Source organism: Calonectris borealis, chromosome 2, assembly GCF_964195595.1.
Source record: "Calonectris borealis chromosome 2, bCalBor7.hap1.2, whole genome shotgun sequence".
NCBI lineage: Eukaryota > Metazoa > Chordata > Aves > Procellariiformes > Procellariidae > Calonectris > Calonectris borealis.
The window spans coordinates 117,273,821-117,414,228 of NC_134313.1; the positions used below are offsets into that span (position 1 = coordinate 117,273,821).

At 39.9% G+C, this 140,408-nt stretch overlaps 2 protein-coding genes across 3 annotated transcripts; one reads left to right on the forward strand and one right to left on the reverse strand.

The window, feature by feature from the left end:
• Positions 1 to 1,024: 1,024 nt before the first annotated feature.
• NPSR1 (neuropeptide S receptor 1) lies at positions 1,025 to 64,057 on the forward strand. Its single transcript, XM_075140732.1, has 9 exons — positions 1,025 to 1,320; positions 14,685 to 14,817; positions 41,953 to 42,056; positions 42,410 to 42,503; positions 47,330 to 47,531; positions 56,539 to 56,615; positions 58,580 to 58,669; positions 60,801 to 60,981; positions 61,105 to 64,057. Exons 1-9 carry the CDS (start codon positions 1,174 to 1,176, stop codon positions 61,196 to 61,198), a joined length of 1,122 nt encoding a protein of 373 aa, XP_074996833.1. The 5' UTR covers positions 1,025 to 1,173; the 3' UTR covers positions 61,199 to 64,057.
• Positions 64,058 to 89,647: 25,590 nt separating this feature from the next.
• DPY19L1 (dpy-19 like C-mannosyltransferase 1) lies at positions 89,648 to 140,408 on the reverse strand. 2 transcript variants are annotated; one of them, XM_075143060.1, is made up of 22 exons: positions 140,368 to 140,408; positions 139,311 to 139,379; positions 132,947 to 133,034; positions 132,168 to 132,305; positions 127,065 to 127,185; positions 125,335 to 125,428; positions 121,284 to 121,341; positions 117,544 to 117,635; positions 115,379 to 115,478; positions 114,040 to 114,117; positions 111,749 to 111,835; positions 110,173 to 110,232; positions 107,075 to 107,155; positions 106,211 to 106,312; positions 105,394 to 105,465; positions 103,883 to 103,932; positions 102,738 to 102,762; positions 101,458 to 101,577; positions 94,964 to 95,138; positions 94,045 to 94,144; positions 92,618 to 92,743; positions 89,648 to 91,555 (listed from the first exon to the last, which is right to left on the reverse strand). In XM_075143060.1, the coding sequence occupies exons 2-22, from the start codon at positions 139,328 to 139,330 to the stop codon at positions 91,399 to 91,401; spliced, it is 1,944 nt and encodes a 647-aa protein (XP_074999161.1). In that variant the 5' UTR covers positions 139,331 to 139,379; positions 140,368 to 140,408; the 3' UTR covers positions 89,648 to 91,398. The 2 variants fall into 2 exon arrangements, with proteins under 2 accessions (XP_074999161.1, XP_074999162.1); XM_075143061.1 differs by lacking the exons at positions 132,168 to 132,305; positions 132,947 to 133,034; positions 140,368 to 140,408 and having other exon boundaries at positions 139,311 to 139,381.

The following is a 140,408-nucleotide window of genomic DNA, read 5'->3' on the forward strand; positions in this document are numbered from 1 at the left end:
CAGCTGGGAAGAGGGTGTGCTGTGCTGGCCCAAGAGAGGAGTTGAATGCCTCCTGAGCTCCCACGTGGCCATCTGTGCTCGTACACGCGTAAGCACAGGACTAGGTTCTGCCGTGAGCAGGGAACGGGAAATTGAGTTGGGGGGGCATGGCTGTGAAAATACATCGTGTTCTGCTTAGGATAGCATTGGTATCGAGGCAGAGCATCTCCACAAAGCTGAAAAAGTTCTGGATTTACATGTGATTTTGCCCTCCGGTCAGAGAATATGTGCACACCTTCATCTGCCGCCTTGGTGTAAATCTGGAGTAACACCGCTAGAGATGGGGAAAAACATCCGAATCGATGGAGGGTAAGTGAGCTCGGTGCCCAGAAAATCGGTGAATAGAAACATAATTGATTACCTTGTTCTGAAGAGTCCTTGAGCCTCTGTCTAAGTGACGCCAGCAATCCCTAGGAGCCGTGCCTTTCCAGACAGGCTCTCCGTATGGCGAAGAAAGCACTGCCTGTACTGGGTGTGCAACAGGTTTGAGCTCTTTGCAAAGGGAAGTGCGAAGGCCCATTTATGGTTTTTTTTTTCCTTGGTAAAGACAACTTCAGAAGTCAGATAGACACTGACAGGGAAATTGTGATAGCTTAAGCCTAAAAACTTAATAGGCTTTTGCTAATACAGAAGGGTGTGTTGGTGCTTGTGTATGGGCATACCGTAATTCTGCAGGTAATTGAAATCAAAGCAGGCTGAGCGAGGGTAAGTAAGCAAAGCTGCTGAGTGGAATAGCCAGGCTCCTGAGCTTAACGCAGGCAGGAGGTTCATGCTTTTACTGACTCCAGAGCTGGCAATTTGGGGTGCAAGACAATCTAGAGTCCGCAAGGTACATGGCTGGGTCCACGTGTGCTGACTTTTTTACTGGCCGCTGCTCCTGCTGCTAGAAAGAGTATGTGGACGGCTGTCGTCAGAGTTGCACCGAAGGAAAGCTCAAAGGGACAACGGCAGCTTGGCTTTTTTTTTTTTTTTTTTTTAAAATCTATCACTCAGCTGCACTGAAGCCCGACACCTCTGGTAGCCAGCAGTGGAGCAGTGAGAAGCTGGTTTTGTTGCTGCGCTTTTACGGGAGAAGCTTGGCTGCGTTAACTCTTGCAAAAACAAGCACCTAGACAACTGGAACAAAAATCAGTGATGGAGGTCGCCTCCACAGAAGCCAGCAGCAGCTCCCAGGGAGGCACCGGCTGGCTGGATCTTACCCTTGTCACCTGCACTGAAATGGTGACTTTCACTGAAGTGGTGGCAGAAGAGGAGTGGGGATCCTTTTACTATTCTTTTAAGGTATTCTTTTAAGGCATGCATTACTTTTCTCACATGCTTGCAGCTTTGGTGCATTTTCAGCACCTCTGCGGGGAGGCAGCTAGGATTATTCAACTTTTTTGCCCAGATATTTGTGGGTTTTTCCCCTGCAAAGACAGCGGACAGCATGTGTGAGGCATTTACTGAAAAACAAAATAGTTGTAGGAATTAGAGTTCAGACTTTCAAGTCTTAGCCAATTGTATCCCCTTCCAAGAGGGGATGGTACCGTTTTTCTATAGAGGTATTGTAATTATACATGCATCTTTAATCAAAAGCTTGTATTAGTTTAACACATATTTTATGTAATTTCTCATAGCCATCATCTTGACATACGGGATTTGTTTTCAATTTTCCAGCTGCAACAAACGTTGTACCCAAGTGAGAGGATTTTTTGTTTTTTTGGTTTTTTTTTTAATCATGAAGGACAGGTTCTAATTAGTTGGTTTGTTTGTTTGCTTTTAACTTGAGCGGGGGATGCAGTGTCTCTTGAAGGCTGCTGTTAAGAATGCACCAGATTAATCATTCGGTAGTGAGTGCTCTTGAATGACATGGGAAGTGTATTCATTCATCTCCCCAAACAAACATCACCCTTGCAATATGTGAATGTAGGAAAAGATGAAAGAGGTACTGAAATTCATCTTTCCTTCAGATTTCTGTGCCTGTTGTCATTGCTTAATTTCATGCTGCATGCCGTGTGTCACTGTACTGTTGTGCAACATTGTACAAGTTAAGTTCAAGTTAGTAAGAAGTCTGGCAAGGAGTACCCTGCCATTCCTGCTGGAGCTCAGGACCAAAAAGATCACTTTCAACTGGAAAGGTATAGGCACTTACATCATTTGGCAATATGTCAAGTAAAAGGGGATATGTTCAGAGGCAATTTTGATTTCTGTGAGATTGCTAGTGCTCTGACACAATGCCAGTGGAATCAGTGGGATTACAACAGGTTTCCACCCCTGTTAAGGAAAAAGTTGATCTGTGGTTCTACACTTAATTAATGAGGGCCTTTTTTAACATGCTGCTGATACTTTTTTTTTCTTGGTAAGACAGCACTTTCTTGTCTAGGATTTCAAGGATGAAAATTCTTTTTTTTCCCTCTTTTTTTTCTCTCCATGTTAGACTCCTAAAATGCTCTTGAAAAAAAATCAGATGCAACAAGCAAAATATTTTTAACAACTTCCTTTTTATATCTCCTTTGTTCTTTCCACAGTTAGGGCTGTAAATCTGAACAATGTCATGGGAGCAGTATTTTATAATGGTAAAAGTGACAATTAATTCCACGATTAGAAAGTCCCCGGGCAGAAAAATGTTCCTTACCAGGGGAGATTGAGTAAATTACAATAATTAGGAAACCATGGATAGTCATGCATGCTCGTCCATTGCTAAAGGAAACTTGATTCTGTTAGCTGAGAGCTTCTCATTAGACTTGCACTCCTCTCTCGGATGTCTAGCTCTGGCATACATAGCATGAACTTGCAAGGAGGTTCACTGATTTCACATCAATTACTAACTGTTGATAGGCGTGGAAATATTTTGACTCTGGAGACAAGTGACAGCTGGTGCTGCTGCAGGAAAGGAGGGATAAAGCACCTGCTCTGATGACTATGGTGCAGGGAAGACAGGGCTCCCTGCCAGCAATTTCAGCTCTCTGTAAAATCTCACGTGTGGAAGGTGCTGCTGATACCTGCCGACTCGGTTGGCTGTCCTCCAGCAGCGCTGCCCACGTTGTGGCCGTGTCCTTGCCCCTTCCAGCAAGCCAAGGAGCATCTCTTTCCTCCTCACAAAGGTCTGGTTAAGTAGCTAAAGTAATAAAAGTTTCAGCTTGGAATAGGCTGAATGAATTAAAAACCAGAGCTCAGTGCTCAAAATGTAGCTACAAATGGGGCTTTGGTCTTTTATTGGGATTTTTGAACGAGTTGTAGCCCATGGCTGACAGTAAAGGCAGGCTGGATGAACGGCCACCCCTCAGGTTGACTCCAGAGCCTGTGTGCCAGGGTGCAGACAGGTCACTCAAGCTATTTCTGCTTGGGAAATGCAGGTGTAACCTATCTTACCAAAGCAGTCATAGGAAAACACGACCTAAGCCGATAAATGGAGATGAGGGAGTGACACTCATCCAGTACCCGGAGCAGTTCCTGTGTTAATGACTTTTTAATGATTTTACCCATTGACAGCTAGATAGCGTATCTCAACACGCTGCTTGAACTATGGGAGCATGCACTGGTTTCTTCTTTTTCTCCCATGCTTCAAAAAGACAGCCTGTACCCGCCTAAGGTAGTGTCTGTGTTATACTGTGGTGGCAATGTGGCAAAAGTAAAATAACGCACCTTAGAGCATTTCAGTGCCAAAAAGTCCTGTTACAGGCTGAGCTGTGAGTGCTTCCCTGCTCGCCCTTCCAGAAGCATTTGAGTTTCTGTCTGTTCCTCTTCAGAGTTTAACAACTAAATCCTGCGCTGCTTCAGATTAGAAAGCATTTTGCCAGTTCAATTAAATTTCTTCTTTTTTTTTTTTTTTTGACTGGGAAATGGAGCATTTCACCCACTTGGAGGAATGCACATTTCACTTCTGTTAGTCATTACCATAGTTCCTTGGCCAGCTGCTTACCAAGGCTTTGCCCATGAACTCTGCTTTGGGACTGTGGCCATAGGTGCTAATTAGGCTGGCTCCCTGCATGCAGAATTGCAGCCTTTGGGGCGGGATTGGGTGCACCCACGCACCACGCAAGCACGCAAGATGAGCTGGTGCTTCCCATGGCAAAGGCTCATCCCCAGCTATGTTCAGGTCTTCCTGCTGTGTTATGGCAAATGGTCCCTGAAAACCCGGACCATATTTCTTCCCGGGTGCCTTTACATGAGGTCTCCAGGTAGGTTACTGTCTTAAACCAAAGTAGTCCTGTTGGCTGTGTCAGCACCAAATTCAGAACAGATGTGCAAATTGGTATTAATTACAGCTCCGACCTCCCAGGCCAAAGGAGAGTTCACTGCATCCCTTTACAATCTCCCCCATATGCATTTAATCTATGTGTAAAAGGGCTCTAAGCGAGTGTCAACTGCCCTCTGCCAAATACAGTAATCTGAAAAGAACAGAGATCATCTGAACACCTGTGGCCTTCCTCCACTTCAGGACCTTCTTAGCTCTACAAGTTAACCTGACAAGGTGCAAACCAGAAACCTGCCTGGAGAGAAGTTGAAATCTCAGAATAGGTTTGCCCGGGTTGTCCACAGGGCTGGGAGGCTTCGCCAGGGCTGGAGGAAGCACCCCACCTTGCCAGGCCCCCAACAGCCCCGAGGCTTCCCCAAGGGTAGGAGCATGTGCTCATCCTCAGCAAGGATTGAGTAGGGCTCATCTCTTTTTTAGGAGGTCTACTGAGAAATGGGGTGCCCTACTTTTATGCAATAGAGTAAAGGTTGGAGTGCTCAAAAGAAGAAAAGTTCCAGCCGCTGTTCCTTTCTCAGTGGGACTGTGTTCCCACCATCATCTCCTGCCTCCCAGGAGAGTGGGCTGACTTCCATGATCTAGTACATTTTCTTATTTTGTTTTCTGATGTGTAGAGTTGAGCCCTCACCTGTGCAGCAGGACACAAAGGTTTTGTCATTTACACCCAAGGCTGTTTGGGAACCCCAGTCTCTCCCCTGCCAGGTGGGAACCCCAGCCACTGGTCCACACATTGACGTCCCCCTCCCTCTGGCCCCCTGAGCCCTGGTCCCGTGCCATGCAGCATGGCCACAGCAGTGACGCTGAAGTGCTGGAGCTCTCAGGAGGAACAACGTGCATATCGAATCCACCACAAATGATTTTACACATGTAATGTAAATTCCCAATTTGTTTCCGGAATAACTGTTTGACTCTCTGCCCGTGACTTCCCACACACATGCTATAGCATTCCCTGTACCTGCATGTTTTAGCCCACGTAGCTCAGATATTAAACAGGACTGCTATAGCCATGCCAGAGTAAGCACAAATCTAAGAGCATGTGCTGCTTATCCATGGAGCCTAATGCTCTTTCCAAAGGTCAGGGCTTACCATCTCCAGCAAAGAGCTGAGGAGACCAATGCGTGGAGAGAAGGTTTGCATAGACTTGTTTTGTAGGACTATCAGATTACAAGGATTTGGCTCCAGGTGTCCTCAGAGCCTGTTTAAGTCAGAATCTGTTGTCCCTGTCATTTAATCCAAATGCAGGAGTCTGTCTATCTCCTGGAAAGCATTCGCCTATGCTATTGCTCATTCTGATTTTCAAGCAAACCTCAGAGAGCATCCCATCATTGAATACATAATAGAAAAATAATAATTGGTGCTGTCAAATTTCTGGAGTAATCTCTGCAAATGTAATCATACATTTTAGAAAAATAGGCATATCAAATAATTCGTAAGTAACTTCACAGTCTTTCAATGCGGGGAGAGGAGGAGAATTAAGTCTACACAGATAAAGTGTCAGGAACTCCTGAACGCAGCCTCTGCAATATGCCATAACGACTGTTGCTGTTCCTGAGATGCTGCGCTGAGAATGTAATAGCTGATCTCCTTGTGAAACAAATCTGCAGTGCTGTTGGCCAGGCTGGCTTCATCTAGTAGCTTAAATGCAACACAGAAGTGATCTGGCTGTATGACAGCACAACTGGGGGTAGCTCTGAGCCAACTGATTTTGGCGGTTTTATACTAGCAACCCTCATACTTCTGACTCCATGGTCCACACAGCCACAGGGTTTGCATCTGTCTGCCTCTCCTATAGAAATATGCCTAGAAAGTATTAATTTCTCCATTTTTTTGAGATGTTTTAATTGTACAGATTAGGCATACTTAATCATTTTACCCCTTTTTGTGATTAAGAAGAAACAGCATTTCACAGTTTTTAATAGGGCTATCAAAATCATACAATTATGGATGGACCATTGAGTGACCTAATATTATCTCTTCATGTTGAAAATGTTCTAGGAAAAAATAGATAGGTACACCATGAAAAATGTATCTTTCCTGATGACATGAAAATCAGGGATATATGTTTGAATAATTCTGTGGAAGTTTCCTAGGGTGCAGTGGGTAAAAAAATCCTGCAATAACTGAACAGTACTGTTCCCATTTATTATCCATCTTGTACCAAAACGCAGCAGAATGGCAAATGTGAACTATCGGCTAGTAAAAATGAATTGTTACTATTTGTTACTGACTGAAAATCTTCCCCTCTATCCCAGTCACACCTATGGAGGATTTTGGGGCAGGGTGGGGGGTGCTTTTTTTAGCTGTTATTTGCGCTTGGAAAGATCACAGCAATTCACATGCATTAAATGTTGTGCACTGAAAGGACCCCGCCTCCCCTGTGATGGTGAATTCAGAGCTAAGAAATACTTTTCTAAAAAAACTGGGGATTCACAAAAAAGATAGACACAGTTTCGCTAGATTTCAAAAAGAAGTGAAAGTAATCTTAATAACATAATTAACCCTTTCCATGAGAAAGTGTCCTGATTTAGTGAATAGGCTTCCTCAGCTTGTCTGTTTCCCTAAGTCTAAATGGGAGAAAATGTTATAGATTTTTCCTCTATAACACATTAATATTCACAGACTATGAGTGCAGTACCGTACAGACACAAACTCATTCAAAACTGCTTCTCAAGTTTGGCAGAATAGAAAACGTCAGCTCGGGTCCCTCCCAACTGTGCCCATCTTCCAACCGTACGGAGACGTGGAGAAGTGACTGTCGGCAGCACCTCTGACGTGTTGTGAAGGCCTCGTGTGGCAACGCATCCCAGGATCGCCAGAGCGACCTGTAGCCCTGTGCTGGGAGGATAACACAGCCAGCCTGTGAGAAAGCATCTCAGTAAGGCAGCCTCTGCGCAGGAGATATGAAAACGCGCAGGCACGAGTGGTGCCATTGAAATGGGAAAGCCGCAGTCCCGGAGGCAGACCTGGGGCTGAACTAGTATTTACGCAGTTTGAATCAGGCTCCATTCCAAGCTACGCTAGCAAAAAAAAAAAAAAATCAACTCTTAGGGGGCTTGTTGCCTGCCCAAATGTGTTCCTCTGAAAATCAATCATAGTGGAAGCTCTTCCAAAGACAAAATACAAAACTTAGCTTTGAACTTTCTCTTTTCTCAGTCTTTCTTATCTTCACATGAGTTTTCCCAGACCTTTTCGGTGTCAATCAAATTGCTTTCCCAAAATTTTCAGGAACATCTTTTCCGTATAGAAACATCTTCTCCATTTTGTCTTGCTAGATGCAGAACGTTCTTTCAAAACACACTTGTATTGCAGGGATGGCCAGTACAATTTCTGCTGCTTGTGACAACTAGGGCATAATATTTCAGTGATCTTCCCGGTTGTTAGCGTGTTTCTTTCTGACTGAGACAAGGCCTATCAGCAAATGAATCAAGAATGATCCAGCCATTTTTGCAGCTTTTCTTGAGATTAGGAGGTGGCTTGAATCAATCATCTGAACTTTCACATTCAGATGACTAACATTTACTGTATGAAGCTTACTTCTAGCCTAAGTATTCCGTCCACTGTCTCTCTTTTTGTAAGATATTTGGTGCCCCTTACTTTGTTCCCTCTTGACAGTCAGAACTGCTATCTACAGCTGAAGTATGTGTAATGCCCCTACAGCTTATCTTCAAGCAGATCTCTGTTTTTCACAACCCAACTTGTGTTGAAAGCTTCAACACAAGAAGAAATATGGATGTTTCCAGTTGGCACTTCAACCAACTTTGTTCTTTTTTACGTATTAAAGAACCTTTATTTTGTAGCTGGTAAAAATAACAATAGATTCAGTCATGATCCCTTCAGTGGCATCACACTTTACTTCTGACAGCTCATTGTTTAAGCTGATCACACCCTGGCAGAAAGTCTTCATCTCATAAGCATAAGACAAATGCCATCTTATACTTTTAAAGTCCTTTTTCCTAAGATTAGTATGTTTGTAGCATTTCCATGCCAGTAGCCTTTATACCCGTGCTCTTTACTTGCAGGGTGAATTTTAATTTACGTAAAGATTCCCACAAAGATCTGAGTTGTTCATGTTTCTATGTTACAATAAATAATATACAACTTGTGCAAAGCACTCATCTGATTACGTCAGTATAAGTACCTTTTAGTTTTAAGTGCATTTCTTAAGAAAATAGGTCTTACGCATACTTGCGTGTGCATAGTAATTCAGGTAGGGAAGGACTTCTGGAGGTCACCTGCGCCAACCGCTCGAAAGCAAATTCAAATTCTGCCAGATTGCTCAGGGCAGCGTCCGCTCAAATTTTGAATATCTCTGGGGATGGAGATCCCGCAGCATCTCTGGTTTCCCATCGCAGTTCCCATCATGATGAAAATTTTTTTCCTAATATCTAATCAAAACGTCCCATGTTACAACTCTTACTTGCGGCCTCTTGTCCTTTCGTTGTGCACTTCTGAGAAGAACCTGGCTCTATCTTCTCTGCACCCTCCCATTAGATAATTGTAGGCAGCAGTTAGACCCCACAAGCCTCCTCTAGGGTTTCTACTGTGGAGGAACCTGCAAGTATGAGACAGAGGTTTTTAATCTATTTTTGCTTTGTTTATTTATTTTAAAAAACTTTATGAATTATGTCAGAGGTTGCACCAGTACCTTTAAGGGTCTTTAATTAAATTGTGCCGATGAGTGTCTTGTCTTTTTGATTTCTTTCAGTGTTGCAGTCCAAAGTGCAATTTGCCTTAGAGGTAAACTGACTATAAATCCCTGACTGGAATCAGTCAAGCTGCATGGCACCTGTCTGCCTCAGGAAAACTAATCTTCCTGGTTAGGTTTTTTGTTTTGGTTTGGTTTGGTTTTGTTTGTTTAACAGCCCTAAATGGGGGCTGTTAAAATAGCAAATCTGTCCTGAACGTTTTCAGTATTGAAAGTTCAAGACTCCAGATCTTCTACAACAGGGTCAAAAAAATGCAAGTCTAGACTGCTCCATTTTCTTGCATGGCCTGCCACTGAAGTGATTATTTCAGGGGGTGAGAGAAGACTTTTCTCTTTTTTTCTCCTTTAAGAAAGTGCAGTGCAATCAGTGGTGAACCTGACCGTGAGCATGACAGTTCCCCAATTTAGAAAGGAGATTTATGTGTTCTTCTTATGTGGTAAGAAGAACGTCCTTATAAAATTGTTTGGCTTGCTCCATGATCACATCTCTCTTACAATCTCAGTTGCTGCAATAGGCTATGTTAGAAACATAATTTTTAAAATATACCAAAGGCAAGCAGTGAGACCGTTTGCATTTTCCCAGAATTTAATCAACCAGTAAGAAGAAACTGTTCAGAAACTTAAGCCACTGCTGACCTGTGATACGAGGCATCAGTGCCTCTTCTTCACCCAGTGACCAAGGACATGGAGCAGGAAGGCACCAGGTCAGCAAGGACATGAATTCACTATAGGCCTCCTCTCCGCACCTTAAGAGGCCAGCCAGTCACATCAGGAACAGAGTACCTCTCACTCTCTTTTTCTGCTTATTTGCTCATTTCTTACTGGCAACCTTTTTTCCCAGGTTTTTTCCCAACCAGCCTCAGCACCTAGAATAAAACTGTTTCACGTTGAGTTCCCGTTCAAGTACAAATGTGCTTTGTCCATTGATAGTTGAACCTCTCCTTCTATTAGGCAACTGCTTAGGTATCAGGCAACAGCTTCTGCACCTCAAGACATGAGCAACAGCACCTCCATTGGGATGGGCTATCGGGTATATCCCCGCTCCACTGCCACAGCCAGTGCCCCCCAAGAGAGGGGGGGGTGAGCAGGGAAGTTGGTTGGGGAGAACTGGAGTGAGGGATGGCATCATGACACCAAAATGTCTCCCAGTGGCTCTGAAAGGTTTTAACTATCGTCTTGATTAAAGCTGGTCATAGGGATGATCTTTGTCTCAAATATAAAGCAGAATATACCTTTTGCTAGACTTATCGCAGCCTATAGATTCAGAAATTTTGTCAGAGAGACAAAATAACAAGGCTATTCTACAAGCAAAGGAAAATACAGGCAATCTTCAGACGGGTTTTCTGGCTTACATTTCACCCATGAAGGGGCTTTCTTCGTTGACTAAAGCTGGTTTTAATCTTAAGGCAAATTAGCAAAACATGAATATGCGCTCCAGATGTCAAGTACTTCCATGCTCCAAACACAGCAGTCTTGTGGAATAGCAGCGCATGCAACGGTTGTAGTCAAGCCAAGGAAATCCTCTTGACTTTGATTTGTTCTGTGACCTTAATTAAGTCACCAGCATCTTTAGTTTTTCTAATCTAAAATAACTGGTTTATGACACTAGTCTCTCTCATGGCATTCTCATGTAATGTAGTTAGCAATGCCAATTGCAAAAGCAGCCCTTGCCAAAAGCTTCTACACAGGGCTTTGGGAGACGTTATTATCTTTCTTTTTATCCAGACTGCCTCTGATGTCTGTGCAACATGTTAATAAACAATGGTTTTTGTAAATCATCTTGCTGAGGGTTGTTACAAAAAGAGGATTTTTGCTTGATGAACAAACAAGACATGAAATGAAACACCTTTATGTCTAAGCAACATTAAGGTGATGAATAAAACAAAATTATAGAAAATGCAGCTGGAGTGAAGTTCAAGGATCAATCAGTTACCTCTCTAATCTAATAGCTGTTTTTAAGACCTTCACAGATAGAGGCTTCACTGACTCAATCAATCTATATATATATGGTATATTTTTAAGTCAATTTTTTTAAAATTATCAACCTGAATTCTGTGCTGTCATTTTGGTTCATTGATTTTTGGCCAGTCTCCAGTGGATCTGAAGAAGAAATTATTCCTTTCCTTTTTTACGTCAATCTTTTTGTGTCTTCAAGGCTATGTTCATATTTTCCTGCAGCCTGCTTTTTGCTAGATTAAGCAACTTAATTCACTCAGTCTTTTCACCTGGCTATATCCTCTAGACTGCTGTCAACTCATTGCTCTGTGTCTGTCTTGAAGCACGGTGCCCAGGAGTGGGCATAGTACAGCTGCTGGGTACAGTGGAAGGATTAGAGCAGAGGCACATGAGACTAGTGTCGATCCCATGATGGTGGTTGTTGCTCTCATGGTAGGGTGACGTCATTAAATCATGTTCCACCTGTGGGTCACTTTACGTGTTGCATGCAGGGGGGGATGTTTTGAAGGCTCGCCCAACCCTATGTGATTACACCCACTGCCCTGTAGCCTTGCACTTCTCCATTGTTGAAGAGCATCTTGTTTTTTTCCAGGGCATGTTTCCAATTCATCAGGATCATTTTGAATTCTAATCCTAGCCTTCGTGAAGGCCTTTATCATGGTGGGCATTCCATTAATAACCACAGAAGTTTTTATTCTGCAAGCTAACACAGGCTGAGAGAGGCTGCAGCGATTTAAGTTGCTTATTATTATAGCTCCTTAATCTCCAAGAATGAGATCTTTTTCTCTTCTCTCTGAATGGCAGCTACGACAAACAGATTAATAGAAACTTTGGCTTTATTCCTTTGTCGATGGCCTTTCAAACTTACCTTTCCTATATTCAGCTTTTGCACCTTTTAGGTTATCTTTGTAGTCTCGTTTAATTGTGTATTTCAGTAAAGGCTTAGCCTAAAACTGCTTAACTGTTAAGCACTGCTTTTTAACTTGGCAGGAGGAGATTTAAACTCATCATATGTGCCGTGCCCCTATGATGGGGAAACACCCCTCTAACACAGTTTCTGTTGCTCCATAGTTATTTCTTCTGCAGGAATTGTAAGAAGGTTTGAGTGTCAGATCCTTGTTCTGTTTGTACCCATATCAGTATAATACAGGAATATAGAATTTCTTTCAAGAAAATGCTCTCCTGATTTTATACCAGAGAAAATGGGAACAAGTCTTGCTCCTCAGTTTTCTTCATGTGTGAAAGATGTTTTCTGAAATGGAAACGACAAACCAAACCCTGAGGAGAACCCACTGATTTCAAGGACAAAAGTGATGTGAAATCTTACCTTTTAAAATTTTAATTACCTTCCAAAAAGACACTTCCTTCCAATTCTTGTACAAAGCAAAGCATCTCCATAAAAATAGTTCCACCATGTCTCTGCCACACATTTTGAAGGGAATTTGTTTCCAAGAAATTCAAAAGATTTACAGACACCCGAAAGAGGTGGGTTTTTTTTTGTCTAAAAGCTAAGCATCCAGCCCACACAAGTCATTTTATCTAGGTCACTCTATAATCAGTGGAGACAGGCCATCACAAAGTAAGTGAGATGAACGGTGACTCAGCTCTGAGATACTGCTATTATCTAGACTCCACTATGACAATTTAGAGTAGTTGCCTCTCTTTAGAGCTTTAAAGTTGGGTGAGATGACCCAAATGGTAGATTACACTGGCAAAAGTTATCATGCTGGGAAAAGGGAAACCATCTAAACACAGCCTTCATTGTATGCTTAAGCTAATCTCTGAGTTCAGGCACAGAGCACAGCCTCAAATCTCATACACCAGGTCTTGCCTTTCCTGCATGCCCACCTAACCCACAGGGTAGCCTGGCTACCTACCTGGAGCAAAGCTGAGGCGGGTTCCCACAAGTGGCTCCCCAGTAGAGGAAGAACCATGGCTACTGACTGGGAGAGGGCTAAGAGCTGAGGAGGCACTAAAGCTCATGGCAGACTAAGCAGCTCCTTGCCCCTGCTCCTTTCCTGCCATTTCACCTTCCCTCCCCACGCTCACAGCTGAGCCGTTTTCTCTTTGCGGGCAGCAGGAGCCCTGGTTTCTGCTCACCCATGACAAAGTCATGGGTTGGTGGCTGCCAAATGCTTTTAATGAGTGCTCTCCCCTCTGTCTGCTCCATCATCAGCCCAGTCAGGCAAGCACAGGTCTCACTGACAGCCTCCTTCCCCCCACCTGCTCAGGACAGTGCCTTGGGGTCACTTCTGTAGGGCCAGCAGCTGGGATCCCTCTTCAACTGCAGCCCTTACCTGTCTCCTCCATTTTCCACTAGCTCCCACATGATGGGTTTGGTGTCAGGAATTGGAAGATCCCAAACGACTGCGTTGACATGACTGGAAACTCATCCCAGTTGCTAGGATGTGAATGCAGGCGACCAATGCATCTGAAACATTGGAGGCTGAAGGCACTTCTGTATTTCATTTATACAGACTGTCTCCTCCTGAAACATCAAAGGCAGGGGTCTGCTTGGGAGCAGCAGGCTCTGGGAGAGTCGTCCCTTATGGAAACTGGGTTTACTTTTATAACTACCAGTTCTGCTGAGGCATATATGTATTTTTTCTCTCTTCAACTCTAATAATAATGTGTATTTTATTGCTGTTGGATACATTAGGGTTTTTTTTCTCCTGAGCTCCCCTGCTCTATGCCCTTCAAACCTAACTGTTACTGTGAAAAATCCCCTCTCTTCTGCTTGTCTTTGCAGAAGAGCAGCAGAACCGTCTTCCTCCATGCCACTACATACAGCTTTACACAGGACAGGTTTTTATCAGTGAGAATTTTGCAGAAATGCAGAATATTTTCTCCAAGCTGACCCCATGCTCACCAGACTCGGTGCTTCTCAGGCTCAGAGCTGTCTGGCTGCTATGGAGAAAACATAAACGGTGCGCTCTCACACGGCGAGGGGAAACCTACAGAGTGGCCACTGAAAAATAACTATCCTGCACCTAGGGAGGACCAAATGGGTTTTGATAGGCCAAAAGGAGAGAGGAGATTGGGTGTGCACTCACAAAACAAGCAAACGTGGATACGTACGCCCTTGTTCTTGCAGCCAGAGGATCCTGATGCTTTGAGAGCGCGAATACCTTTTTTCCTTGCTTTCTTTTCTTTGTACACACTACCACTAGGGGACGTTTTGTCATCACGTATCGCTCGCTACACAATTTTACTTTTCCTTACAGTGGGTCATGCTTTCTTTTCGATCTTGGTGCACACCTAGATCATGGAGTGGATGTCTGAATTTCGTAGGGCTTGTGGATGATCCAGACTCACTGGAGCTGGGAAGGAGAGAAGTATTTATTTCCCCCATTTCTCCAAAGGAGCCCATCTATCAATATTCCTTGCAAAGTGAGGCAACTAGTTATTTCACAGCTTGCTGGAGCAACGCGAGAAAACTGAGGGCTGCCTTTCATTTTGGTGTTAAGTGCCGAACACAGACACTGCTAGTGGTTTTGTGAAGATAAAAGTAATATTCAGCTACTGCAAATCAAACTGGAATGAACATCACCAGCAGTGATGCATGCAAAGTATTTTCTGAAAGAACAAGAATATCTTTTAGACTAAATGATTAGAAATCAATTGGCAAAACTCACATTTCACTCCTTTTTTCCATTCTCATCTCATTTGTCCTAGGATAGCTGACTGACTTAACCCAAGTCACTACCCACCCACCTACCGATACCCTTTTTTTCCTTCTCTCCAATGCAGACAGAGCAGCTGGTGACTCTTTGGATTCTCTTTATTGTCACAATTGCTGGAAATGCCACTGTGCTCTTCTCTACCTGGAGGAGGAAACGGAAATCTCGAATGACCTTCTTTGTTACACAGTTGGCAATCACAGGTAGTGTATGGGAGGGGAAAGGGCATCTGAACTGCACAGGAATCACTATTAAAATGAGAAATAAGAAAATGCAAGTTGAGTGGTGAAGAATTCAGTTGCCACCTAATGTCCAGCTGCAGCTTGCCATAAGACAGATGGATGGCTCGTATCTTAAGGTTCAGTCTGCCTCTGATCTAAAAAGATGTTGCTAGATGTAGCAGTGACTGTGTCAGATGCAGCAGCTGCAACTCATTGATTTCACTGAGTCTTATCTTCCAGTCTGAATTTGCATTCACATGTCCCAGAAGTTATGTCCCCATTGTTGTCATGGAACTGTTTAAATTAAACTAGTGTAAGATGAATCTTTTGTGGTTTTCTATTAAAACCCTTTCTAAAGTACTTAACAACGGTATTGCTCCATCAATTACGCTCTTGCACTGAAGAGTGAAAATAACTTCACGTTGTCTGGTTTAACCAAGTAAGGGAAATATAAAAATGTAAATGTGGAGAGGAATACATTTAGCTAATTTTTTTGAATGGAAAAAAGACTGCTGATCCAAGAACTTCATAGTTTTTAAACAAAATGGAAAACGTACAGAAACCTGGTTTGCAAAATTTCAATCTCAGCAACCAGGAAAGGAAACGAGCATAAGCAGCACATTGTTTCTCTATGGCCTTGAATGGACTAAACTTGTGGGGTTTTAAGTTTCCCAAGGGAAAATATGTGCTGTTTCTGTAACAGTGTCCTGCTACTAATCCCTGCTTACAAGACAGCTGTTGTATTGTTTGTGTATATAGGATAGATTTATATGCTTTCTGTTGCTTTTTTTGTAAGATATGGTAGGAATTACAGCACTTTTCCACTAAAGAGCTATTTAACATGTGATTTCCCAGCAATATTGCATCCTCCGTTGATGTCTACTGTATCTCTGTTTAAACTGGAAAAGCAAAGGACTACAGTCCCCAGTTTTCAACATGCATTCTTTGCAAGTAAATGAACTCCTGCTCATGGTCTCAACCATGGCTGCCCAGGAGCTTGTCCCATTTGAAGAAGTGCTCTCAGTTGAAATGGATCAAGATGTGCAAAGTGATGCAAAGGGACTGGCCCATAACTACAGGTGATGTAAACATTACTGCAAGGTGAGGAGGTGAAGGTTTGCAGTGCCTCCTCTTCTGAAGTGCGGACGGCTGGTTTTCCTATTCGCCTGTGAGTCGTCTGTAACGGTTTCACTTATCTCAGTCATGACTTTCATGTCACTTCCTTCGTGTGCCAGCAGTATTTTCCATCAGGTAAGGCATGTTGATACAGCCTCACAGCATGGTTTGGAAGCATCAATCACAGATTGAGCATTACAGTGTTCACAGGAGTTTCAAAATAACCAGCCTCTGCTCAAAGAGCTCCCAATCCTAGATGAATATACAGAGGATGGTAAAAGGTAAGCAACCAAGCAGTAGTACAGGCAAAGAGCAGAAGAGCAACTGAAGCCCCAGTGACACCGTCCATTTTCTGCCTACTGTCATCAGCGAGCAGAGTACTGGGGGCAACCATGATGAGAAGGGCTTTGGAAGAGAGGAGGGTGGAAAATGACCCTGTGTGTGCAGCTGGCACAGAGGGCACAAGGGCTGGGCTTGCTACCAGAGCAAAGGCACAGGTAATACATACACCAGCATGGTAATAGAAGATGGGTCCTAATAGGAAGAGCTCAACTACACAGCAAAGGGTCTTGTCCTAGTAAGAAAAGAAATGTATTTACGGCAGCAGAGAAAGAACCAGCATAAGGATATGGGTGTCCAGGTCAAAGGAATAGAGCAAGAAGCAGACAGAAGTGTCTGGACCAGGATAGCTCAGGAGAAGGCTGGTCCACATGAGGTGTACTAGGAGGAGGCTACTGCTGTTGCTGCTCTGGGTAAGGGCCTGGGTGGGATTTTTGCCATTTTGGACCCATAAGAAAGGCTGACTTTTTGGATTAGAATGGAGGTGGATAGAGAGCTATTCACTAGAGGTTTAAATACTACCTACATGAAGGGAGGGGAAGGCATTGCACGTGCAGTTTTGAGGGAGCTGGAATAATCAGTGGCAAAGACAACAGGGCAAATACCCCATTAGATGTGGGCTGCAAATAGTGCTATACAGCTGACGTTACAATATTGAGCGAGGTCCACACGTTCCACTTGCTGATTCTTCTGACCTCCCCTTCCCTAAAATTACCCTTGACTTTTAAAATCAGAGCTTCAAAGTGCCTGAGTTCCACCGTCTATTGCATTGCATATTACAGAAATTCACATAGAAAACTCACTTGACATTCACATCTGCAATGTTAAAAGAAGTAACACCAGCTTGAACAGCAAGGCTCCTTTCAAGCAATGTTGACTTCTTTTTTGTGATGCAGGAGTCAGAACTCTAATTTATCTTCCCGCACCAAGAGTTCCTGTCAGTATTTTGGCACAAAGAAATGACTTAATTCCTGAAATGGAGCCATTTCACTTTCTTATCTTCAAAAATGTTAATAAGAACAAAGCAAGCTGGCAACAGTCATCATCCTTTCACAACAAGTTATGAGGTAGACGCAGAACATTATGAAAACACTGGCTTGTCACATTGCTTTGACATGCCAGGCATATTTAAATCCTACCAACTAAAGCCTAATCTCCTGGCAAACAGTTTTTGCTTAGTCAATATTACTACTTCCATCTATTTTGGGATTCTTAAAATATTTATTATTTCTACCCCAGTAGCAGAGAAAAGAATAATGGATATAGCTTTATCAATGTAGGCATTTCAAAGCCATTTAAAAACTTTTTGTCTATTGATCTGTGGCTTGATAGTTGAGTAGTGTCCTCAATTCTCACGTCTTCCCACTAATGTAGTACAAAATGAAATGAAAATATAGCCTTCATGTTAGAATAAACAAGGTATTCAAAGCAAATTGTGCATAATACATGAATAGGAAATGAGCACTGTTGTTCTCCTTGACTGGTTGCCAAGCCAGATGCAGACGAGAAGTAAGTAACTGATTGAGGCTTCTTTCAACACTGCCAGAATTCAGTGGTTCAACCCACCCGGCAAATTCAGAGATAAGACTCGTACTGATCCCTTACTACACCATAATTTAACATGGTGCTCGAGGCTGCAGGGATCTGTAGGAATGTGAGTAATCCCTTCAACTTCACTGTGCTTAAAGATGTTGCTGAAGCCTGTATTCAGAATATTTCATATTAAATATATGCCTATACAATGCCTGTGTCAGTACTGCATTTAAGTCTGTGTTTAACTCTCAGTTCATGCATAAATCTCTTTGAGATTATCTGAGAATTAAGCACTAGGAAATCAGCTAAGAGTTAACAGCTGAGTTGAACAATAGTACTAATCACTCAGCATCAGCTAATTTAACGAAGAGGAATATTGCCATGTTTGCCTTGTGTTCAGTTTGGTTTTGGGCATATTTCTTTTTTGTAAAAATGTTTTTCTTAGATGCAAGCTCGTCTCTGAAGACTGAAACTAAAGCAAGGTTTCCTACAGATTTCTATCTCCAAGGCAATTCAGTTTCTCAGAAAGTGTAAGCTCTGAAGATTACCCTGTGAGGAGGGTATTTCTAAACACTTTTTCCCAAATAGATTTCTTCTGAGTTTAACACAAGTTATGCTCATGGCATAGCTATCTCTCCTGGCAGGAAACCTCTCGCATCTCCCCCTACCTGATGCCATTTCACATAACTTCAGAGTCTTAGTGTCTTTAAGATCTCTGCCTCTGACTGAATTCACCAAGTGGTTCAAGATCAAAGAGTGGTGTCTGACAGATGGGCGAGTTCACAGGCGCTATATCAAGCTGGGAATTTTCAAGCAAAATATGGTTGTTTTCAGAAAAGATGGTTTGTCCCCACATTTATATCCATTTAGATCACTTTACCCAGCTCTACCAAATGAAGGCCGCCTTAATTCTACTCTCAAAATGTAAAAGCAGCGGACATGAGCATATATAAACCACAATTATTTGAGTAACATTGGAAAAGGAATGTCATTTATTAGCTAAACAGTCCATTCAAGAAAAACTCTTATTATTTGACCAATTCTAAAACCAATCAAGCAATACATTAAAAAACTCTGCTGAAAAGTATTTTACTTCTCATTATTCTTCATCCAACTTCAACTACTACTGACAGACAAATGTATTTAAGTTCCTTTTAATGACCAAAAGTGCATAGTTTATTGAGGTTTTTTCCTCCAACGTTAACATCTGGAAAGTTGGAGCTGGAAATGTCATGACCATTAGCTCTGTGAGTTTCTCTTTCTATTCCAACATTTAGCAGAAATCAGTACTTTAAGAATAGTGTTAGATTTTGTCCATTGTTAGGGGTAGAAATACATGTAGGCACTTTACCACATGCCCAATTTTAAGCCATAGGCTGACAGACTTGGTTGGAAATACATGCTCGCTTAGGTATTGCTGTGGCTGTAAAGAAGAGAGAAAATAAAAAGAACGTGAGCTAACTTCTATGGTAGCTTATATATAAACAGAAAAACAAAAGATGACCTGTAGAAGTGTTTAGCTACAGTCTATATTGTGATATAAATACCAAATCCTAAGGGATGACTTGAGAATGACATTAAAAAGACAAGGACGTATTTTTTTACAGTGTCTCTTTATATCGCTGCCACCTTCTTCAGTTGCTCCCAGAAAGCTGGACCACAGGAGGCCTTGGTCCTTTAGCAACTGCACTCATTTTGTTCACTGTTTAGTAAAAAGCCAATACACTGAAAACTTGCTAAGAGAGGGTTATGTGAGCAAATAGGTGGAAATGGACCCTGCTGAAGCAAGGAGTGTTTATTTTCTGTGCTGCTTCTGACCAGAGAGAGCATGATTGTGGGACTAAAACCAAGTGGGCTCAGCCACCAACTTCTGGGATGGCTTTGGTTAAGATGACTGAAGGCAGAGTCTGCTAGTTAAATGCACTAAATAATAGGTACATCTCACTCTACTACTACAACAGCTAAACATGAACAAAGACATTAGAAGTTGTCCTTCCTTTCTTCTTCTTTTTTTTTTCCCTACACCAAAACCACTAGATCACTGAATGCTTTAATGGACTGTGCCTGTCCTTCAATATTTTTCTTCCTTGTCTATGTGACTTGAAGGAATGAAGATGACTTGTTACTCCCTGATCTATACAAAAGCTTAATATAATAACACCATTACCAAAATTAACATGTAGAACAATATTAACAGATAATTGTCTCTGTTCTAGCTTTTCATCTGGAAAATGGTACTTGTAATATTTCCGCACTTCAGAGAAATTATACATACAAATTCATCAGTTTTACAAGTACCTTAGACATCACAGTGATTATGAGCATTGGAAGTTAATTGCATAGAGCCAATTAGCAGCTAACTCAGCAAGTCACCTTACTGGAGGTGGACTGTTGGCAGCCAAAGAGCCCATAAAGTTCCCAGTTACACTGGAAAACTTATACCTTACCAGCTGGGTCTTGGCTGGAACCTGCCATCTGATTTACATGATTGCCCACCCAAGACACAGAAACCTAATGTACAATGCTGAACTGAAATAGAGTTTATTTCAACAATTCCCAGAAATCTGTGGCTTTCTCCTCTTTCCACACCTCTATTTAATGCTAATTTGTGGGAAAAAAATGAAGGCAGAGGAAAAGTGGGAGGCGTTAGTATCCTACCTGCAGAAAAGAAGACTTGAAGGAAGTTACAATTGTACTGCAGAGTTCACTGATAAAATTGAACGAAGGATATCTGCATTTCTTATGTTCATTATGTCTTAAAACCTCTTCAAAATGTAATTAATGTATGGTAAGGAAAGAGTCTGTGCTAATGGATTGTCTGTGTCCTACACTATGTATTCCTGTCACTACTGAAAAGGATATGTCAAAATTGGGAAGACTGTCATTTGTTAATATTCCCTCAGGCACAGACATTGAAATTTGCCGGAGTACCCAATGGCACCTAAATACCCCAATTTTGGAAGCAGCCTGGTTCCCTAACACTTAGCTGAAAGTCCAACAACTCTGCAAATCACCTGAATGTACACATAGCTTGAAAAACAGGGAAATAAATAGATTATATCCACCTTTCTTCTGCAGGCTAGAGAAACTATAGCGTTTAGTACAACTGTTCATTTTGCATTCACAGAATAAATGAGAATCAATTTACCAAGAGCAAAAATGGTCTCTGGGAGTAAACACAGCAATATTAACATTACTTATTCAGTGCATCCCATAAAACTATGTCGAGTTCTCTGGACTGGGAGTGAATAAGAAAATTCATTGCATGGCTGTATTAGTTGCCTGGAGAAGAAGCAATTATTTTCCATTCTGATTCTGCCAAGACGACTAATTCAGTAACTGGAAAACAACATGGGACTTACTTTAAATTAGGTATGTATTAGTGAACCCCCCCAAAACTGAGACGTAATGCAGGGTAAGATAAATGTGGTCACTGCCTGCAATACCCCGTGGCAGCATGTGGCAAGCCAGATTTGATATCCATTGCCATTTCTGGCCATTTAATACCACCTAGCAGAAACTCAAATTCTCCATTGAACTTTAACTCAAATTTGAAGATGTAGTACCCTAGATCATAATAAGTAACTCGGACACTGACGCTATACAATTCCAGTTTGATATTATGAATCATGTTTTACTATTCTCTTAGATTTCTTTTGTGAATAGCCAGGGATATTTCTGTATGTCTATATATAATCATTCTTGTCTGGATATATGATTAGTCAACACAAGACTCAATCTTTCCTGAGGAAAACAGAAAATATCCAATACATGCATCCCTCTTAAAATGCATTTTCTCCAAAACCAAGCCTGAAGTAGATGGGGTAAATAGTGGAATATCCTCAGAAGTTAGGCAAGGAAACCAAGACTGAGCATTAGAATCAAAATTGAGTGACAGAAAGAAGCTTTATGCAAAGGAGGAGACATAGTCTCTTTGGGGGTATCAGGACCTCTGTTTCACAGTGTTTGGTCATACAGCCAAAGGAAAATGGTCATGGAAAACAAAGTAGATTTCATGTTTTAGAGGTGAAATCATGAAGCTAGAGGTCTGACATAAAGAACTTGGCATCCTGAAAATACATTGCTCCAATCCAGTCTAGTAGTATAGGAAGAACAGTGAAATTGGGACTAGCACACAAACATTCGGTCTAGTTACACAACTTCCTTATGAGGTTTAATGTAAAAGAAAATGCTTTTGGTGCAAAATGAACTCTCCTTGAAAAGGTAAAGTTATGCTCCCACAAGACTGGGGCTCTAAGAAAAAAGGTGGCCTTGGAGGACTGACAGTAATCCTGTGGTCTAAGGCAGTTGGATGGCCTTTACCTTCTATGTACATGGGCAAGAGAATTGGAGTCAAGAACATATGCTAGGAAAGACAAAGAAGCAGCGATGGAACTGATCTCTGGCGTTTTAGTTTTAGTCTAGAATATGTTACCCCAAAAAGCAGGCTGATTAGTGCCCCACCAGGGAGCTCTTGAGGAGGTGGGACACTCCGAGAGTGTAGAAATGAGCTGTAGGTTTGCTGACAACTACTTCTTCTGCTTTAGTTTCCAATTCCAAACTGAATTCAAAGTGTTTTTAACCAGCCTGGACCCAATATATTTTGCCTAATGCTCATATATTTTTAGATACCTTCTTAAGGGCTAACTGGAAAGTCCAGGGCTGGACACAATATTCGTGTTTGCTGTAACTCCGTCCATTGTAGCTCACTCCAGTAGGAAACAGTAGCACTGGCACAAAAGCAAAAAAAGCTGAAGTGCTGTATTTATAACAGTAGAATGCAATGTCCCTCCCATTAGTGGAAATATAAAGAAAATGAGCTCTCCAAATTTGCTCCTGGAAGCAAGAATGGTCATCCACTTAAAAACCCTGTAATGACTGTTATTTATATAGCCTACTTTAATCTTACAAATGCAGGAACAAGATGTCCATGATTCATGGTTTGTAATTAATGCAATCACAACCCACCAGGCAGACATCCTTAAACCAGCATTTTTCAGCCTGTTGTCTCTGAGCGGTGGTCTTCAGATCCCTTACAGGTAGCAAAAAACACCCTGCAGCAAAGCTCCAAGTGTAGAGCTGAGTTCCCCGCAGGCAAGGAGAACTCATGAAAAACCCCTCTTCTTTCCTATTTACTCAATGTACAGCATCTAAATACTGTACTAAATTTTTCTGGAAGGGGACAGTTTGTGTCTTCATCATCCATAGGTGCTCAGAGTGGGATTTTCAAAGCGCCTAGTGATATAAACTGTATCCCCTCTGCAACTGCAAACCAGCAGACACACTCTCCCAGCTTGCAAATAGCGCCAGTACCAATTTCAGTCTAGGATATGGTGATGTGTTTTTTTTCACTTTGCACAGGGCCACCTGGGACCCTGAGAATTTAGCAAAAAAGATGAGATGTCCTCATTTCATCTGCGTCTCAGTCACTATAACACTCTCAAACCAGAAAAATCTTTTTTAGCTTTTATTTTGTGGAGCCATAACATATTTTCAGTAGAGGTGTGGATTCCTGTACAAAGAATTTGAGTCTGTCTTTATATAACCTTTAGGGACTTAATAGGCTTTAGTCCACAAATCCCCCTGCTTCCAAAGCAGAGAAAAACTAGCTGCAGCACGCCTATAAATATTCAATACAGTACACAATGATTATTCCTTTGCAGTGTATATGTATGTTTAAAATCATAAGCAGGCACCAGACTTCTGTTCCTAAGTCACCCAGGAGTGGCTTTGAATGCCATCCCTGAGGCCTGGGCCCGTGGACTCTCGCACAATGGAAATAATAATACTAGTGGAACATCTTGTGACAATCCTATCTCCCAAAATTCACCCAAGATCATACATTTTTAAACTAAGATGGAATCAGTTGCTCTGTTTGCTTTTCCTGGGTAATAAGTCATTTCTGAAAGGATTAAAAAATGATGAATGGACCTTAGATGCCCTACCTTTATACAAAGGCACTGTCTTCTCATTTCGACAGACACACACACAGCCTAAATTTGATTCCACTTCCCCACCTACAGTTTTCCACATAGGAGATCCACATTTACCGTTTCTATTATTTTAAAAGGAGCTGTCATTATTTCAGATCTTTGCATACAAATGCTTTTCCTGACTAGACATCTGTGTGACTAAAATGAAAGCATTTCCTTTCAGCTGGTTTTTGCTAGTAGCTTTTTTTCCCCCCTTTCACCTTCAATGTAATTTCTCTAACCCTGTGCCGAGACCTGCACTGTGCAGCTAAATGACTGCGCCATCACAGCTCTGCTGATACCAGTAGGGCTGTGTGGAGATTATGAAGGTTTGCCTGGCCGACTACAGCACTTTTGAGGGTTGTAAGACAAAAATGCAATGTGGTCTGAGTCCGTACGCTAGAGTGACCATGCGTATTTGAAAGAAATAGCAAAAAGAACAATATTCTAATCTTAGTAACTTTTCTAGTTAGCCTAGTGGAATGTGAATTAGGCAAATACCTTTAGACACCTTCTTTCTCTTATAAGTAGGCAGTTGAGTGCTTTGGTGACAATCTACATTTGCAGGTCTTTGATCCAAAAAGATTTTAATCTGTGACCTTCTTCACCTGAGGAAGTTGCTGTCATTTGGGGCATTACACCTTTTGCTTTATACAACATCATTATTAGCAGGGAGGGTGGAGGGAATATGCTCTGTTAGCTTCTTGCCATGTGTACAGAAGTAGGTCTAAAGAAAACATACAGCTCGACATCAGTCCTGGGAAGCAGAATGAGACATAACTGTCATAGAGATAATTGGATTATGTTTCATGACTGCATTCTTGCACACTGGTATTCATTTTAGGGATTATTCATGCCATCTATTTTAGGCACCTCACTTTAGGTATGTGAGATACCTCACTGTAGGTATGTAAGATATGAAGTCAATCTCCCTGTGCTCCATTTATAGCCAATAGAGGACAACACTCTGAGCTGCCTTTAAGTTTCACTGACTTGTACAGAAGGATTCAATTCCTAATTTAGATCCCTGAAGTTGACTATATAAATCCCTCCAGTGTTCGTACGTCACCAAATATGTCAGGATTACTATTCATCTCTGATAACTAAGAACCTAACCTTCCACTGTTTCAATCAGACCTCAGAAGGCTCTGACTCAAAACCCACCTGCAAATACAAAGTTTTACAGAGAAGGTATTTCTCAGTACTTATTTATTTATTTATTTTTAAGCGCAGCAAGGCTCATCAACATGTTACCTGATGGAAAACGCATGATTATTTCTTTCGTGCTCAGCTCTGTTTCTAAACAGCCATCTGGAATTTGTCCAAACTTTTCTGGGCTCTGCCCAAAAGACAATCTATTCAAGTGGGGTCTGGGAAAAAAGTGCAGCTTAAATGACAAAAGTTAATCCAAACCTGTGCAGTAACACTACAGCTGCATGATTAACCTTAAAGAAGAACCTCTGCAGTGCAGATAACTGCTGTGCCCCACTGCATTAGCGGAAAGAACAGCCTGAAATTACTGAAGGATGCAATGTGGATATGGATGCATTTTAGCAGCTCATTCTGTTTCTGCATGCATTTAATATAAACACACACTCTCACAAAAAAAAAAAAAAAATCTTTGTCATTGTTAAACTGAGGTGGTTAAACTCCATAGCCGAAACTTTGAAATCCAAAAGAAACTTGCAGGTAACTCATATATTTCTCCGCTCTTACTAAGTTAGGCAGGCAGTAGCACGAAAGAGAGAAGGGTGAAGACCTGCTTACCAAGAACATCAATAGTCAAAATAGGGTGGAAATTACGTTTGGACAAACCCCCAAACATTTCACTTCCAAGTCAAAATTTTTGCTACTTCTTAAGGAACAGGGATAACAGCATTGAAAAGCAGAAGCGGTTGGTTGATCACACCGATTTCTTAGACTGAAAGGTTACTGATAATGAACAGAAGCAATTTTTCTTGCAAGATGTTTGTACTTTCATTGTAAACTAGCAAAAGAGAATGATAAACAAAATATTATCCAAACATGACAGAAACCTGCAGACTAAAAGTGGGGAATAGGGGGTTTTCAGCACGAGGAAAGAGTTTGCTTTGAAGCTGTAGGAACCTGAAGAAACATGACAAAAAGAGGAGAAGTTTAACTATTTCCCCCATCCTCCCCCCCCAAAAAAATCAGTATTTTACGTGTGTGTGTGTGTAAATATTTTTACAAAGTCATTTATGAACCGAAGAAATAATGTTAACAGCAAAAATCAGATCCCATCTACTGGATGTGCCAGGACAGCTTTTTATCTACTGGGTTTGTAGTATAACCTTAACTGTGGAGATGAGTACCACACCTCTACATTTTAAGATGGTATTGTTCTATGGATGGATATTTCCTAGTCTTGACTGGAAGAACTGATTGCCCTCTATTTTCACTTTCCAGGTCGCATAGGCAGGGAGAAAACCAGGAAATGATGCCACATGTGGGAGGGATGGAGAACCTTCTTAGAAAATGGCTTTTCCATGCTACAGAGATAGGGATTGTATAAACACTGGTTTTCGAATGTGTTATGGGATTGCTGGAGTTACTGCTATGTTATTACTAAGTCCAGAAAAACAACTTAAGGTATATTAAATATGGTAATTTCATACTGCTCCTTAGGAACTTATCTCTCCAGTGATACCTGATAAGTCAACTAAAATAATGCAAGAAATGTCATTTGTTGCTCAGTCGTCTTTGTTTTAATGAAACACGCAAAATATTTCAAAATCAAGGGGATGTTCTCTCTTATTTAAAGTCTTTACTCAAGATCTGCAGCTGAGGCCAGCTTTGTACATAACCCTGGAAAAGTGAGGGTCATGCAGTGTTTTGTTCATCTCCCTAAAAGGAGGATACCATGTCACCTCTTCCATCTTTCATTTAGAGAATCAATTTACATTTGGGTTCCTGAACTTCCCTGACAGAAGCACATGCAGGCACACAGCAAGCCTGACACATTTTAAATACTGTCCTTGTTAGATGGCCCAGCCCATGTGCAGTAAGCCTCACAGTACTGGCTGCGAGGGACTCGTGAAAACTGTGCTACAGCACTGATTCACTTGTGCAATATATGCATTTCCAATCTCTGATGATCTTCTCTGATGAGTTTTTACAGCTCTGTGATACTCAAGCTCCCTATGACACAGCAAATAAATTTCTTTGTGTCAAACAGTTATTAGTGGCAAATCTCATTGCTCTAAGTCAGAAACTCTCATGAAATTTTAATGCGCAAAAGACAACACAGAGAAAAAACCCATCCACCTGAAATCTTTGCTTTGCAAAGGTATGTAATCTAATACTAACCAGTGTCAACCACATCAGTTGCACATCAATCTAGTTTCTCTGAAGGGTACTCTCATAATATTATGCTGCAAAATCTCTGTCAAACACTGAAGCGTCTTAAACAAACAAATCAGTAGTAAGTCCTTGCAACATGGCTGTAAGTGAAGACTGTCTCTAAGTCTCCCTGCATGTGTATGCTAGCACTTGTAGCTTGGCAACTTAACTGGAATAGCAGTCCCATCACCACAAACATGGTTTTCACCAAGTACCTTCCAAGTGCCCAGTTTGCCTTCCACGCAGTAAGTAAACTAACAGGTTTTGTTCAAAATATGGCACCTTTTGCACTCTTCAGGTGTTTCTCAAAAGCACTTTTTGTCTCTTCCACAGCAAAAACTTGTTCAAACAGAAGTTTTGAGTTGCGTGGACATGCAACATCTCGGATAACAGCGATCTCATTGTAATGTGGGTGGGACAGAGGTTCAGTGTTGGCCATCTTCTGAGGCCTTGGAGCAAGCGGGTGGCTGATGGAAATCAGCATGAAAGTGTTTTGCACTGTGTCTGGGGGGAAATATGAGCATATGCTACTTCAAGTATGGATTTTCTGTCAGCGATGACATTAAAAACATGTATTACACTCTGAAGCTAGTTTACCGTAAGTGCATACCATCCTCAAAGGCATGTAGCAGCTAGTGTGCTTAGACTTCAGCTCATTGCCTACTACCTTCTGGGTACGGTGAAAACATAAACTGCACCACTGAAAACAACTTCTAAGTGCTCTTTCTGGGAGCAACACTCACTCTCCTATCTAGAAAAAAGCTGTCAAATTATGAAATATCCACATTTAGAGCTGGGAGTGGGTGATGGGGAAGGGAGCAGTGGAGAGGAGGAAAAGAAGGCAGTACAGTTTACTCATTACGAAAGGGAAAATATATTCCTCTAATACACCAAAAGGGAAAAATAATTTCCCTTTTAGGGGAAATCATATGCCAATAGAGAAATTGTTATTTGGGATAAAGATGCTAAGGCCAGCTGAAAAAATAAATAATATGTTGACAATTTGATACTGGCTAGATTGGTGCCTGTTGTTTGTGTGAAGGTCTTAGATATTCCAACATATTCTTCAACCTTTATAACTGTGATTTACTGAAAGATTTCTTAGGTTACAAAACCCGGACCCTGTAGACACTGTAAAGTTTGTGCTTAGTTTACAGCAGAAATAGGCAAGATAGACAAAAGATGAAGAGAATTGCAGCAAACTTTACCACAAACAAAATCTACAATGAGGAAAAAAATACAGCGAATCCAGGACAGCTGCCATGATGGGAAGAGTCCCCAGCATGCTATGAGGTTTGGCAATACTTATTCAGCTGCTAAAAGCTGCAGCAAGTATCGTTTCTCTCCTCTACCTGGGGAAAGATGCAGGCCACCTGCACAAGGTCTTTTGATTTTGAGAGAAAGCACATCCTCAGATGAACTCCCAATTCTTTAGGAAAAGGAGTAAATTCACATGTCTGAACATTACATTCATGGACGTTGCTGAGCAAGGGATGACCTCAGAAGAGGAGAAGACGGCTGTTTAATGCATCCAGAAACTAAAGCAATATGCCACTTCCTCAGCGAACATCAAGGATGTCTTTAAAATAGCTCCATTATTATTTTACTGAGTGAAGCGCTCACAGCACAGAAAGCCCTCTTTCATGGGCACAGAAAGCCCTCTTTCCCTCTGTGGCCTTTACAGCTCTCCCAGAGCCCCAATATTTGGGACAGACTCACGTTAGCAGGTGAGTCAGAGCACCTTTGCGGAACTGGGCATCTCCAGAGCCCCCACGGTTTGGGAGGAGGCCACTCACGGGTACCAGGAAGATGCTTCAGCACGCTCTGAAAAGGATCCTTCTGTATCCAGGAAGAATATATGTGCCACCTGCCTGTCATTGAGCTCCCCAGCAAACCATGCTCAGACACACCTCTTCTTGAACTGGAGGGAGAGTCAGAGTCAAATCAAACCGGTGACTGACAGGAGAGCAAAAGCTGTCAGCTGGAAAGCCACGGCACTAACTCCAACAGAGCACATCTCAATACATTACAATGCATTAGAAGTATTAAAGCACTTCAGCTTGCGTAGTTTAGAAGTTATGAGTACAAAGGGCATTTGCCTTTTAATAATGTTTTTATGAGTTGCCTGAGTGGTTTGCAAGCAGTTCAATATCCACTGCTGCATACCATTACTGCTGTATTTTCTAGAAGATTGCTTGGGAAACAGAAGAAAGAAAATGACTGTGATCAAAGTGAAATTACAATACACAATTGCATTTCTGTGAACACTTTACCCAGCTAATACAAATAGACTGGAAAAAATTGATTCAACAAGATCCATCAGAAAAACAAAGCAGTGCTTCCAAAACCATATCCCTTGCACATATGCTTTTAAATAACTCTGTGCTTCACTTACATGGTTTATAATGTCAATGTAAATTTGAAAGGATCTGGAAAAAGAAATGGTTTTGAGTTCTTTTATTGAACCTCTTTGTGTGCAGATAATGTCACAAACAAAATATTTTGTTCTTGCTCTGGACTAATTTGATCATCCTGAAATGTCACAAACAAATGGACTACCTACTCTTGCAAGATAGCATTATGCATTTTCATTTGTATTTCCACATCCTTAAACACCCACTCATTGGTATATCAAATACATTTTCAAATAAGTTCTTTGGCAGGTTAGCATTGCTTTGAGCAAACAATGTTTCCACAATGCATTTTTTATGTTTTGCAGAAAATGCTCTTGAAAAGATAGTGATGTTATAAATTCATTGGATTGCTGGATTTATACAGCTTATGTTATTTATTTCTCCTAAGAGGTTGCTAAAAATATCCACATCCCTTCTTGGTTGACCATTCATTGCTCCAGAAGTGGAGAAAGACACTTCGATCTGCATGAAGCTTTTCCCACAGAGTTACATTTTTGGTGTGAATTGTAAATAAATACAAAAGTTCATATTCATTCACTGTTTCGGAAAACATTCCAATTTCAGAAGAGCTTTGCTAGGATGCTGACTGAGAGGATGTGGAAAAGGCACAAGAAAATTGATTTTAACTTTTAAATGAGAGTTGTTGTTTACACTCTTTATACTCATCAATCTCACTGAATCACCCGCAGGGAAAAGCCAAATCTCTGGATATTCATCTCAAAGATACCCAGACCTTTTTGGTCAGGAGGAGAAGCCAGACATTTTGAAAAAACTAATTTCCTCTATGATTTAACATGCTGTGGTTTCAGATTTGGGCTGGGATTGCAACCTTGACACAGCTGCTGGCTGGCTTAGCCCTCCAACCAAAAATCACATCTCATCCAAAAACTCGACACGGGTGGGAAACTTTGACTCCATTTTAGCAAAGTTCTGTGCAGGTCTCAGGGGCTCTGTGTGCCCTCATATCAGTCCCAGGTTGAACTCTTTGGGACCCCAGGGAAGGAGTGTGCACCAGCGCTGTCAGAGAGGTCTGACTTGGCCACACCAACAATCATCTGGTGCACGAGGTCCATGCTGTGCCACAGCCCATGGACACATAAGCACAACGGTGGCACCCTTTATTTATATTAGTAACGTGCTTTAGGAAAACAGAGCATCTCTAAGTCTGGCTGGCAAAACATTGGTCCTGTTTAATGTATCTTTTCATGAATGACTTTCTTCAAAGCAACCCATTTTTGGACAAGGCAGAGTGCAAGAAGAACAGCTGGTTTTATATTCCTATCACACTTGGTGCACACAGTGCAGCACAGGGAAACGTGAAGGGCAAGAGGTGAACTCAGGGTTTTCTTTAGGGCCCCAGAGCAAAAGCAGACATTAGGATGGCTGATATTTTGATAACCTTTCCTGGGTCCCGGTTGTAGCCCTGAATATGCTTTGTAGATACACTTGGCAGCCAACAGAATGAACTATGTATTTTTTACATCGGCAGCAGTCGTCTTTTGCTGTGTCAATTTATGCCAGTTTATAGGAAGGCTTAATTCTTGTTTTGACAGCTACAGAATTGTTCTGTGGTCCTGAAGGACTGGTTGTGGTTTTCCTACCTTCAGCCTGTTTCAGACATTCAAATCCTAATGACAGTTGTGCTACATTTGTTTTTGTTTTTAATAAAAGGTGCTTGGCAGCCAAGCTGTATAATCCTTTGGGTCCAACATTTCAGCATTAAGGGGGGAGAAATGGGTTTCTTTCTGAACTGCTTGGAAAACATGTTGCCTCTAAGTTATATGGATTCCCGCTTGATTCCCTGATGAAAGTACAGGCAGGATTGTCGTCTGGCAGAGGAGACGCTTATTTTACAGTTACTCTACCTGAGAGTTTGACTTCTGTTGATAAATGAAGGTAGGTGTGAGGAGTTTTCTACCTGGCTTCTTTGTAGGCTGCTGGTGAATATTGAGAGACAGGATTGCACAAGCACGGTGCTGCCAGCAGTATGGCCATAATGACTGCACTTTACTTGGAATCATCGTTTAGGATCTCATTAGCTTCTGTTAAAAGCCATGACTTTAAACTTTTGACATTAGATGTACAAATACATCATTAACACCTTTTAGTCCATCATCTGTACTGCAACATTTCTAATTGCAATTGAATGGAAATTATGCTGGAAAGAGCCTTTGCATGCACTAAAAAGCGCTGAAACAAAAAGCTACATTAAGAAGGTAGGGATTTTTTCTATTCCCTTCTTGCATATTAAAGCAGTGATATTTATTTATTATCCTGAGTTAGATTGTCTTTGTGCCACCAACAATAGAACACTTTTTCTTTTTCCCATATTTCCAAAAGGCTGTAGGACAAAACACCCAGCATTTCATCCTGTACTTCCTCACCTGCCGATCTGTACGACTCACATTCACGTGTTTTACAGGTTTTCTGTAGAGAGTCACTTCCTTTAACTCCATTGCCTAGCTGGTTACCAAATGCCTACAAAGGTTTAACAGGATTTATGGAATTCAGGTCAAAGATATCACATATGGCACTACAGAGACTTGGTTGTTCTGGTAAGACCAAATGCTTAGAAGTCCATTTTGGCCAAGTTCAGCCCAATTATAGGACTGAGATCCAGACCACATGTCATGAAATCTTCAGCCTGTTCTGGCATTACAGCATATTTAATGGAAAGCAGCTCAGTATACATTTGCATGCGCTACCTTTTCCACATGATGTTTTTACAAGGCAATTCTCCAACGAATCTTGCCAGTATGCTTTTGTTCATGCTATCAGCAAACACCAGGGGAGACAAAGCAGGTACAAAAATGGGAATGAACATTGTTCTACTGTTCTGTAGTTGCAAGCCTACAGTTGGACAAAAATTGAGCTGCAGCGTGCAATATCACTGCTTGAGCATCATGGGAATCTGATTTACATTTTGCCGCGAGGGAGGAAAGAAGGCTTTATTCTTACCATTCCTATTTAGGCTAAAGTATCTACATCTGAGCCTACTAAGAAAGGATTGTAAGAAGTGCAGGTATTCGGTGACCATAAACACCAGAATGCCTGAATTACACCAACAGAAAATATTCCCAGGATAGTCCACATTTTTTAGATTAGAATAACCATGCAGCTGCTGTCATGACCAAGATATGAACATGCAGTCCTTAAAATACTTGAGGTAAAGAGTTGCCCAATAGAATCAGTAAGGGAGATTCAGAGGAAATAACGAAAGAAACTACATACAAGATCTTGGGAAAGGACAGAATTTAAATGGACTTGTTTGGTACTTGATATCTTAGAAGGTGTGTTTCTTCCGGAAAACGTTAGAGGTATAGGCACCACTTGAAATAATTGAAGAGGCAATGGGTTACAAATGGTGTGATTTCTGTGTCCATTGAGGAGACATGTACTTTTTTTCCAGTGTGTGGGTAAGACAAGCTGATCCACAGGAGCTTATCTTCTGCATTTACACTAACTGAGGCCAGCCTCCCCTATGCAGGATTTCCCCCCCACACACTGCTTTTATTCTTTCTACCTGTTCTGCTCTGCCTGAAGGAGAGAAGGGGAGTTAAATTAATGAGTTGCATTTGAAATATACTTTCCCAACAGTTAAATAATAGTGATCGAATACTTGTTTTTGCTTAACTTTGACTTAGATGTTCAGGCATGCATAAGTCATTTGTTCGTATACCTAGAGAAGCTTGATTCCTATTTCAAAATCTACAGCCAGAGGACTCAATACCACAGGAACGTTAACTATGGTTTTCGCAGGTTTGTCATTACCTGTTGTGTAAACAGGTGCTGAAACTCTTTGCCCACTCTTCAAACCCCAGCTATATCCAGCTGATTCTATATGGTCTGTTCAAAAAAATTTCTCTCTTTACACAGAACTTCCCACTCAGCAACTGCATACAACAAAATAACGTTTGATCTAGTAGACCACACTCTCATCTATGTGTAAGTAACACAAGACGGGAAGTGGGAACTTTGCCCTAACATTCAGAATTATCATCAACTTCATCTGCCCCTGCACACACCCCCCCTAAGGGGAACTGCCAATCCCAAACCACAGTATTGGCAGAGGTCTGAAGAAGGGGGCATTTGAATGGAAATCATTTCCTGATTTGTTCATCCTGATTTTACAAGAAAACAATTCTCCAATCAGTTCTTCACCTTTGCAGGAGGACTGAAACCACTGCTGATGTGGATGACCTGGTATTGTAAACCAAGTCCTCTCTTTGCTCACCCTCCACTGCATTTGACGTGCTGCTGCTGTTCCAGTTGTCCTGCCCTGTTTTGGTGGGTGCCGTGCTCCCCCCTGCAGCACTGCCAGTACAGTCTAGCCCCTCTGCTCCTCCAGCTGTATCCCCACAGCAAGGGTGGGGTGGGAAGGAATGGTGAGGGGAGATTTATTAATAAAGGCAAATTAAAAAAAAACTTAATGCCCTTCACAGTGGCAGGGCATGTTGAATTTTAATACCTAGGGACCTGCTGTCCAGCTCTCTTGTAAGCACTGTTCCTTAAGAGGTTATCGTTGTACAGTATATGCTTTTCTCAGCCCTTCATCTTTTAACCTGGATGAGCTCTGGAGCGAGGCTGGAGCCTCACTGCATCCACCCTTTACAACGTCTAGCCTAGTAGGGCCTGCCTCATCTCAGGGGGAGGGAGCACCTCAGAGCAGAAATGTAAGAAATGCAATGAATAAATAAAAAGCTCACTCAGTGCAGCAAAATTTCCTGTTACTTCCCATGAGCCAGAAAGAGAAAAAAAGCGTAATTCTGCCACTGAAAAAAATCCACATAGCTTTAATGGGGAAACCGAACAGGTTTCCTCTTGAAAATCTTCAGGTGGGTTTTGTTTCATCCATTCCATTTTGTGTTCTGCTGCAGGCTGCCGGGCCTGAAGGAGACAACATACAAGAGCGGCGTAGTACACATCGTTAGTACGTGTGGTGGACCTGCTGCCTCACGCGTGCTCCAGAGCAAAGTGCTTGTGGGTGTGCTCGCTGATTCCCCGCGAAAGCTTAGCGCGCCCTGAATTTTGGCTCGCACTTTTCTCCGCTTTGCCAGGGATTCTCTGGCAGAGAGCTGCGATCCTTGCGCCATCTAAGCACACCCACATCTGCTCTACATCAACACTTCTAAAAGAGTTAAATTCAGGGCAGGTGGGTTCACAGCAGCCCCTGGGGGTGCCAGCTGTCCCCCCCAATGGCCCCATCTCCAACATCATGCCCAGATGCTCTGCAGTGCAAGGGGCTGCAAACAACCACAAACTCAGCAAAGGCACCTGGAGGGATTGCAAAGAGGACACATGGACTATCGAGGGGTGAAAGTGTGAGGGGTGAAAGGGCCCCTGTACCCTTAGCACCCTCCATGCCCCACATGCAGCCCCTCATTGCACTGCAGCTGCATGGAGAGGCACTGCACCGGGCTCCTGGGGGCTCAGTGTTTTAAGAGCTAAAATGTAATCATTTTAAAAGGCAGCTTCTAGTTATCTTACAGGTATCTTGTCTTACAGGTGCCCAGAGCAGGTACATAACCTATTTCACCATCAGCTGCTGAATGAAAGCAGAGGGGTGGATACGTTTGCTAGCTAACATAGTCACAAAATTATTTCTAGTGCAGCGAATACTTGCAAAGCCATGTGTGGTTTTCAGCAGAAAGCACAGTCTAAGGGAGGAATGGGAGTAAGGACCATAATGAAATGAGCTGCAGGGGTGTCTGTGGGAGGCAGGGCAGCTTCTCCTGCTCTCCCTCCTCTGCGCCTGTCCTCAAGCCAGCCTGCCACTTCAGGAGCCCTAAGTACACTCAAATTTAAATTGCTTGCATCCCCAGCCCTGTAACAAAATCAGTTGGGGGCTTTACTAACTTGCAAGGCAAGTTCACGGCACTGTCTCTTATTAGCTGACAGCACATCAAGCGTGATACAGAGCAGCAATGGCAGAGCAGCAATGACTGCCTTATCACTTCAAAAATCACGGACAGGACCCTATTGCTGTAATAGGGCAGCGATGCCATTTTTGTTTTTAAGGGTCTATCACTTCGTTGCAGGCAGGTGTTAGTAAACTGCTGCTTCTGATGGTTCCAGAGGATGTGCTCTTTGGGGAGTGGTAGCTGACATGAATGCACATCGTGAGGTCCCAAAAAAAGGAGCCATGTGAAATGCTAGCCCTGACGAGGAACTTACACCCGCTGTATTGCCTTATAAAATCTCGCTGCTGCCACGGCACCTTGTGCAGCTTGGTGCCATCCACAAAGCAGAACAAAATATTCCTTGTTAAAATGGAATCACTCTGTAAATGACGTGAAAAGAGGGATGAAATTTCAGTAAGAGGCACAGCTTCACCAAAAAGTCATGGATGACCACATCCAACTTAATAGGCCTGTTCTTATCAGGGGAAAAAATGATCAAACTGTAGCTGAGATGACGTGTGGAGCGTTTTAACCTACCGCAGCTTGCCAGCAATCTGCTCTTCACTTCTGACAGAAAAGACTTTCAGCATCTTTAGGGTAAGTGTCTTAAGGGAAGAGTGGTGTCAGTACTAATAATCAAATGATAGACAAATTTTCTTGCAGACTAGCTAGCACAGATTTTTGTCTTAATCTCCTTAGCAGTAACAAAAGAAATATCCTGAAGTCTGCACAAGGTACATCCCTTTGCAATTGCCATCAAGTCAATGAATTTCTATGAACAGATTAACTGGGGCAGTTGTAACCTGTCTCTATTCCCTTGCCAGATCACTAATTACCTCCATTTGTTTTCTATAACAGACTTCTATCTCTGTGGAGGGTTTTTTGCCATGAAAATTTGTCTCACTCACAGCAACAGCAAGCCCCCATTCAAATTTGTCCCTCCAAGGGCAGCGTTTTCTTTTTCACATTTTTGTGCTTGTCGGTCATACGAGGCAGCGCCCACCACCCAAGCTGCTGCAATCACCTCCTGAACCGAGCCGTTCCTGGGCTCAAATGCATAGAGGCAATGCCTGCACTCAGTCATGCCCATAAAAAATCCAAAGGGATTTTACTGAGCACAATGGAGTCTTGGGTAAAATTGGTCTTTAGGGCCCAGGATTTTCACAGTTTCAGTACCTGCTGTATTTCCCAGCCGTAGATGCTGTAGTGCTATATGCAGCGTGTTTCAGTCTCCTCTGGGAACAACAGGCTGCTCCTCCTTCTCAGTTGTTTTCTTGGGCTTTTTGATAAATGCTGTTTTAAAATGCTGCGTTTTGAAAGACTGACAGGTTGGTAAAGGCAGATACTAGTTCTGCCTTTGAGGACTGGCTGCGGCCATGGTGCAGACAGGGAGGAGGGAGCTGAGGGGTTGCAGACCTGCTCGGTTCATGGGCCTCCAAGTTGTGCAAACCCCAACCGCCTGTTTTTTCCCTCCCTCTGCACCCTGGGCAAATCCCTCTTTACTCCCTGCCTCCCTCTACTTTTTCTTATTATTGAAGTCTCATGGAATTTTTCTTTTAAATTACATTCTTAGAAACTCTATCTCCTTCTAAGAGCAAACTGCTGCCATGCCCATCACACTAGTGCCGTGTCTTCTCTTCAACAAGGAATTGTTTTGTCTGCATCATTTTGTGAATATACATTTGGCTCATGTCAAAAGTCACAAACTGTCACTTGCTGGTATTTTTATTTTCTATCAAAAGAGAATATGTCATTAATTGATTTTTTGCCTATTTTTCTGAGGAATTAAATGAGCCACACAGTTGCCTAGCAATGCAGACACAGAACCACAGTACACATACCACTTCTTGGTAAAAAAAAAAAGGAGTATTAAGAAAGCAGTGGCAATGACAAGCTCGCACACAGTTACAAGTGAAGGTCGATTAGCACTGTTTTCAGGAACGAGCTTGGTGCCATTTGGCCTAGGAACATCCATCAGTGAAAGAACACAAGCCTCTGATATGCAAGCTTAGTAAGGAGCAGTGAGGATACCAGCAGTAATGAGGACACTGAGGTTGAGAGTGATGTATCGGCTACATTGGTTTCCAATACCTGACTTTTACCACTTAGGACATCAATGATGTAATCCAGTGACACGCATCAAGGTGTAGGCTTGCCAAAAGCAACGAGGGAACGTGTGATCTGCTGAGATCACATCGCTGAAATCAGCTGACTTCTAAACACTAACCTCTATCACAGCAATTCAAATTATATGACGAATGAGGATTTTAAGACACTGTGATCGTGGCTATAATTGCATCTGAGATGATACGTGGGTGAGGAGGATTCATCTACCAGTGACTAAAGCTCTGCTGGCAATTCATGATCTATGTATCAGATTTATAGCACTGGCACATTAGGGCTTTGCGTGAAAGGGGGCTTGTAGGCTAAAGCAATGTTGTGAAGGAGTGAAAAACATGAAGTCTAATTATTAGGTTGTGATGAGCAGTAAGATAACAGAATAATGAGCAGCACATTCATTGTCTAAATCACTAATAAAGGTTTGCACCAGGTACTTGTGGCACTGGAGAGGAGAGGACACAAAGCAAGAAATGGCCAGGTGGGACATTCAGGGCAAGAAGTGAATACGGTGCTGCCAATCAATGGAGCTTGCACGTACGCTTAGCACAGGGGTAACCAGTTAGCTGACTAGAGAGTGAACAATAGATTTGTAACAGAAAATGATGCACAGAAACAACAGATTAGAGTGTATACAGCAGGGAGCAGTAGCACAAATTCTTTGTCATAATTTATGTTTGCTGCATTTTTCCTGCATGCTGTCTGATCACCTGCACAAAGCACATTATTTACTTGGTGGCCCTATGAAAAGTGACGTGTGTCTGCATGAAAAATCCTCTAAAGGTGTGCAGCTGTGTCAGACTGAGAGAGTCTGGTCCTTTGAAGAGATGGGATAAGAAACACCCTCTGGTGCAGGCAGTAGAAGAGCAAAGGAGTGGGAAAAGTTGGTCTGGTACTTGGTAGGATCGAAAAGGCGAGAGATTTCTGAAACCTGCAGAGGGCACGAGGACATTGTGTGGGAGAATGTTTCTATAATTAAAGGGTATTGAGAAATCTGGCTAATCTGGCACGCACGCACAGCTGGCTGCATCTGCTTTGGCACGCACACGTGTGTTGCGCTCAGGGGCACACACTCGGAGGAGCCGCGTGCTGAGCCTTTCGCAGGGGTTCAGAAACTCAGCACAAAGAGCTCCTAAAATGTACCGCTGGGGGAGAGGAGCTGAGGCTGCCAGCACAAAGAAGCTGTGAAGTTTAAACCTTGCTTAAAAGCCTCCACAGTCACCTGAAAACCTCACTCAAAGGCTTTCAAGGGAAAGGCAGTTCGAATTGTCTTTAAAGCTCCCAAAGTACTGAAGGCTATAGCTATATTGGTAGGCAATGCCGTGCAGCGGGAACAGACCTGTAGCATTACAAAAATGGAGCTGATATCCACACTGTGCATTTGGGGGGCGGTCTGCTTCAGCCAAGTAAACCCCATCGTGGTCTCTCAGCCTGAGCACTGGCTGGCAGCTGCATGGCGTGGGGTGCATGAGGGGCACCCCTGGAGAGCACCTTCGGGTCGAGCATCAGCTGAAGTGAAGGCTCATTCCCCTGCGGCTTCTCCATCACGTGAACTAGTGAAGTGGGGGCCATCCACAGGTTAAAAAACACACTCCCGATGCAAACTAAAAAGCTGACGTGAGCGTATGCTGGAAGTGTGCTTCTGCGCCCGCCCAAATTGCTTACACCCAGCAGGCAGCTCCACCCCCAGCATCCTGGAGACCACCAGGACACTGGCCCTTCTCTCACCTCACCTGCAGAATGCACCTCCAAAGCACTCTCCTAATGCATTGGAAAGGGATGGCAAAATGGTGGTGAGAAGAGGGAAATGAGGAGACAGCTGAGGTGCCTTCCCTTCTCCCTCCCCTTTCCTCTTGAAAGCACTGAGATGGGTAGGAGGGAGGGCAGCCCCCGTGCCCTCTCCCTCTGGAGGGAAGCTGAACCCCTAATTTACCACCTGCTTGGCGGATTCTCAGACCATCAAAAGCTGGAGGGTACCCTGAGGTGAAGCTCTGTTGATGTGTATTACTTTGAACAATGAATATTTCATTACTGGAGAGAGAGAGAATATGAATCAATAATTCAGGAGTAAGGAAAGGGGAAGGGATGGGTTTGAACCACTGCTGGAGGATGTCTTTCACTTTTTGAAATGCTTAAACTCTGTGGTTTCTTCAAAGGCCGCCTTAATTATATACACCTACAATCTTTTCAATAAAGTCTTAAAGCCACTATACACATCACAGGAACCCTTGCCCCATCACTCTAATCAATGAGCAACATTTAACATAAGGTTTCAGACCATGATTTTCTGCTGCCTTGGGCGGGTGTGAGAGCAGAGACCACAAAAGTGCTGGCTGGAGGGACCTTCTGGAGGTCATCTCTGATCCAGCCTCCCTCTGGAGGCAGGGGAAGAGAGAAGAGAGAGAAAATGGGGTTGGGAAACACCAGGAGAGGAAAGAACAAACCAGAATTAATTGAACGATAAAGTCATGAGGGGGAGGCAATGTAGTTACATGCAACAGCAATGATACTTCTGTTCTAATTCCATTTTGAACGGAGCCTTGAACAAAAAGTGGAGATAAAGGATTGAAGAAAAAGAGGAGATAAAGGATTACTGATACAGAAAAAATAATCCTGGTTTTCCAGTGAAGCAAAACAAGCTGCTTCTTCTAAAGCATTAAGCTGAGATCTCAATTTCCAGCTAGAAGTAACTGGAATTTCTGTAATTTCAAAGGAGTGAGTTAGAAGAAACACATTTTGCAAAACCCATACCTGTTTGCTTGGAAATACTGTTTCAAACTGTTCACTGCTAAAAAAAAAATGTTTTGAAATTGTTGAAATATCTTTTTTCCAAAAGCATACATTTCAAACCAAAATCTTCTGATGTGGGGGTTAGAATGCCTTTATCACAGTAAACTTTAGCGATAGTTTTTGAATGTGTAAAATGGTGTATCAAAATGAAACATTTTACCTCACCACTCTAAATTTTTTAAATATGGATTGAAGCTATTTCTTTGTATTACTTGTTTTTGTCCTGACAAATCGCACAAAATGTTTTCCCAACCTGCTCTCTCCCTTTGTGGTAATCTGTGCAAGAAAAGCAACATGCTGTGCTACTTGAAGTGGCAGAACACTGGATTGATGCACATTTTCTTCCATGAACAGCACTTAAAACATTTATCCTGTCCTACAGGGAGAGAACTTTTTTTTAATCTTGGTTTTAAAGACAAAACTTAATATTGCCCATATGTACTACAGCAGTACCAGCTTCTGCAATTCCTTTGTAAAACTTGCGTCGCTGTGAGCACTCATTTGTTCAATAAGAAGCAGAACAAAGGCTGTAATATCTCCTCAGACTTTCTCAAAAAAAAAAAAAAAAGATGGCCTGAGGTGTATTTATTTTGGTGAATGCAGACTACAGGAGAAGTACAGGCATAAGTAGGTTAACTTTAAGCTGACAGGGCAGGGTTAGTCATTAAATAATTAAGTTTGCAAATAAAATCCTGGCAAAATCTCCACTAACTTCAGCAGCACATGGATTTCACCCCAGGTGCTTTTGCAGGAGACATATTTCTTTTTACAGTGAAATAAAAGACAAAGAAAAAAGGATATTAAATAGTTCAATATTTGGCACAGCTGGGATCAAGCTGACGCACTTAGACACTAACCTACCTCTTCTCCGATGCTGTGTTTTATCCACACCTCATGGAAAACCTGGGGGCTCTTAGAAGGTGGCGGTGAGCCTGGCACGCTGCAGGCATGTCTCCTCCATGTCTCTCATGGACAAGCCTGAAATGTTTAGGTGTTTGTGGGATTAACACCCATAGGTGATTTTTTTATGCAGCTGTACTCACAAAAAGCAAATAGTTATTTGAAGAAGAATTGATCTCAGTTAATTTTAGTATCTATACCATCTTTGGTATAGATGCGTTTATAGACCAGGACCTGCATCCAGCGTAGGGCTCGTGTAGCCATCTCAGCTGGTCACGTCATGTCCCTTTATAAGCAATGGAGAGAAAAAGGCACTTTAAGGGTGCAGCTCATCTGATCCAATGGCAATGCCAGCCAGGCTGAACCGCAGCCCAGAGGGCCGTGGCAAGTTGTATTCACGAGAAACCAGCTGTGGGCTCCAACGCTTAGAGGAATCTTGCCTTGTCTGAATGGATTGGCATTAAATTAAGAGAACAAGAAAATAAATACACAAAACTTTAACTGTTTTCTGAGGCTTTCCCAGCTCCTCTAGCATCCTGGGCTGACCGGCCATGGCACGGCTGCCCTCAAGTCTGGGGGAGCTGGTACATCCTGAGGGTCATACCTGCCTCTGTGGCTCAACTGCAGTCATGTGTTTGCTTCTTTTAATGCTTCATCAGTTAATTTTCTTTGCAGATTCATTCACGGGACTCATAAACATAATGACTGACATCATTTGGCGCTACACTGGAGATTTCATGGCTCCTGATATTGTTTGCAGAGTTGTTCGCTACTTCCAGGTATAGAAACCTTGCACTCCCCTGTATGCTCAAGATCGCGTGGATTTGTGTCCCCACAGAAATGAACCCTAACAAAAACGCTGTATAGACATTTTATTAGCATCAGAAGTGCTAAATGCTGAAAGTGTTCATTTAAAGTTGAAGCACTTTTAATTGAAGCATATTAAATCTTTTAAATTTTGTGGACAAGATAAAGGAAAAAAATCTGGGTGAAAATACAAGGGGTTTTTTTCTTTTTCTTTTTTTTTTTTTTCAGTAAAAGTTTTCAAATATTCCTAGTTCAGTGTTCTCACTGACATTATTTTCTACAATAAATATGTCTCAATTGCTGCCTCATATACTTTCTGCCTCAGGTGGTCCTTCTATATGCCTCGACTTACGTCCTCGTGTCACTAAGCATAGACCGGTATCATGCCATAGTTTACCCAATGAAGTTCTTGCAAGGAGGTAGGACAATTTCTGTACCTTGCTCTTGCTATGGATATTATTGGATGGTTTTTTAGTTTTAAAATTCTTAACCTTGTTGCCATGAATTATTCATTCCTGCTGTAGCAACATTTGGACTCTGTTACAGTTTTCCAAATGGCAAAAGAGCTGTGGTTTTGAGATTTATTAAGCTGCACTTAGCCCTCAGCAGTTTTTATAAGCATTGTGTTAGCAAAGAATGAAATGACATTTAAAAAATATAGATGTTTTCATTATCTTCCAGCATTTTGAGAAGGTTTTTATGGGCAAAACCTGGCCCTCGTAGAACTATACTGACTCTAGGAGCCACAACAGCTATAGTGTCTATTTATTCACACTAAAGAATAACTTGGATAGAGAGTGCAGTACTGAGAATTCATACACTAGTTTGATAAGAGAACTTCAAAAGCTATAGCATGTAAGTTTGGATATCTATTGTTTCTTGTAATTTCTTCTATTTGTTATTTTTACAGCACTCAAATATATCCTGAGTGCTTAGCAGTACAATTTAAAGAACATGATTTTCTTTCCTACAGAGCCTGGGATGTTAAGTATGTTGCACTGAGTGAATAAACAGAAGTAGCAGGTGGGGAGGAAAGGGAACAGTTACAAGAACCATGAGGTCCGGAAGACATGCTTTATTCAGACGCAAATATCATTCTTGTTTTGGAGTAATGATGGCTTTTGACAGCCTCCTCTATTCAGGGGATCAGATTAATGGTCCCTTCTGGCCTTAAAAACCCATGAATCTATCACAGCCCAGGCAGTGGTGCAGCTTTGGCAGATGTTAAGGTCTGAAAACTTCAAATACTTTGTGAAATTTAGCCTCATATTCCCCAGCATGTAGACTAACTTTTTCAGACCGGGGGGATGGATATCAAGGTCTTCTCAGCAGGCTCTGGGACGCGCGGCGTTCTCTGCAGCTCCTGCTGACGTTGAGCTGGGCTGGGGAGGGCTCATAAACCACCTGAAGCACCGACTGCTGGCTGAGCGGGGCGAGCTGTGAGACAGGCTCGCTGACATTTCATCTTCATACGTGGCACAGGAAAAGCAGCACTTGTTAAATTACCACCTGGGCCTAAAGAATTTGGTGGTTAATCTTTACAAAACCACTTTGAAGTTGAAAAACAACACCAAGCCACCTCAAATCTTTATAAAAGCCTTTTTTTAACGCAGTCCCATTTCCTATAGCTATACCATAAAGTTTTTTCTTTTCTTTTTAAGACTGGAGAAGAGCAGACATGGCACCCAGCCGAGGGGCAGCAGAGCCATCAGCTGGGTGCAGCTCTCGGGGGAAAACAGGCCACGAGCAGAGGTGACACTGGCAAAGCCCACCTGCCGCTGGCAAGGGCTGGCTGCACACTGAGGGACAAGCAAAGACCGTGTTCAAAGGGAAAAAGGAGGCAGCTGTAAATTCAAAAGAACTATCTAGAGAGGTGTATTTACCATAGCAACCTCCTGGAATATATATAAATATTCACCTTTGGCAGCCAGCTATTCCTAGGAGAGGTGTCGGGGGGGGGGGGGGGGGGGGCTTTTGAAATGGCCTCTTAGCTATTCTGCAGGCAGAGAACAAAGAGATTTATGAAACTTTGTCATTGGTGGTGACACAGAGAAACTTTAAAAACAGTTCTGAGTCAGCTTGTGGCAAATTTCTTTCCAAATTGAAACACTCATCCCCCAAAATCCTTCAATCAAGAGACAAAAGAGTTGTTTCTCCTTACCAGTTTTAAAAATTATGTTCCCATGTAGCCTTGAAATATCATTTTGGAAAAAAAAAATCAAACATTTTGCTTTGAAAATGTCAAACAACTGATTTTTTTTTATTGTGGTTCAGTTACTAGCCTCAAGTCATGTTAAAAAGCATTTGCAATGAGCTGTACTTTGCATGGCTTCTAAGAAAACAAACTTCAACAGTTAAATATTTTACACTCACTTTGTGAATACATAAATGACCACAGAAAGTGCAGGATGTGGAATAATTATATATGCTAATCCTAACGCTTTTACTGTATGAGGTATCTAATTCAATAACCAAAAGGGCCATTAAAAAAAAATCATAAAATAAAGACTGAAAACAAAAGAAACTGAGAAGTTATAGCAGAAGACATTTTATGAATATTTCACCATGTTGAAAAAGTATATGCAAACAGTATACAAAATAAGCAACAGGCGACAACAGAACTGCTTAAGTAAAAGACAAAACCCAAGTAGGTGTAAACTGTCCCTTGCATGGCTTTGGGCTGCAAATGATGCTAAAGTCCATCAGATCAATGAGATTCTGGAACAGCTCGCTCTCTCTGGATTTAAAACCTGATTTAAAAATGGCACTCACTTTACAGAAGGATTGCATAGCATTGCCGTTCATGGTAGTAGGGAGCAAAACTCCTCACAAGAGCTGCCTCCCTGCCACATGTTGCTGGGAGCAGGCAGATGTGCACAAAACCACTGCCGCAGCACACGGATGGCTGAAGCGCAGCAAAGGGGACGGTGACATGAAAACGTCCTTTAGGAGAGTCAGTGCCAGAGCTCACAACTGAGATTCCCGCTCCAACCCTGGGTGTTAATCTTGACCACCCCAGCATGAAAAACTCTCCATTTAAAGAGGAATATTGTTTTTAAAGGAAAATACTGAGACTGGCTGAATAGAATATCATATTTCAAAAGCTGTTATTTATTTGATCCCATTTATAATTGATATAGTTCTAGTTATATGATTTTCTGGCATTAAGAGCATATTAGAGCATTTACAAAAAACAATATTAAAAAACCCTGCTTGTGGGCAGCCAATTAACATTAGTCTGACTAAACAAAAATCTACTTACCTAGATGCTCTCAGTGCCCTATAAAGCCCTTTAGACTAGCAAGGCCATATTCTACCAAACACGAGGGACATTTAAAAACAAGATTAAATGAAAGTTGCAGGTAATGTTTTAGAAAACACAAAGGTAAAATACCACTCTTGCCCACTTCTCTTCAAATTAAAGATGTTGCTACACAGTGCAAAAAATAAAGTATATTATCCAAGTATGATCTTTTCCTCTTAGAACTAGACACGGGGGCCCCACTGAGGCTTGTATATATGTATTTTAAGTAGCTAGCTCACAATCGAAAAGCCCTTTCTGTCAGGAAATATTTTGTGAAACTTACTTTTAATATTCCTTTTGCCAAGTTTATTCTGTTATGCTTCGGGAAACTTTACAGTTCTCCTTTGCCTGTGCAATATTTATAGACTTAATCTAACCGTCTCACTTACGTAGATGTCATCAGAGTTCCCTTAAGCCCTAGATTAGCAAGACCATATTTTGCTGAACGTGGGTAGCATTTAAAAATGAGCAGGATAAGTGAATATTTGCAATTGATGTTTTATAAAGCATAAAATTACTTTTTGAATGTTTCTCCCACACACTTTCATATTGCTCTTTGAGCTTCAAGAAGGAAAGACGTTCTTCTTGATATGCATAATTTAAAGTGATTTTCTATTTCACACACAACCTCAGGTATTTTGTAGGACAATAAAGTATTTCAACACTAAAGCTTCCCAGATCAAAAAATCTGTCCCCATCTGTTCCTCTCGCAAATCTGACTCAGGAGGAAGAACTGCTGCTGAGAATCACTGGTACTCCACACATCAGCCCTTTTTCCCCACACTTTTTGGCTAGAGCTGCCTGGATTTTAGCTAGAAGATGCAGATTTGTGAAAATGAAAGCCTTGGGGCTGTTTGCTCCAACCCATTTTTTTTTTACAAAATCCCATGGGTGCCACCAGGCATCATTTGGTTTCCCACCAGTTTTCCTCACTTGGCAGAGGAGGAGGCCAGAAGTCAAGGGGAAGCAGCAGCCCAAACCTAACTGGCGTTTTGGGATCCTTTAACCTGAGGTCCAGCAGGATCTCCTAGTTGATATCTGTTGTGGCAAATAAAACAGGGCTGAGCACTTAAGCACCAGCCCACCATTATCTGCCCTGTCTCACAGTTAGCAGTCCATCCTTGGCATGGCTTGGGCATAGGCCCATCAACAGGAGCTGGGTTTGGTCCCTGCCATGATGCAGAGAACTGCAGGAGATGCCCGGGGTCTCCAGGACCACGTTTCTTTGGGGCAGTAAAGTTGCAGCTGGAGTTAAAGGCAGCTGGTTGTGCAGTTTTGTTCCGATCCTGAACTGAGGCATTTTCTCTTTCCTGATGGGAAATGTTTTGCAAGCTTTCTCACTACAAGGTGCATCAAAATGTTTAATTTCCATTCCAAGGAGGACATTTCCCCCACCAGTACATCCAGTTTGCTCCAAGCTAGTTTATGTTTCAAGTAACCCTTCCTAGTCTCAGCCTTCCTCTGTTATCTTCCTCCTTCTTCTTTCCTGTCTCTGTGTCCTCCCACTGACGGCCGCTTTGCTGTGCCGGGGTAGGAGCGTGCAGCAGGATAGGCCTGTGGTCCTTTGCATTCATTCATGATGTTGTCTTGGTGGCACAGAGGAACCATTTACATCTCATGTTTCTGACTTGCTGACTCTGACCAGTGCCTTTCTCATAGCGTTTCAGATTCAATGGGTCCTTAGCATCTTTAAATAAAACATGTAAAATACAAGACCATAGCGACTTTTATCACGAGATTTTTTATCACGATAACTTTTTATCACGAGAAAGAGATAAAATCCCCATTCTCCTTTGCAGTCTTTTCAGCATCAGCTGGCTGCAGCCCAAAATTCCCTTTCTTCACCCAGTTTTCCTCCTCCTCCCTGCCTTTCTATCAGTACTGCTGCAAGGGACACGCCAGCACCCCCGTTAACACCATCTGTTTGACTCTGTTGCACAGAAAGACAGGCGAAGGTTCTTATTGGAGTGGCCTGGAGCCTCTCTTTCCTGTTTTCCATACCGACTCTGATTATTTTTGGGAAACGGCAGCTCTCTAACGGAGAAGTGCAGTGCTGGGCTCTCTGGCCTGATGACTCCTACTGGATACCCTACATGACGGTGGTGGCTTTCCTGGTGTACTTCATTCCTCTGATCATTATCAGGTAAGCCTGAGCCGCAGTCAGCAAGCGTGTGGTGAAAGCTGTCAAGTGTGCAATCAGCTTAATGCTTTAGTATCTACTCATTCATTACGATTTCATTTCCACACCTGCCTTATAGCTGCTTCGGTTTTTATCACATAATGGGTCACTGTACTTGCCCTGGGTGTTCTCCATGAGATATTAATATCCAGAAACATTTTCTCTGAAAAAAGGACTGAATCTCTAAGTGTGTCCACTTATCTCCACAGCTTCAGGCTCAAAACATATCTTTATAAATCCAGTATGAATGTCTAGCTATTATGATAAAACATAATTTTAATAAAAGAACAGGAAACCACACTTAACGCTAATTAAACTAAAATTAACTTAAAGTGCTCTCAAGCTTCATAGTACTAGAAGAGTTTCTTCACCAGGATCAGAAAGAAATCTCCAAGCATTTGAAGCTGCCAACCGCTCCTAAAATACGAGCAAATAAAACTCTTCCTTTTTGTAATGGGAAACCTGAGCTGCAAATATTTGAGACTGATTTGCTCAAAATCACAAAGACAACCTGCAGCAAAATCTATTTTAAGCAGAGGTCAACCAATATCCCAGACTGTGCTTAGTGATCAGTGAATTTTATTGCCTCCCTCTGGGGTGCTGCCATTAGCTGCTGTTAAACAAAAACTCTCTAGCCATGAGGAGCTACCAATGCAAAGGAGCAATAAAAAACTGATGTGGAAGGGGAGAGAGGCTTCTTAACTGCCTTGAAAGGCTGCCGGTGGGAGTAACTTGTTCTCCGAGCCCTTTCCTTTCTTTTCCTTTTATTCTCTTTCAGTAGCAAGGTTACAATAGGATTTCTTGGTGTCCATCTCCTCTTTGTGGCAAAGATGACTTGCTGGGACTTCTTTTTTTCCCCATAATTTGGTGACACGCTGTTTGGGCTGTGAGAGAGGAACTATATTTACATGTCCCTTGGACATCCCTCTTGGTCCATCTGCTTTTCCAACAGGTGATGAGCCATGAGTCTCCGTTAGCTTCCTGCTCGTTAACACCCCAGGTGAGAGCGGGGTGGGGGACCTGATCTTTTCTAGATGATGACAGGACTGGCTACATAAGCCAAATAGTAAAGACCATGTTGTGGGTTTAGTTCCTCTCCAGATGAGTTGTGCCTTGAAGTTTCTTACTGTTTAACCATGGATATTAAGTTCTGCAGCTTCTAATGGCAACAAGTTTCTCTCTGATAGAATCAAAACAACGTGGTGCTTGAACTCATCTAGCTGACTTTTTGATACGGATTCAACATTGACCAGTGTAGCTCCCTAGAGAGAAGGGACAATTTTTATACTTTGCTCATAACATATCAGTTTACTAAACCTTCCATTTTTGTGCCAGATTGCACAGATATAACAAACAAATCCATGAAAAGTCCTCCTTAAAGAAAGGACGTGATAGCAATAGAGAAAAACTACTCCCAGATTGTCCAATTGCTCTTCCTTCCTAGAGAGGATCATTTCTCTTTTTGTGTTTTCCTGAATATTAAAACCAGCCTATTTTTAAATAAACCAAAAAACATTCTTGGGAATATGTAAATAAAAATGTGGGTGGATCTGCAGCCCAGCACTAGCAGCAAAAAGAATAAACACAGAAGAGACAAAAAGTAATTTAACTGTGCAAAAGAAATGGCACTAGAAAACTTTGAGGCTGGCTGTTACTATGAGAGGAGTTTTGTTATGAATTTTCTCAAGTACCTAGCAATCAGGAAATTCTAGCCAGCATCTTAAGCATTTTAGGAAAAAGGCCCATAGCCTGTCCGGTCATTTCACAGGTGTGACAAACATCTCTCTCACACTCAAACTTACAGATTTGCACGCTTTCTATTACAGATCAGCCACTCCTTTTTACATAGCATGTATACTTGTTTGGCAAGAAAAGGTAAGCTACATAGCAACAATTTTTCAGGTCTGCTGACATTGTGCTCCCCTCCTCCCTGCCAAAGGAAGATATTCAAACCAGATCAGCTCTGTGACTTGCTTTACAGTAAATCCCCAGAAGCAAGAAGGTGACGAAGACACGAGGGAAAGGGAAAGTCAGTGAAACTGGCATTTCACGAGATTGCCCTGACAGCTGAGACCTGAATAAAGCATTCTAAAATTTTTGCGGCGTTAACCTTAAGTGACTTTCACACGAGAAATTTATGACAAGACAGGAACTTAAAACACGGGCCTCGGAGCCACGGGGCAGAGCGATGCCCGTCGCCTGCCCAAACATGTGTCTGGTTTCAGTGTACACTAATGCAAATGCTCCCACGTCCTTGCCAGCAGAAGTCAAATTCTTGACAGATCCTAAGTGGTACTCGGCACTGGGAGGAGGGAAGTGGGGTGAGCCAGGGAAGGATTTTTTTGTGCCCATTTATTTCTAGCTGTCTGTGATACTGTTTTCTTCAGAATAGAGAGGATTGTCTAAAACCATATAAAAAGAGGATTACCATCAGGGCAAGGTCAGCAGAGACATCATGAACAAATGCCATGCAATATGGAAAGAACTGGCTATTTTTTTAGAACATTTTTTCAAGTTTGAAGCATACAACTGAAGATTGCAACTGCCCAGCTGATGCATCTGTAAAACATCTGTCAACATAGTCTCAAGGCGTGACATCTATTTCTTTAAAATTTCTTGGCAGTCCAGGAGTTTAAAGCTAATCCACCTAATGTGGCTGCAGCATATAAATAGTCCGGTAAGCAGTTTGCAGCTAAATAACGGCAGAAATGGCTGTTAATATCTGCAGGGACTCAATTTCTCCACAAAAGTTTTGTTCCACAGAATACTTGCAGATGCACAGTAGGTTTGATGACAAATGACACACTGTTTCGTAAGGGTGAGCGAGAGAGATTACGTATATTATAGTTGTGTGTTACTCTGCCAAAAGATTAATCATAAAAATGAAAGGTGTTAGTTAGTAGATGAAGGAAGGCATTTTGTGATTTTTCAAATTTAATGGCCTTTAGCTGAAGGTGTTATTAAAAAAAGACCACAACATAACGATGGAGAGACGATCCATAAATGTACGACTGAAAAGTCAAGGATCAGTATCTAAGAACCCGGGAATACAAATAAACCAGAAGCCAGGGCACACGCCACACTTAACTGAGGAAGGGAGGCAGGGTGCACACAGAGAAAGAATAAGACCTTTTCTGCAATAATTCATTTTGTTTGCACAGCTACTTTATTTTCTCTGCCAAAGCACTCTGATTTAACTGCATGGCAGGTGCCTGACGCAATGTGGCTGGCGGAGTTAATTCTTAATTAGTTCTGCCGCCTGAATCTGCTGAAAACCTAACCTCTAGAGCAAAGCAGTTCACTGATGACAGCACTTCTTCTGGCGCAGTTCATCCAAAGTGCATGCGAAGGATAAAATTTTACTTTTCAGGTGCAGGACTTAATTCCACACTAGATACGCTGCTTTGGCTGTTTCACGTAGCTTTGGCTACGCTTTTCACTTGCTACAGTCCAGGTACCATCATCTTTTAAGCTTCTCTCATCCATCCAGAGCTGATTTCACATGTTCCTGACACAGCCTTCAACTAACTCACAGGAGTTGTGTTATTCATAACACCGCAGCCCGAGGAATGAATTATTTAGCTCATAACCTTATGCTCAGTCTGGAAAACCCTTCCACTGACGAGCTAATCCCCCAGATGCGGTGTGAGCAAACCCTATAGATTCCAAGCCAAAACACAAACCAGAAGAAAACAACAATCTGTCCCTTTTTTTAAATGTATGTATAAAAAGGCAATCTATGAACAGAACTGCAACAGCCCTGAAAGGTTTAAACACTTGGGAGGTCTGATCTCACCACTTCTTCACAACTGGAGAATCAGCAATGAGTTATCAAACAGCTTGTGGGTTTGCGGCGAGTTTTTTATCTGATTATAATACAAACGAACAAGACCTGAATAATGAAAAGGGAATGAAAAGCTGTGATTAGATTTTTAACCCAAGTGCGTGGTTACGTTTGAGAGCTGAGAAAAGGGGAGAATATTTGTTCTTTTCACATAAAATCTCCCCTCCTCTCCACTATCTCAGTGTCAGTCGGGGAGAGCCACAGATCCTGCATCAGGTTCTTCTTTGCAGTGCTTAAAAATTTGGCCTGTTCTTCCCTCTTAATTAGACTAATCTACCACTTTTTCTGCAGTTGATATTGTCAACCTACCAAAACCCAGAAAATTCAGAAAAATTAATTAGGCAACCTGCAGTAATTAGTCGTCTCCTATCCTGGGACGTGTGTCATCAGCCATAACCAAAGCCATTTCTCCTATGCCAAGATATGCCAAGCAAAGCTCAAACAGTATCTGTGACAGTTGAATACCTTGGGGCATTGCTGAACAGAGGTTAAATATGGGTCAAATCAGGATTACAGACTTTTCTCCTGCAAATATTTGCACCTGCGCATCTCAGGTCCTGTGATGGGGAGACAGGAGAGCTACTGGGTTTCTATTCTGTATCGCTACTCTGTGCCAAACCATAATTATATTCTGGCACTCGAGTATCCAGAATTTCAGAGTCTTTTTAGCTGTATTCATGATTGCTAAATATATTTTTTATCTTTTAACCTGATAAATGTAATACATAGGTATTTATCTAATATTATTCCAAATTCAGGTTAAAAAAAATTGCAAAATTCCTCTTGAAGAACAGAGGAAAAAATATCCATCTGCTGTTTAAAATCAAAACTCCAAAGAGAACATTTGCTTTGGAGCAGCAGAAAAATAATTAGCAGAGAAAAAAACAGAATCAGTTAAAAGGAAAAATATGGAATTAAACCCAAGACATTACAGTGAAATAAAAAATAGATTAAATAAAAGGTATTTGTCTGAATTAAATCAAATAAAGGGAATAAAAATACCATTAATAAAAATACCAAAGGTCATTTTTTGAGCTTGATTCAGTGAGCACAATCATTTTTTGCCTGCAATTTCCATTTCTAAATAAAAAAGCCTAGATCTTGCACATATGTTCTAATATCTGCCCGTCTATTAACTTACCCATTACACATGCCCACAATGGTTGTGTTCAGATGAAGTTAGATATGCCTTTAGTCTTTGGATAAATAGTGCTGTAAATTAGCTATCATAAAACATAATGCAGCTGCATCACTTTGCACAAATAAAGTACAAGGAACAATAGGCAATGCTGGATGATAAATACAAGCAATTAGCAGGAAGCTTAAGTGTACTTTTTGCCGTGGTAAAGGCTCATTTTACTAGTAAATACTGAGGCTGGGTGGGATGCTATCATAATGCAATCATTTATTTAAAAAAAAAAAAATCTGTGTTTGAAGAGCGGGCAGATCAATAACTCTTATGACTGTTAATATCAATACACAGCTTTACCAGAAGACATCTTATTTTCCAAAACAAAAGTGATCTATCAATTAAAAATAAAGACGGAGTGGGACTATTCACGGTAGCATTTGGATGATTAACAGTAAGTTAGTTATTTACATGGACAAAGAATGCTGTAATTACTAATGGGGTCATATTAAACAACACCATTAACTAACAACATGCTACAATGAACATGCATCTTAGTCCTTCAGAATTTGGATCAAGCTAAATTGCTTTTGGAGATGCAATGAATTTAATTTGCTGAGATACATCCATAGTCTGAACCACATTCTTGTATTTCCCTGCCACCTCTCCAGAGGTGGTACGCATCTTATCAGGGCTAGAAACATCACTTGCGTTTTCAGATCAACAGCATGTCCTTTCTATCGTGTGGTCTTCAAAGCCTGAGCAGTTCCTTCTCAAAAAGGCTTGGATTATTTTTCCGTTCAGGTTTGACTACTCCACCTGGGCTCTTTCTTCCCTTTCTTTAGTCTCTCACCTGAAAATAATGGGCCACGACAATTCATATAGTATTTTAATATCATAGTATGCATTTAAATGACTACAGCACATGTTTATAGCCCCCAAGAATCCCCAGTGACGGCTTGAAGACTAGTGCACTACGGACTTAAAGACACAAAGAAACCTGACAATATCGTGACCTAAGGAACACTACATCACATCTCCCACTGCTTTCAGTGGAGACAAGAGCAAGCAGCATGCAGGCATGTTACATGTGTTGGAAAATGAGGTTTGTGGCAATGTGTACAGTGTGCTTTTACATCTTGGCAGTGAAGGCTGAGTAGCTTGATGGCGAGAGGAAGGAAACAGAGATTACGATACGGTCAGAATGGTGCAGACCGTTGCCAAACCTCCATCTGAATACCAGTTGTCATCTGTCCCGTACTACGCTTTGCTCATCTGCCACTTTGTTTTTCATCAAGTGGGAATTTCTTCCCACCCTTTGAGATGTCACCAACCGCCACATCCTCCTCCAACCTCCTTTTACAGAAAGAAAGAAGCTATAAATGCATTCCGAAAAAAAACTGCTTTTCCTTTGTAAGAAAAATACAACTTCTGTTCCGTAAGTGCTTTCTTTTTATTGTTGTGGCTTTGAAACACACATGCAGATGCCTTTTATGATTTTAAGCTTTGGGTGACATATTTCTGGAAACTCCAGTTTCTTAGCTCCATGCCAGCATAGCTGGGGAAAAAAGAAAAAAAGATTAGGCACTAATAAGATTTGGAGTCCCAGAGAGATCAAAGCATAAAGGCATAATTGTGGCTGGCAAAACAGTTGCTGGGAAGTGTACCTAGCATGACAAGTGACTCGTCTTTCCTGACACCCACCCTGAGCAGCTTTACATCACCTCTGCTCCCCTCCTGATAAGGAAGGCTCCAGTGGATCCAGCTATAGAGAAAAGAAAGATGAACAGAGGCAAAAACACCAGTACAAATCCACTATGTTGGCAGCACTTTAGAAGCTGCTGGATTAAACCAGGAATTAAACTTTCCCTTGGACTTGTAAAAATTAAGGATTCAAATGAAACAGCATGTAATCTCATACATGAAATGCCAAGTGAAGAAGACAGCTGCTATAGCTGCATCTGGTGAAAGGGATGCTCCTACCAGACTCTGCAGCCAAGAGGGCAGGATTTCTGGGGTCGGAGGGAAACCAAGTGAGAAGCCTGACTTCGTAATTCAATCCTTGTGGCACTTAGCTGGAAGCAGGGAGTCTGAATGTTTTGACTACGGAGTTAGGCTCCTTCGTCCTGATGTTTAGGCAACTCTGAATGTGTCCTGCTGGACACGTGCAGATCTGCATCAGAGGGGATATTGTTTCAACTGCAAATAAAAAGGTCAGGCTAGAGATAGCAGGCTAGGGAGAAAATAGAAACAGGACTCTTAGGAGCTGGATGGAAATTTTCTTGAGATGACAACAACTATCATTGTAATGCATTCTTATTCATTGGAACAATCAAAGGAGAAATGATACATGAATTTTCCACCATTGTCAGTACAAAGTACAAAGGAACTCTCAAGTGCACCAGCTGATAAATAAACAGGTTCTTGAAAAGCCAGGAGATAAAAGGAAAATGTTCAAGTCAGCTGGGAGCCATGCTAGACCTTTGAAGGAATTAAGGAGAGCAAGCTGGAGTCTGCGGCAGATGAACACAAAACCCTCACTGGGCAAGTACGCTACTGCTCTGCTGCACAGCCCGCACTTGCATGTTGAATTTCCAGCTCTCACCTATTGAGCCTGGAAACCAGATGGGTCCAACTTCCAGAGAAAGGAAACCTCCAAGGCACACAAATACTGCCTTTGCAAGCGTCTCTAGGGATTGAGGGTGCTGTAGGAAAGGCTCATATAGCAGTCTGAAAGCTCTAATAAGAATAATGTCTCTTCTGATAATAAAAATAAACCACATGATAGTAAGACACATTTTTGCTTCTATAAACCTGAAATAATCTCCCTAGAACCTTTTTCACGGAGTCACCACTAAGGTTTGTGGCAATTAATGGTCAGGCTGCCCCAGTCCCCCCAAAACACTGCGGTGTATTGCAAACAGCACACGATGACTTCTGTTATGATGCTTGTTTTTTACATCAGGAAAACATGGCAACCCAAGTGCATTAGCTGAAACACTTTTAAATTATTTTTATCTTCTTTAGTAGACTAAAAAGGAAAACACCAGTCAAAAGTATGCTGTTGCTTAGTGATTTTAGCTGCATGTTATGCATGCTTGCAGGAGAAAAGGCAGACAGAGCAAGGCCTCGTATTTTTTTTATGTAAACTGCTGAAAAGGTAACATCCTCATCCAGGATGTAGGTTCAAACAAACAGCTCTTCGGCTTGAAGGAATTATTTTTACCTATTCTATATTAAATAAATAGCATTCCAGACTTGTTATCGCCTAGGGAAAGGTCATAACTATCGGAGGTCATTGTGGACTAGGGCACTTTTCATCTTTCCCATTAAAAATATATGTATATTCCCCACTGAATATGCAAATTGTGGTGGATCTGGTTTTGAATCATCTAACTCTTCCCATCTATCTCATAATTCTGTTCTGCCCGATTTCCGTCCCAGGACCTTGACACTTGAAAGTGGGCACCGCGATATTTAACTGCATTTCTCATGGATCTTGCCCCTGTGGAATTCCCCAGGGTACCATTTGATTTGTCAGCTCCATACTCACAAAGTAACACCAAAACAGAAGTGTACATGCAGCAAAACCTGGTCCTTCCTGTCGCTTCCCCCATTTCAGGTCTCGTATCCTGGGGCTGGTACCCAGGCAGATTTGGCCTTGGCTAGCTCAAAATCCCCAACGAGCTCTTGCCTGTGAGATATTGGCCAAATCACTGCATTCCTCTGAGCCTCAGATTCGACATCTGCAAAGCCAGGACAACGATAATGAATTCCATGGTGATGAAAACTCTTCAGATCTGCTTCTGAAAACTACTACCGGAGAGTCATATTTTATTTATTATTGTTGTTGTCATTATTATTATTATTACCATGCAGTCCTGTCATCTCTATGAGCTCCTTACACATAGATAAGTGTATTCATAGAGCACGAATGACTGGGATGTCAGTTAAATTTACTGTGCCTTATAATACCAGTGACTCTTTCTCTTCTGTAGCGTCATATACTCAATCGTGATTCGAACCATCTGGATGAAGAGCAAAGCTCAGACTGTCATCATATCCAGCTGCCCTGGTGAGTCTCAGCACACATGTCTCCAGCCTCGTGATTCAAATCCTGCCAGTCTCCCCAAATCTGGGAATGCCTGGACATGCGGTGTCACGTTGGGCCCCCATCAGTGTGGTGGGAATGGGGTTTCAGTGATTGTTCATTCATAACTCTTTTCTACGTTATTTACCTTCTTTCTTTTGACACTAAATCCCCTTTAGAGAAGCAACAGAAAACATCTGCGAGAAAAGAATCAGAAGTAAAAAATCCTTATTCTAGAACTTAGAATCACTATTCCTAGAATTATGCCCATTTCCAGAATAATTTTTGTCTAGCATATACTTAGATAACACTTCTGCTGTGTCTTCACATGCCCTTGCAAGTGTGGATTTTGGTCAAGCTCAGAAATTCCTGGCTACAGAAAGCCATAAAATGAGCTGAGCTTTCCACCCCAAGGTCATAAAAATTTTTGGACTATTCTGAGCTATTTTGGCAAAGAGCACACATCATTTCAAGATCCTCACTTGTCAGCTGCCTTTCCTATTAGTTATGAAGAAAAGTATGTTCATTTACGCTAATGTGTTTTACAACACAACTGTAAGAGCACACAACCAGTTAGTGCAGCCAAGTGGTGAGTGGAAACACATCAAACCACGGGGATCAAGTTGCTGGTACTTGCCTGAAGCAGGATCATGGATCATGTCTGGTACAGGAGGAAGCGTCCTAATGCCATGTTGCACATATTCAGACACCCTTATGTCATATCAACTATAATCTAAGATTTACTCCTCCTTTGAAAAGCTTGAGCAGGACTGATTTCTAATGAACCTGCCTTCATGACACAATCTGTATTAACTAGTCCTGAAAAAAACGTCATTCTCCTCATCCAGGAGGTGTATTCTGCTCTATAAGTCACCAAGTGATTTCCAGTAATATTACATATGGACTAATTTCAAGCTTCTACATGGGATGTTTCACTGATAACAAGCCCACATTAATTTTATTTATTTTTTTTCTTTACAAATTACACAGCCTTGATATGCTGTTTTTATAAGACATGCAAAAAGTTGTGTACACATAGTTATTTCAAATTACTTTAAAAAATTCCAGTCCTAAGTTTGGACTACAAGAGTTTAAAGATATTTTGGTAAAAAATTACCTTCTTGTGTATTCACTATGGTGAACCTCATTATTCTGACCCGGCAACATGAACAGCAAATTGACATTAATAATGAAATCAGCCATATTATTATAATCATGCTGGTACTGTTATTCAAATACAGAACTTGATTCTCAGAGACATTAGTGTTACTTCAGAGGAAATGAGATCGACCAGCCCTGGTGTGAGACTGAACAGAATTTGCTTCTCAATTCAAGCCACACTGAATTTCTGAAAAGCTAGTCTAATAGCATTTTGTATTTCATTACTGAGTCAACACAGAGAGTAAAATGCATGGCTGATTATCCAAAGCATCAAAAATAGTAAGAGGTTAAGGGAATGGAGTATGTAGCCTTTAAAATCCTTCTGACTGAAATGCGGTTAAAAGTGAACAGGTAGTCTGTTTTGCCAGGTTGTTTCTTCTCTTTTCTTAATTACAGCTGCCAGTTCCTTTCAGAAGATGTCTCCTGTAACAGCACTCTGGTTGCATCTTTGTAGCTGAGACGGCGCATGGTTTTTATTAGGCTGATACAGTTGGGCACATGGGCAGTGTTTTTCATGACTAAGTGTCGAGGATCAGGAATACCCAGCTGCCACAATGCTTCAGGAAGATCTCTTCTGCTTACATTTCCCCTTTTGATTTTGGGTGGCTTGGGTTTTGAGTATCCAACTTGAGCAGGCTTGCAAGTGTCCGAATTTCAGGAACTACTGAGCTCCTGCCCGACACCAGGGAAGGACGGGCGACGTATCGCTGTCCTGCCTGCGGAGGTATGCGCTGACACATCCACGCAGCAGCCCCACTCTTTTACTAGCTGAACTGTTCTTTCCCCAGGTGGCAAAACCTCTGCTGGCTACACCAGTCGTGGATTCATATCCAGGGCGAAAGTGAAAGCGATCAAGTACAGCATTGTAATTATCCTTGGTAAGTGAAAAGCCCCACAGCCGGTAGCTAGGGAGGATGCTGACATCAGGAAGCTGGTCTTCCTCAGCTGCCCCCCGTCATCAGCAGATAAAGTGCAGTAGATGGCTCGGTGAAGGAGCTTTACTTTGACCCCCTGACTTGCCTTCTGACCTTGTCCTTCCCCTCTCCTCTGGCTGATAAGCTCCTATTTTAGGCATCTGACATAAGCCTCAAATGAAATTATATGCACAACCCCTCATGTGCATAAAGAAAGTAAAGGAGGGACATCATTGCCTAAAAGGAACAAGAGAAGGGGTCATCTCCTTCCCATCCAAGCTGCCAAAAGACTTGGCAACTGAGTTGTCTTTTAGACTTAGAGACTGTTTATAACATGTTAGGTGCTGGGGGGTGCAAGGGAGAGGAAGGAGAGGCGAGGGATGCAGAGCAACTGAATTTGATGTCAGAAGCGTGTTGTCTGCCGAAGTGGGAATAACGAGCTCTCCTTTCCTGACCGGGCAGCAGATGACTCAGTGCAGGTGTCCTCCGTCTCCCAGGGAGACGACATTATTCTGTTGGAATTAGGAGGCTGACATTCTGTCTCGATAAATAAAGGCAGCGTCACACAGGGCTTGTGATTAGCTGCCAGAGACAGGCAGGAAGGTGACCGAAGCTATTTACTCCCAAGGGCGGACAGCCATCCCCTACCACTGAAAAAGAGATCGCTCCTCTTTCCAACGCTACACAAAATTCAGATTGGATGATGTGGTGATAACAGCTACTACTGAGGTGCTTGGCTCACTGTTTAGCAGTAGCGTCTGCAGACATGAGAGAGGCCGGTGAGATTCATGATTTTCAGAAGTTCAAGAACAGCTTCTCTGTGTCTGAACTTTTCTGCGTGGCAATCAAAGAATGCTTTTGTCAGAAACAACTATCGCAATGCTATCAGATGTCAAGAGCTCACCTGGAGGCTCAGTATTTCAAAGGACCTTGATAATATTAGGCACCCAGTATCTCTTGATGTGCAGATTAAGACATTCATGGATTTCTTTAAAGCCACTTAAAGTTCTGCGTAGACAGTGTTATGATCTATATGCTGACAATGCATATTGCTATTTTACTGGTGTCTGTGCATAGGCAATGCCAGTTTGGTTACTCTAGAATCTAAACAGGAGGGGAGTTTACCTCTTCCTTGCACATTCAGTGAGCGCTCGGCTAACTGCCAACTAAGAAATACTGCTTACTGCAACAAGAAAGCAAGCATGGGATCACTCTGCTGTCTCATTTGGGTCAGGGAGAGATCACGTGTCTCATTTCAGATACCTGTATATTTGCAACTCAGGTACTTGTGGCTTAGTTGAGTGAACTGCCTGTGCCAGTGTTTCTATGTAAATCTTTAATCAAAAGCCTTTGTAAAAAGAGATGACATAGAAATTTGTGAGGGATGGATTCATTCCCTATGTCTGCAAATAAAGGTAAAGGTAAAGGTAAGCCTTCTTATTTCTACCACCTCTGAACAACAGCAGGGACTATGAACAATGCAGTCCTCTCTTCCCTTCCCAAAATTCATCCCTCAAATTGCAGTATAGGAATTAGAGAGTCTTTCTGCACGCTCCATATACACAGCAATTCCAAACAGCATGCCAAATGACATGTTAGTCTGCTGTAATATGGTGTGAAAGGGTGTCATTCCTTGCTCCTGGGTGTCTAAGAGCCCTTTTTTAATAGGTGGCTGTGACAGGCAGTGCTGTCACGGAGCGGCACTTTGGTGGTGTGTACATTTAGATTGGCTGCTCACTCAGGGGACCATTAAAAGAGCACTTCACTATAACTTATGATGCTTTAACTGGCTACCTATTTACCCTTTATGTGTTGTGTAGTGTTCAAAAGTGCCTCGATATGTCTAGAGGGAGCACTCTAAACACTTAGAGGAGCACACATAATATATTTTACGGGCATTAAAATAAAAATAAAGACAAATAAAAGCACAATCTAATAACTATTCTCTTAAATAAGACCCTGAAGAGGGAGAGATTCTTTTTTGCGTGAACAAATATGTATGTGTTATGACTGTCTCTCTATGCGTGTGTGATTACCTCCCTAAATAGCTAAACTATCTAATGTCAGGCTCTTCCCCTCTCTGTCTCTCTTCCAGCATTTGTTCTCTGTTGGAGCCCTTACTTTCTTTTTGATATCCTGGACAATTTCAACATACTCCCTGTGACCAAAGAGCGCTTCTACGCATCTGTGATCATTCAGAACCTGCCAGCCTTGAACAGTGCCATCAATCCCCTCATCTACTGCCTCTTCAGCAACCGCCTCTGCTCCTCTTTCGAGTATCGCTCCTTTACTGTCACTCCAACTACCCCCTAAGAAGGGAGGGAACACATAAACACAGTCCCTAAACCGACTACCTGTTTTCACCTGTTTTAATTCTGACCATTCCTTATTTTCTTTAGGGAAAGAAGAACACGAAGGCTGGGGGGAACTTTCCGGGACAGGAGTGATGGAGGGCAGGAGATGCAGGTCCTGTCCAAACCAGAATACATCTAGCGTGGGCGATGCCCCGCAAGCCACGCAGGGACCAGTACCAAGGAAAGCGGAGGTCCCCCACAAGCCCCGAGCACCGTGAGCTGATGGACACTGACTGGAAAGAGCCCACACCCCGCTGCTGTTGAGCAGCACACATATTTTGGATCAGCACTGCAGCTTCAGCAATTGCATACTGCCAATGCCAAACTCAGTCCAAGGGGTTTGCATGCCACTGTTGTGAGGGCTCATCTTGGCCCGCTGTTTTCAAGCAAACTGTAATATATATGTATTCTGAATGGCAAAAAACAATGTAAATGGTGTGTAGTCAATCTTCTCTCTATTTTTCAGGAGTCGCTAAAAGTCATCTACTTTACCGTATGGCTCACATAATTGGTAAAGAGTATTTACAAGTAACTACAGAGCAAAAACCCTACTTAAAATAAAAACACTGGCACTTTTCTGATGAGAACACACCACCATCACTATATGTAATTATATCTGAGTTTCGTACACAACCACTTACGAAGTGATACCCAGAGAAGAGGGGACTGAAGGGCTGGGTTACTGTCTCCCACCTCTCCTGGCCCGTCTCCTCAGCTCACGCCAGTCCTCCCAGCCGCAGCGTCCCTGCAGCTCGTCCTCCCCTTCCCGCGCCGTATTTCCCTGCTGTCCTACCTTGGCATGTCAGTGGCACCCTAGGGTCCCTGCAGGGCTGCCATGCGACACATCCAGACAGTCATTTATTTATGGGCTACTGTATTAATGAAGCGTCTGCCAGCCCCTCCCAGACCCTGCGGTGCATCAGGTGCACCGATCCTCATGCGCTTCTGTGGCAAAAGCCCTGAGCAGTCTTTTGGGGACTCTGCACTCGCTCCACCTACATAGAGCTGTCATCCAGGGCACTTCGTCAGCGCAGATCAATCTTGCCACCACACAGCAGCATTTCCCTGGCTCGTGCACTATGTAAACCATCCATGTCGCTTAAATCACGCAGGGAACCATACACATCTTTAGACAACCTCAGAGCTGGCAAAAGACCTGGGTGAAACCATAAAACTCAAATTGCATTTAGAAAAAAATATCTGTTGATGGTCCAGTCTTGTAAACTCATTGTAGGGTCCACCGAGCACCGACCATCAGGCAGAGCTTCGCTGCACAGCGCCCCTAGCGGTTGGGCATCCCCTTCCCCAGCCCTTGGGGCATCCTCCCACCACACAGTTCTCCAGTTTAAGGAGAAAGGTTCTCACGCAGGTTTAGTGGGTGGGTGGGTGGATGATATTGACTTCAATGTTCATTTTACCGCAAGGCAGCTTGAAGTATTTGTATGATAATACATGCTAACCAGCTGTATGGCAAGTGTGTTTGTTTCCTCTCGGTAAAAAAACTGCATTCTTACTTAAGTGGAGTCAGTTTAAACAGGGTTTTTTTATTATTGTGATCCTTTGCAATGAGTTTGTTCCCTGCAAAACAAGAACTGAATAAAATTTGTTTATAATTACCTATATTACAATAATCTTTTTTCCTAAGTAGGAGATACATAAAATCGTGGGGCTTTATGTTCTCAGGAAAATAAATAAGGTTTTTTTTTTTATTATTATGAAGTTCTGTTATGTCTAAATTTTGGTAACAGCTTAATTAAAACCATGAATCTACACCAGCCTTTACAGCAGCCACCTTGGATAGATTGTATATAAGAACTAGACAACATTTTTTCTTGTGGGCGAAGTTATAACTTTCCCAAAAGTGGACTGCTCGGTTTAAGCCTCATAGTGAAATAGATTTTGGTTTTTAACGTTTTCATCTGATACATATATTTTTGAACAAATAATGGAGTTCCTAGACTTAATACCTGGAAATCAGATAACATTTCTGAGCAGTACTTTGATTTCCAAATGTAACATGCCTCAATCCCACTAAAATTTACATATTATTCACTGGGGTCACCACATGAATTATCCCATCTAAAGTAAGCATATGCATGAGTAAATGTAGGACTCCAGCCTTAAATGAAGTAATTACCTATTTATTTTCAAAGAAACAGCCTTTTTGTTTCATTCCTTATTGCATTATGTAGTATTTACATGTTGTTCATATCCTTTTTCCTCTGGACATGATTGTGATGCCCTTCCTCATAAGAGGAGCTTTCAGTTTAAATGGCCTCACATCACTTTTGTCTTCTTCCCTTCCAAACGTTTAATACAGAAATAAATAATTGATCTCATTTTTTAACCTGCTGTCTTACTGTGCAAGAAATAGCATTTTACTACCTTTCTATATTCTCCAAAACTTTTGTTGTAAAGAAACTGAGAAAAAGCTGAGTTTTTCCATTAGTCTGGAAAACACTTGCATGGCTCTGCTTTGTCTCTTGGGAGAGTGATTTACAGAATTTCATCTGACTCCAGTAGGTTTCTTACTCTTATTCCATGTCAGCAACGTGCTCTACATCTGTTGACTGTTTAGTTCCTTAATTGTGAGACAGTTGTTACAAAAGACCCCAGGCCTATGGAGAGAGGTAGCAAAAGTCAGTGTCAAGGTCCAATGCCCAGAGAGAGTCCGAACACAAGAAGAAGAGGGCACCCAGCTGGCTTGTCCGTGACAGCCCACGAGGAGCTGTTTTTCATTAGCTTTAACACTTCAAGATGCGTCTGTGAGATCCTTCTGACATTCCCACAGCAACCAGAAACATTTGTATGCATGACTGTTAGGACGTAAAATCCTGTATGATTATAGATTCCCAGGAAGCATGGAAAATCAGATACTCATCCCTCAGAGAAGTCACATCAAACAGCATAGGACTAGGATACTTTTCAAACTAATACATTAATTCAAGAGAATAGAGAACGTGTGTTTTCTGTGACAGGTTCAAATAAAATCTGAATGAAAAAACTATTTAACTTGCTCTTGGACATTTTTTTAATGTAATTTAAAGTTCAGTTCTCTTAGTCAAGATTTCCATCTGTTGCTAAAAGTGTAAAGCAGTATTTTGTCTTTCATCTTGGTTTTGTCTTTGAAATGTCTGTCTCCTTTTTTATTTTTACTTTGAAAAACCTAATGCAAGACAGTAAAATTTAACATCCAAATCACTGGGTAGGTATACTCTAACAATGGAGTGCAATATTCCACATTGCAACCATGGAAGAATAGCAAAGTAAAAGCCCATCTAGAAGCATTTTACATTCTCCTGCATGCTGCTGACCAAGCCCTTAGAGGTGCAGACATTATCAGTCAAAAAAAAAGGTAGCGACTGCCTGGTTGTTTGTAGGTTTGGGGTTTTTTTTGAAAGCTGTCTTTCATGGGAAAATAATTAGACCTTTTGATATGATACAGGATGATTTGTTTTCCACAGAACAACAACAACAAAAAATTCTTACACACATCTAAGACTTGCAAGGCATGAATGAATGAAGGTCCATGCTCTACAAGTTACCTAGACATTTAAATATGAATTGTTTCAGTGGGAATCAAGCACATAAATGTCATTACAGAAGCGGACTTACACAATATGTTTTTAAAGTACTGGCTATTGGAAGCATCAGGCCCCTACTGAGAGCAGTCTCTAAGAAGGACACATAAGCAGAAGTAAAAGTGCTTATTTTAGTTCAAGCTGTGGCATTTGAATACCAGAAAGCTTTATGTCTATTAAGATTTCATATTTTCTGGACACTACAAGATGCAGGAAATCAGGAAAATCCTCTCTCAAACCACAGGCCCCTATTCAAAATATAGGAACAAATGACTCAACTGAAAAAGAACATTTTCAAAGTGACTTTGGCAGAGAATTTCTGAAGATATGAGCGCTTTGGGGTAACTCTGACCTGGGATAACTACGAAGAGTCTCTTGGCATTCTCTTTACAAAGAATACACTTGCTGGCAAGATGTCTCAAGTTCTGCATCCCTTCAGAAAGCCCTACCTCGCTGCTTGTGCAGATTTGTTTCAGACAAGAACCCAGAAGGCATCACGCTATCTGCTACTCCACCTTACCCCTCACAAAGACTGCATGTACTCTTCAGAAATACTTGACAGAAACAGAACTACAAAAGAAAGAAATTGCGGCCAGCACAGCAAAAAAGTGTATATACTTTTCTGTGGGCACAGGTACCTTCTTTCAAGAGAGGAAACATTCCACAGATAAAAATACACTGGTGCAGAAGCTATCTGTCTCTACCTTCCAACCCAGAGCTTGGTGCTTACAGGAGCAGAGATTTTAGTTTATTCATCAACCTTGGGAAACATGATTGATTTGGGGAGTAAATCACAATTTTTAGTGCAAGGTAAAATATGTTTCATTTTCTTTAGCAAACGGTAATTTATTTTGCACAGCATTCAATTTAGATAAGCATTATAGCTGAATGGTTCATCAGATAATCTTTTGTCATGTTTGATGGCATCTTATTCTAAGTATGCATAAAATATGGGGGTAGAGGGTTAGGCATACAAACACAATTTACAAATAGACATCGCTGATTCCTCAAACTGAGTTGGTTATAGCGGTACGTAATTAGAAGCTTAACTGTCAATTTAGACTCAAGCAAGGCAAATGAAAATGGGCTAAAATTCAGCAGCTTTAATAAATTCAATAAAGATGAACAGTCTGAGCGATCACGTAGAAAGAACTGGATGATCTTCAGAACCCGAATAGCAGAAACATGGTGAAATGTACCATGCTGTGTGCTAGTAATCAATTACATCAATTATGAGAAATTCTGTTATAAATTGGGAGCTCATCAGCTGGAAATATCTGAAGAGAAGAAACGCTTGAGTGTGTTCATTGGCCAGACGATGCCTGGTTACTGACAACAACACGGCTGGTGGGGTCAGGGGGCTAATATGATCCCAACATGTATCTGGTGAAGCATTTGTCAGAAGAGTTAAGGCTGGGGTAGTCTCACTGTTGCCCTCTGTTGAGACCACTCTGTGCAAAACAAGAGAAAGAAGAACATGGAAAAGAACACCCTGAGATTTCGGCTTGTTGGGGCTGGTAAAATGGAAAGGGGTATTTCTGCTGCGTGTTAATTCAAGGATGTCAATGAGAAAAGGAGGGAGAAGAGAGAACTTCTTAAAATACATGATAAATCTGCAACAAACCCTGCCCCCTGGAATAATCTCACCATGAATAAATTTGAATAAATTCAGCAGACAGAATGATCAGCCTGCCCAGACCTTACTGCATGTGTCAGGAACAAGCTTTTTGGTTATAAGAGAGCCCTCCTACTTTGTTCTATGGCTGTTTATTGAGCTCTAAATGCAAAGAAAGGCAAGACTTTCTGTGCAAGCTTTCCAAGGGGACCAGGAGCTGGTTCCTGTCATTTTGAATCGTGCTAACGGCTGTGCCTTGGCAATGGTGCAGCAAGGAGATCTAGTATGAAAAGTATCAGTGGGGGACATTTATTTGGAGACATAATACCTTCTTAAGTCAAGCTGATGGAGCTGGAAAAGCGAATAAACTTTCAGGCACGAGCGTGCCCTGCCCATCCCTGCCCTACCAATTCATATCACAGGTTTCAGAAAAGTACAAGGTAGCAGCTGGCCTTTTTGCTTGTGTTCAGGCTTTCAGGTTGAGACCAATGCTGGTGATAGCAGAGTTATACAAGCATTACTCTTTGAAGTATAATCCTCTCTCCTCTTTGCCCAAGACACTGTGGCTCACACTGTTTGGTCTCACACAACAACCTCGCATTGGAGCAGCAGCCTACAGCCACGCTGGCGGCTTGCAGACAACCTGGGTCCGCTCACCTGGTAGCTGGGTTGCCACTCAACTACCTTCACATGTGCTCATGGTTTTACAAAGAAGTGACTAAGAGCCTGTAATTGGGCATACGTTTATGCATGGTGTGACTGGAAAACTGCACCTCCTGGGCACTACAGACTAATGCCAATGGGAAAAAGTCTTGTAGCTGTAAATTAACAGAAGTGTCCTTAACTTAAAGGATTTGGGTCCCTTAAATGCATTACACAGAAAATTAAAGAGAAGTCGGACTCCCTTGATCATGCTAAAAGCTAAAAGGTACTTTATGAAGCTACCATAGAATGAGAAAAGACTTTAAAGTCATCAAGTAGGAAAATATCACTAAGTCCCATTTAGAGCCCATGGCTTAATCTCCTCATTTGGGAGAAGGATTACTCCAAGGGAGTTTTTAAAAAACTAGACAGGAGAATTTGCATAGACATCAGGTAGGTGGAAGAAACATGCTCTGTTTTGATGTGGTGCCAAAATAACAATTTAAAGATGACTCGGCATTGCGGTGTTTATAAAATGCCACGGGTGTAGTATAATTCATAGAGGAAAGTCAAATGCTGTCACTCTTTCAGGAATACTTGGCAATTCCCTGAACATCCCCCAAAGAACGGGCTGTTAATGTGGTTATTCCCATGGGACAGGGTGTAGCATCATCTGGGAATATTTATTGTCAAACAAACTCCCGCATCAAATTACTATTTTTGAGAAAACTTTGATTTTGAAGTTTTTTGCAGATGCAGAGAACATCATCTGGACCAAACAGAAGAGGGAGGCACCTCAGCACAGCCATGGCCATGGCCTCGGCCATGGGGTTAGGGAACGTGCTTAAGCAAGGTCTTGATGTAGCTTCCCAGATCCGAAAACCCCAGGGCTATTCAGCCAGGTACTAAACAAATATTCACTCATTCAGATGAGAACGGGTCCAACAGGAGAGGTAAGGAGAGGCTTCCTGGTGACTTCTCCCACATGGTGCCCAGCATCCACCCTGCGGTGGTGAACCCCCTCAGACTCATCTCACGACTCCCCATTCAAGGGGAAGACGCTCACAGAGGAGCACCCTGGAGCTGCCTTTGCTTTTGCACCCCTCTGCAGCTGCTCCCCTCTTTCTCAGTCTATCTTCCCTCCCACACCAAGATTTTCATGTGGTTTGGGACTTCTTATTAAGTCTGGAAAAGTGTCTGCATTCTTAAGTTAAAAAAAAAAAAAGAAAAAAAAAGAAATTTCATGCAAGTGAGTTTAACCCAAGGGTCAAGAGGGGTAACGTGGCTCTGCCTCAGTTTTCTAAAAGAGCATTGCTTGATAGGCAAGAATCATTGCAACGTATCATGCTACATGACTACAGTAAATGCTCCTTTCAAATCTCAAAGACATGGGTGAGATACCTAATTAATGATGTATGGAGTCACGCTGTTGATATGGCTCACACAGGGGCTCAGTAAGATATCAGAGCGGGCCTATTGGGAACCCAACGTTACATGTTTGAACCTGTTTAATATTCTGAGCCAGATTCTCCGTTCATGTATCTCAGCACGAGATGTTGAAGATACGGTGTTTTTAGATCAGGTCTACATCCATATACCAAGGAATATACATGTGAGCCTTTCTGAAGCATGATCAATCATCAGAAAACGGGCATAATTATGATTTTATAATTATGAGAATAATTGCAAAAGATTAGTAGTCTACCCAGCTGGAGACTTTGCAAAATCCTGAAGGCAATTATGCTGCTGTATTTTGAAAGTATCTAATCAATTTAATTTCTTTTCTTAGATAAAGCAGCATGAACTTCAGTTCACATTGTCAGAGGAGGCTTGTTGGGTGATAAAGAAATGTTACTGGTAGATCAACCCCGCCCTATCACAAGTCAGGAAGATTCTTCTTGCTGGCTTCATAGGAGTTGATTGGGCTCTGTTCAAGGAGAACACAAGACCCCTTTAACATTTTTACATTTACTATTTCAGGCAGGACTGAACTGATTTAACTGCCACCCCAAATCAAACTGATATTTAAAAAACAGGTTGCAGAGACTTTTTCAGGTCATCCAAGCAAAATGCTAAGAGAAAATAGTGCACATTGACACAGAATTATCTAAGAAAACCCTAAGAAATAGGATAGGACGAATCACTTAAATGGTGACAGAGGGGAAAAAGAATAATGCATGCTTCATAGAAGCACAGGTCATGCCTATTTCTTGAAAGACTGCCCTGATACCCAGCTGAAGTTTAGTGGATTCAAATTACACTACAGACAGGAAGATCATAGAATACCAACAGTCTTGAAACAGAGTGTCTTTGATGACCCTATGGGGCACAAGTCCCCCCAAGAATATTGCAACAACCTCAAACATGTTTTTGACATTTTTATGGGCTCAGCAGTGGTATAATTCCTGGATCACTGAATACGCTTAGAGTCACATCTACAGGAGGTAAAGGCAATCTAAGGGATAACGTAAGCCTTTCCCTACTCAAGATCAGAACTCTGCCAAATTTTACTCCTTCCTACCCTGAACTGGGATTAAGCAGCACAAAATCCGTGGGACCTGTTTCAAAGGTCCCAACAGACAAAAAGTCTTAAACACAATAAAATTTACTACCCTGCCCTCAGAGTGTGACCAAAAGTCATAGACTTTCAAAAGCGGGTCTGGAGTATTTCACAGGTGCCGGGGTCTTCATGAAGCGTTTGGGGAGTCACTGTCATCTTTCTCTTCGCACCCTGGGGAAACCCTGGTTACTGTGGGGTAACTGGTAACACGTGCTGGTGGCTTCAGTCTGAACCCCAGTCTGGAGAGAGAAGGAATCAGGCTGGAAAAAGTCCAGGAAATATTTACTTGCCGTCAAAAGCCACGTCCAAGCCCACCATTTGAGTAGCCCTCCGTATGGCACTCTTGTGCACGTGTGGGGTTACAGGAACAGGCAAGAAGTCAGGGGCCACAGTACCCTGACCAGTCTGCTTCGTATTCAGAGCCAGTTTGGATACCTCTGCACGCTTCCACGTGCCTCTGCATACGTGCCACCCTTACGACAACGCCACAGTCACACTAAAGTCTTTTTAACAAAGTAAAGGCTTTTGGACAAAAGACTCGGCCTGTCTGATTGCTTGCTGTTTGGACAAGAGACACAAGCAAAAGGTGAGTTCAAAGCAAAAGTGTTTCCCCTGCCAAGACATTCCTTTTTAAGATTCACGATACAGCAATCTGATTTTAACATTTCTATGGTGTATAAAAGCCACCCACCACTCCATCTCTGCTTCACAAAGCTAATATGACTCAGATAATTAACTCAAGGACAAATGATTATCAATCTACAGGACGTTCACCAGTGGAATAATTAAACCCCTTAAACATATAACCATTGCTCTATTGACTGACAACCCTTATGTGATTAGCTGAATTTAATTCATGATCTTTTCAATCAGTCACCAGGACAAAACGCATGACTGCAGTTTCCCGGTCCTCCTTTTCTGAATTGCTACATTAGCCTCCTCTGAAGTTTGAATCACAAGGATTTGTGAACCTTCTGCTGCTATCTATTAAAATGATTTATGGTTCATACTATTTCAGGTGGCATACCTGCAAGCAGAGACAGAAGTGGCACTTCTGCTCTAAAGTTGCTTTTGAGTTCTTTAAAGCATTGCTGAAAAGGAGAGGGGGGGAAAAGACTTTTCTAGTAGAGAGCGACTCTCAGGAAAGTTTGTTTACTGCAACCCACAGCTACCATCAGAACAGCAGCATGACATTTTGGCATACCAAAGCCACACGTTTAGGGCTTTCTCCTGCCTCCCCATTGCAGCACCTTAAATCCCTTACGGCGCATCCGAAATCCTCTTGTCACCATGCTGCAGCATGCCGGAAACCCGGAGCGCACAGTATCCTGCAGATGGCCATTATCCTCTTTCCATCTAATCCTCCAGCTCCACTTGCTATGCGGACAAGGGACAGGAGGAAACGTGGGGATCAGCGGGGGACAGGCAGATCTGGCAGCAGGTGGCCTCTGCCAGGACAGTGCAGGCAAAGAGGGCTTTGAGTAATCACCTTCCCTGAAGGTCCTTTCACCAGGGCTCTTGCAATCACTTTGCTACCAAGCGTTATGCAGTCTGAAACCTGTAGGCAGACCAAAAAGAGTGTGGAAAAATATGATATTGATCTGATCCAGTACGCTTATCGCTGATTTGGAAATATAAAGGAAATCACTTCTGCTAAACTATGCAGATAGCAAACAGATAAACACAGATGAGAGTTGAGTGTTTACAAAAGCAGGACGAGGACATTCAGTAAATTAGTCCTATACAAAAAGTTTATTGGTACGGTCAAACACCAAGCTATGCATCAAGGGGAAATAAATATCCCCTCTGTCTAGAGAAAGTGGTGCTGTGGCTGGAAAGCCCAAGACTAGAAAGGAACTGAAGAGAACAATAATGAATAAACAACACAGCATGAGCTCCCAATGTGATCAGGGGATCAAAGGAGATCAGGGAAAGGAAACAAGGCGTTGTTCGATACCCTTCTACACACAATGGGAAGGACAGATGTGGAAATCACATCTTTTTTCAAAAAGCTTTGACAAAACTTGGGTAGGCTGCCAGAAAAGAGCAATAAATCTGAGGATGGAAGAAAATCTCCTACGGTAAGAAACATCAAGATCAATCTCTTTTGCTTAGAACAAAATTACCAATAACAGCACCTAAGAACTTTCACAGGGAGAAAAAGCACAGTGCCAAAAAATTTAGTTGAGCAAGGCGTTACACATCAGTGGTATAAAGCTGAAGCCGACAAATCAAGTCAGACATTAGGATCACATTTTAACAGTGAAAATGTTTATCTAGTGAAGGGAATTACCATGAGAAATACTGGATTCTTCATCTTTGATGTCTTCTAATCAAAGTTGAGAAGTTTATATTATATAAACACAATTCAACAGTTTAAAAATCTTTGAAAAGCAAAGTTACATTCTGCATGGCTTTGCATTCTCTTCTAGCAATAGTTAGCTGTATGGGTAATGTAAGAACCAAAGGTAAAATGGTTGGCCAGCTTCCAACCTGATTTTTGCATCCTTGGTTTTGGACAGAAACAAACTCAAAACATTGATTGTTTATATCTAGTCAAAAGGAATAAAATGCCCAGGTATCTTTTAGAACACGTTGAAGTGGCACGGGGAAACCAGCAGATGGGACTTTCAGTCTGGGTAAAGCAGACTCCTAACCTCATCCCAGCAGGACACAGGAAGAACAGAGCAAGGGGTGAACAAGACCACAGCTGGGTAGCAGGAAGAAACTTGCAGGACTGTGAAGGCGATCTCCTGACCCTACTGCAATCAATGGAAATTCTGCCTTTGACTTCAAAATGAACCAGGACTGCACACAAACATTGCTTAGTGTATCCGGGAAAAAGTCAGAATCTGGACAACGTTGTGATATCATTTATGCACCGCTGGGACAGTTGCCTTAAAAGGACAGGAATCAGGTATCTAAAACAGAGATATAGAACAGACTGGACACTCCTAGCTATTTTGTCCCATAACCAAAGAAGAGAGAGCACTGGATTCAATTAGAAAGGCAATCACACTTGTAAGCAATCACTGTAAATGCAATATTATAATTAGCATATTGGTATTTGGAATTCATTACTCTATGCTAACACTTAATCAGTTTAAATCTTTGTAAACTCTTCAATGCTTAACTGAAAAGAGCAGCACCTGCAGTTACTGTAGCTCTGGATGGGTTTCAGATTAAAAATATCACGATTGCTATATTTCCAGGTAAAAACCAAAAATCATAGGTGGGCTCAGAAAGAAATTCCATTCCCCGCAACACATAGCTGTGAATGAATGCCCTGTCATATATTGCTTTTGGGTCTGTCTCCTTTTTCCTCTGCTGATAAACCCAGCCAAGATCACTCTACTGGTAAAACAGGACATTGGGGAGGATGGTGTCTAACCCATCTGAGGATGTCAATTCCCACCTCTTCTCTTCTAATAACTGTTCTGGCTTGATGTAAATCTTTGCATGTGGTACTTCGTGTGTAGTGCGTAGGAAGAGAGTAATTTTTCATTTTCACAGTGCAGCACAACAATATTACCAATTGCAAATTTAATCTGCAATGTGGACTGCTTATAGCTCTACAGCTGAGTCACTGTGATGGCTTGGATCTGCTTTTGTCATTTTGAGAAGGATTTATTAAAAAAAAGAAGCGCAGGAGGGGAAAGGACTAAACTGGCTCGTTGATGCTTGGCAAACACCTGAGTCTTTTTCTCCTGAATGGAGGATTAGTGGGCATTAATCCTTCCTGAAGGCAGTGTATTCAGCAGATTCCCATGGGGAACGTGGTCCACTGTGACTATTGAGATGTTCCGCTTCAGAAAAACTTGACAACTGCTCTTGTGTAAATGCCAGGATGCCTGTAGTCGAGCAGCGATGGGCCAGGCTGCCCCTTGGGAGAACCTCAGCGCGCGGGACCCCGGCACCCAGGGCAGCAAGGAAAAATCGGTTCCCTCCATGGCTTTACCAGCGATGCTGGGGCTTCAACGTGCTTGAGCCATCCTCAAGAGACAGCCTGTCTTTGAAAGGGCAAATACGTGCATCAGCATCTCAGGCGTGGGAGTGCAAGCACCGGACCTGCAAGCACAAGGCAGGCTGGTAGGGGTCTTCACAACAGTTAACCCATACCAATTCTTCACCCTATTTTCATTTCAGTTTATTAAGGCCTGAAATTGGAATCCCACAAACTAACGGCAAAGTTGTACTGTCAACAAAAATAGAGGATTAAGCCTGTTTTCATTTCTTCTAATTGGAACAGGAAGGTAATGTTGTGAGCGTTCAGGGGTTTTTTTAATAATCTCTCTGTGTTCAACTGCATCCAGGTTTAGTTTAGATATATTGCTCCCTCTTCACCTTCAAGCTCAGACGATGGTATTTTTTGTTCGGTAAGACAGATGTGGAAATTATTCGTTACCTGATTAAATACTGGTGGCTGAGGAAATGCATTCATGAATGCTTGAGGGAATTTGTTTACATGCACTCATTCATTGTCAGTGTTAACCAGGCTAAATGTCTTTGACTTTCCTTCTTTTTTTTTTTCCCTAAACAAGACATTTGGAGACATTTTGAAGGTTAATTTAGCATTTCTCAAATGTCACCCAAACTCTGAACGATAAAGTTTATCATCTAATTTCTTTTTCATCCTCCATCGCAACAAACTGTTAGCAACGTACTCATTTAACAATTCTCTGGGCCATAATCTCTACAAAAGGAAGGCAGCTGAAAGCTGACCTCTTGGTTGTGCTAGAATAAATCCCACTTCCTCGGGTTTCTTTGGTTTCTTCAGCTTCATTATTTCCACAGAAGACAGCAACAGAGCAGCCAATTCCATGTACACCTCCATGCACTTACCAGGCAAGGATGCTGAGAAAGAAAGGGTGGGCATCCTGTAACATAGCTTTTACGTTGACAGCTTTGTTAGGTCCTTTGGGTAGCAACTCTCCATGGGGTTTGAAGCCAATGGATTTTCTCACAGCTACTGAAGACGATCTGAATCTGAGGTGCCACAGCCACCAGGCTTGGCAGAAAGGTAACTATTTATTTTTGTTAGGGTTGTTCCTAGCCAGATCATTTCTAAGAACCACTAGTGTCAGCATGCAGGGAGGTGGAGCAGACATGCTGTGGAGGACGGTGGGAGTCCAAACTGCAGCAGCCCTGACAGATCAAATCTGCACCAGGATCACTGCAAAGGTGCACAAATCCATGTGCAAAATTGCCTGCACCCTGGCAAGCCTGATGAGACACCTCTACCTAACACAAAACTGGAGGCACGAGGAAGAAACTTCATACTACCCAAATTCCTGCCTCCCTCACACATACGGGGTATCCTGCCAAGGCACACAAAATGAACGGAGACATGGGTGCCCCAGGTAAGACCTGCCTCTGGCTAACCTGCAAAACAGAGACATAGTCAGGCCCCAATGCCACGCCACACTTCCCCAAAGTGAGCATCTCACTTTGCACAGTGTACATCTGTTACCCGACCACTGCACAAGACATCAAATTAGCTGATGGGTTTACTGCTTTGACCTAACCAGAACTTACCACTGCGAATCCTGAGGAATGAATTCACTGCTGAGGAACCGCCACCGAGGAGGGAGAGGTTTGGTCCAGAGATTTGTGAAACGTCTGTGCCCCACAACTGAACTGTTACCATGCTTGCCATTTCAGTAGTCGAACAATGGCAGGTCATCACCATTAAAAGAAAAAAGTCAGCTTTACCAGGTTATACAGTGACCTTGAGTTGACTTCTTCCTCAGTCAGCATGGAGTGGGGAGAAGAGTGAAATGGAGTCACCTCCCTGAGGCGTTGTCAGCATCCATCCAAGGGCATACCCAAGTCATCCCACCTGAAACAGATGATAGTCAGTCAAACTTCAAGTTTCAGTTATTTACACATTTTCCAGAAAAACTGGATTCTGACAACTCTTCCCACAGCAAATTTCCAAACAATATTTCTTTTGTTGCTGAACGTGACTTTGTTTTATTTGGAAATACCAGCCACAATGTGCGAGCTCTGAAATTCCAGAGTGAAACAATAGCAGGAGGTGGGAGGGAGGGAGGGAAGGCATTCAAAGTTACCAGAAGGAAAACTGCAATTTTCCAATCAGCTCACGAATGAGGGTTCATTGACACTGTGACCAACTAGTGTTTCAATCGGTCTGCAAAGAGTATTTTATCTAATTTGCTGATGAGCTCAGGCAAAGCCTTCCTGTTCGCTCAGTTCCTTGGTCTAGTGCGAACCACACGTAGCACCGTAGCTTGTGCCATCCACACGTGTTCCCCAGGGACTCTCCACCCAAGGACAAGTGTGCAGATGATGCCTGCTCCACTCGCTCTGTTCTTGTGAAAGCATAGAAAAAGCCTCTTTTTAAAGTCAGCGCTAACCTAAGACGACCAAATATATTAACAAAAATATGATAGCGATAAAACAGCCTTACCAGGATAACAGCTTTAGAGGAAAAGAAGCTGATGTTGTCTCTGTAACTGTAATTACTTATTAGGCATTTGAAGCAGCAACATAATTATTCAGCCCTCACTGTAACTGTGCCTTGGAATTTCACAAAATTGATAAGAAGAAAACAGCAAGTAAAGGGTCATTGCAACATACGCAGTTTCCACATGACAAAGTCCCTTACCATGCAAAAGACTAGTAAGATGGGCCAAGAAAGACGGAGAATTTGCCGCCTGGGGAGGTTGGACCCCAGAGGACCTGGGTCTGTGCCGCAACCACTCAGCCGCTCGTCTCCCAGGAGGAAACTCTGAGTTTGAGTTTGGCAACTCAGAACTGCCACGGCCCTTGTTTAACCCAGTACAAATGATGGCAATGTGGTTTATTCCCTGCTCGCCTGCTCTCTTTGGCTGCCATGCAAGAAGGGAGAGGAGGAAGGAGCGTGAGCACATTTCCAGGAGGACCACATTGCTTCTCGCTGCCCGCATTTTTCAAAGTAAGCCAGACACTGCCCCTCCGTGCATCAGGCCGATTTCCACCACCAGCACCACTCTAATTCAGAGGGGTACTTCAAAATATGACTTCATCCCACCAATTACCCTTTCTATAAAAGGTCATGCTACCATCTCTCAGACCCCATCCTCCTGCACTCCCTGGGACATTTGCTTCAGGATGATAAGGTTTAAGAGCAGGTATGCAGGGAAGCTACCTTACGTGGTGGCATGCGATTAACTGAGATGTCTATAACACCATCGATACCAAAAATATGTTTGAGCGTGTGAATATTTGAATGGAGACAGGCTGAGCGCCAAGATGCCAGTTCAGCTCATCAGTTCCGGGTACAGGACACTGAGCCACCTGTGCCGGGGCAGCCTCTGGTTCTCCTGCGCCCTGCCAGCCCCCCAGCTGCAGCATGCCCTGCACCCATGAAAAATAGCCCCCAGAAAGCAAGGGAAAATCCAAATCTGAGACCACGAGCATAAAAGCAACAGGAGGAAATGCCAGGCACCTCATTAAGAGGCTCCACACAGGGCTGAAGGAAAAGGATGCCAACCAGATATCTACAGAAAATATAGACTGCGGTTCACATGGGATGCTCAGATTTTCCCCCTTGCCTTTCCTTGGGGCAGCGAGGGATTTTCCCAGAGGCTTGTTCAGCTCACCGAGAAGCTCACACAGTCACTTGCGTTAACAAAGAGCGTACAGAAAGGGCCATCACCCCGATTGGTGCACCTTAACACACAGAGCAAGAGGGTGGGTCCCACCGCCCCCACCTCAGCTGGAAGCAAGTCCCAGGCAACACCGGCAGAAGTGTGGCTGTAAGAAGGGGATTCCTTTACTCAACTTTAAATATTAGATACATTTCTGAAGAAATTTCTGACCTTTTAAAAATGTCACTTTTATTCATTCAAGCACTTTGCAATACTAAATTTTAAATATTATTCAGAGGAATCCTTTGTCCTTTTCAAAATGCCATTATATTCATCCAGGCACACATATTTTTTATTTATATGCCTCTTTTTAATTCTATTTTACTATATCACTGAAAGCAAAGTGCGTAACCTTTGATTACACTTCTAATTCCTCTTCAGTTGCATTGCTGCAAGACTTCACACTGCACTGAGTTTGCTGCAGGGCTCCCAGACTGTTTCTTTACCTTCTTTGAAATATACTTGACTGAAGGTAGGAGTCAGGGCTGTGCTTCCCAGCCCCCTCACAATTAAAACGAGAGCCCTGTGGTCCCACAATGTTCCCAGCCGTTCTCCAGGCTGCAGGAGGTCATGGCACAGCTTAGCCACGTCTGGGTGTCTGTCTGCTCGCCAGCGCACTGACGGTGCAATATCACGGATGCTAATATGGCTGTGCAGACGCACATAAGGTGGCTTTTCATCTGACCAGGCAGGATCCCAAGACCACCCCGACTCGGAGGCATATCTGCCTAAACATTCAGGACCAGCACTGCTGCAGCTACTTTGCTTTTGTCATCTGAGCTATTGAGATAAAAGCTCTGCACCTCTGCTTTTATGCCAGCTACAATCTTTAAATCCCTGACTGCAGAGTCGATACGCTCTGAACGCTTTAACCGCCCCATCCTCATTTGTACACAGGTAGCAACATCACGCCAAGGACCATCACGGTGCTGCAGGTTTCAGGCTTATCCCTGAAACACCCCCTTGTCCCTAGCTGTAAGCCAGCGCTTGAGAAAAGAGAGGGTTTAAAGTGAGCCTAAATCCAAAGAAAAACAAAGTAGACTGTTTCCAGAACTGTAAAATTCCATTATTTTTGCATTTCCATTTACAGTGAGTATTCTTTTCTGGGTTATATATTAGCATCTCATTCAGTTATACAGCATACAAAGGACAGTATTTTGACATAGGAACTTTTACACTGAAATGAGCTGAGTTTCTGAAGTTACCTGGGGAAAAAAACATGTAAAGAATACAAAAAGGCAAGAAAAGTTGAGCGTAATTTTCTAGAGATCCAGCATGCACAATTTATAGAGATAAAGGCAATATCAAACACGGAACTGAAAGCAAACCCCAGCCATTTTGGACTGTGACTGACTACCCTTTAAAGCTGACGATGAGCATTCAGTCAATTCAATATTTCCAAATTCCTTCTTGGGCTGGGCTTCATTCCCGATCAATTAGCAGATACTACACCGTGCTGCCAGACAGAGAACTGGTCGCAGTTAGTACCCACATGCTCTTTCAGCCAGACCACTGTAATTCAGGATTTCTAGGTACCAAGTATCCTGGATGTGCAAGGCTCCTTCAGGCCCCTCGGTGTCCCTCCCAACACTTCAGTGCCTGGGACAACTGCTAGAAGCCTACAGCTCTGGCATTGAGTTAAAACACTCTTGTCCCAGGATAGATGTTGCTGACCAGTGCCAGGGAGGACAGTCTGGATCCAATACCTGTCCTTCTGTGTCACAAAGGTGGCACCTACCTACAGCACTGTTGCTGCAGCAGTCCAGTAGAACCAGATACTGGAATCAAAAGACTTTTTCTCATACTTCCTAGCAATCTTATCCTGAACTCTCTCCAAATCTCTCACTGTTCAAGCTGAAGACGAGCAAACTCAAGAAGAAAACTTTGCTCCTCTTGTATTTGGCACGGCTCAACCACCTTGCTTTTCTTCCCGGATTTTCAGAGCTGTGTCAGCATTAACTGTTGGCAACACACGAGATGGGATACCTTTGTTCTCACTCTTTCGAGCCATTTGTGCACTCTGAGGTTTTCCTTGACATATCATACAATTGTTATATTCTCTTCATACCTGAGGAAGAGTGTGAGCGGAGGCTAAATGAAACTAACAAAGCTTTTACAGCACACAGGGTCTCTCAGACACAATTATAGCTTCGCTCTACAAAACAAGCTCATGTCACACAGCTGGTGACTGCTCAGGTCATGACCTATATTCATTATGTACCTTATTTATCATGTTTATCATGCACTTCCCCTTCCCCTCTTAATCAAAAAAAATCTGAATATAAGCTTGAAAAACTCTCATGAAATGTTCATAATTTTTAAAATGTTGGAAAAAAAATTCTGCAGCTTTAATGTGGAATTTCTCTCTCTGCAACCAGAGACCTCTCAGCTGCTGGTGGGGGGGAGGTATTCAGCCGTGGTCGGTTCTCTACCCAGGGCCTCGCATGCTTAGCCTCACAGATATTCAACTTCCACATCAAAACCAGACCTCACTTTTCACAAGAAGTCTAACACTTCAGGCTTTAGAGTGTGACTTTGTAATGTACAGCAAGTTTATCAGAGGGCTTGCTAAGGGTTTCCAGCACGCATGTTTCCCTCACCTTCAGCTCTCAGCTGTTGGCTGCACATGCCCACTCCCATGCTTATGTCGCACAAGCACTTTAAGTTAGCTTTAATTTCAGCAACGCAGTAAGTATTATCTCGACCAGTTCCTATATCCAGTTCTCAGTTTGGCTGCATGAACACCTCAGCTAACCCAAGGAGAAGATGGTGGAGGGTGAGAGCCAGCTTTCTGGCAACAACAGCAGCTTATGGAGCTGCTTGTGGACCCCTGATGTTGGCTTTGTACCAGAAAGCTGGCAGCCTTTCAAATGGTCAAAGCTTTCCAAAATAATTGTCTGGTAAAATGTATTCTGAGGACAAAGCACATGGATGACAAGCACATGGACAAAGCACAAAGCACGGTGGATGAAAAGTCTGAGCCAGCATTACATCTGGCAGTGACCCGCTATTCAGATACACACGTGTCCTCTGACGGGACAGCACGCGAATGCAATTGTATGCATGTCCAGACACCAGAAAACCCACAAATGTGTCAAAGTTAATCCCTCCAAAACTAGCACAAGCCAAAATTAAGGTTGTGTGTGACAGTTAATTTACTCTTTTTTCCTGCATGTGGATGTAACAAGATATAGAACAGAATTACTACCACAAAGTATATTTGTTTTATATAGTGCACAGAATAGACTGTCCTGATTAATTATTTTTCATCATTTTACTTTATCCCAAGCACTCAGTATGTGGCCACACACCTTCTTAATTCCACACTTCTCAGATGTGCTGCCTTAGGGTTTTTTTCATACCCATGATTGCACCCTGAGCTTGCATCAGACGCATCCACGAAATTAGCTCCCTGACACCCTTGTGAGGAAGCCCATCCTCCCAGTTCTACAGACACAGAAGAGGAATTTTACATCATCTGGTTTAAATTTATGTTTTCAAACCAAACCTTCTAATGGCTTCATGGGCAGCTGCAAGTGCTCAGCACTGTTTAGAGCAGACTCCACTTGCACCAGTGAAGGGGTCCAAGGCTGGAGAAGCCTTGTTCACCCCTTAGTTTGCTTGACTTAGTTAAACTATTGACAGAAAATAAAGGGGGTACAATATGGCTCAACCACTTCTTAGGAAATAACCCGCTATGTTACAGAAGCGCACATCACTGTCTCCCCCAAACTGTGGTACTCTCCAGGCCAAGCACAAATGCAGACACAGCCCCACACTTCACATCCTCACTGTCCCCAACTCAGTCCCCTTGAACCTGTGCACCACACAAGACCCACCTCAGCTCCACGGCTTGCCTTTCAATCCTGCACCGAGGTCTATGGCTTGACACATGGCTGCAAACCCCACAGCCCCCCGGCAGCCCCCTCCAGGTGCCTCCTGCCCCCTTGCCCAGCCTTGCCCCTCACCCTGAGCCAGCCCAGGGGAAAGCCACCAACTGCAGGACCTGGGGCTGGACCTACCTGCAGCCCCTCTGGCTTTCTGCTCTGCCCTTGGAGGGAGGACTGCAGTCCCCACGGTCCAGACGATGACTTGTCAGAGTTTCCACAGCTCTTCAAATAACGCTCAAACAATGTCGCCGTCTTGGACCTCCCTGCAGCAGGTTGCAAGTCCCTGCAGCAGGTGTTCATCCCATCTGTGCTGACTCAGCACTGCTCAGCAAGGGGTGGGGTGTGCTCTGCAAGGGCTGCAGCAATCATCTCCAAGCCCTTGAGGCATGGTGGGTGCCATGGGAGATGCATCCACTCCTCCAGCACAGCCTGTGGATATAAGGCAGCAGAATGGCTTTTTTTCTGGAGGGGGCAGATGGGGATAATATCTCAAATTTAGGCTGGTGCAGCCATTACGCCTTATGGTTACCTTTCTCTCTCTTCCTCCTATGTGCAGAGCTGTGGGAAAGAGCTCTGAAATATAGGTACTTGCCAAAGGAAAAAACCGGTAGCCCTATGAACAGTGAAGCTTGTTGTCCTTAGCTTCCCTTCCCCTTTCCTTTACCACAGTAACCCCCTTTTCCCTATATCCCCACTATATCTGCACAGGCCAGAGACAATGGCGTTGCAATGGGGGCAGAGGTACTCAGGCAGCTAGGTTCTGCTGGTTTTGGGGTGGGGGTGGTAACGCTCATCTCTTTTGCCTTCCTCCTCCTGTCTACCAGTTTCACCGAATGCCTGAAAAACATTATCTTTGAGAGCTTTGCTTCCCCATCAAATTTCCTTGAACTTAGGCAGGAACTCAAAAGTTTTTTGGTAGGGACTGACAGAGAAGGGCCCTCCTGAAGGTCCAGCATCACAGACACTTTCAACCAGTGTCGGGTGACCCACAGAAAAAAGCTGGTGTTGACTGTCAGTGTCTTCCTCCATGATGCCTTTTCTCCTTGGTTGTTCCAAGGTTTCCTGTAGCTGTGTGATGATTGAGATTACGTACTCAGCTGATGTAAAAAACAGTTTATTTTGCCAGGTGAATTTCATCTGGACCAATTCCTGATCTGGTTTACTGCATGACTGCATGAAAGTTCACGTTAGCATGCGAGCTGGCTGAGGGAGAATGGCTTCTTCAGTGGCACTTTAGTTTACGCTGGTTTGCCACATATGTGGAATTACAGCTTTAGCCAGACTAAATCCTTCCACCATTTTAAAATCACTGAGCTGGGAAAGACTTTAGAAGAAGATTGTATTTAACATTCTCATACCTGTATTTTGCATTAGCCATTCTCTCAGAGTTAAATTAACTTTTTTTTTCTTCAAATTTTTGCCATTCATTTTATTTTTAATTTAATTTCTTTTTTATAAACTCAATGAAAAAGAATAATTTATTAATGTTTTTCTCTAAGTGAATGTGATCGCTGTGTTTCCCCTCAGTCTTTCAATCTTTCTCAGTCAGAGAATAGTTCTAGGAGGTGGTATTACAGCTCGTATAAATTATGGGTTTTAGGCTTCAGTAATCCTGAGGAAGTAGAAAATCTCTACCTCAGGGAAAGTTTAGTTTATGCTCCTCTAAATTCTTCCAAAATCAAACACATGTGCTACTACATAGACAACAAAGTTTCATCCGGTGATGAGGCTGAATCCAATCACTAACAAAACAAAGCCTGAGGAAAATGGGCTCCTGGGTGCTAGAAAAGTGGACTAAAACCAAGGGCAACCTCCCCGAAGTCACTGGAGTGGCACTTGAATGGCATCTGATCTGGCAGTGACACCTGCTATAGATGAAATCTGATTGAACGCTGGCATGTCAGCTGTGCAGGTCAGCATGCTCCGTGGTGACAGCCCACAGCATAGTACGTGACCTTCCCAGCTTTGAGTGTGTCTTTTGGATGGACCTTGCTGGTTGCTCACTGCCACCCATCTTTGCATCACAGTTGTGAATCAGGTAGTTACACAGGAATCAATGAAGTTCATTTACAGGGTCTACTTCCAGGAATACAAATAACGTTCAGAAGGATTTGCTGCAATGGACATCTGCCACTGTGTGCAGAAATAATAGATACTGCAAATTCAGTAAGTGTGAGCCAGCAAGAGAGTTTGGCTCCTTCGCCTTTTACCTTAAAATGGTCTCGCTGCTCACATATTCTCTGCTATCAGCTCAGATGGCAGGAGCGAAGGGTGTCCTGCAGTCACGCTGTGCCATAAGGAAGAAAATATGAAAGGGTATCAAGAGACCAGAAACTGATGAAGAGTGTATGTACTGTTCACCCTCAGTTGCATTTCCAAACTGTGTGCTTCCCTCATCCTTGGTTCTTACCGAGTGTAATCTGACCCATCAAAAACAGATCAGTGTGATTCTGTAACATTGTCAGAAAACATCTTTTGGCTTTTTGGTCACTTTATCAGAGGAAATTGCCTTGTTTTGTGAAGCTTTCAGTAAAACATGCATGTATATTTTCTGTATTTTCTTGTCACAGATTTGCAGTAGCAAGTTCCAGAAGACATCTACAGAGCGGCAGCAGCATCAAAAAGTACATCACTGTTGTTATCTACTTGTGAAATGTAAATAGGGGAGCACAGAGCAGATGATAACTTTCCATCGTAGTTGCTTGCTCTCCACAGATGGCGCTTAAATCCCTTCAGTGGCACAGAGCAGAGTGTTGCCTGTTACACAAAGGCATTGGATGAAGCACGACGGTAATAAGGTAATGAAAAAAGGAGGAAAACACAGTGTGAAGTAATAGGGAACACTGAGGTCCTATGCCTCACCACACTGACAGCAAAGGTGACAATACCCATGTGCTGCCTAGGAGGGTCTAGATGATTTGAAACAATTCAGAAAGCACACCAGTACAAAGATAAATGAAACAGTTAAGCTGGCAAACAGCAATGTGATGAAATAACATTGCCAACCACAAATAACTCAAATTTTGTTGTTTTAAACTCCCCAGACATGTCATCTTCTTTCAAAAACTCCTAGACCAGAAGGGGTGATTGCATAGGTTACATGTTCATTAAAGCTTTCCAACTGAACTACTTAGTACAGCAGAACAACATCCTCCTGTTTCTTCTTCAGTGACTTGTCCTAATGTGTTTTAACACCAATCTTGGAAACAAAAAAAGAAAAAAAGGAGCCTCAGAGCAGAACGGTTGTGTAATTCTTCATGTAGCAGCAAAAAACAATTAGCAAGATCCAGTCCTACATTCAAAGCAGAAGAGCAGCTTGAAAAAGTACTCATTGAGGATCAGATGATCTTTTTAAAACTAAAAATTTCTTTCTTGAAACACTTCCAAGATCTCCTTTATTTTAAACAAGATTTGGATGTTAAAGTTTTTCTTTAAGTAGCCAATTCTGAGTGACTGACCCAACCAATATTTCTTTCTGGAAGTTGGGCCAGGACTGCACACCCTGGAATGAAGGCACACAAAATCATTCACGACTTTTGAAAAGCCACTCCTTCACCTCTTTTGTGCTGAAGTTTGTTCATTATGTTCCCAGGGATTAACAATCCCAATAATCCCTCATTTTTCTGCTGCAACCTTGAGAAGCATCCTGATTCTAAATAGTCTTCTAAATTGGTAATAAATAAGAGTATTTTGAATGCAGCAGCTACGGCAGGAAGATCTTTGATCTCCAGTGTGCCTCCTCTGTGCTCTTCTACTTGGTTACGTACATTAGACAGACCAGATTACGCCCCTTTCAAAGGATTACACCATGATACAGTAGATGACGTTTGTCCAAAGGGCTCTTAAGTTGCAATCAAAGTACGGGAAACTTGGTCAAACCATCACTATGACATAACGCAGATGTCATTGATTCATAGTAGCTCGAATGAATTCTTCAGTAAAACACACTTCTGGACTTACCGGTTAGTTAGTAGCAACATGCTTAGTCCTCACTAAAAATAAATCCAGCTCCTACTAGGTCACTAGATCAAGACCACACAGAAGACAACATGATGTGATGACAGCTGTGATACATCCACTTCAGTTGCTATCATTACAGCACAGCATAGCATGCGCTTGGTAGTTTACCGTGGTGAGCACCTGTGTCACAGAAATGAGTTAAGATCTGCTACAAATGGAATTTGTAGCCAAGAAAGTTATTTTCAGACCATATAAACAAACACAAATGTCATGTGTGTGGTTTTTTTCTCCAACTGTCCTTGTCACCCTTTCTGTGAGGTCCTGATGACAATGTGTACTCCAGGTTTAACCTTGTAATAAGTCCAGGCTCTTTTTAACTCATTAATAAATGAATTGCAGCGCAATGGAGAATAACGGCAGACTACCCTGGTACAGGAACACCAGCTAACAAGGACAGCTTCCATCACCTAGTTCATTGACATAAGACAAGCATTTTGACAAGGTTTAATAAAAACAGGTCATGTTTGGAAGATGCAACCACCTTCTCAGTTTCAGCTATTCAATTTTGCTCAATTCTGTTCTGTTCAGTTTTATCCCATTTCCCAGCATCGAAGTGAAAGAGCACAAGATGAAATAGAACACAGAAACAAACCAGAAAAACACATTCCAAATACAGTCTGACTTTATTGAAACCATGTTTCCTTCCTGCTGCACCTTGACATCGCAAATATTTGCTTTTCAATTTATTTCCATTGAAACTTTATTGCTTCGCTACTTCCTCATGTATAAGGACAATCTTACAAAACAAACCATCAGTGCTGACAGGTTCCTTTCTAAATTCAATTATCAATTCAGTTGCACATCGAGGGTTCAAAGGAAGGCAATACATGTCACAGGCTCCTAATTCAAAGGCGTCTTTACAAGCCCTTTTTATTTCAGGCAAAAACCTAATGGAGTAAACAAACCTGCAACTATTCAAGCAAATAGCCAAGACCTCATTAGTTTAAAAATTACTTACAGATTCTGACAGCACCACTTGCTCAGTAACATTTGATTGATTTTAAGTGTTGAGGGTAGTAAACTCTAAGATTAAGGGACTGGATAAAGAAATTGTGGAATAAACTTACTTTTGATCATCTTGTTACCATTTCTCCCTTCTCAAAATATTTTAAATTATGTAATAACACAGAAATGGCCAAAGAGTATCAAAGCAAAGATCTTGTATGCAGCAGCCTGTAGCCTGATGGCTGCAGCTAAATCCAGCAAGGATCTAGAACAAAGGATACAAAGGTTAAGGAAAACATCTACTCCTAGCGCTTTTATACAACTTGTGTTTTGAGTTGAATGGCCTTTAAAATACTTCAGGAATATGAGATTTCTACTCTAGTCAGCTACTAAGCTTGATTCTAACTTTACCTTCCATTGCTCGTAAAAATAGGCTTCTCCAAATATAGATGCATTATATTTTCATAATCAAAATCAAAGAAAAGCAAGGCAGTAATTCAAGCACCATCAAGCACCATCAAGCTAATTCAGGGAAAAACAGGAGGCATCCTACTCTGGGGTACTTTCAGCCTTTGCTACTTTTCTTTAGCTAAGAAAAAAAAAGTTGAATTTTTAGAATTAGTTAAACTGTAAAAGCCAATACTTCAGAAGAAGCTAGAATTTTTTTTCCAGAACTCAGGCAGAGATATCTACAGCAAAACACCAACAGCCTGCAAATGAGGTTTGCTAACTGCATCCTAAGACACCCTAGAGACTTGTAGTCAGAGAAGCTGAGCAACCAGTTGCTCAGTAACATAAAGATGATACTGCTCAGGTGTCTGAACACAGTGATAATTAGTAATGGAAGTAAGAATTTTGGGCACTGGCTTTGAAAAGAAGCTTGGTCAAGCCTGAAGAATAAACTCGAGTGACTTGTTTCCTTCCCCATGAACATCAAAAGGAACAGAAATTTTCCCTTCAGCAGTTGTCCTCTTTCAGGCTCAGTATTATCTTTAAATAAGAACCAATAAGCACTTCCATATTCTTCAGGCTAAAAGCTAGATCTCATCTTTCCTGCCAAACAGGCAAAACAAGTGCTGCTTGCACTTGAGAATCAATTTATACATTGATAATCTTGACAGGGTAGAAGATTGGCCACAGAGATCTCTCATTTGCAGTCATTTTAAACAGTAATCAAGCAGTATCTTCTCACCCAACAGGAAAATGAGAAATTTTACAAGAAATGAATTCCTGGGCACTTCTGACAGGGCTGGGGAGGTCCTTACGCCGTGTAGCTGTAATACCTGATCCAAAGTCCAGGGAAGGTGACCTGATGATATCAAGGCAAAGGCTCAGCTAGCATCAGTACCATATCTTATGATATCGCTGATCGCTGCTGAAATGCAGGCTATCTCGCTTGAGTTCTCAGCCAGATATGAAACCAGTAGATATACCTGACTGAATGAATAATACTATCTCATGATCTACTGGCAATAAATGTTCTATATGTTCTCTATGCTGTAACAGAAATAAAGTTGTTGAACTTCTACATGATGAATCCACTCAAACAACTGACAATTTCATACGTTGTATGAATTTCATCAATAATGGAGAATTACAGCATAAGATCAGAAAGCAGCCAATTTGCTGAGAAAGAAAGGGATTCTGCCTAACCCTGTAAATCCTTCTACTTCTCTACTCCAACCCAACAGGTCAGCTTAAAGCTCTGCTACGAACAGTTTATCATAATGTTTGACTTTGTACTGGAATAGAAATGCTTATGTCATATAGCTACAGCTGAGAATCTGTTTATCATAGCACTGAGAGGTTTCACTGCCCAAGCGATTCATGCACAGCTGACCAGTTCTCAGATTTAGTTGTTCTGCACGCCATTTTATGTCCCCAGTCTTAATTTTACTCGAAGTATAATTATTCCCTAACATTTAAACTCTATTAATATCCAAACAGTGAAGTCTTCCTTTCACACCACAACTGCCATCCTACTCTTTCCTCATCGTACAACAATAAAGGTCACATAGAAAAGCACTGCTATCTGTTAGGATTTTGATTCCTTTGTCCAGCTGCTGAAACGACTCAGGAGCACCTTCTCCTTTTGGGTTTAACAGTATCATGTTGTTTTACCGCAGTCCTTCACATTATGCAACTTAAGTGAAACAACAGCATCTACAGGTTGTTACAACAGCGTTACACGGTTGGACTCAATGATCTTAAAGGGTCTTTTCCAACCTAAATGATTCTATGATTCTATAGAAACTACACAACAATGCAATCTGAAGGTCCCAAGCCATAATCAGCATTTTGTAATTGCTTTCAACAATGCTGATTTCTGACAATGCTGTCTTTATACTCTTCCATACATATTTTCTTTTGCTGAAAGAGTTTTCTTTACTTATTTTGGAGTGAGTCCTAGGTTATGGAACTCGATATCTTAATCAGAAAAATCCAAGAGATACTGAGTGACTTGGTTTCACTGTTTAAGCTGAATTGCAAAAAAAGGCAAAAGCAAAGCCGGATTTTTAAATGGTAGATGAGAATGATGAAGTGCAAGCCAGTACCGAATAGGACTTAGCATCTTTGTTTCACAAAGGTGCCTCATTTGGTCTCCACACTAAATATTACCGTTTGCACAAATCAGAAGTTTGATGCCAAATTGTAATTGTGCCCTTTGTAATGAAGAAATTTACTGCATTCAAAGCTAGCAATATTTCAGATTCCATATGATGGAATCATATCATATATGATCCAATATTACTAGAATGTAACAGAAACTATTTTCAGGTACTGAACTATTCCAGTCCTGTGCCTACCTTATATGAAGGCCAGCGCTTATTTAAAAATGACCTTACTTGAGTTACAGCTTTATTGATCAGGATCTTGCAAAGGGAAACACAACTTCAGTTAGAATTAAGAAATCTCAAACTTCTGTTTTCTGGTTCAAGTTGCAGTGATAAGCATAATATCAACAGGGTGCTCCTACGTGTAAAATGTTGTATTATTTAAACCCAAATTCTTTCCTTTGGAATTGAGAGCAAATTACTGAGATGGCAAGAAATTCATAACATGATACACCCAATTAGTGAATTCCCATGTTTTTTCCCCACAATCATATATTGCATTTTTTACTTCATATTTTTCCATTACTCGATTTTATCATCTTAACATTAGATGACGATATTTATTTGGGTTTAAGACCAGTTCAAAAAAAGGGACAGTATCATATCCCTCAACATAAGCTGAAAATTTACAAACAGGGTCTGGCCATGTACTCAGTAACAACAGCCTCCTCATCAGATGGGGAACATTTTTACTAAAGTACATCTTTGAACCTTAACTTTCAAATGTTTCTTCATTCTACCAGTATTTGGGCTTCACTCTTGATTACCTGACTTTAGAAACTTAGAATAAAAAGAGAATAATTTTGAACTGCCTTCTAGTTTCACTTTGCATGTAAATAGGTATTTGACATTTTCTCACTGCCTTTTCACATATTCCTGCACTGATATTTCAAATAAAAAGGAGGCCGGAAAGAGGTGTGTGAGTTTGGTTTAACTACCTGAAGCACTTCCTTGCATTGTTTAGATGTGGGTTCAGCTTCAATCATATCTGCTGTGGCAACTGTATTGAACTTCAGTTTAATAGACAGAAGAGCAGAAATGTAACATCCATCAGAAACATGAAAACAATTTCCATCTTTTTCTTTTTTATTTAATCACATAAGTACATGTCAACAGTTGGCAAAAATTTCATAAAAATACAGTACCTTTTTGTGCTGTAATACTACTCACAATGTTTATATAAAGATTTTTTTCCTGCTTCCTTGAATTCAATTCACATTTTAAAAAGTGACTTCCCAAAAGCCCTTTTTGTGATAGTTTCCTTATAGAAATTTTTCCAAAATCTATTCTGTAAAAGTTAAAAAGCTAATGCATTTTCAGCCATTCTCCCTCACCCTCTCAATAAAACAGATTTTAAAAAAATAAGAAGTCTTAGAATACTGATCAGTTGTTACACTACTACTTTATCATAGATTCCCATTTAATTGATACTGTTATAGGCGTGACGGATGCTAGATCTAATATTGCTAGATGCTATTAGGGCTAAAAAGACCGGTCGTATCAACAGACTGATGTCTGAACAAAAAACCAAGCCAAAACAAAACCAAAACATGAATGATATACAGAGAAACATCAGACTTCAGAAGTCTTACACTGTAGAATCACAATTACTGTGATACTTCCCAATGGCAATAAGCATACAAAAATTCTATCAAGTCAGCCAAACGACTAAAGGGTGTCCTTGCACTGGGTGTCTTGGAAAGTGAATTCTCTAAATTCTTTATAACCGATAATGTTGTTGTGACACTGAGATGACAGAAAAACTGCAGAACCAGTCTAATATTTTTGGAGCAATTACACCCACAGAACACCCATATCACAATTGGATTAAATTTCATTCTTCTTTAATGGTGATGATAAAATCCAGGCAGGATCTAATGCATGGGGAAAGAAAATAGGGCATAAATTTTGAAAGTAATTTCTTATCAAGTTAGGCGCTGAAGGTCTAGTTAAGGCAGTGAAGGATTTATTTTAGTATCTTTCTAAGGCTATGACAGATTTTTCCTGAATAAAGCATTTTCCCTTAAAAATTTCATGTATATTATGCCAGCTTATTCTGAATGCGTAAGAATGCTAAAAATCATTGGACACTGAGAAGCTAAACTATTGCTCACTGCAAATATTACCCTTATTAGTCTTCCTTTTTAATATCAATAAGATACCAGGAACAGATTCCAGGAACATGCACCTAAATAATGAAGTTTCAAGTCTGCCTACAAACTTTTCCATTTCAAAAGCAAGCTTAAAAGCATGTGTTAAGTGATCCAGAATGACGATGTTCTTAATCCTCTCAAAGAAAAAAAAATGTATTTCTCTCAGACGTGACTAGTGAAACTACGTGACTTTTAAGAGAATTTCTAGTATCACCTTGTCCAGGAGGGAGATGAGTAATGAAAGTGACATGAGAAATGCGATGCCAGATGCTATAGCACCATTCCTTCTTCCCTAGCTGCTAGCACCAAAGCTTCAAACAAACTTGCTTTGCTAAGACATTCTGACAGTCCCATTTCACAATATCATTGGTTTTGACAATGGAGTTACTTTCCATAGCTACTTCTAACTCTTTTGGGATCAGTGTTAAATAAAATGTGCAAACATAAAACCATTTGCATAGCAAATCTCAAGGGACTGACCCTGAAATAGAAATCCAAACTGTTAGGTTTAAGATATTTCTATAATCAGAATTCACTTAAAATGGTAAAAAATAAAATTCACATTTTTCCATTTTAAGTCTAGTAGAAAAGGTATTTCTGATTTAGAATTCTTATATTTACTAGTTTAAAAAGTTGAAAAGACCGATGATTCTTTGCATTGAAATGTTATTCCTTTGGAATCTTCAAGACTCTGTAATTGCTATTTTCAAATACTGTGATGAAATATGGCCTGGAATCCTTGCTCATAAGGGTACATAAAGGAATTTTGCCGCTATTAGCAGGATCTTCGACATCCCAAATTTCAGGCATACTGCAACCAGGCCTAGAAAACATATGAATACGAAAACAGAAATGAAGAAATGCCACCAAAAAACATACAGCTTGCTGAACTCAGTTTTATAACCCCCCTATGAATACTTGATTGTGCCAAGTATTTTTTTTTAAGTTTGTCTTTATACTAGAAATTCTTATCAGATTACAAAATCAATAAATATAGTAGTAATTTAAAAAATAGTATCGAGAACGTGTAAAATTTGTCTGCTTTTGTGATTACATAATTATTAAGAATTAATTTGGAGGAGGAAGCATATAAAACAATGCAAATTATACAATATACATTACCAGAGACCCTTAAAACTTCCTATAAAATGGAGGGTGATGTTCACACTCCTAACATTTCTAAAGAAAACTCAGGAAATAAAACACCTTTAAAAAAAAAAGTAGTAACTCCTTTCTTTTTTATTAAGGCACATAACCACATCAATTCCCTGTACAGTTATCTTTCAAAGTGAGAATTAATGAGAATTTCCTAATTTGTCAAAGATAAGAGCAAAGAAATAGAACAGATTAATTTAATTTTATTCTAAATGCAAAGAAAATAAAATAAAAAATCCCAACTAACTGTCTTCTAAAGACCAAAAAGAGAATTTGGGAAAGAGGGGGGGAAAAAAAAAGCATAGCTTTTTCATAAGGACAGCTTAAATGTGACAAAACTTTCAGTGACCAGCAATGGTCATAATATTTTGGTGCTCAAACTATCTTTTACTCTGCACCTTTTATTCATAGTAGGCTTTCACTATACACGATATCTGTTCTTGCCATCACAGAATAATGACTTGTTTCCTTTGTGAATCTCTTCTGTATTTTACAGTGAAGTTTAAAAATACATACAACACAGCTTTTCAGGTGCACACAAAGACCGCAAGGTTGCTAATGTGGGTAAAGTTAATTATACTTACTAATACCTGAGACACTGGACAAAAATGTATTTTGGACACTTTTAATAAAGCACACATCAACATTTCAAAACTATTACTTGATATGAATCTTAGACTACATATTTGAGTGGCATATCATTCTTGTAAGAAAGAGAGAGAGTACTCACTTTTTTCTGCTTACACACAATGACTCTTCTAAAATATAGTAATTCACTCCTAATTTTATCAATTCTCGTTTTACTTCTTTTGCAGGTTTTCGACTGTACATGGAATACACTACTTTAGTTCTGGCCCTTCAAAAAGAGAAATACAAAAGTTAGCTAGCAACATAGCATGAAAATGTAAGTTTTAACTTTAGATGGGACAGGAAGGCTTTTTATTTCACAGATGACTAGGCCAAACCAAAGTTTAAATTAATAGTGCCATTTGCTTTAATGTGCTTATTTCTTCACAAATATAATAATTCCAAGAACCAAATCTGTAGCCGGAGATAACTTTGTAACAAGATCCATGGTTACTGCGAACAGAAAATGTAAAGATGTCAAAGCAATGCATTCACCATATAATATTCAAGGCTAGAAAGGACCTTGCTTGGACTGGAGGTGATCAGAAGAAATAATCTGCCCAGTCTCTCTGCAAAAGGTCATACTGATTGCCGTTGTTCGGACTTTTTTAAATGTCGAGTGCAAAACCTGATGTCTGCCTATGCTGAATCAAGCAAAATCATCACTTGTAAACCATGATCCTGTTTATATTACCCTATAATATCCTCCTTTGATTGTGCAAAGCATGATGTTGTTAACTCCTGTTCATTTTCTGATACTGTATCATCTCTAGCTTATTTTCCCCAAACATGTCTTGTCCTGTATTTTTGTAGTTAGAATAGAATATTTCAGTTGGCCAGACACAGAACTAAGGACATAAGGCACATAAAATGAATCTCCTCCTTTTCTCCTTTATCCCTCTCTATCTTGTTGTTTTCTTGTTGTGTCTTCTTTTTTACCAGTTTTACCAAATTACCGAAAAATGATGCTACGATATTAAAATTAAAAAAAGAAATTTATGACCTTATCAGATAAATCAATTTCAATTTAGAAAAATATCCTGATTTTGAAAATAACGTACAAAACTCAGTAATTCCATTACAACATTTCAGTTTCAACTAGTCTTAATATTTCAATAAGAAATATTTAGATACATTATCATGAATAAAATATCAACCAATCACAGAAAGCTAACAGGAATAACTAAACTGGCTATCTTGAGAAAAATATCAAGTCTGTCTACAATGTCAGGAGTAACTAGAATGATGAAAGGATATAATGGTATATGTTAATTCCAATTCCATAATTATATGCTGGGTTTTTTTGTATATAAGTTTGAAGCCATAGCTATCCTACAGTATATCCTTCCCGATGAACACGAATCCTGAAGAAATACTGTATGTGTTTTCAATCTGACTAAAATAACAAATCAAGTTCTATCCGGTTTTAACAAATTTTACAATATAACGTGATGCCATTCCTATTGTATATTACCAACATTAAGAGAATTAATAGCAAATAAAAAATACATCCTCAACTTCGAAATTTACCTTAAACCTGCATCCTCATAGTGAGGATGATTTACAATAGGACGAAGTGTAGACAATTTAACACTTGCCATTGTAGGCATTGCTCCTGCAAAAACTGCATCTGAAATACAGAATGAAAGGCATGTTTGAAATGAAGAATCAAGCAGTAAAAGCAGAGAAGCAATCTTCAAATATCTAAACAGTAATCCTGTAGAAAAACATAAATAGGGTAGGGTACTCTTTTTGCAAAGGCCTTACATGGCACCAACAGGAGATGCACAAAATCACTTTTTTTTTTTTTTAAACCTTGAACTCAGTGTAAGTCATTAGATAACTAAACATGTAAGAACAGAGATTTAATACATTTTATTTTTCTTGAATGGGTAGAATAACATATTCATTATGACAACACGTTTTTGTTTGTCACTTCTTACACCATTGGCAAATGAGCAATAAAATCTCAGTCCACTTCTTTGGCTTGAATGTATTTTCCTGCTAAAAAAGTAACTACTTTGTTTCCCGCTAGTTTTCTGACACTTTTGCTCATTTTAGTAAAAGGATGGGTGCAACCACAAAACACACTCTTTGAATTCTCTTCTAGCAAAATGATGATCATGGACCCATATACAGGACCAGTGTAATTTAAGTAAAAACCTATTTTAATTGGACTTTGCCAAAACACTTTTGTTGTAGAAATACCACACCAGTAGCTAGAACCTCCCGACTGGTAGCCTGGAGTCTAACAAAGCAAGCTTTCGGTGTTTTTTTTTCATTTGAGATAGCTTCTATATGGACAAGTATATGTGATTAAACCATGGCTTTAGCATAGTCCCAAGGCAAAGCCACAGGTAGTAGTAATACCTCTGCAGTCATCCATACCAAGTTCTATAGTTACACCTCACAGTAAATGGGGAACATCATACATTATTAAATAGTTTACCTTGTCTGGTATTGACTTTTATCCACTCTAAAAGTTCCTCCTGTGGCAAATTGCTAAATTCTCCCATGATGTTCCACTGAGTTTGAAGGTTTGCTGATCCCTCTATTGCCATCAATGCTAAAATAGCAAAGACCAATGTTTTGGGCTGGATTTTGCAGAAAAGCCATCCAAACAACTGAAATGCAAGAATCAATTAATTTCTAGACAACAATTCTGTGATGTTGTATGCAGCACAATTAATTTTTATTTCTCTATAAGGAACCTAACGTATATTACAATATGAAACATCTCTGCTATTGCTTCTCCACTAAACTTTAGTGAGACCTCATAAGTATTCATGTTTACTGAATGTAGGGCAATATATTTGTAATTCTACAAAAAAAAAAGAAAATTGACATTAATGCAACTTTTAAAGTTGTAGTTCAAATGTCAAATTCTGCAAGTAAAGATGATTCAGTAATGCTAACTGCACTTTTACAGTATTTTATTTCCTATTTACATCCAGAGTTTCTAGCTGTAGTATATGGATTAGAGACTGTAGTGCAAACTTCCAAAAACATATCAGAAAAGCAGACTTTGGGGATAAAAGGTTAATGTTATTTTATATCCTACTCTTCCCTTTCTTGAACTGAAAAAGATGGCCCTTGCATTTTTTCCTAACAATAGCTTGCTGGAGGCTCTAAGCAAATACTCATAAATATGTGAAATGGGTAGTTAAAAAGAAAGAAGTAGCAAATTTGCTATGTTGAAGTTTAGTTTGAACAAGAACACTTGATCTCATCCATATCTGACCTAAACCTTAAATAAGACAAAGTATGAATTACTTTTTTTTTTCAAGCTATTGTTAATTAGAAGGCTTCACATATCAAAAATACCAACCTGCACTACATAAATACATTTCATTCAGAGTACCTTTACCCATTTTTTTAATTAAAGCATGAAATGATAAAATAAAGTTTCACAGTAAAACGTCCCACTAGGCTGACTACACCAATAAGGTAGTGTATATTATCTTTTTTATAAACTAACCGTAAACTACTTTAGATTATTAAAACTCTCAAGCCACCTCTCCAAAAATACAGTGTACTCTACTCTCATCCTCAAAGACTTGCTAAACACACTAGCAAGAACAGCAATACTATCCAGGGAAACTTAATATACCAAATATGCCTGACCCCTGTGTAGGTCTGGAAGGATGAAGGGAAATTAATTCATTTATTCGCTGCTCTACATGAGCAAACCTCCTTTTTACCAACAGTCGCAAAAATATCACTTCAAGAATGTGTTAGAACTTCGGAATTCTTTATTGAGTTCCATGGCTTTTCAAATCAAAGAAAATCACATTCTTATGCTTTTATAAAACCTCAGTAATGTGCGAAGTATTTAAATTTACCACTATTTTGTTTAGATAAAGAGCCTAGAATGGTTGAACATATATGCAATGCAAAAGAAGTATCTTTTACGGGATGCCTGTTCCTCACGTGATTCTTATACCATTCAAGGTTTTTTATTTGTTTTTGCCAAATGACTACATTAAGTCTTTCTCCAGCTATTTTTCTTTGTTTTCAAAATTTCCACTCAGGATAGTATAATTCCTCCTAACAGAAAGAGGAAATGTGTGAATGTAATTAGTTATCATTTTTATTGTCCATCAGGTGCCACAAGCTGCAACACTGAGGTAATGGAAAGTACACAGATTCATGCAATGGGCTGAAAGAACACAACATACAAAATTCCTTTTCCATGTGCAGAATAATTCAAGTATGTCTTTTGCCTGTTTGTTCGTTTTTTGGTTTGTGTTACAAATGTACATCTCAGGCTGACTGTTCACTGATAAAAGGATATATTTTGAAAGGCAGCTGATTAACATGTTATCTATCTATAGCCTCAAAATAAATTATTTATACTAAAATACCACTGCAGGTAAACTTTCATGGTCTGCTAGAGGAAAGGATAGTGCTGATCTCAATTATGATGAGACAATCACATATGCTAAATTTGCTTAAATTTTTCTTGCATCTGTAAAGACAAGTTGCTGCTCATCAACTTAACCTTTATGCAAACATCTAAAACTTCACATAATGGTAAGTGTACCGGTGTTAATCAATCATTTGGTCACAAGTCCCATCTTCCCCTGCTCATCTCCATCACAGCAATTCTTCTGAATCAATAGTGCACATACGGTCAGATTTTTCAACCTCAAACTACTACTTCTGCTCAGCAGCCAGTAGGACAGAAAAAGGTCACTAAAAATCACTTGATATTTCCTGAGCCTACAAAAAAAGGAGTTTTCTTATCCCTTTGCTTGCTTAAGTCAGAGCTGTCTTATAAATGGTCTGATTGATAGCAGCTCAACAGCCTCACAAGGCAGTGTTTCTCTTTCAGGCTCAAGACAGTCATGTATTACCTGGAAGATTACCAGCAGCTCCCTACTAAAGAAAGCATACATCAGTCAGATCAGAAAGAATCTGGCTTGTCTTTTACAGGTATCAATCAGCACCGACCTAGGGAACATGCTGAACATGTGAAAGAACCTTCGCTGATAGCAAGATAAGGGAATTACTTTTTAATTTTACTTACATTGTTCACCTTAAGTTGGGTACTCTTGAACACAGCCCAAACCAGGGCCAGGATAATCACAGGCCTTGTTATATGGGGCAGCTGGTCATTTATCATCTTCTGCACAGAACAACTGTCCAAACTGCAGTAATCTAAAGCCTTACCTTCCCTGGCATTCAAGACCTATTTCTTTCAAGCTAATTATGCCCCCATGATGCTGCAATGGAGGAAGAAAACGTCACTGGACCTGAGCCATCTGGTCCAACAGGGGCAGCTCCCAGAATAGGTTATTATCTGCATTTGTAGCTTCCTGAGAAGCTTACTCTCATTCTACAACCATAGGAAACAGCAGAACAACCAGAGGCCAAAATGCAGTTGGAAGCAGAAAAGAAGAAAATATGGATAAAGTACTCTGAACCTGTCCTTCTTCCAATATTTACACATGGTAACATGCGGCATCCTCTAAGATCCAAAATGCAATGATTACCAAAAGCACCATTTTTCATTAACCAGCCTGATGACCTTAGTTGCGGTACTAAAACAAAAAACACAACGATCCAGGATGAATTACTGTAGTGCCATTACTCAGATGCTTTAAAAAAAGAAATAAAAAGATCACCAGCTTAAAACTTTTATTAATTTGCCATGTAGCAGCTAACTTACTATATGGCAAAAAGCAAATGAGACTACATATCAATAGAAACCATTCCTAGCAGCTCATCTTTCAGTTATTACCAGTTGCAAGGTATTTTTCTTATCTTTCAGAGGTTCTTTCTTTCCATGCAGTAAAAAAAAGACACTTCAGATTTTTATTGTTTTTCAATTCTCAGAAGGCTGAGAGGCCTTTTCCTGTGGCACAAAACATAGAAATACTTTTAGATCTAAACTTCATTAGAAAATTCTACAAAAATTTTTTCAATAATAACAGGGTAGAAAAGCCCATCAATTTTCTTCTAGGAATACACAATTAAAACAAGAAGAATTAAGAACAAATTAACTTTGGACAGAATCAATTTATATTGTAATTGTTATCTAGAAACTGTATGTTAGCAGAAAATAGCCTTTTTTTCTTTTTGCTTTTGTCTTTTGAAAAGCAACTTCATTTCAAATTACTCAGAAACACCTCGTGAGAGTTCATTTAGAAAAATTTAACCACAGTGTAACTGCTATTACTTAAATAACCCGACCACCTAAGAGGACACCAATACTTCAAGAACAACTAACTAAGAGCTGGGAAATGCCATAAGAACACCTGTGAACCTTACAGAATAGCAAGAGTGTAGAGAAAATACTCAGTTACAAGGTGGCTAAATAAAGTTACTTTTTAAAGAGTTTTTGACATGTTTTTAACATTTTCTATGTTCACTGTACAGATTCATTTGATATTGGCAAATGCTCAGCACTTTTACCTATGCCAAGTAACAAAACAGGGATCAAGAAAGTGATGAGTACAACATTTAAGCAGACTGATACTGTGTAGCCTGTCCAGCATTATCAAGAACTTCCTTCCCTAAAAGAACATCCAGGGAAGCAATCCATTTTTCTGGGAAACAATCATTTGTTCAGCTGCCTTAACATGGGACAGCTTTCTCCTCTTTGCATGATTTTGTCTCATTCACTCATCTTCTAGTTGTATGACACCGTGTCAGATGTTCCACAGACAGTAATTGCCTTCACCACACAACCCTAATTCACTTTTAGGACAGGCTGCAACCACAGATATTGTGGGAAAAGTAATGTTTATTTATATCAGGCATTATAGTCTATCATACTGCATCTGCATAAGGCAGCCAGAAAAAGGTTGTACATACATTGCCAGTTCTGGCACTCCAGATTTTGAGTGCTGAACTTTGTAATGTTATTCTTGTATTTCTTCAATTTTCAAGAACAGCAAACCTAACGACTCAAGTTTCTTATTAAAATCCTAATTTTCTTCCCCAGTCATTGCTAGTTTCCCCACTCTGTGAAACATTTTTCTCTTTTCCTTCTTCTGTATTATGTCTGCAACAGTTTTTAGTACTGGATTCTCTCTCCCACTCATCCTCATGGTGGTGTTCTCCATACAGATATTTTCCAAAGTTCCCCATCTCATCTTCCCAATTTGTTTTCTTTAATAGTAAGCCCAGCTCACTATTAATCATAATCTTCCACTCTCTCAATGTGGGATACTTACTTTCTGTGATGTAAATAACACTTTCTACAAACTCACAGCATGGTTGAGGTTGGAAGGGACCTCTGAAGGTCATCTGGTCCAGCCCCCCTCCTCAAGCCCCTTGCCCAGGACTGTATCCAGATGGCTTTTGAATATCTCCAAGGATGGAGACTCCACAACCTCCCTGGGCAACCTGTGCCAGCGCTCGGTCACACTCACAGTGAAAAAGTGTTTCCTGATGTTCAGAGGGAACCTCCTGTGTTCCAGGGTGTGCCCTTCGCCTCTGGTCCTGTCACTGGGCACCACTGAAAAGAGCCTGTCTCCGTCCTCTTTACACCCTCCCTTCAGGTATTTGTACACATTGATAAGATTCCCTGAGCCTTCTCTTCTCCAGGCTGCACAGTCCCAGCTCTCTCAGCCTTTCCTCATAGGAGAGATGCTTCAGTACTTTAATCACCTTCCTGGCCCTTTGCTGGACTTTCTCCAGTATGTCCATGACTCTCTTGTACTGGGTAGCCCAGAATTAGACCCAGCACTCTAGTTATGGCCTCACCAGTGCTGAATAGAGGGGAAGGATCACCACCCTCAACCAGCTGGCAACACTCCTAATGCAGCCCAGGATACTGTTGGCCGCCTTTGCAGCAAGGGTACACTGCTGGCTCATGTTCAGCTTGGTGTCCACCAGAACTCCAGGTCCTTTTCTGCAAAGCAGCTTCCTAGCTGGGCAGCCTCCAGCATGTACTGGTGCCTGCGGTTGTTCCTCCCCAGGTGCAGGACTTTGGTGCTTCCCTTTGTGGAACTGCATGAGGTTCCTGTCAGCCCATTTCTCCAGCCTGTTGAGGTCCCTCTGGATGGCAGCACACCCATCTGGTGTACTAGCCATTCCTCCCAGTTTTGTAGCATCAGCAAACTTGCCGAGGGTACACTCTGCCCCATCATCCAGACCATTAACAAAGACGTTGAACAGGATTGGACCCATTATTGACCCCTGGGGTACATCACTAGTTACTGGCCTTCAATCAGACTTCATACCACTATCACCCCTCTCTGGGCCCAGCCATTCAGCCAGTTTTCAATCTACCTCCCTGTCTGTTTCCCAGACAAAGGACTTTCGCTGCAATTGCAAATCTTCTAAAACGGCTATTTAGATACAGATTCAATCAAGTTCATTTCTCGAAAACACAGATACTGAAACATGGAAACCCAGTTCTAAGATCTTTTATATCTGGAGAAAATCGAGTAACATTTTATGCTACGGATGATTTCAAGCTAGGAAAATTAAATCTGAGTTAGGCACATGACTTTTGATTTTTAAGGTCAAAATGTTTTCAACATGCAAGACTTCAAAACTATACTTCTGGAAAGAATTAATACACAAAAAATATGCAAGGCAATAAGCTCTGAAGAGCTGTGAAAACACAGTGTAAAACAAAGTCAAACACTTTGGATAAAATAGTCAATAAAAAACTTGCAATGGCATAGAAATGTGTAAATACAGTAAATCCAGTGTATGTCTCCCTGTGCTCAAGCTCAATACACAGCATATTAACTCATATAATAATGCAATTGGGCAAGTTGCATAAAACAAGACATTTGCTTTATTTGGGGAGAGGGGAGAATGGAACTTGAGTAACCATATTTTTTGACAGGCAATATAATTTGGTTTATTTTTAACCGGTACACTCCGATTCAGCAATTACATACACAGAAATTTGCTTTAGGACAAATATCTGGGTAATACTGTAAGTACTGAGATAGCTACAGGATTAAAAAGAGACCTTACCTGTTTTGAACACACCAAGGAAGCCATAACACATAGATGTGGTGTCAAAAACAGTTTTAGTCTCATGATTAAAATCGCTAGGACACTGTATGCCAACAGCTGCAGTGCGTGGTATACCAGCTGGGGGGAAAAAAAGAAAAAACCACACAACACACAGAGGCATAATATTTGCATACTTTTCATTTCTGTCTTAAACATACAATTTCATTTTTAGTACAGCTTAAGTGACAAGCTTGTCTGAAAGAGAGTCCAAGCCAAAGTAAAGATCTTCACATTTCTGACAGTGATAAGGATTTCCTGTTATCTTTTTTCTAAAGTGTATGTAGTATGCTAAGGTATGGAACAACAGGAAGGATAAACATTAACAATTAAAGCAAAAGGAGCTGGAGAAATGGCTAGCTATGCAAAAGATCATGAAACATAAATAGGCAATAACATATGTAAAATTTCTCGTATAACCTCTGTATAGAAGTGAAGAGACTGTGCTATTTAATACCTAAAATACCTAAGTATGAAATGAAAGAAGCAAATAAGATCACCCTTGGTACTCAAAAACCACAGGCAGCTTGCTTCAGAATTCTCGAAAAAGGTTAAAAAGCACCAGATGTCACTTACCACTTCTAACATTGAATCTATGTTACTTGTGGAAGTGCTGTGGTAAATCACAGAGGCATTTCTGCAATCAGTGCTTTTATCTACTGATTGATTATCATATTTTGAATGGCGTGAGATTTCTCTCATAGCACAAACCAAAAATAAACTGCCATTAAGAAAGTTTTGCACTGTCCTTGCTGACTTAATTGCAAATAAAGAAACCACATAAGAAAGCTGCCATTCAATTATATTTTTTGCATAATTTTATTATAAGAACCATGTGTTGAATTATTTTCATTATGGCATATTTCAAATCAGAATTTTAACATTACTGGAGTTTCACATGACAGATAAAGGAACCAACCTCCTTCTCAGTCAATATGGGGAAATGGAAGGTCCAGCATAATTTCAGTGTCTTTCTGTACTGCTACAGCAAAAGCCCAAAAGACTCCTCTCTTGCACTGCCACTCTACATTTGCTAGTATATTTTTTTGTTCAACATTCCAGAGTTATTCTGGTGATGTACCGGACCCAATTTAAGATGAGGGAATAAGAGATGCAAATACTTACCTTCAAATAAACCACGTATCAGGATCAGACCATTGCAACCTGTATTTCAATACTGACTACTCACATTAACGAATGTGCTAACACACGAATAAAATTGTGCAGAAAAAGAATCTTACCTCACCATGGTTAAAACGTTCCTCTCTGAATAAAAAACGGAAAATCACATTATTTGTTTATGTACTTCAAAAGCACTGGTTTTACTCTGAAGTCATCTATAGTGGCTCTAGACAACCGAACTAATCCAGTAAGCATGAGTCAGCACCTGCACAGATTCCCCCCCCCTCGCCCCCCGCCCCCATAACAAGCTTTGGAACATACTACAAATCAGTAACTATCCTCCTCAATCCCTGTATCTATTTGGAAATCTGAAAATTAATTTTAGCAGTTTTTTAATTACTTCCATGAATTATTTCACATCTAGAACTGCTTATTTAGAGAATGAAACTTCAGTAATGTAAAAGAGGCAGAGCACTGGTACCAAAAAAAAAAAAATTAATTTACTCAGGTACTACATAGATTGTTTTTTTTGGATTTTCAGAATCCAAATGTGAAAAGAGTCAAAATCATATATACTTGTTGTTCTCCAAAAACATCTGTGAAGACAGGATGCCGAATCCTGCTCACACCTGCTGAAATTTTGATACTGGCCATTAGACTATGGAAAGCAGAGATTACTGAAATGATTAGTGATAAATTAAAAAAAAACAGGAAGCAAAAAGATATGTCAGGGAAATGACAACATTCAATTGGCCAAATTCATTGCTCTTGAGCACAGCATCAACAAGTGATGCCAAATAGCTGTGTCAAGTAGACCATGTATTATAGATATTTGGAAAATAAAATTAATACAGTTGGGATCCCTTCCTAAAGATGAAACACAGGTATCTTTATAACCTGGACAAAAAATAATGGGGAGGAAAGAATTTGTATTCACTATTTATAGGGGAAAAGCAAATAGGCACATAAATAAACACTGGTTTAGGAACAGAGCAGAAAAATAAATGATTAAATAGAAAATTTGGGGTATGAGGGTCAAGATGTCTAAAACTAAGTTCAGCAGCTAAACTTGGTTTCAGACATCCTATAAAAATACCACATATAGTACATCCAAGCCATTCAGTTACTGAACGATACATAATTTACCCTTCAAAAAGGACCAACATAATGTTGGTCTGAATTCTGAATTATTTAGCATATAGCAAATCAAATAAACTTCCAGCAGAAAATTCAGTTTTACATTAAAAAAGAAGACAATATTTACCTTTCATATTGGCCTGCCTGAGATAAGGCCCACCTAAGATATTTAATTGCCTGAAGAAAACAAAAGCCAACAAAAAGTATGAATAAACTTTCAAAAGCATTTTCAACATTTGCTAAATTAAATTACACCTGGCTAATCTCACTTTGAGATAATGCTAAGATAAAGACATGCAACGTTTTAGCTAAAAATTCTTTTTGAGGATGTTTAATTAGCCAGGCAGTTAGCAGTTATCCCATCTGTTCCTGTGTAAACTGTAAGTTGTTTTTAACAAATTATACGTAATCAAATTTACAAAAACACTTATAAACTTCAGTTATAGTACTCATCAGCTAAGTGACAGAAATTTTTTGGTGCTTCACATCAAAGCAAGTTTTACCACTGACTCAGGACTGGACCTTTGCAAAAATCTACATGAAGAGAATACAGAATTTTAAGCAAATATTTTTGAAAACCTGTATTTTATCTAACTATATTGGGTTTACACGGCAAGGCTTTGGTAGCAGGAGGGCTGCAGGGTGGCTTCTGTGAGAAAAGACCAGGGGCTGCCCCCATGTCAGACAGCCAGTTCCAGCCAGCTTCAAAACAGACCTACCACTGGCCAAAGCTGAGCCCATCAGTGGTGCTGGTGGTGCCTCTGTTGATAACACGTTTAAGAAAAGGTAAAAACCACTGGGCAGCAGCTTTAAGAGAGGGTAGTGAGAAAAATGAGAATGAAAGAACCCTGCAGACACCAAGGTCAGTGAAGGAGGGGGATGAGGTGCTCCAGGCACCAGAGCAGAGATTCCCCTGCAGCTTGTGGAGACCATGGTGATGTAGGTTTTCCCCCTACAGCCCATGGAGGACCATGGTGGAGCAGATATCCACCCCACAGCCTGTGGAGGACCCCATGCCAGAGCAGGTGGACATGCCTTGAAGGAAGCTGTAACCCATGGAGAGCCCACACAGGAGCACGCTCCTGGCAGGAACTGCAGCTTGTGGAGAGGAGCCCACACAGGAGCAGGTCTTGTGGCAGGAGCTGCGACCTCTGGGGGACCCATGCTGGAGCAGTCCGTTCCTGGTTCCTGAAGGACTGTACCCCGTGGAAAGGACCCATGCTGGAGCAGTTCTTAAAGAACTGCAACCTATGGGAGGGACCCATTGAGCCTGGAAAGAAGGGGATGGGGATGAGGGGAAGGTGTTTTTGTTTGTTTTTGTTTCTCACAATCCTACTCTATTTTTAACTGACAATAAATTAAATAAATCTTCCCCAATTCAAGTCTGTTTTGCTCATGACAGAAAAATCAGTGAGTGACCACCCTGTCCTTATCTTGACCCATGAGATTTTTCAACTCTTTTTTCCCCCTGTCCTGCTGAGGATGGGGAATGAGAGCATGGCTTGGCAGGCACCTGTCAGCCAGCCAAGGTTAACCCACCACACTAACTTCTTCCCATCTCAAAATAAATAGTGATGCCTTCAAAAAACTTAAAAAGTAAATTCAAGGTAAAGGTGATTCACTAAATCAATCACTTACCCTTTTGATGATTATCCCAAAAACCACCAGAACAACTGGTAATAGCAGAGTCTTTGTGTATCTTACTGGAGTCTATAATGGAAATAAACTGCATTAATTGTTTTCCGTTCACCTATAATTACTTCAATGGTCATTTTAAAGAAAACAATATAAAGAGTTCTTCCTTGAGTAAAATGTAAATTTAAACATTCAACAAGAACAAAGCAAGCTTAAAGAAACTCAAATTTAAACTCCACCCAGCAATCACACTAGAGGTCATAATAGTAAGGTCATCAGTAAATTATTCCCAGTTCTTTGGCAAGCCACCCAAAGACCAAAAGTAGATTGTATCTCATCTGAATTTGAGTACTATGGGTTGAGTAACCTATAAACATTCTAAATGTATATCTACTGATGAACTAAGGAAGTCTACTAACACCACATTAAGAAGCTTCCATGCTCTTCTGTAGTCTAAATCTACCACACAAGACCTTTGCAGCTTTCAGTATGTTTTCCATGTACTCAAAACCAGTTACTGACAGCCACATAAAATCTTAAGTTTGCAGAACTGTAACCTTTAATTTATCCCTGAGCAAGCACTTCTTTCATTCAAGCAAGCACATCTTTAGATCCAAAAACAAAACACTGTTTTTAGTTCATTTAAAAGCAATAAAACCAGTTAAATTTAGCTTAAGTGCATTAATGTCTCTAAATTCATGAGTAAGCACTTAAACTTATGATGGCAGTAGGAGGTTATGGCTCTCAGATGTTTTAAATTATAAATTAAGATAAAACAAAAAGTTCCCTCTTCCATAATCATCTATTTTGATCAAATTACCTCTTTTTCCATGAAGTCAAACTCTGCAGCACAGGTATACATTAATGTATCAAAATCCTTGTAGCCAATAAATTTAGATTTTAATATATTTCCTATATGAGCCTGGTAGGATATGCAGAAAAAAAAAAGCTGTAGTAAGCAAAAACTGTCCGATTTTCCACAACAAAGTAGTTTAAATGTATATGAGAAATATTTTTAATTAGAACAGAAGTTTATACCATTTACAATATAGTTATAAGAGCACCAAAAATATATTTCCGGTATATTAAATGACATCTTTGAGTGTAACACAGATTGGACTGTGTTAAATAAAAAGCAGAAAGCAGCAGAAAAAGGGTGTTACCATTTTAACTGGGTTCAACTAGTTTTGCATACTCCTATTTTAACATATGAGCTTCCCATATTTTGTCCCTTGATGCACATCTGCAGATAGGATTTTAACAGTAGAATCTGACAATAAAGGGGCTGAAGTGAAGCGAGGAGTCCTAGTTACAAGCTTTTCAAAACTGTCTTAAAAGTTAGCTTCAGAGTAAAGTGAACTAAGAAACTGAGTAAATAAAGAAAAGATGTAGGTAGAAGGTATCCAAAATAAACAAAGCTCTATAAATCCACATTTAAAAAAAACCACACAGAGCATTTATTAACTCAATAGTAAAAACATTTGTCTTTTCACAAACTTTGGTAATAACACCTCAAAGTGATAATACATAATGAATGAGAAAGCAAATATGCAATCCCTCTCCCATTTCTGCAACACAAATCTTGGAATTTCAGGAAAGTATATCAGTAAGATGCCAAAATCAAAATACTAAGAACTAAAACTTTTGAAAGACACCAACCAGATACTCAGATAAGAGAACTTACATCATCAGCTATTCCAAAAGCTAAAGAAGTTAGGTATTTCAAGGTGACTGTCCCAAATAACCAGGCACATCCTTCAATGACCTTAAAAAAAAAAAATATATTCAGAATGAAATAAACAGAAGAGCAACGAAGCTGGTGAAGGGTCTAGAGTACAGGTCTTATGAGGAGTGGCTGAGGGAACTGCAGTTGTTTAGCCTGGAGAGAAGGAGGCTCAGGGGAGACCTTCTCGCTCTCGACAACTACCTGAAAGGCGGTTGGAGCGAGGTGGGTGTTGGTCTCTTCTCCCAAGTAAGAAGTGATAGGGCAAGAGGAAATGGCCTCAAGTTGCGCCAGGGAAAGTTTAGACTGGAGATTAGGAACAATTTCTTCACCAGAAGGGTTGTCAAGCATTGGCACAGGCTGCCCAGGGAAGTGGTTGAGTCACCATCCCTGGAGGCATTTACAAGACCTGTAGATGTGGTGCTTAGGGACATGGTTTAGTGGTGGACTTGGCAGTGCTAGGTTAACGGGTTGGACTCGATGATCTGAAAGGTCTTTTCCAACCTAAAAGATTCTATGATTCTATGTCTCAACAAACTTTTAAAGAAACCTTTTCTTTTTTGAAAAGCTTACTAAATTTAGCCACTAGTTACAAACTCTTCTATGTTATCACCAATAAGTACCGTAATTTCTAACAAATTGTACTTCCTAAACTTCAGTACACTGGGATGTTTTAAGGTTTTTTTGTATTTTCTATTACAGCTGAAATAATTTTGTGCAACTGATTTATATTACAGCTGTACCACTGCACGTGACATTGTAGCAGAGGAGGTACCACAGTTAACTTTGAACAGGAGCAGCCTAACTGTCGATTCCATCTGTTTTGCATACCCCAGTGTGTAGTAATTATTTCCCAGCAACAGCCTCTCCATATTATCAGGTTGTACTACTCTGCTAATTCAAATCTTTAGAGGAATTTGCTGATTTATAGTACCTTTCCAAGATAATCTCAAGTTAGAACTTGAAGGAAATACAAAGAAAGTATGTACAATTACTACTTTTAGTTACATATCATGTTTACCCCTGTACCAGAAAGATTAAATTCTTGGCAATCTAGCTTAATCTAGCTAATTCTTTATAAAACTGGATCAACTGAATAGGACAACCTGGTTCAGTATCTTGTATCTGGGACCAGCAGCAGATGCTTTCAGACAGAATATAACAACAAAATACAAACTGGTCTTTACCCTACTGTAACCAGGGTTTTTATGTGACGATGGGTTGCATTCAACCATCCCATTTAATAGCTGCAAATGAACCTAAATACCTAGGAAGTACCTAATCCTTTTCTGAATGCCTCTATCTTTGTTGCTTCCACAGCATCTTTCTTCTCTCTTACAAGCTTATTGCTGCTAGTATAAGAGCACTAAACAAACTATAATTATATCCTACTTCTATTCACTGGCTTTGTCATATTTACCTTTATTTTACAAGATGTAGAATTCTAACCTATTTTAAAATCTCAGCTATTTAGCGATTCTACATTAATAATTATCTTCATACTCTCTCTACTTAAATTTGACTGTAGTACCTTTTGGGGGAAGGCATTCTATCTTTTTTGTTTTGTTTTGTTTTGTTTTGTTTTAAGTAAGACACATTGACTGAGACTGCTTGCAATATTTAGGATGCTAAGTATGAGTTTACAAAATAAAAAAATATTTTCTGCTTTTTTTGCAGTTCCTTCTCCATGACTTCCATCATGTATCTTCCCTTTTGATGCCTGCTCACTAATGAATTGATGTGTTCAGAGAACTTTTCATAAGAATACCAAGATTTCTCTGCTGAGAGGCAAGAACTTATTTAAATTGCTTTATATACATACTTAGGGTGGTGGTGGTCTTCTTTTGAAAACTTACCATTTAATCCCACCCTTTGTTTCTTACATTATAACATTCACACCTTATCCCAAGGAGCTTATTTTCTTTTACAGTTCCAGTTACATATCTTCCCCAAAAGGTTTCTGAAATTCAAGTGCATTGCATTCACCCACACACCCTTATCTACATCCTTCAAAGAAGTCAAATACATTTGCCAGGCATGACTTCCTTTCACAGAGGCTGTATTGGACCTATCTCATTATATTGCATGTACATATAGCCTTAAAAACTTCATCACTGTTCAAGTTTTTATGCTTTTACAAAAGTTAGACTTATTGGTCTGCAATTCCACAATGTTTGGATGTCCTTTTTAAAAACTAACATGAGATTTGCCTACACTCCCATTTCCCCTGGTACCACAGCTAACCACATTGGCAGGTTATACGAGCACTGCAGTTTGTTATAAATATATTTTTTAATTCCCTTATATTCTGATTCCCTTATAATAACTGTATGAATTCCATCCAGTTTTGCTAACAGGTTACCCTTCATTTAACAAGAATGCCCGTCTTAAGCCAGATATAGTCTCGGTAGGTTCCCATTTTTACAAGTTAATGTTATGTCTTAAATAGCAAGTTGCTTCTCATGTTTTCTACAGTGCTATATTTTATTTGTCATAGTTTTGAGGGTGTCCTCCATGTTTGGACATGACTTCTACTGCCCTCACACCCCACCCACACGCCCTACAGTGTTTTACTCCGACTTGCTTCCTTTACTTAGTTGTGTAATTACAAGTTGCTTGCTGTTGTTATGAAAAATACCTTAAAAAATATATGGGACACATTTTAGTGAATATCTAATGCAGTATCTTAATCTCCATTTCTGCAACCACTGTTAGCCTTTTACTTGCCTTTTCTAAATTGTCCTTCATTTTAAAGGGATTTTCATACAGGTCCTAGGTTTTGTAAACGTGTTTAAGTTGGTAATTTAAAACTAAACGTGTTGCCATTTCAAGGCTATTTCAATTTTCTGATATAAATGTATGTTTATGCCCCTTTTCTTCCTTCAGTAATTTAAAATTAATTTCTGGGAATATGGACAATTTACTTAAAGAGAATAGTTCAGCTATATTTCTTGATTTTCAACTATTAGAAACTAAACCAGAAGTTATTTCTGTATTTCATTAAAAGAAAACAAAGTCATAGTTCTTTTCTGAAATTCAAAATATATTGAATTCCTTACCCATAGATAGACTTCTCTTCTGCTGCTTTTCAAGACTTTTGGACTCAATTCAAGAATTCCCTAATAAAAAGATGAATGTACATTTTTAGGTAACATAGAGTAACAACAAGATATTCCAGTACCCTAGATGAGGGGTTTTTTTGTTTTGGTAAGCGCCTATTGCACCACACAGCTATTTATTAAAAAATCCTCCATAATTAATACAACCTGAAATATGAATGAATAGCTAATATTGTGATTTCACCCTGCACTGGCAAAACATGCCAACACAAAACTCTTACTGCAGTTTATATTCAATTAATGGAAGAGTACTCTTCTCCTTAACAAGTAAGATTCTGTATTAAACAGCTCTAAGCTTCTTTAAATCAAAGCCAATGGGAAACTGAATTATGTCTGCTTCCACAAATGACAAGAGACATCTGAAGCAATAAATAAATTACTGGCAGCATAATACAAACAATTTTCAAACACGGCAACAGAATATGGGGGGTGGGAGGAGTTACTGGTATTTTTCTGTTTCACATTATGTTCCTCATTTTATGACACAAGGAAGACTCGCTTTAAGCTAATTTGATGAACAATGTAATTAAGAAAAAAAGAGAATGAACTTGAAAGCTTTCAGAAACCCAGTCCATATGTGACACTGAGGCCACTACAAGCACCCAAATAACAGATAAACAATAAATATTTTTTCCAAAGCAAAAAATAGGCAAGAAACTCAATGTACCTGTACTTAGTATATAATTACAGAAGCTGCCAGAAGAAACTAGAGTGGGTTTATAACAAGCAAACTATACTACAGCAAATACCAGTAGCCAAGGCAGCTTATTCTCAGCGTGAGAAATTACCACTCTTTTGTTGATGGACAAAATATAAACAAACAAACAAAAAATCACTGAGCTCACCCCAAGCTTCTATGAAAGGCAAAAAGAATCAGAAATGGAGATGATTTGTAGTATGCTAAACTAGATCTGTTCACACAGTCTTATCTCCTACTTCCTATGTACATAAATCCCTTAAGAGAAACTATATGAAACTGACAGAGGTTGGGGGTTGGTTTTACTATTTAAGGAAAAATTAAGATAGTGAATGATGAGATGATGAGTCTTCAGTGAATAATTTCACTAACATGTTAGCATGACTCAGCAGTTTCAAATAGTCTTAAACCATTGTTATATATGTTTTAGTTATTTGTTCTGCATTTGCAGTTTCACAATCAATAAAGAAGCATTTAAAACAAACTCCTCCTTCCTCATGTTCTTGTTTTACAATTATTCTGGTCAAAAATACATATGTGGTAAATTTTGTATTTTTATAAAAAGAAGAGAGCTATAAAAAGAAGAGAACTGAGCCTTAACTGAATTTCTCTTATGAATAGGTCTTGGTGTAAAACCATGATTTTTTAAATTAGTATTTACCCATTCTCCAAATATCTTTAAGGTCTAATTCTGTTTGTCATGTGAAAGATTTCTCAACTATCTGGTGATGCAACAGTTTCACATTTTACATCAATACACACATAACAGTACAGCATTTGTCTTAGCATGTCATATGATTTTTTTCTTAAACAACTTACCCAGATAACTACTAAAGATGCAGCATAATATGATGTCAATAACATTGAATTACCAAACATCAGAATAAAACACACTACAAGAGATACCTGAAAGAAGAAAATAAAAATAATTAAATTTAAAACAGAAAAGGTAAGAATTGCCCAAGTATAGAAATCACCTTGTACGAACTGCTTTAAATTTAAAGACACCTACTTCACAGCAAGTACAAGCTTGATACTCAGCTTACAGAATTGTTCTGAAAACACTGATTATAAGGACTTAACGGCGACAGGTAGCCAAGTGTAGTTTATTATGTTAATTTATATTTTAAAAGTACTTATAGACAAAAAAGATCTGATCATAGGGCTAACTCATCTTACGTGATATACCAGCTATATTTTTGAAGTTATTCCTAACATATTGATTTTTTTCAAATTATTGTATTATTTCTCCATCCTGTTTGTTATCTTTCAGAATCCTGGACAAATATAAGAATGTTGAATAAAATGTTTGTTGTCTTCTTTCTTCCAAACCGAGAAGCATACATTTAAAACATAATCATCACCGAAGTCAAGAAAGCAGAACTCTGACTATTTGATCATATGTGCTTAACTATATGAGGTTGAAAGTCAAGGCTGAAATACAACTTTTATGCACCATCCTGATCTCCTACTGTGCTTTCTTTTTAATAGAAAGCAAGCTGAATTACATTTTCTAACTTGGAGAGCAAAATCAATCATCAACCTCTGTCGTCTTCTATACACAGGAATAAGGAAAAAAAATGTAATTAATTATAAAATATACAGACTTTTGTACTCCCCGCTCACACAGTTTTCCACAGAAAAGTGGGGGGGAGCAAAAATTGAAAACACCACAAAACAAAGACTGGCAATTTACTCAGCCTTATTAAGCTTTCTCTGTAATGTAACATGATTGTTTATCATGATCAACCTCTGTCTTCTATACACAGGAACAAGAAAAAATAATGTAGTAAGTTATAAAATATACAGACTTTTGTACTCCCCCCCTCACATAGTTTTCCACAGAAAAGTGAGGGGGAGCAAAAACTGAAAACATCACAAAACAAAGACTGGCAATTTACTCAGCCTTATTAAGCTTCCTCTGTAATATAACATGATTGTTTATCTATCTGAAAATAGGCTTTTTATGACACTTTGGTATCAAAATTATGATATAGCTATTGACATAAGCCAAAAGGTTTAAGTATTTCATCCTGCTTCTGTAAAAAATTACTAAACCAAGATACTTATTTGCAAATTTTCCTGGTAAATTTGACCAGGAACAAGCATTTGGTGTGCCAGGTTTATATCAGAAATCAGTTGCATAGAAATTAGTTGCATAGAACTTACTACTGTCTTTAATTTATCATTTACAGTATTTCAAAATATGTTTGAAAACATATGAAATACAATTTAGCTCAAAGCTTCTTTCCTGTGGTAAACATTCTCTGTGCCCACTAAATTTGCATAGCACAATTTTAGCAAAAATATATTTTTAAAGACAACCATATTTCTTCAAAAAAGTTGTTTACATCTTCCTGTATATTTAAAGCTGTCATCTCGCTTCAAAAAGCAAAACTCAAGGTAGCAAAACTTGATCGTTATCTTTACTTTAAAAATGAAAATCAGATACATTATGCAGAAACTTACATGCCTTTTATTTATCATCTCCTTCTTTTGTTGACTTTCTCACCCATTTTTGAAAAAATAGTCAGACTAATAATTTTCTTTGTCCTGCTTTCTAAATATCTCCCCAAATAGTTCAACCACAACATCTTTGCATGGTCAAGACTACAGTAGTCTTCAAAACCTTATTTTAGCTGGGGTTCTTCCCCTTCAGTAATAAAGACTTACTAACACTAAGTTTTGACTTACTAACATCTCATTTTTTTGTTTCTACTAACCTATGGCATGAGATGAATGCTGCCTTTTCAACTTTTTATTGCTCATGCTCTATTACTTGGTATGTTTTCTAGTCTGTTGTTCGAAACAGTATCTTCAAGTCCATGGAATGAGTAGAAGACAGAAAGGCGAGGCCAATATTTCTACAAATCTTTTAGGTTGATAATTTTTCTAGACTTCAAAAACTCCTGTGCGCCAGAGGGATCCTAGTTTCTGACACTGTGATATAAATATACATAAGATCAAATATTCAAATCCAGGCCCCTCCATCCCTTATTACTGCATCTTTTCAAGCACCTTGCAACTAAGAAAAACACTTCAGACAAATGGCCTCTTTTGATGCTCTGACCTGTTTTAGGGGATTTAAATTTAAAAAAAAAAAGTATTACCATATGAGCAGAGAGTATCTTCTGTAATTTGCAGGAGTCAATATAACCCATAATACACACAGCAAATAATGAAGCTATCTAGAATCAAAAATGAAAGATAAATTTAAACAATTTGCAGTAGTGTACTCTTTCTAGCAGAACACACACTCATACAAAAAAGTGATTATTCAAGCAATCAAACTAACTTTTATTGCTACTTTTTTGCTAAGTAAATACTTAGACATTTCATGATGGTTTATTTCAAAAAACCTGTTGTGCTCTGAATAAATATTCACATATATTTGATAATTGTTAAGTATTCAGCTTTACAAAAATGCAAGTCATCAAAACACAGCACTAACACAGTATCTTTCACCCTTAGATTTAAAAACACAAAACAAATCATTCATTAACATTATTTAACCGTAACTTTTCAGCAAAGTATGGGAACATCCATTATTTGCTGCTGAGGAAAATGAGATTCATTGATTAGGCAGCTTGCTAAAAGTCACATGGGAAATTAATGAAATTATGAATTGAACTTGTAATTTCAAATTTCAGGCCCAGCATCTTAAACAGGTTACAGCAATGAGTTTCTAACAATATTTTACAGAATGTAATGGCTTCCTCTTCTGCAGTTAGGAAATTTGCATATCACAGCATATATTGATTGTTCAAAACTATCAACTCAAATCAAGCAACATCTGCTTCAAGTAGGACAGACAAGTGAAAAGGTATGGGGATACAGATGGATTTCAATCAACAGGCCACATTTCAACCAATTTAAACACTAAGAAAGTGTGCTATATGACAGTATCCTATTGCTCACATTAGCATTTACTATATTTCAACACTAGCTAAAGTTACCTCAACTGTCCAAACTCTCAGACAGTAAGATTATGCCACTACTCACAGGCTCATCAAAATCAAATAGCAAATCATGCAAGATCATGCCAGATATTACATGCCATGCAAACATTGCTCCATTTAAAAATTTTGAATAGCCTAAAGAGATGCAAGATCAATGCCTTTTTTATTTTTGTACTTCAATATACGAAGTTTTTTCTTGTTCTGCACTTGTTCTAAGGTACTGATCTGAGGCCGAAAGCTGCTTTTAAGAGAAAAATAAATTTCTTAGTCCTGGAAACAGAAGACTGAGTGGTGTAAACGGTCAACTCTTAAATTTAAGACTAGAAAAATACTGATGTGATAAATGGTGTGAATCTTTCCTGAGAGCAAGAGTGAAATCTGGCTAAAAGGAAAGCATTGGTATAGTATTGAACTCAATGGCTGTCTATTCAAAGCAGTCAATTTGCCTAGATAAGACAAAGAGGCTATTTAGAGGTGAATATGGTCTTACCTGTGTTAGAAGAACAAACTGAGCAAACTGCCAGGGAAGCATGAAAAAGATATTAGAAACACACAGTGCAATCAAGCTTCCTGTATTAATATTCGGAATCCTTGGGAAAAAGAGACAGAATAGACATCAGTAAGTAAAATTACACAGTTATTTGCATATTATTGAAAAGTACAATAAAGAACGCAATAAAAACAAAGTGACCTTGGAAGTTAGCTAGCAATACTGATAAACTACAAATAACACTACTCAAGTAAATTTAATATTAATTTTCCATCAGTTTCCAAAAGCAATAGTTCTGATGCTTAATGTTCCTTAACTATTTGATGAGTCACTCATTACCAAACAAGTCTTTTCCTGGCAGCATGTAATATAGCAGGCCAACCTACATCACTTGCAGCGGTCCACCTTCTTGTAACAACTCTAAAGTCAGGTCACAGCCATTTCCATTTCAGCTGGGATCACAACTATTCTCAGAACAGTCTGCATTTTAAGGTGATGTAAATCCTCTCTCTCACATTTTTTCCATATTTACTTTCTGCAACTTTCTGCCAGTAATCCTGAGTGAGGTTTCAGAGCAGGAGACAATGACAAATAAATGAAACTCATCTTTTAACTGAAAACAGCCCATTCTCTATGTCCTGCTATAAGTCTTCTTTATTTAATCCTGTGTTAGTTCTGAGTTCACTTCAGAAACATGTCATGTTTCAAATGTCACTAAGTGGCCTCCAACAGATGAAGACACCATAAATATTCTGCTGTAAAACCCAAATCCAACAGATTACAGCAATGTTACCAAATTCTGTAAAATTTTCTTCAGCTTCTTTTACAAAGCCTGAAGATTAACTTCTATTGGAAGTCATGCTGAGCATGAGTGTAATGTATTAAGTAATACATTGTGATACAAATGTGATACAAGTGATACAAATAATGGAGAGTTCTAGTCTGTTTCAAAGATAGTTCCTGTATTTCATTGGAATACTGCTATACATAAAACAGAGCTGCTCTTGAAGCAGGAATTATAACTGAGAAACAGAAACTTAAAATGCTTATCTCCTTTTTGGAACCTCGCTCTCAAATGCTTAGATTAAATACCTACTTCTCATCAGTAAGCAAGCCCAGGTACTATTTTATGTACCAAGATTTGAAGAACAAGAGTGAATCTATCTAATAAAGAAGTGTCATAATTATAGGTACAGAATACATGCGCTCTGATCATCCTAACTTAAAGTGTAACTTTCTTGGTTTTTTTGTTTGACCTCACAATTTAGCATGAAGTGAACAGGTGTCCTTCTAATATGAAATCTAGCAATCACTCTACAAACTATTCCTCAAAATATTTTTCTGGAAAGCATGTATCTTTTTCTCGCCTAAAAACCACAAGTTAGTGATAGATGAGCACAAAATATTTTTTGTTTAATCATCAATAACTACAAATCAGTATGGCCTAATAAAGGAAAATCTGGGGTTACAAGTACAAAGTTCAGCTAAATCATAAATACACTGCAAACCTGACGCAATGGAGTTGGTGGAAAAGCCCTCAAATATTAACGATCATGCTTAGTTTTCAAGACAGGGGCAAGACAGTAACACAATCATGCGCAAGTCAGAAACAACCGCTGGGCTAATAAACTCAAGAGCATCCCTGCACTGATGTAATTAGATTGCTCTAAATCATTGAACTACTTGATTAGACTAGTTAATTAGTCATAGAAAACTGCAAGAACATACTAGCTTATGGGTGCCTATAGCATCCTCCATTGCATAGCATAGGCTTATTCTAAGTGCAACCAACATACCACTCTCCAAGAGGGACAAAACCAATTGATGGAGTATCAGCTTGTTTCTCATGGGAAGGAAGTGACATCAACCAAAAATTCTGATTTTTAGTTTAGATACGTATTTGCCAACACAGTAATTCTGATTTTTATTTTAATCATGTCTTCAAGTTGCAAAGTTTTTCCTTTTAATAAGTGAGTAATATGACTGCAGTTCTACTGGTGCAGCGTCTGCAATGTAACAGCCACAGGAAAGTTTCTATGTTAATGATATCACTGCTACAGCACACAGAGGCACTTTAGTATTTAAATAAATGCATTTAAAAAAATGTCCTATGACATTCAACTTTTTCAATCCTTGTAAAGAGCTCAGTATAAATTGAGAGGTACCTGAGAATATAGGTCAAAAGCAACATCTGAAGCACAAGGAATGGGTATGAGAAACTTTCACGAAGAGGTGGAGTCCACATGACACGGGTGCACTAAAAATAAGAACTGGGTTAGCTGATAACATTTGCTGCTACATTTTCATAAAACAATGCATTTGTATTTCAAAATGAATGACCACAGATACTTCAATAAAGCAAAAACCAAACTACATGAGATTTTACTCACAAACTTAATAAAAACAAGCCAGGAAGCAGAAAAGAGAAGGAAAAAAGGAAGCAGCTTCCAGACTTCAGGTCTATGATGCACTGTTTAATTAAAATAGATCACTGCTTTTCCAAAATTAAATGTGGCAGCGAGAGAACATCCAAGCAAAAAGCCAGGACAGTAGCTGCTTGTCCCTGCTTCTGCTGAAATTAACAACTCATTCAAATTAACAACTCATTCAGGTAACTAAAACCATTCTCAAATTCAGGCAGCAACTTATCACACTTAGAGAAAGTGGGTGGAGAGAGGATCTGACGGATAAACCGACATATTCTTCATTATGCTAGAGTTCTCTAGGTTATAAACATTTCACATCTCTACTAGCAACAGCACATGAAATATAAAATCCGAAGCTGACCTCCAAAACAGGGCAGTAGAATTGAACACATGAAATTAAGCTCTTACAGAGCTTATACTAACTTATATACTTCGCTCTTTAACCTAATAAAGCAAAGCATAATACAATGAAGTCAACTGAGTAGCTTTTCCATTAATTTCTTGGGGTTCATGGGAAATGGCTCAGCCACAACTATCATCTCCAATATTTATATTCAGCTCTTTATAAAGTGCTTGCAGATGGCACTGACCATCAAAAAAATAATTACAACTTCAGAGGGCAACTTTGACATACAAACAAAGAGGTCCAAAATGGCTAGCAATAGATTTGCACTAAAAATTGGAAGTAGGTTCTTTACAACTGCAGGACAAAAACGTAGTTCATGTTGATATGGACTATAATGAACCTATGAAAGCTTATAGGATGTTGACGCCAGGATGTTCCTTCTCCTTCACTTCGTATCATCTTAAAACCATTTTTTAAAATACTGTTTTACCAAAGAAGTCACTAGAATCAACACTATACAATTCCTTGCTTATTGTCTTGCTATTTCTCAAATACGTTAAATTAATAGTGTAAAATAAATGTATAGAAATAGTGTAAAATAAATGCAAAGTACAGAAGTCCATCACATTAATCAAACACAGTCCTTGCTGTCTAAAAGCACTCACTGTAAAAGCTCCACCCTGATTACAATTAAAATAAACCTTTCATAAATATATATACACACACACTAATGTGTTGTCTTCAGCTGACTGCACAGATGTGATTAGTTAAAACTATTTTTATTAGCAATAAATATAATCATGATTATTCTAAAGCAGTGTAGTCTTTTTGATCATTTTTCAAGATTACAGCAACATTTGATTTACCAAATCTTTTGATACTGGAGGAGATAAAGACAGGAAAGAAATGATGAGCATATACAACTATAAAAAGAAAGCGTTACCTTAAAAAGTGGATTGACTAATGAAGTCCATGCTATTTTTCTATATTCGGAATGTAATACTAAACTCAATCATACGTGGATGATTTATCAAGGCTATAAACTAACTTTGCTGCAGGTATAAATACATCAGTTCTGCCTAAGCTTGAAATCATTAAAACACAGTAACACAAGCACAGCACAAAGAAAAACATACTGCCTTAGGATCATCAGCTCAACGCCAGAAGGCTAACCGCTTTTACAAAGCATTAGATCTGAGCTACCAAGACTTGCAGATGAGGCTTACCCATGTAGTTCAGTCCCATCCTTCCAGAAAAGGAAAGCAAATTTTTAGCAACTGGTTTAGCTCCCCGGTCCGTACTGTTGAACAACATGCAAGATAATTTCCACAGAATCAGAGGCATATCGAAGAGTTAAATAGTTTTTTATACACACACGCACACATGCACACCCACTGCATGTGATTCAACAGTACGCACAGTGAAGCTAGACCACCTACATACGTGTAACTACATATATAACTTACATGTATAACCATAACTCTATATACACGACAATATCAAACAACTCTGAATTATTTCATTAGGTACAGTACAAATGCAAAGAGCCAGCTAGGATCTAACACTGCACCTCTGCAAGTAAGTCTTGTTGCTCTCCAGAAATCCATACAGTTGAGCCTGAATCAGGGTCACCCTACTTAAGCTCTACCTAAGCCCAGACTATGTCTGTGTAGAGCTACGCAGACCTAATTTCATGCCATTCTCCAAAATACATTATCTGTGTTTTTACCCCCAAGTCAAGTCATCCACAGAGACAGATGAGCTCTCCTACAGAGTCTCCTACGGGTAGGGGAACTGCCTATGCCATAGTGAAATAAATGCTTCTTTTCATTATTGCTACCACTATCTTTGAAGTTTTCAGCTTGTTCCTTTCTGAAGTTACACTTTATCACCTTCACAGACTTGGCAAAACAGTGCGTAGTCTATCAGTATTTCCTAGCAAAGGATAAAATATTCACCTCACTTCAGAATGCCATTACAAAGAATGGAAACCCATACAAAACTTTGTATTTACCCTCTTATAGCACCAAAAAAAAGTTTAGAAACTCTGTAATGTTTACCTAGTCTGGACCAGGCAGTTACCATCCATGGGTGAAAATTCTTCATGGAAGATATTTAGAAAAAAACATTTCAAATGAAACTTAAAAATAAAATAGCTATTTCATCACACAGATTTTTTGTTTTACAAGAAAACTGTCAAAGCTCACTAGGCGTAGAAACATCTTTGATTCTATTATGTGCAACTACATATTCTTACTACTCAGTCTTCTATCAAGTTCAGCTCAGTAAAATAAGAAAACAAAACACAACTTTAATCCTTAACAAAATCACAAGGGACCTAGCTTCCATCTAGAAAATCTTCACAGTACAACTGCATTTTAAGTAAAATTAAAAAAATATTTATATAAATTTATATACATAAAATGAACATTAAAAAACCAGAAAACTGCCCAAGAGTATCAGAATAAAAGCCATGACTTTTCTTACAAAATATGAAACAGTGACATGAACAGCATTAGCTGGGGACACAGGGAGATCAGGGAGATGTTTTAAGCGACAGTTTCTTTTTTTTTTTTTCCAACGCAGCTTACTAAAGAAGTTTAGCATTGGAATTCTCTATACACATATACTGTTTCTAAATTCTGTGTATCCTGGCTATAGTACATCAGTACTACAGAGGTTTCTTTGGGGTTGTATATGTGTGTGTGTGTGTGTATTCATGAATTTCCGGTAAAATACATAGCAATTTAAAGAAAACCTCCTCCATTTCTGAAGCTTGTTCATATGGTACATCTAGCCCAGTTATGTCTGGAATGGACACAAAACCAGAATATTTTGACATTTTGAAACTTGAAGCCATTGTGCTACTAAGATTTCAATCTTAGGACCACTTTACAGTATATTTCCTTTCTGAATTTTTTTTTTAAACATCTAAGGTGACACATTGGACTGTACTATACATTTTTGAGTCATAGGCTATTTTGCTTTCAATAATGTCTTACTCCCTTTAAATTAATCCCCTAATAGATAAGCAACATCATTATCTTCAATGAAATGAGAAATAGCTTAATGTTAAAAAAACAAAAAAAAACCAAAAAACCAAAAAGGAGGGGGATAGGAGAGGGACACCTACCTCTCCATGGTTGAAAAAGAAACACATCACGGTAATGAGGCCTCCTAGACGGCTCCCACTGTGAAAAGAACATGAAAAATAGGTACAATAGAATCTCACAATGGTCAATGCCGCTTGAAAAATGTGAAGCAGCACTCATGTACAGCTAAGTTTACTGATGGGGGAAAGCTTTCAAGCGTCAAGGGAAAGCAATCTACAGCATACATACAATATTAAAATACTAGTTAGTCAGCTAACGTTTATTCCAGAGCAAACCACTCTTCATATATCAGCTCTTCTCTGCAGAACACAAATTTTAACGTAAACAACTTGAAAAACGGTTATTCCATTCCTCACAAACTTTTGTTGAGATCATTACATCTGGTGCTTCATCTGCTATAGCCAGAGCTTGGTCTTGAAAAGTGCCAAATTTTCTTTTGTTTTTTTTTTTTTTTTTAAAAACACCAGACAATAAAAATGGAGTATTTCTTCCCTAAGATATTGAGCAGAAAACTTTAGAATTTGCATGCTCAATCACCCAACAGGGATCTTTGCAAATTTTGGTCTGAATCTAAGACTATGTTAGGGTAATCAAATCAAGCATGTTCAAAGAACATATTTAAAAATGAGTGCATGATGTGGTCAATGCAAGATACAGTTTCTTATGTGAAATACTGTGACATTAACACGAGAAAGTTTTTTAAGCCCTTGACTAGGATTTTTATATGTTTCTAAACCAAATTCAGCTGTTCAATAATTAGCACCATGGAGTCAATACTAAAACCAAAGATATTACTTACATTTATCCCATCTCAAAAAAGCAATAGATAAGGTTCCTATTTGTTTGACTAGATTTGTAATTACTCATGTCCTGTGATATAAAGTAAAGAACATTTTTGTGCACACAAGTGCATTACTATTATGAATGACAGAATATAACATTTTTGCTACTAAACAAAATATCAGCCAGTTGTTAAGATTCTTTAAAAAAACCAAACAAACCTCAGATCCTCTCAGATCCTTCATCCATCACTAATATACAAGTCAAACAGAACAGTGAGTTCTGGGTACAACATCTGAGGATTAAAGATACCAACTGAGTGCTAAAACAATCTCCAGGAATTGTGCATTCTTGCACATAAAACTTAACCTTTCATTCCACAAATTCTAAAAGCATCAACACTGAAAGCCAAAATGACTAAAAGAATGTGCTTAATATTAAAAAATGTTAGTCTTAGAGCACACTAAAAATTTGCAAAAAACCACCCAAAACCAGAAACAAAATTCAAGGTCTATGCAAAAGGTTAACGTTGTGATAAAACCTTAAAATCTAGAATACAAAGGTCTTAATTGTATTATGAATGCTTTAGAGCTATCAGCCTCTATAAGGGATCACTATTTTACCACATGAGAAAAGTTCGGCAAATCTGTAGCACAGAATAGGGAAATGCACCTTGCAGAAAAGGAAGTGAACAGAGCCTATTTCACAGAGGGTTATGTATACTGTTGAGTTAGACTGGTTATCTTCTAACAGTGCAATGATATCATGTAGCAGATACAGTAGTTAAGCCTTTCTATGCCAATATAAAAGATAAAGGATAACTCTTTACGCTGAAACTCCCGTACCATACTACAATTGGTGAAGTACATGCCCATCAGTTGGAACCTACTTCCCCCATGTTTAATATACAATAATCTAAATTTAATAAATAATTAGTAATTTTTAAAGAACTGCAGATGACCTGAACAGTTACACTTTGTCTGGTAGAGTCAGCTCTAGAATAATGAAAGAACTAGTCTTTTGACTTCCTGGGTACAATGAGCTGAAGCTTAAAGTCATCTGGAGAAACGCTGTAATTCATTGTTGATTAACATGCAAGAAACAAAGTACTGAAAAAGTACTGTCAGAAGGAGATACAGGAAATTTACTGGTAGTTCCTCACGATGCAGTATTTGACAATCAGCTTAAGCATTCTGTCTCTTGACTACAAGAATAGAGAGGCAGGGAAGGTTGAGGGGGAGGCAGAATCTTACAATGGCATGAAGTACTTATCATCCAAATCCCATTCCTTTGTCCATAAAAAAAACACTGAAAAAATGGTATAAGTTCTCACCATATTGCTTCAGTTATCTTAACAGAGAATGCTCCAGAACTTCAGACTAACTTGCATCATATAAGATTCCCAAGTGTATTTACATAACCAAAGACCATACACAGAGTGCTAGGGCAGGGACATACTATGTCTGGCAATCTTCTAACCTTGTGGGGAAATTGGTTGAGGGAGCTAAACAGCAAAAACTAGTCCTACAACAAAAAACTAGTCCTACAAAAGCAACTAGCTTTCTGCTAGCTTAACTCTTTGAACAAGCTCATTATACAGTACAGCGAGCACAGATGAGAGAACACATGCTAGCTTGGAGAATAATGATAAAAAAGTGGTCTATCACCCTCCATCACTAGTCAAAGTTGCAAAGAGACTAAAAGCAAATAAAGGCTGAAATATAAAGATTACACATTTTATGAACATATAGGGACACCAAAAAAACCTAGAAGAAAACAATTATGTAAGCTTGAGGTGATTACTGCTAACAAATTCAGGAATGAAAAGATACAGAAAATATTAGAGGATGGTTTCCCACCATCAAATGAGTCAGGCTATGAAAAAGCCTTTCAAAATGCACAGCAGAAACAAATCAGCTTTATGAAGGAGACTTATGCCAATTCATAAGATTACCTACTTCAGCGTAGTAGAATTGCATTACTCCAGATTCAGTTCTTTTATTTTTCACACCTTATGGAAAAGCCTAAATATTCTGGTTTGCTTTGACTAAGAGAAACCTTGGAACAGCCACAATGGCTAAGCAGTCATCCAGATCTAGTATCCAACTACGAATATTCTTCAGAATAAATAAATAAATAAGATCAAAATCCTACCTGCAGGAAACCTGTAGTCGCTTTATTTTTCATAACCCCAGATAACTAGTGTCTTACACCTTGAAAGAACTGCATTTATATTCTAGTCATCCTGACTACCTACGTTACAGATCATTTATATTAAAAACCAAATTACTATCAATACTTGATAGTTATTTATGGTCAACACAGCCCGTCTAAAGAAAGTACTCAGAAATTAAGACATTATTGATTTTTCGATAACTTTAATATATAAAATGTGGGTTTCCATACACCTCCCTTGAGAGAAAAATGACAAGTTAATGATACGGATATTCACAGTTTATCTACTTCCTGAAAACATGAGACATTAATTTCCTATGTTAAGGAATACAAACATATATGCTTTACCCCCACTGTCAGCTCCTGCCCTGCGCTGTTCTTTATCTGAACTATCAGCACATGCTTCAGAGAGAGCAGGAAGAGAACAAAAGACAGTGAAGCCAGGGAATGAGGGGGAAAATGTAGCAGCCTTTTGCTTTTTTTGCAAAACTGACAAATGAAAATAGAGGTAAACAGAAAAATATTTCCACTTCTGTTTTTCTGCTGAATGTTTTTGTATGAAAGTGTATTACAGTTCCTGAAATTTAAGGACAGATACTGAAAACAGAAATTCATAGAAAAAGGGAAGTGTATACATGTCTCGAAAAGAATGCATTCTCTTAAAAAATATTTTACCTTCTCAATTAAATTAAAATTGAAAGAAATGCAATATAACTTGAGGCAAAGCATTGTGAAACTCCAATCTTGGTTAAAAGTATACTGTCATTCAAACTTTGTTTAAAAATGAGTTACACTGATAATTTTAAGAGCACAAACCTGTCAAAAGCTGTTTAAAACCTGCATAGTATTTAGTTTTATCCACAACCCAGTGGTAGCAATGAATTTCACTTCACTGAAATTTTCCACAACTTCTTCCAGCATCATCATTTATTTTAAGCAACAAGTTTCTCTGTCCCAGTAATTTTTTAGTGACAATGTATATATAATAAAAAGCACAACTATTGCACAAACAAATAAGCAATATCCCATAAGGATATTCTAGTATTCACTTTTTCAAATTTAGCATAAAAACTGACAGCTAGTACCAACTAAATAGCTCAGAATCAACTGCCTTACCTGAGGTATGTACCGTATATGAAGAACAGTGACATCATTAATCCATTCAAAAGAAAAATCACAGCAACATAAAAGGAAGCAGGGTCTCCCAACCCTAACAAACAGACAGTTAACACGTTGTCAAATATAGAAGAAAGATCATACTGCTTATAAACCACCATACAATCTGTATAATACAGCACACAGCATACTACCTTAATGTATCTACAGAAAGAGACAACAAAAAAGTTAATGTCACCAAGATTATTGTAGAGATCCAATCAGAAGACTACACTTCTGGGAAAAAAAAAGAGGAGGGGTGGACACAGCATTGAGGCAGTCAGCAATAGAACAAGCCAAGAGGGAAGCATTAACTGTAAAGAAAAAACCTGCAGTGTATAAAAGGCACAAGCATCACTAAGAACATTCTCTACAGACTATGTTTTGACTTCACAGAGCTTTTTAGAATAGGTTTGTACTCCCTACACTCTCACTTCCCATCTCTTGCTCTTTGCTTTCTTTGTTTCATTAGAAGCCAAGAGATTTTCCAATGATGCAAAACTTTCAGTTTATTCATTCACAAACACTTCTGCATTCACACTTCTGTTGTTATTCTCTTTCCCATTATTTCTTTAAACCCTCCTGGCTCTAATCATTTCAGCAGTACAGCATAAAAAGCCTTACTCATTATAGAGACGGTAGCAAAACTTCACAGTTTTGTGTGCAGAAATGATTATTCACCATTGCTGAAAATACAGCAAGACAGTTCTCTAAAGCAAGATGATGATATGCTCACCAAACATGATCGTCTCAATAGTTGGTGTTTTTGTTGGTTTGGTTTTGTTTTTCCAAAAAACAGGAATGAAAAGTTATACATTTATTCACTGTTTATTGCTTCTGACAAAATTAGAGAAAGTGAATCATTCAAGCTCTGAAGAAAGTTCTTATAGCCTTTGTGCAAAGGAAAAATACTAGCTTGTCACCACACAAAGACATTTTAAATGATAAAATGAAACAGCTTCACAGGCTACCATCTATCATTCAGCTTTAACTGACTGTAGAACATCTCAAAAGCGTTTCTCTGCAAGGTACTTTTATCACATAATACTTACTTTACAAGCTAATACCTTAAACGTGCAAAAAAACCCAAAAAAGTGGTAGCATCCAAGCTTTGGTATCAAAATCAAGGTGTAAGATTGAAATTCTTATGCTGAATAGTAGGTCACAAGAGGAAGAGGATTCTTCCCAGAAGAATCACTACACCAGATTTCTCCAAAAGGGAGCCTTGTGGTTACCTTTTTCCTCTTCCTCCCCACTCCTCAAGTTGTAGTTAGGGGAGGAAATACAGAGAGTAAGTTTTTGAAGTGTAGGAACTTGGAATGTATTGGGGATTCTACAGAAGCTGCAAAAATGTAATACATGTACAGTGGCCTCCAATTACATTTAGAACATCTTATTCTTTATAACAGTCCAACATTATGAAGGCTCAGACTACAACGGTGAAGTTTTGAAGTACAATATAAGAATTCAACCTAGGTAGGAGGAGCTATCTAATAAGCAAAGCCCACATTCTCACCCCAGTGTATCTTTTTTTCATGCTTCTCACTTACGTTGTGAACCTGCCAAAAACACAGGCTTAGCCAAATGAAAGTATGTCAGTGATAAAGACACAGGAATATTTATTACTTCTGAAATATGTAAAGCCACAATTATATGCTTCCAGGAAGAAACCAGAATAAAATACAACTCACCCTCACAGCTTTCAACAGGACTAAGCCCTTTTCCTCTGTTTACAGTCCAACATGTCTTTGTCGGTACACCAAGGAAATCCATAATGGCAGTATATATGCGGTACCAGCTGGCGAGGACCACCTAGGTGGAAAAAAGGATTTGAAGTTTCTGAAAAGAAACTTCGTGATTAGCTCAATACCCAAGGTAACCTCTCATGACAACTGGCCCTCATCCAGGATTTTTTTTAAACTCAGAATTTATCTCAACTACTTAGCATTTTTGACCATAATTTCCTAAAGGCATCCAATATCGACCAAGTGTTCATTAACAGACTAAAATTATGCCTGCTTTAGAACAGAAATAACTTCATTCATCAAACTGAAATATTTGAAAAAATTATACATTTCAATATTGTCTAGAAGGTTCCCCATTTAACTATTTTTGTTTATCAGATGTTAAAATCCCAGATTTTTTGGGAGGACAGTTAGCCAAATTAAATCCATTAAAACCAATTAATTTTTTTTCCATCTGGAAAGAATATTAATGGACCAAATCTTTAGGGTTTTTACTCAGATAAACTTTGATAGGTTAAATTTAAGCGTGCATTAGAAAGGGCTTCCAGATGCAATGTAAGACAGCATTTCCATTTTCCATGCAAAGGTCATAATGTTCTTATAACAATCAAATTAAATCTCAACACCTGACACAGAAAACATCAGTATTTTACACACAGAAAAATGACGACTCATCTCACAGTAAAGTCGCTAGTTAACATTACCAAGCTATTCTGTCAGGATATAACTGACTTTTTAGAGTTCATAAATGAGTAATGTGGCCATTCCAGTTGAGCTGCTTTGAAAGTTATAACCCAGGGGTTCCCAGACTTGAAAATATGTTTCACCACTGCAGTATTAGCTGTCACAGAAAACATGTACAAGAAGGATGATGCCCTCTTTTCTTTCCCCATACAATTAATAAAACTCTTTATGTCACTTCTATCTTCAAGAAGGGCAAGAAGGAAACACAGGGAAGTATACCTTGATCTCTGAGAATGTGGTGGAGTAAATCCTCTGGGAAACCACCTCCAAACATACTAAGGACAAAAAAGTGATTGGAAGCAGTCAGCATGGATTACCAAAGGGGAAATCACGCTTGCCCAACTTCATAACCTTCTGAGATGACTGTCTTGGTAGATGACAAGACAGCTTGGATGTATTTTTTCATCTGGTGCCAATTCTGTTTACATTTTTATTAAGACTAAATGATGGCACAAGAGAACATCCTCAGCAAGTTTGCACATGATACAAAATTGGAAGGAGTTGTTGATGCTTGTGTTGCCATTTGGAGGGACCTCAACAGGCTAGAGAAATAGGTCAACAGGAATCTCACAAAAGGTAAATGCAAAGTCCTGCACCAGGGAGGAAGAACACCATGCACCAGTACAGACTGGAGCTGACCAGCTAGAAAGCAGTTTTGAAGAAAAGGACCTATGAGTCCTGGTGGACAAGTTGTACTTGAGCCAGCGATAATAAGCTCTTGTTGCAAAGAAAGCCAAATGTATCCTTGGCTGTATGTCACCAGGACAAGGGAGGTGATCCTTCTCCTCTACTCAGTACTGCTAAGACCATATCTCCAGCGCTCAGTCCAGTTCTGGGCTGCCCAAGACAAGGACATAGAGTAAAGATGACTGAGACAGACTCTTTTCACTTGACAAGACAAGAGACAATGAGCACAAATTGAAATACAGGGAATTCCACTTACGCATAGGAAAAAAACTTTTACTTTGAGAGTGTCAAACATTGGAACAGGTTGCCTAGAGGTAGAGATATTCAAAACAAAACCGGAGATGGCCCTGAGCAACCTGCTCTACTTCACCCTGCTTCGAGCAGAGTGTTTAGACTAGATGATCTTCAGACACCCCTTCCAATCTCAACTGTTCTGTGATTCTATAATTCATTATTTTTTAATACCAGGGCTCCAATCACCACGGCTCACTTCATCTGTGGCCTTTACAGTCTCACAATGTGAATCTTATATATTTAAAATACAACTACATCTTTCTAGACCAAGACTCCCTGCCTCAATACTCTGTCCTGCAAAGTACACTATCCTGAATTCCTGAAGGCTTTCTGAACATCTCTGCCCTGGCACTTCTGACTGTGCATGTGTGCACACATGAACCAGACACTTGCCCCATTCTCCAGATAGGCAACAACAGGACTGAGGAACCAAATTCAAATCTTTCCTCGTATCACCCGAATGTAGTTTGTACCCTGCCAACAGAATGCATATGGCAGCTTAGAGACACCTGTCCAGCATATTTGCATCACCAGCCCTGATGCTGACATTACCCTAAGCACATAAAACATTCTTGCTGAACCAACGTTGCACAAAAAAATTTTACTGATTTATCAACTTAACCTTTTTATGTCACAAGTGCTTGTGCCTGCTGCAGATGTTACCACACATGAATACTCCCTAAAAAGGTATCCGGTTAGGTACTTCATGCAAAACACAGAAACATTTTTTGCCAAAAGTTACTTTACGTGGTTAACATGGGCATAAAAATGGATGCAAATCAGTAGTACAAAATTGCTAGGTCAGTTAGAGCACAATGGCATTTTTGGAATTTCTACTGTCCCATATCAGACGAGGCAGTAGATGCAAAACTTGGAAAACAAAAGACTGGCTCTCAGACTTAGGAGATCTCTGTAGGCCAGGCCAGTCCTTTGCTGTAGAAGAACATGTGGAAAAGTCAATCCATTTTATTAGTTGCCTTTGAGAAAGCACTTTAATGCCAACTACGCAACACTCATCACTCCAACTCAAATTTTCATCATCACTGCCACACACAGAAATATCAACTGTTCTGTAACGATGAAGAGCCAGGAGTAAGCTTAACACATTATCGCTCCACCACAGAAATTAACACATTATCTCTCTGCCATTTTGCATCAGGGATCACAGATGTTTTGAAAACAACATCACAACTACTGGAACAACCTGACTTTGCAGCAAATACCTGGAAAATTAAGACTTTATTGAGACTATAATATTGTACAACTACAAAGACTGACTTGTTGCTTTTGACAGATATTTTTACTACTTATAATTTACACAAATGATGTAGTGATTGCTGTGGACTCACTTTACCTTTTTTTTCCTTCTTTTGAAGTTTTCATGGCTAGTACCGGCTGTACATGCGGATGAATTGTCCTACTTTTCTTAATGGGTTTAGTAACCGGATTTCAAGGCTATTTTTTATGCAATTAATTTTGAAATCCGCTAAACAAACAAAAAATTTATTAAAATTCAGCCTTAATGCTAGTATTGGGCTGAAAGAGCTGGAAAGATCCTAAAATATCAAACAGGAAATGAAACACTTTCAGAAAACATGACTGGACTCTGACTATCAGAAGGAAAAATTTCACTGCCAACAAATAAATCCACAAGCATCTTCCCACCGCCTAACCGCATTATAATCATAAGTAAAATTAGATAAATTTGGAGAACATACTTTAAATGTCAAGTCACACCTATTGACAGTTTTATAGATGTAGTTATGTGGAAACAAGAGTACTCAAGAAATCCTTTTAAAAAACCCCTATTTACAGGAAGGGTAGACATCAAGCAGTCAATGACTGAAAGGAGCAGAGGAGACTATTTGTCTGCTTTGCATGCCCACACAGGCACAGAAAAGATGAATGAATTCATACCTTATCACCGAGTTCTATGAGCCAGTAAGATCCTAGAAAACTTTCAATGATCAGACAAGCCTACACATTTTGCACAGTAATCTACCTAACGTTCTTACAGAATGTCAGCCACTATATCTGATTGCTCTTGTTTTGATTTCATCACCCAATTTACTTAGTCATCTTCCATGGTGATACTGATGATTCTCTAAGAGCAAGTTCATTTGACCAGTTACCTTTGGTTTTTGCAAGTCAGACTATAGTTGAAGTCAATAAATCTTTCTCAGCTAAAGAAAATAACTTTACAGTATTCAAATAAGGCATATGTTCCTAATGCTGCATTTCTAGAACGGAACTGCAATCCCTTGGAGCTAAAAAACTAAAACAAAACCGCCAAAAAAACCACCAAAAAAACCCCAAACAAACCCAAAACCAGTGAGAGGGTAACAAAAAGCACTAATCTATAGCATTTAGTTCTTCCAGAGCAAGGAATTAAGAAGCAACTGAAAGCACTACATGCAAGCTGTATAAACACATGCATATAGCTCCTTACACATATAGTTCCTGAAAATAGCTCTGCTTCGACAGAGCAGGAGAATGAGTATAAATGCTAGTACCCAACAATTACAGCCATTATTAGTCCTTGGTTCTCAAAAAAATAAGCTGTTGCTGACACACAGAGTTACAGAAATGTACATTAACCAAAGGAGTTTTCCATTTGCAAAATGTTTGAGACACACTGGCAAAACCATAAGAGAGAGAAAACCAAACGTTTCTGTACTTAAAGACATGTTCTTTTTAGTGACAAAAAAGCAGAGCAGGAACATAATCTAACCAGGTAACAAGTCTAATATCAAGTACATACAAACAATAGCAGTCAGTCTTCTACAGAAGAATTTTTTCTGCGACATGTAAGTAAACTACTACCATTCATAGATTTTCAGGGCCACAGTGAACTGTGATGATTCCTTAGTACATTGTCCTACACAAAATGCAAGCCAAAATAACCTCTCAGTACCTGTATCACTGCAGACATCATTGCATTATTGTCATATACAAGTGATACTTTGTATGTCATATTTCCTGAAGTACACAACAATGTCAGCAACTTACTTGCTTTCAGTGAAAAGAACAAAAGAAGACAAGAAGTATAGAATTGGATTGCAACTTCAGGGCATAAAATACTAAGATCTAGAGCGTATATTTACATTTGATTGGACATACTTGAAGTCTGGGAATTCATTGCAACGTATGAAGTAACTTTATCATTTTAAATTCGGAACTAAAATAAGGTATTTAAGCAACACTTCATTAGTCACTATATCTTTACAACCACATTTTCCAGAGTAACGTTTCTTACAAATTTGTAGTCAAATCTAAAGAAAGCAAAGATTTATCAGAAAGTATTATTTTTAAAATGTAGCTCACCTCTGGGTAAAGATTGAACCTTTGTAAGGTGTTAATCACTAAAGGATATTCAGTTAGTCTGTCATTCATAATTGCCCAAACTCCATTCCAAAACGATGGTGCCTCAATAATGATCTTGAAGTAGGAATAATAAAGACCCTACAGGAGAGCAGAATCATTATTTACGATTAAAGAGGTCACTTCTGCTTCATGAACTGCCATATACAAGCTTCGTTTTCAAATCAAATTTTGTAATATAACAAATAGGACAAAACGATTCAAGATGACTATCCAGTTTTTCAAATATCTTCTATTAATGCCACTGAAACGAGCAATGTGGTTTTCCTTCCACCTTGTTTCATAGGACTTCTGGAAATGTCTCATTTGGGCTGCTAACTACGCATTAGCATAGTATTTCACAACTCTCAAAACTAAAAGCAGCCAAAAGGTGTATATGTATGCAAACATTTATTAATTAAAAAAAATTATTTAAAAGAAAAAAAGCTGCATAACAAGACCATAATTGAAAGTATGTTACAAGGTTCTTGTAGTTTTGTATTTTAGGTCTTCTAGAATCATATTTTTAAATTATATTTTAAATGAACTGTGAAGAGATACATTGATAGTGATCAGCTGCAAGACACAAATGCTCTGCATGTAAAAGTGTAATGCATGTTAGTTGCAAGATATCAATATATTTACTTATCCAGAAAGAATAAGAAATTTTGGAAAGCCCACAATCACAAGATTACAGACAGAAGATTTCCAATCACTGAATTTTTATTGAAATATAATCTAACCATTTCCGTGCGAAAAGCCATTTCTCTTTCTAGCGTTGACAGGTGAGAAAAATGACGGTCATTTTCAAAAAGAGTTGTTATGTGATACCTGTTAAAAAATAATAATAATTAAAACTGAATAAAGAGTTTTAGAACCTAAAGTCATATATACCAAGGAATATACCATATAAACTAAGTCATATATACCCAGCAACAGCTGGCGAAACATTCAACGAAGACCCAAAGATTACTTTCAAACTGCTATTTTAATTTACTCATATAGTATACCAACATTCTCCTCTATTCAGACTATTTTAAATGGAAAAAATATAAATCCGTAGAGCATTTATTAAATTGTATTATGGAATTAGTTATAATACTCTAATGCATTTTAACTTAAGTGCAGACACTTAAGGATCAAAAGTTTAATGCTATTAAAACTATCAAGTCTACATATTAGGAAAGAAAATGCAAATATCTGACAATGAAAAGAATCACAGATTAAAAATTGGTGAAAATAACAGTGCACAAACAAGTAGTGTATGTTTTTTCCACAAAAATCTTCCCTGACTTGTATTTTAACGCAGTTATCTGCCATTACATATAGATGCGCTTACCATCAAAAGTATATTTAAATAAAGGTGCATCTACAGGGGGAAAAAAAAAAACAGAAAAAATGCAAATAATTTTGGGGGCAAAACTTGCCACTTCCAAGAGGAGCCTCATCTCCAGAAAGGATGGAAAAAGAAAGAAACAGAGCAGTGCACATGACTCTGCTTTTGAAACGGAATTTGCAAGAAACAAACTACTGAAAATCAATAGTTCTTTTTGAGCTAGGAAACAAACACAGTGTGGCAGAAGCTGTTACTTTTTATCTCTGCAAAAGCAACTGGTGAATATCGCTATAGAAGCCATTCTATTTCAAGTCTATACTACAAAAATGAAGGGTGAGGATTAGGATGGAACCTGAAACAAGGATTACGTTGACAAAGAGTAGTTGAAAGACCATTCTTCCGTACACAAAGAAAACATTGGCCAGACTTCTCTGAAGAGGTTAGAGAAAACGTGATGCAAAACTAAGAAATTAAAGCAGAATCTAAATAAGCAGAACACAGGAGAAAGTTGAAAGAATTTACCCGGACTTTCAAAACCCACTGAGGGTAAAAAGGTCTGTTAGTGGAAATGCACCTGAATTTGTATAGCTAAGCAACAATTTTCCACGTGGAAAGCAGGCTTCACTCTTCACTGAACAGGCTTAAGAAACCTTTCACATCAGCTTCACAAGAACTGGATTATTCATCTTAGAGACAACAATTTGGTTTTGAGAGGAAAGATCTAAATATAAATTATCCCAATAGCTCATCTAAACATAAGTCAAAATGATATTTTTATTATTTTAAAATATCATATTACTCTCAAGCAATAAATTTAACCTTACCAATGTAGGACTCCTGCAAAAGCAGCTGTAAAGGAAACAAAAGGTGTCAAGTTACTCAAATATATAAATCACTGAACATGAAATCATGTTCTTCAAAGTAATTGCAGTACTACTACAGAGGTGCACAGAAGGTACTCAGCCTCCAGAGGAACAGAAGAATAGGAACATCTGAATTAACTTTTATGGCCAGCTCTTTGAAAATCTGAAATTATGCCGATGGCATTCAGCAGTAGACAAGTTCCCACCTATATCCTGCATCACTCAAGTTGATCCATCAAAATCTAATGCACACATTTCAGCTATCAATAACAAAACGGAATGATAAGCATTTTTTTTAATAAGCATAAATATTTTTAAGATACCTACTGTGACTGTTCACTCAACTCCTGCTCAGATTTTGGATAACACACAGCTCATACTAAGGCCTGATGTATGCTAGGAGCAGCACTGTTAGGTCAAAGCAAAGCCAACACATAGGCAGGACCCGGTGGCCAGAAAGGGCTAAAGGTCATTATGCAGCCATTATCACCTGCAGCTTGCTGTCTCCCGCAGACCATAATCCTCGCATATTGATTGTCTGGCAGTTTCTTCAGAATCTGCTAACTCATGGAAATGGTATAGACCAAACTTCCAAGCCGGAAAGTACAAATACATCAGCTTACCCAAAAAGTTTTTAAAGCAGATCCAGCAGCACATGGACTGCTGAAGCTTTCATGCTTCCCGGTGTGATACAGGGGACACCTGCACCATGGTGGAAGAGGAAGGATGAGCACTCCCACCATCAGCTAGGTAACTATTTTGCTCATAAACGCACAAGTTAAGAGTTACAAGTTATAAGCTGCGAATTAGAGAACTTGTGATTTAGAAACCTCATGACTTAAGTGATGAATTAGTGAATTCCCATGTTAGACTAGTCTGTACAAAGTGGACTGAGCCCTTGTTTGCCATATCTGTTTGTTTTCTTTCCTAATGAGCTCATAAAATAAAGTTTAATTTACACAGTACATTGTCCTGTAAATTTGAGAGATCCAAACAGACCGTGACAACCAACACAAATCTAATTGAGACTATAAATGCTAAAAGGTAGACTCTCCATGCAATAACATTCCATTTGTCCATTCGGAGACTATCTGCACTGTTGTTATGTAGGTACAGAACAAGGGAGGTAATTTGAGGGACAAAGGGAAAAGACAAATTATGATAAAGTGGTGGGTAAACAGTCTAGGTCTCTGACTTCTTGAGCATGACAAGATCCACAGAGAGCAGAAGCCACTCCATTTTGCTTGAGTAGCGTTCACAACATATCCAAAGCTCACCATGGAAGCAAAGCCAGCATGAGTGAGGGATAAAGGGTAGGCATTTAGAGTGACCACAGTGCTCCTTCTAGACTGAAGGTGTCTTGCTTGCCCTCTAGGCACACAGTGGCTCTCTGCCATAGAAAAGTCAAGTAGACTGGTTGCCTTCAATCCAAGAAAATCTTGATGGTTAATGAAGAGCCCTCTTATTCACATAGGCTATACGGAGCAGAGAGAAAGTGGAGAGGACAACCACCCTCCCTGCTTACATCCAGCCAGAGCCAGACAGGTGCTGAGCACCGTATCCCTCTCCAGGGTGCTGATCCGCACACACCTCCTGCAGCCTACCGGCACCCAGGCATGGCCCTCGCCTCTGTGACGACATGGAATGGGTCAAGTTGCTTCCACATAGGTAAAACATACATCAAATGCCTCCACACTGATGCAGAATATAGTTGCGGAGTTAGTAAATGCGCAGACTGCATGTTACATGCATATGGTGGTCTGTTTCTGGAAAGCAGCAGGGACAAGAGAAAGAAAAACACCTTTGGAAAAACACTAAATTTATGTAGAAAGAGGAGTGGACTGAATGCACACTTCATGCCCTAGTATATATTCCCAAACCACATGTTCTTCCAACACAGAGCCTGGAAGTGCTGCTGTTGGCAGTACTTGTTATCATTGTCACCACAATGCTGCTGCTGGCAGTACTTGTTATCATTGTCACCACCAACAACTTCACGTAGTAGTTGAGGTTGTACAATACCACACTGAAACTTCCTCAAGAGTTTTTCAGCTCCACTTCAGTCAGTGAAGTAGTTATCTTAAAGAGAAGCCTGGGTTTCAGTTAGAAAATGCATACCACAAGCTTTCATTTAAAACTTTACATTTTTACATACACTTTCTAGAAAAAAAAAAATCACCAACGCATTGCTCAGTATAGTTCACATTAAGAGGAATTTAATGTCTTAGGAAAGTTCCAGGAGCTACAGGTTTTTTTTACACTAAGGATATTTACGTTAGTTCTCATGGAGAGCTGCAAATTCCTTTTTCAGAAAAGCAGATATGGATATGATATGGAATTCCAGGTAAGCACGCTAGCTATATCAGCAATACAGCAAACCATATTCCATAAACAAACACATTGTGCAGTAATTGTATGGAAATAAGTTATTACTTATTGAGTCTCACATTTGCACAAAGCATTATTTCATTTCTCAGTAACATTTCTAAGACTCCCAATAAGATTGGATGCTGAAATACATTTATATATACACACACCCCAACTATAAAAAAATACCAATTTTAAGACAGATTACATGTTAGGTAAGTATATACAGTAAAGTCAAAATAAATGCACATTACCTACTACTACTTGTTCATGATCTCAAATTCATGTGGTTCCAAATAAGCCAAATATACAGTATTTTATTGTTGCAAATAAATTACCTATTAATATGGAAATTACATTTCAGATTCAAACATACCACTTATTTCATAGAGAAAACAATATATTTAAATCTGATTCTTCCCTTCAGTAAACATTTTATTTAAAGTCGATGCATTAAGTGTAAATACATTCACAGTTATTTTGGAGAATTTCATGTACATTTTTATAAAACTTCACAATATCACTCTACTGTAAATATAAAACAAAGACCTTTTATAAACACACAGCAATTCATGTAATTACTCACATTTCAAGAGACAACGCGCTTAATTCATAGACTTACACTATGAGTCCAAATCGACATTTTTCAACAGACTGCATCCAGACTTACATTAAGCTAGTTTCTGATGGAAAACATGCAGATCAGCTCTCCTAAATGACCATATTTTGATGCCATTAATGTCCTTACAGGGGAGGGAATGAAGGAAAGGACAGGAGAGGAATACTAGAATCCTAATGCTGAGACTTATACAGCTACTCTGTACTTGAACTTGCAGATGCCATTTTCTCACCCAGCCTAAGAATCCCTAAAAGCAAAGCATGTGATCAGATTTTTGCAGACTAGGGCTATTACGTAAAATCTGATAGTTTATTCTTCAGATTTCCTATTTTTGCCTGTGTTCTGTTCTAAGAAAAGCAATACGAATGGCATATAAAAAGCATTCTAATTCTGGAAATTAAATACTGAAGAATAAAGCCAAAATATACAGAACTCATTTACTAAGAGAACAACAAACACTGAGATGCTGTAATGCAACAGGATGTGAAACGTACTAGAACCTGATTAATACTTTGCAAGTATCCCCAAAGTGACTAGGTAGAATACAGCAGAACCGGGAACAATGACGAATCTGCAAGCACTACTTCTGCAGCTTAGTCAAGATGTTTCATTGTGAGATTCTGTGCAATCTAGAAAGGATGTCTTCAAGAATAAGGCCTCAATTCAATGTTCATTAAAAAAAACCCAACACAATAGGGCAAAGTGTTGTATACGAATGTCCTTGAAAATCTGACAACTTCATTGTTGCATGTAAATTGGAGATAATTCTTAAAAGAAAAAAATCCACACCCTATAACAAAACTAGTTCCAACCGTGGGAGCCTCTATTTTTAAATTCTGGCCCTTAAAGCTTAAGCAAAACAACAACAAAAATTCAAATACCACTAAAACTAACCAAAACCCACTATACATATTTAGTATATGTACATTCTTTGCTACTGCAAATACTGTATGCTGTTACATACTTTGCCATTAAGGGTTTACTCCTACTAAAAATGTAAATAGCTCCCTGAAGTATTTAATTGGTTATCTGGGTTTCACAGCCAAATACAAACTCCAGAAATTATAAAGCGCTCTACTTAATCTCCTCTCAACCTTCAATCAAAGGAAAGCATTTTTCAATTTTGACCATCAGTTTAACGTTTCTATGTCATTTAAGTAACTACCAGTCTAGGAAATGCTGAATAAATAGAGGTAAGCAAAGCAATTCAGGAACAGTTTATTCATCAAATAGTTTGTAAGCTAAGGGTTGTCTCTCTGCTACTACTTTGCAATGTAATTCATCAAATTGAAGAAACTCCCTTTGGCAACAAGGACTACTGGTGGTGCGATTAATAGTACCAGCATCTTTGAAAAACCCTGACAGTCTTTTAATGTAATACCTTTAACAGTATATCTAATGGCACATCTGACAAATATGCTATTATTTAACATTTGTTAACTTTAGGAATGCATTTCTTATTTAATTTTGCAAACACTTTAGGTGCTTTTTCCAAGACTTTGGCCATTAGCCATTTTATTATTTACTCCAAAATATTCCCAAAGATAATAACATCTGAATTTACATCCCCTACAGTTGTATGTTCTTCCACCCATAATCCTTCCAAAACAACCTGTTTTGATTACATTACTTAATAAGAGTTGCTTTTTTTTTTCCTAGAATTTAATGACTGCATAGGAGAGATCCGTAAATATCTGGACAATTATTCTCCTACAGATGTTCTGATACCACACCAACTGCTACAATAACAGCTTTACAAAAGTTACCAGGTAGGAAGTTATTTTCTATCCCTTTTCAAAATAAGGTATGTTTTTTTGTTTTCCAAGTTGTATTTCCAAATATATTTTGATACTGTTTACAATTCCAGGGAAAGAAAGGTAAAAAGAACAGTATTTCCCCCCTGACATATTTCTTCTACTTACCCAGAAGGAAAGTGAGCCATATCTTGCTATCAGCTTTTATGATGAAGGCCTTTCTGTCGTCAACAAATACTGTCAAAAGAGAACAAGTATTTTAAGCATCAATTAAGAACAGCCTCTGTAAAAGGAAATCTGTTCGAACTCTGCAGCATTAGTTTTCTGTAAAAATGTTGACTTCAAAACTGCTGAAGTTTCATACAGCAAGTTGGTAACTACACATAAAAGCGTTAAACATCACAGATAGACTATTAAGGTGACTATGCAAATCAGGTTTTTAATTCCTGAAATAACTTTTACAAAACAACTTGTCGAAAGAGGATTTGTTCATAGACATGTTATTGACAAATTTGCTCAGACTTTAAAAGAATACGCAGCCCTGCATCCTTTCAACAAAGTGCTACCAAGAAATAAGCCGGTCATCCCAACGCTATAAGCAGAGCTAGTCAACACGGTTAGAGGGACTGCTTTAACGAGAGTTGCTTACACAAACAGCACATTTTCCCCATTCCAAATGATGCTAAAGTGGTAAAAACCCCTTTTCCTCCCCCTAGCCCCCGATTCTCGCCGATATTAGCGTGGGTCTTGCCAGCTTTTTTTTTTTAACCTCCTCGCGTTGTGACAGGCTGGAGGACAGGCACGGGCAAGGCGGGAGAGCAACCGGCCGCCAGCCGCTGCCCCAGGCAGCGCCAGACACAACCCTCCCGCCTCCCTCCCCCGGGCAGACGCCGTGAGGGCTAGAGGGGTGCCCGCTTCCTGGCCCACCCGCCCCCGCACCGCCTTCCCGAGGAAGGACGTCCCGCCGCTCCCCTTCCCCAGTGAAGGGGGCAGTGAACAGCCACCCCGTGCGAGGGGAGCTTTCGCGCGGTGCCGCTGCCCGCGCCGGGCAAGTCTACCGACACCCGGAAAGGGGGGGAGGGGGGCGAGACCGAGCCCCATCCCACTTCCCCCGGGCGGAAGGGCTGGCCCCCCCAGCCGAGCGGGGGCAGAGGGAGCGGGGAGGGGGCAGATTTGGGGGTGGGGTGGGGAGGGGGGCGGCTCCCTCCCCTCGCCCCCACCTCACCTCGGAGCCGGTTCTGCAGACGCGCAGGAGCCTCAGGGGGT

What these genes read in the sequence shown, in the direction of transcription:
- NPSR1 (XM_075140732.1), top strand. Translation starts at nt 1,174, where the DNA reads ATGGAGGTCGCCTCCACAGAAGCCAGCAGCAGCTCCCAGGGAGGCACC. An exon ending in ATTCCTCTGATCATTATCAG is followed by an intron (nt 47,532 to 56,538) that starts GTAAGCCTGAGC and finishes TCTCTTCTGTAG; the next exon opens with CGTCATATACTCAATCGTGA. An exon ending in CATCATATCCAGCTGCCCTG is followed by an intron (nt 56,616 to 58,579) that starts GTGAGTCTCAGC and finishes TTCTTTCCCCAG; the next exon opens with GTGGCAAAACCTCTGCTGGC.
- DPY19L1 (XM_075143060.1), bottom strand. Translation starts at nt 139,330, where the DNA reads ATGGCTCACTTTCCTTCTGG. An exon ending in GGTTCAATCTTTACCCAGAG is followed by an intron (nt 127,186 to 132,167) that starts GTGAGCTACATT and finishes TTTTCCACCTAG; the next exon opens with GTGGTCCTCGCCAGCTGGTA. An exon ending in CCTTGGTGTGTTCAAAACAG is followed by an intron (nt 95,139 to 101,457) that starts GTAAGGTCTCTT and finishes CTTGCATTTCAG; the next exon opens with TTGTTTGGATGGCTTTTCTG.